Source organism: Myxocyprinus asiaticus, chromosome 40 (genome assembly GCF_019703515.2).
Source record: "Myxocyprinus asiaticus isolate MX2 ecotype Aquarium Trade chromosome 40, UBuf_Myxa_2, whole genome shotgun sequence".
Classification (NCBI taxonomy): Eukaryota; Metazoa; Chordata; class Actinopteri; order Cypriniformes; family Catostomidae; genus Myxocyprinus; species Myxocyprinus asiaticus.
The window spans coordinates 37,917,021-38,061,199 of NC_059383.1; the positions used below are offsets into that span (position 1 = coordinate 37,917,021).

General features: G+C 38.0%; 3 protein-coding genes across 7 annotated transcripts in view; all 3 read left to right on the top strand.

Moving 5' to 3' along the window:
* The window catches only part of LOC127430813 (phospholipid-transporting ATPase IC-like), a 34,948-nt gene extending 21,186 nt beyond the window's left edge, over positions 1 to 13,762 (top strand). The window contains exons 12-28 of the mRNA XM_051680903.1: positions 588 to 778; positions 946 to 1,154; positions 1,356 to 1,399; positions 1,522 to 1,678; positions 3,034 to 3,222; positions 3,299 to 3,411; positions 5,423 to 5,587; positions 6,202 to 6,313; positions 6,406 to 6,481; positions 6,557 to 6,680; positions 6,809 to 7,100; positions 8,825 to 9,048; positions 9,258 to 9,341; positions 9,424 to 9,669; positions 11,023 to 11,161; positions 11,605 to 11,735; positions 12,075 to 13,762. Of these exons, the coding sequence (XP_051536863.1) occupies positions 588 to 778; positions 946 to 1,154; positions 1,356 to 1,399; positions 1,522 to 1,678; positions 3,034 to 3,222; positions 3,299 to 3,411; positions 5,423 to 5,587; positions 6,202 to 6,313; positions 6,406 to 6,481; positions 6,557 to 6,680; positions 6,809 to 7,100; positions 8,825 to 9,048; positions 9,258 to 9,341; positions 9,424 to 9,669; positions 11,023 to 11,161; positions 11,605 to 11,735; positions 12,075 to 12,302 (2,724 nt within the window). The 3' untranslated portion in view covers positions 12,303 to 13,762. The remainder of the gene's footprint in view (positions 1 to 587; positions 779 to 945; positions 1,155 to 1,355; positions 1,400 to 1,521; positions 1,679 to 3,033; positions 3,223 to 3,298; positions 3,412 to 5,422; positions 5,588 to 6,201; positions 6,314 to 6,405; positions 6,482 to 6,556; positions 6,681 to 6,808; positions 7,101 to 8,824; positions 9,049 to 9,257; positions 9,342 to 9,423; positions 9,670 to 11,022; positions 11,162 to 11,604; positions 11,736 to 12,074) is intronic.
* A 2,805-nt stretch (positions 13,763 to 16,567) lies between these two features.
* LOC127430833 (dymeclin-like) lies at positions 16,568 to 110,700 on the top strand. Of its 5 annotated transcripts, XM_051680945.1 has the most exons (18): positions 16,568 to 16,750; positions 17,378 to 17,435; positions 18,923 to 19,119; positions 24,129 to 24,181; positions 24,435 to 24,528; positions 28,856 to 28,989; positions 29,803 to 29,875; positions 36,543 to 36,668; positions 39,732 to 39,871; positions 49,138 to 49,323; positions 52,632 to 52,810; positions 53,405 to 53,530; positions 56,191 to 56,304; positions 56,766 to 56,860; positions 70,598 to 70,703; positions 79,962 to 80,144; positions 82,240 to 82,353; positions 108,387 to 110,700. In XM_051680945.1, the coding sequence occupies exons 3-18, from the start codon at positions 18,980 to 18,982 to the stop codon at positions 108,534 to 108,536; spliced, it is 2,013 nt and encodes a 670-aa protein (XP_051536905.1). In that variant the 5' UTR covers positions 16,568 to 16,750; positions 17,378 to 17,435; positions 18,923 to 18,979; the 3' UTR covers positions 108,537 to 110,700. The 5 variants fall into 5 exon arrangements, with proteins under 5 accessions (XP_051536905.1, XP_051536903.1, XP_051536904.1 ...); XM_051680943.1 differs by having other exon boundaries at positions 17,300 to 19,119; XM_051680944.1 differs by having other exon boundaries at positions 17,378 to 19,119.
* Positions 110,701 to 133,377: 22,677 nt separating this feature from the next.
* Positions 133,378 to 144,179, top strand: part of LOC127430859 (mothers against decapentaplegic homolog 7-like) — a 21,691-nt gene continuing 10,889 nt past the window's right edge. The window contains exons 1-3 of the mRNA XM_051680985.1: positions 133,378 to 134,622; positions 135,910 to 135,963; positions 141,912 to 141,983. Of these exons, the coding sequence (XP_051536945.1) occupies positions 134,151 to 134,622; positions 135,910 to 135,963; positions 141,912 to 141,983 (598 nt within the window). The 5' untranslated portion in view covers positions 133,378 to 134,150. The remainder of the gene's footprint in view (positions 134,623 to 135,909; positions 135,964 to 141,911; positions 141,984 to 144,179) is intronic.

Genomic DNA, 144,179 nt, shown 5'->3' on the forward strand with positions numbered 1-144,179 from the left:
TTTTCTTCCATGGAACACATATTATTTTGCATAAGGAGCAAGAGAAAAGCACCATGAAAGTAGTCCATGCGACTTGTGCACTATATTCCAAGTCTTCTGAAGTCATACGATCGCTTTGTGTGAGGAACGGACTGAAATTTAGTTGTTATTCACTGAAAATCTTGCCCTCCATTGTAGCTCAAATCTCATTTGCGCTTGTGCACATTCAAAAATCTTGCCTCAAGATGCGTAGCATCAAGTTTGACATCAAACATCATCGGTTCTCACTTCCGATACGGCGCATTAAAACGTTTTGGATTAAACACAAGCGTGAATGAGATTCGAGAACTAACATGGACTATTTTGTCCTTTTTGGAGCTTGACCGTATTAGTCACCATCCACTTTTGTTGTATGGCAAAGAGAGATGTTCTGCAAAACAACATCTTTAGTTTTCGACAGAAGAAATAAGTCGTGCAGGTTTAGAACGACATGAGGGTGAGTTAATGATGACAGAATTTTCATTTTTGGGTGAACTGTCTCTTTAAATATCATCATCTTTATCCTCATTGTCTTTAGTATTCATCATTCCTGCCATCTCTGTCTATAGATCTTTGTAATGCTGATTTTGATCTGTGCTGGTCTGTCCATCGGACACACGTACTGGTATGAGAGCATCGGCAGTAAGGCCTGGTATCTTTACGATGGTTCGGGCTACACTTCATCTTACAGAGGGTTTCTTAGTTTCTGGGGCTACATCATCATCCTCAACACCATGGTGCCAATCTCTCTTTATGTGAGGTATGAGTCCAATGCGTTCCACCAATCACTGAGCTGCTAGTAGAACAAGAACCAATCAGCCAACTTGTCAATCAACCTCTCTTTATTCACTCATTCAGTTTGTCCTCCAGTCACCAAATATGTTACGTATAGAGTTTTTAAGTGTTATGTTTCTCTCTATCTGTCAGTGTGGAGGTGATCCGGTTGGGTCAGAGTAAGTTCATTAACTGGGATCTGCAGATGTACTACGCAGAGAAGGATACACCAGCTAAAGCCAGAACCACAACACTCAATGAGCAGCTGGGCCAGATCGAGTACATCTTCTCTGATAAAACCGGCACGCTCACACAGAATATCATGGCCTTCAAGAAGTGCACCATCTCAGGACATACTTACGGTGAGAGCGGTAGAAGTGTTTTAAAACGGGTGTGAAAAATACTTCAGCGTTTGATTGGGAAAGGTTTCTCCTCCCTTTGAAAATGTGATTAGCCTATTTATTTTACTATCCTAACTATGCATGATTATACGATTAGTTGCATTTTATTACTTGCATTTAACGTTGTTTTCTCCCTGCTGTCCGTATATTTGATATCTTTAGGGGATCCCACCAGCGCAGAAGGTGTGGCCTTAGATCGTGGAAAGGTATGTATATACACCTTACTGCATCCAACTTAATTTTGTTTCCTTATTGTGCGCATATAATTTCAAAAAGGTCACGCATTCGAAAAATTAAATCTTCCATTTCTTTTTCTCTAATTTTATAGCCTGTAGATTTCAGCTGGAATAAGTACGCTGAAAGGAAGTTCCAGTTTTGTGACAATTTCCTCATTTCCTGTATCCGTTCGAAGAAGGACCCGGCAATACTGGAGTTCTTCAAGCTGTTGTCCCTGTGTCACACCGTCATGGTGGAACAAAAAGATGGTGAGGAGACCAAATAAATCATCAAAAACATGAATAAAAGCACATTTCATCGGCTGTGTTTGAAGAACACTAGAGTGCTGCATACTGCACACAGTATGTACCACTGCAGTCCTATTTTCGAAAAAAAGTTTAAATAACGAATACAAGCTGTCATCATTTACACACTCATGTTATGACTTTCTTTCTTCCATGGAACACATATTATTTTGCATAAAGAGGAGCTTATTTCTAAACCGCAAAAGTGGTTGGTGATTTATGCTGTCAGGCTCCAAAAAATGATGAAAAAGCACCATAAAAGTAGTCCAGTCAGCTTGTGCGCTATATTCCAAGTATTCTGAAGTCATATGAGCGCTTTGTGTGAGGAACAGACTAAAATGTAGTCGTTATTCACTGATAATCTTGTCCTCCACTGTAGCTCAAATCTCATTTGCACTTGTGCACATTCAAAAACGTTGCCTCAAGATGCGTAGCATCAACTTTGACATCAAACATCATCGGTTCTCACTTGTCTTTAAACAATTCCGACACTGCGCATTAAAACGCTTTGAATTAAACACAAGCGTGAATGAGATTCGAGAACTAACGTGGAGTGTTTTGTCCTGTGCTTTGTGCTTTTGTGTCCTTTTTGGAGCTTGACCGTATTAGTCACCAACCACTTTTGTTGTATGGCGAAGGGAGATGTTCTGCGAAACATCTTTAGTTTTCGACGGAAGACAGAAATTCATGCAGGTTTGGAACGACATGAGGGTGAGTAAATGATGACAGAATTTTCATTTTTGGGTGAACTGTCTCTTTAAATATCATCATCTTTATCCTCATTGTCTTGTGATCTACCAAAAAAGAAAAATTAGGCAAAAAAATCTAAAAATAATATGCAAAAATGTATGCAACAATAAACATTTGTTGTCACATGACCACATTATGTTACATGTTTTATTCGGCAAATGCCAAGTATTTATCATCTCGGAAATAAATAAGGTTGCTTTGTATTTTTATTACAATTTTGTGTTAAAATGTCTTCTGGCAGTCAAGAAAAATAAAAAAATGAGTCGAGTCAAAAATAAGATTCACAGATGATATTGCTCAAATGGATGGTCAAGTCAAGCACATTGCATTGTGGGTACGGTAATCGACGTACTACATAAAGCAGTATACAGCCAGATTTTGGCACACGTAGTGGGTCATCCCAGATTTTATGCATATAGAAAATTGTCATACTGTGCACAATGTACTTAATGCATACTGCTAAAAAAGTATCAAATAGAGTAGTATGGTAGCACGTACGTAGATGTAATCTTGTGTCATGGTGAATCAGTGTCAGTCTGTGATTTCTGTCCATTTCTCTCTGTGTTTAGATGATCTGGTGTACCAGGCCGCATCTCCTGATGAGGGTGCTCTGGTCACAGCTGCTCGGAACTTCGGGTTTGTGTTTCTGTCCCGAACACAGGACACCATTACTGTTAGCGAGATGGGTGAAGTGGAAACTTACAAGATGCTCGCGCTGTTGGACTTCAACAGCGACCGCAAACGCATGTCCATCATCTGTGAGTTCTCTCTCTCTCTTTCTATCCTCTCTTCTATTTCTGTCACTCTCTCTCACTCTTCTGTTTGTGTTTGCAGTGAAGTTTCCAGATGGCCGGATCCGTCTGTACTGTAAGGGTGCAGACACTGTGATCTACCAGCGACTCGATCCAAATTCCCAGCATAAAGAGACGACTCAGGAAGCTCTGGACGTGAGTACCAGCATATATTAAAGCATATGCTAATGAGGTCCAGCATGCAATAATGCGGAAAGCATGCTCTTATTGATTGTTATTATTAGAACAATCTTCTGAATCATAAAAATGCTACTTTAAAAAAAAAAAAAAATTATACAATAATTGGATCTTGAATATTAGAGGGTCATATTTCACCACGAAATCAAAAGATTCCTCACATTGTCATTATTTTCATGATAATTAAGCACATTATAACCCCAAATTCTAATTACCGTAATGCAGAAAAATCTGTAAAGTATGTGGATGTCATGGTAGTTTTTATTGTACTGCCTTTGATTTATGCTGATTTAAATAAAAAATAAAAAATAAATAAATTAAACTTAGAGTAATGAGAATCTAATAACAGTAACCAAAGAGAATAATGAGAATTACAGAAAAAGAACGGGTAAACATGAAAAAGTTATAACCTAAATCATATTTATATATATATATATATATATATATATATATATATATATATATATATATATATATATATATATTTTTATATACAATATCATATTTATATATATCATATATATATAGAATATTTATACATATCATATATATACATATATATATATATATATATACATATATATCATATATATATAGAATAAATCATATTTATATATCATATATATATATATATGTATATAATATTTTTATATACAATATCATATTTATATATATCATATATATATAGAATATATCATATATAGATATAGAATATTTATATATATCATATATATCATATATATATATATATATATATATATATACACAATATGTAATATATATATATATATATATATATATATATATATATATACACAATATGTAATATATATATATATATATATATATATATGTATGTATATACACAATATGTAATATATATATATATATATATATATATATATGTTATGTATATACAATATATATATATATTATGTATTTTATTTGGGGGTTAAATATAACCTGCAGAAATGTACTCATATGCTTATACACCAAACATTATCCTCATTTAGGTTATAAACGTAATATATTGCATTTTGTCATTATTTTCATAATAATAACCAGCAAGCACACCGCCCCCAAACCCGTCGATTTCTCATTACTAATGTAAAAAAATATATATATAATTCTCGTTACTATAATGAGGGAAAAAAGCATTGATTTTGATTTTTACATCATAGTAATTTTTAATGTACAGCCTTTGATATACTGTTTATTTTAAATACTAAATTAAATTTTAAAATGACTGTATTACAGTGATGAGAATCTAATAACAAATCACCCTAGAGAATATTGAGAATTAAAGAAAAAGAAAAAGAAAAGAAACTATTTCACCCCAAAATCAAAAGAGAAAATTATAGAATTATATTTTATTTAAAGAAAATGAAGCTTAGTATATTTTGTATTGCGTCATTATATTCATGACAATTAATTTTCACCTCAAATTCTCGTCACTCTAAAGAAAAAATAAATCTCATACTTGCTATTATAATGAGAAAAAAAACATTGATTTCTATTTTAATATAATGATTGTTTTTAATGCACAGCCTTTGATTAATGCTTATTTTAAATACTAAAAAAACCACTAAATTAATTTTTTTAATCACTGTATTACAAATGAAAAAGTTATAATGTAAATGAGGTTAATGAGGTTTATGGTCTATAAGCTAATGGGTGAATTTCTGCTGGTCATATTTCACCCCAAAATCAAAAGAAATTATATTTTATTTAATGATTATATTTTGCATTGTGCCGTTTATTTTCATGAAAATTAAGCGCGTTTTCACTGTAATGAAAAAAAGAATCTCATTCTTGGTGCTATAATGGTAGTTAAATTGACAAAATATAAAATTCATATAAAACGACTCTATTACAGTAATACGAATCTAATAACGATCACCGAGAAAAATATAATTGTGAATTAAATTGTAACAAAAATGAAAGCTGAGCAGTTTGATTTCTCCCATAGATCTTTGCAAACGAGACTCTGCGGACTCTGTGTCTCTGTTACAAAGACATCAGTCAAGCAGACTTCGACGCCTGGGCGCAGAAACATCAGGCTGCCAGCATTTCCATGGGTGACCGCGAGGAAGCTCTGGACCGTGTGTACGAGGAGATCGAGAATAACCTTCTGGTAATAAGAAAATACAAATATTTGAGCATTTTTAACATGTGTTGGACAGATTCAGAAGTGTTACCTACCTATTTTCAGCGTTTTACTGTATCAACCATCAGCCGGCTGTTTAGATATTTGGCATAAGCCTTTGAAAAAACATGATGGTCGACCACTAGACATGAATTCTGATGTATATCCTATACTTTTCAAGTATAGTGTGTATTTTAATGTTTACGGACTGGCTTCATTTACTTCTGCTTTTTTTTTTTTTTTTTTTTATAAATGAGGAACGATTTTCTTTGGTAATTGCCATTATGCTACAAATGCTGTTGATTGAGCTCAACTTGTATTGAACCCCGAATGAGCCAAGTTGCCATCTTGCTTTATAACCAAAAACAGCTTACTGTTAGGCTGAAGTTCTGTAAGGCTTTCCAGAAGAATTGTTTATTCAGATTTATTTCAGTTGAACTAAAAATTAGCAAGTAACAAGTAACTAAAACGCTATATATTGAACATTGGTGTCTTTTATCATATTACTGTTGTTTTATCTGCTGCTTACACATGATAAAATCACTAACACGTGAGGTCAGTGTTTTATTGTATACATGTCTCGTTTGTTTGTGCCTGTTCAGCTGATTGGCGCGACAGCCATTGAAGACAAACTTCAGGACGGCGTTCCGGAGACCATCGCAAAACTGGCCAAGGCTGACATCAAGATCTGGATTCTGACTGGAGACAAGAAAGGTGAGCGATAAACGTGGAATATGCTGTTATTTTAAAGGTGATTATATTTTTATTGTAGTGTTGAGCGTTGATTTCGTTTATCATGCACTCAGAGACGGCTGAAAACATCGGCTACTCCTGCCAACTGCTGACCGATGACATGAAGATCCACTACGGAGAGGACGTAAAGTAGGTTTCCTGACGATGACATCAACTGTGGTTAAGCCACCTGTGTTGTAATTGTATTCTCTCTTCCTCTCTCAGTGAGCAGCTGAGGAACAAACAGGCAAACAGACGCAATGACCCTCAAGAAAGGAATAAGAAGAACAAGGAGCTGTTTTTCACGGAGCCCGGCAAGAACGCCCTCATCATCACTGGAGGCTGGCTGGTATTCTCCTCATGCACCGATTGCTATTTCAGAGCTGTATCTTGAGCTACGATCTACAGACGTCTTTGCATTATCGCTGTAAGGGTTTTGTTCTGGCCTGATCTAAAAACACTCTCTTTTCTGGGCAGAACGAGATCCTGTATGAGAAGAAAAAGAAGCGTCGCCGTTTGCGTTTGAAGAAGCTCGGCAAACGGCACACTAACTCCAGCAACCCTCAGGAAAGCAGCCAGCCCATCGACGACTGGGAGAAAGAGAAGAGACAGGAGGACTTTGTTGACATGGCGTGTGAATGCAGTGCAGTGATTTGTTGCAGAGTGACCCCCAAACAGAAGGCCAACGTGGTCAGTCTGGTGAAACGCTACAAGAAGGCTTGCACTCTGTCCATCGGGGACGGAGCCAATGACGTCAACATGATCAAGAGTGAGTGAAGCCTAATTTACGTAGAAAGGAGGAAATTCGACATCTTTTTTTTTTTTTTTTTTTACTTTTAGAATGTTTTGTTTTATCTAGTGATGTCAAAAGTACTTTAATCAGTACCGCTGCCCCCTATATGCATAATATGCAGTCTACGTAGGGGGGGACCAGAAACTCCACCTGCTGCCGTTCCTCGCACTTTATATATGTTATTTAAGGACCCGACAGCAGTCGCGAAACAGAGACGATTGCCTTGCAGCACATCAAATTATAGCCTCGCATCCCTCGCATCGTCAATACTACAGTATAATCAAAAATATGTAACAGTACCATTATTTCTGCTGCATCAATAGTATTAAGTACTGACTCAATTCAGTGCCTGGGCAACAACAACAATAGTCGCTGCTTTTAATTTTTGCTTTAATTTATTTGTGCTTTGCTACTGAATGTTTACTTTTTGCTAAATTGAAGCAATGTTTACTTCAGATATTAAAATTCTCAAAGGCTATTAATATGTATATATATATATTTTTTTTATCCCCTTTTCTCCCTAATTTGGAATGCCCAATTCCCACTACTTAGTAGGTCCTCGTGGTGGCGCGGTTACCTCAATCCGGGTGGCGGAGGACAAGTCTCAGTTGCCTCCGCTTCTGAGACCATCAATCCGCGCATCTTATCATGTGACTCGCTGTGCATGACACCGTGGAGACTCACAGCATGTGGAGGCTCATGCTACTCTCCGTGATACACGCACAACTCACCACACGCCCCATTGAGATTGAGAACCACTAATCGTGACCACGCGGAGGTTACCTCATGTAACTCTACCCTCCCTAGCAACCGGGCCAATTTGGTTGCTTAGGAGACCTGGCTGGAGTCACTCAGCACACCCTGGATTCGAACTCGCGACTCCAGGGGTGATAGTCAACGTCAATACTCGCTGAGCTACCCAGACCCCCTATTAAAATGTATATTAATATTTAACTTGTATACAAAGGAGTGTTATCAATTGCGTGTTAGTTTTTGCTCTGGTATTGAAAGTGTCAAAATTGTGACATTTTAAAGGATTATTCCGGGTTCATTACAAGTTAAGCTCAGTCAGCGGCATTTGTGGCATAATGTTGATTACCACAAAAATGTATTTTGTCTTGTCCTCCCTTTTTTTTTAAATTTTTTATATATAAATCTGGGTTAGTTAGGCACTTACAATGGAAGTCAATGGGGCCAATCCGTAAATGTTAAAATACTCTCTGTTTCAAAAGTATAGTCACAAGACATAAACAATATACGTGTTAACATGATTTTAATGTGAAAATCACTTGCTAACCATTTATATCTGATTTTACAACTTTGTTGCCATGAAGACAGAGCATCGTAAACCCTTTAATCCAGCAAAAATGACGATTTACAGAACTTTACAGCTCAAATAATACATGAGTTTGAACAGAAGCATTAATTTAAGTGCTTTTATAAAATTATAAGCTTCACATTTCTGCCTTTTAAACTCTCCAAAATTTGGCCCCATTCACTTCCATTGTAACCTCCATTTTTGCATCTTTTTTTCTTTTTTTTTTATGGAAAGAAGGGATGAGTTGAAATATATATTTTTTTGGTAATCAACATTATGCCACAAATGCTGTCGATTGAGCTTAATTGATCGATTGAAAAATTTTTGGTATCGCAGCAACCCTAGTGTATAGTCAAATTTCTGATCCCCTATTGGTTTTCAGCTGCAGACATTGGCGTTGGAATTAGCGGTCAGGAGGGGATGCAGGCTGTCATGTCCAGCGATTACGCCTTCGCTCAGTTCCGTTACCTTGAGCGCCTCCTGCTGGTGCACGGGCGCTGGTCGTACATCCGCATGTGCAAATTCCTGCGTTACTTCTTCTACAAGAACTTCGCCTTCACCTTGGTCCACTTCTGGTTCTCGTTCTTCAATGGATTTTCCTCACAGGTGAGAGAACGGCCAAGGAATGATTTTCCAAAATTATAGCTAATTTATATTTCATTTGATTTGACTTACAGTTGTTTTCAACATAAATTGGTTACTTTAAGGTGTTTTCAATGGACAGCGTGACCTGATTCTTGTTTTTAAAGAAATGAAGTTTTAATAAAATGTTCAATTCAATAAAATGTTGACGTTTTTTTTTTTTTATTGTATAGACGGCGTATGAAGATTGGTTCATCACCCTGTACAACGTTTGCTACAGCAGTCTGCCGGTTCTCTTTGTTGGTCTTCTGGATCAGGTATTAGTTCAATCTTTTCGAACTTGAAACGGTGGATGTTTACGAACCTTAAGAGCTTTTTCTCTCTTTCTTCCTTGCGCAGGATGTGAACGACAATCTGAGTTTACGCTTCCCGAAGCTTTATCTTCCGGGTCAGCAGGGGACGCTGTTTAACTACAGGAACTTCTTCATCAGTTTGTTCCACGGGATCTTCACGTCCCTCATGATCTTCTTCATTCCGTACGGTGCGTTCCTGCAAACGATGGGTCAAGACGGGGAGGCTCCGTCAGACTATCAGTCGTTCGCCGTGGTAGCAGCCTCATCGCTCATCATCACCGTGAACCTGCAGGTACACGATTGGCCGATTCTTGATCATGTGACTTGCATTGACTTTCCATCAGGTTTTGTCTTGTTTTGTAACAAAGGTTGTTTTTTTTCTTCTCAGAAATAGAGGCACTTTGCGAGCACGTCATGTTGTATTTACCGTATTTATGAGTCTCAAAGTAGTAAAACCTGTCACGTCTTGTTGAACATGTAAAGTTCTGAACTCTTATTCTATTAATTTTATGATTTTGTTTTTTTAATTCTCTCAGTTGACAAGTGACATCATGTGAAAACAACTAAAATGGCAACAGCTTCAATAGATGAAGATATAGATTGCTACTTAAAAGTATTTTCATTTTATTTTGATTCTAGTGTTACCTGTGTGCCCTTTGTACTCCAGTATTAGGAAGAGCATATGCTGGTCAATTATTGTTGTGATGAAAAACATTTTTATAGATTTTAATTTTACTGTATAAAGATTATTTGTTTGTTTGGTTTATCCTTTTATTCATTTTATTTTTAATGCTTTTTTCCTTTCTTTCCTTCTTTCTTTCTGTCTTCCCTTCTTTATTGATTTCTTTCCTTCCTTCTTCCCTTCTTTGTTTCTATCTTTCCTCCTTTCCTTCCTTCTTTTTTCTTTCTTTCTTTCTGTCTTCCTTCTTCCATTCTTTCTTTATTTCTTCTTTCCTCCTCCCCTTCTTTCCTTCCTTCTTTCTATCTTTCTTCCTTCATTCCTTCTTCCTTCCTTTCTTTGTGTCTGTCTGTCTTCCTTTATTTTTTCTTTCTTTCATTCTTTCTGTCTTCCTTCTTCCTTCCTTCCCTTCTTTTTATTTCTTCTTTCCTCCTTTCTTCCCTTCTTTCCTTCCTTCTTTCTATCTTTCCTTCTTTCTCTCTTTCTTTTCTTCCTTCGTTCCTTCTTCCTTTCTTTGTGTCTGTCTGTCTGTCTTCCTTTCCTTTCTTTCCTTCCTTTCTTTCTCTCTTTTCTTTCTTTGTGTCTGTCTGTCTTCCTTTCCTTTATTCCCTTCCTTTCTTTTTTCTTTCTTTTTATCTTTCCTTCTTTTCTTTCCTCCTTTCTTCCCTTATTTCTTTCTTTCCTTCCATCTTTCTTTCTTTCTTTGCTTCCTTCCATCTTTCTGTCTGTCTTTCCTTCCTCTTTCCTTCGTTCCTTCTTCCTTCTTTTTTCATTCTTTCTGTCTTTGTCTGTCTTTCTTTCTTCCTTCCTTCCTGCTTTCCTTTCTTTCTTTCTTTGTGTCTATCTTCCTTTCCTTCTTTATTCCCTTCCTTTCTTCCCACCTTCTTTCTTTCAAATTTTCAATGAAATGAAGAGAGAGGTCGTTCCCACTTCTTTGTGACCTAATGTGATGTCATTTCTCGGCAGATATCGTTGAACACATCCTATTGGACATTCGTGAACTGTTTCGCAGTGCTCGGCAGTATCGCTATGTACTTCGGCATCATGTTTGACATCCACAGCGCAGGAATACACGTAATTTTCCCAACAACGTTCAAATTTACAGGTGGGAAAGTCCTGTTAACATTTAGGACTGAGAATGAATGAATGAATGAACGTTACATTTATATAGCGCTTTTCTGACAGTACACTCAAAGCACTTTACACAGTGAACAGGGAACTCTCATCAACCACCACCAGTGTGCAGCATCCACCTGGATGATGCGACAGCAGCCATAGTGCACCAGTACGCTCACCACACACCAGCTATTGGTGGAGAGGAGAGAGTAGAGTTATGCAGCCAATTAATGGATGGGGATTATTAGGAAGCCATGATTGATAAGGGCCAATGTGGGGAATTTGGCCAGGACACCGGGGTTACACCTCTACTTTTTTCAAGAAGTATCCTGGGAATTTTAATGACCACAGAGAGTTTAACGTCTCATCCGAATGATGGATCTTGTCTGCAGACAAATGGTCAGTGTATAACCTTGCTGTTTTGGTTGTCAGGTGCATCTTCTAATGCTCTGAGGCAGCCGTACCTGTGGCTGACCATCATCCTGACGGTGGGGATCTGTCTCCTTCCTGTCATCTGCATCCAGTTCCTCTATCAAACCATCTGGCCCTCTGTCGGTGACAAGGTGAGATCAGATCTGTGTTTAAATGACAGGATTGCCTATTTTTATTGTGCACGATTTATCAGTGCACAACATTCCTAAAGGCAGACATCATATTTCACTCTGTGATTTTTAATAAATATTTGAACTGTGTTATGACACAAAATAACAATGTGACATAGACACATTCCTGAGAATGAGAGCTTTCATTTGATATATGACATGGCTATTTAAAAACACTTTCATATTCATATTTATATTTCTACATCATTACCAACAGGTGGCGCTCATTTGCGACACAGAGGTTTGTGAATTAGAATAATACACAAGCTATACGATTTTTAAGACTTTTTGTTCCTCCAGGTTCAGAAAAACAGGAAAAAATACGAAATGGAAGAAGAGGAGGAGAAGAGGAAGAAAAAGCCCGCGTTCCAGCGCAGCGGACGTTCTCGGCGCTCCGCATACGCGTTCTCACACTCCCAAGGCTACGCCGACCTCATCCGCACGGGTCGCAGCATACGCCAGAAACCGCGCGTGCGCCCTGAACTCAGAGAGAGCATAAGAGAGGTCCCTCAAGAAGAAAACATCTGAAATGTTCGCCACCTGCTCAGCTTGCATTCCGGATGCACTCCAAACACTGCTTAGTAATAAATACTGAATGTGTTCAAGCTTTTTGCCCAATCTTATTTGAGCTGCCCACTGGAATGGGCCAATAGAAAGAGGCGTAGTGCCATTTAAGGGGGAGGGGTTTGATGAAAGAGCCAATAGAGGAAAGTCTAACAAGGCCTTTAAAGTGAAAGTGCAAGTAAACACTCGCCGATGACTAGTTCTGGTTTTAACATTGTGCACTGAATACATCAAATTGTATATCTCAGGTTTTTATTTGTTTTTTATGGAGACATCTTTTTGTCAGTGGTTGGGACCTTGATTCACTTTTGCACATGTGCAATTAAGGGTCCTGCCCTACAGAAGAGTGCGTGTGTGTGAATATATGTGTGTGTTTTCGATTTCAACACCTTTACATGGCAAAAAAAAATCTTTATTTTTTTTTATTTTCCAGTAAAAATATCGAAACATCCTTAAAGCAAGACGTAAAATTGTGTAAGATAAGACTTGTTGTCTTACCTTGAATCAAAATATATCCTCTGAAGTCTTTATATCTTAAGCAGTTTTGCTCTTTAAGTAAATATATCTGGACATTTTTACTAGAAAACAAAAATACTGAGTAAGAAAAAGATTTTTTTCCATTTATGTACGTTAAAGTGAACATGTTTATCCTTAAATGTGAACTCTAAGGAATTATCATCCTGATTTCAAAAATAATTTTATTCCTTTTGTGGAGTATCCAAATAAATAATCCTACAAACCTCACAATGAATTGTCCTCATGGTTTCAAGCTTTTCAGGGAGTTGGTGTCTTGTTCTGGATGATGTTCCTTACGGGTAACCGTTCTGCTTTATGAATGAATGAATGCATTTTAGAGTGATGAAACCTCATGTTTACATAAAGTAAATACTACTGAGCTCATATGTTCCTCAAGTCCTCTATTCTTAGCGGAAACTGTTCTAGCTCCTTTATTAAAGATATGACCCTTAAAATCTGTCTAGAAGGCCATTGATCTGTTTAATGCACTCTCAATATTACTTCTGTGATGTAATATTTCATTGTTATCCTGTGTGTTTATTTTAAATGGATTGTTTTGCCATCAGACCCAGCTAGTTTTCTTGCATCATGTCTGCACTTTGGTTCAGGGACTTTGGAGGTGGAGATATCGTTCTCATTTTAACACTAGTTACATGAACACTGTTACATGAATTTTAAAATAAATCGACTTTATTATCGTTTAAGAGAAAGCATTATATTTATTAGGCTGGCTGATATACATGTTCACATTTTATGAACAGAAACCTTAAGGCTTCATGCAACCACATCAGTGCCTTAGAATGTGACAGATGTACCTTTACACAACTGTGTGGATTGTCTGCCTGTAATTTACTGTAAAATACTTTGCACAAATGTCTATAAATAAAGAATATCATAGCATTTTTGGAGTTGTGACTTTGTTTAATGTTGAAAATATATTTGTCTTAATATTAGAACTAAATGTGCATACTTCATTGTGATGTATACTATATATACTGTGTGAATATGTTAAAGGGGTAGTTCACCCAAAAATGAGAATTCTTAGGCAGTCACCATTCACTTTCATTGTATGGAAAAGATTCAATTCAGTGAATGGTCTTTAAGAGTAGCAAATCTACATACTGTATAGATGCATACTGTATTTAAAATATCATATACAGTATATATTTGTGAAACGTGTTAAATATGTGATATTTGCAAATTTTAGTGAGGTACTGTACACACCATTGTTTTGGCCACATTTAACCTATTGAGGTTATAAACTTGAGGCTTAAAAAAAACAAACATTTTAAACATTAAAAACAAACTGTAGTGGATAGAATTAATGCCAAGAACATCCTGTTATGTGCCCAAATATATACAACCCCAATTCTGAAAAAGTCAGGACAGTATGGAAAATGCTATTAAAATCAAAAGTTTGTGATTTGTAAATTCTGTTAACTATATTGAAAACACTACAACAATCAGAGCCATTTCTAATAGCTGTATAAGTGGTCACTTAGGACCCCGATCAACCAGGGGGCCCCACAAAGCAAGGTCGTTTTTGTGTGTGTGTGTGTGTGTCTTTAATGTTTTTGAATATGGGCTCTAAGTAGGATTTCACTTGGGGCCCGAATATGCTCAGAAATGACCCTGACAACAACACGCTATTTGATGCTTTACATTGTGAATTATTTATTATATATATATATGTGTGATATGTACATACGAGTTACATATAGTACACTGTATATATACACACATACATGTGCATTCAGAAAGTATTCAGACCCCTTCATTTTTTTCACATTTTATGTTGTAGCCTTATGCTAAAATGCTTAAGAATAAATAAATAAAAATCACATCAATCTACACTCCATACCCCATAATGACAAAGCAAAAACCAGATTTTTTATAACTTTGCTAATTTATTAAAAAGAAAAAAATGAAATATAACATTGACATACGTATTCAGACCCTTAACTCAGTACTTAGTTCAAGAACCTTTGGCAGCGATTACAGCCACAAGTCTTTTGGGGTATGATGAAACAAGCTTTGCACACCTGGATTTGGGGATTTTCTGCCATTCTTCTCTGCAGATCCTCTCAAGCTCTGTCAGGTTGGATGGGGACCGTTGGTGGACAGCCATTTTCAGATTTCTCAAGAGATGTTCTATTGGGTTCAAGTCCGGGCTCTGGCTGGGCCACTCAAGGACATTCACAGAGTTGTCCCTAAGCCACTCTTGCATAGTCTTGGCTGTGTGCTTAGGGTCACTGTCCTGTTGGAAGGTGAACCTTCGGCCCAGTCTGAGGTCCTGAGCGCTCTGGACCAGGTTTTCATTTAGAATATCTCTGTATTTTGCTGCGTTCAGCTTTCCTTCAACCCTGACCAGTCCCCCAGTCCCTGCCACTGAAAAACACCCCACAGCATGATGCTACCACCACCACCATGCTTCACCTCTGGGATGGGACTGTGCAGGTGATGAGCGGTGTCTGGTTTCCTCCAGACATGAAGCTTGGAATTGAGGTCAAACAGTTCAATATTAATTTCATCAGACCAGAGAATCTTGTTTCTCACAGTCTGAGAGTCCTTCAGGTGCTTTCATGTGTCTTGCACTGAGGAGAGGCTCCTGTCTGGCCACTCTGCCATAAAGCCCAGATCGGTGGAGTGTTGCAGTGATGGTTGTCCTTCTGCAAGTTTCTCCCATCTCCATACATGATCTCTTGAGCTCAATCAGAGTGACCATCGGGTTCTTGGTCACCTCTCTTACCATGGCCCTTCTCCCCCGAATGCTCAGTTTGGCCGGGCGGCCAGCTCTAGGAAGAGTCCTGGTTGTTCCAAACTTCTTCCATTTAAGAATTATGGAGGCCACTGTGCTCTTGGGAACCTTCAATGCAGCCGAAAATTTTTTATAGCCTTCCCCAGATCTGTGCCTCAACACAATCCTGTCTCTGAGCTCTGCAGGCAGTTCTTTTGACTTCATGGCTTGGTTTTTGCTCTGATATTAATTTTCAGCTGTATGACCTTATATAGACAGGTGTGTGCCTTTCCAAATCATGTCCAATCAATTGAATTTGCCACTGGTGTACTCCAATCAAAGTGTAGAAACATCTCAAACATGATCCAGAGAAATGGGATGCACCTGAGCTAAATTTCAAGTGTCATAGCAAAGGGTCTGAACTTTCTGAATGCACTGTGTATATATATGGATCAGGAAAAGTTTGCAGTTTATAGCGACAAACAGCTGTTTAGGAAAGTGCTGTGGTAGTTATTTATATATATATATATATATATATATATATATATATATATATATATATATATATATATATATATACTCATTTCAAATCAGATAATTGCAACATGTCTCAGTTTCTGAAAATGAAAAAGAAAGGCAATTTAGTCCTCAACCTGTTATGATAATGATATTTCAAAACGGAAAAGGTATATTAATTGTTTTTTGTTATAAGGACATTATTTCTGTAAGGGTTCAAACCCCGCTGAGTGGAAAATATTGCATACATATACAAAGTAGAGTGGCTTTAAAGCACTTCTCTTGTTATTTCACTTCAGTGAAGTTTCAAAATGTCTTTGTCGCGACGTTATCAATCCTTGTGAAGGTTTAGATCATGAATGTTAATTAGATCTTGCTGACGTTTGTCTATTTCTAATTAATATTCATGATTACTACCTTAGGATTCGAGCGTTGAACTGCGCGTGCTCGGCGGGGCGGGTTGTCACGCGCATCAGTGGCGACGTGGAACCAGCTCAAACTGTCACTGTAAAACTCACTTTACTGGATATTTACCTCACTAATTACTACTTATTTACTTTAATTCACTTGGACACACGTAGACGCCGGTCACACGTGTTATTAGTGACTTCTCTAAGCAGCTGTCACGTCTGACATTCGTCAGGTAAGTTACACTAGCCGTTTAGACTGCTAGCATGTTAGCATGGAAGCTAACGGGTTTATAATGGAAGTCTCCGTTCACTCGCGTCTGCAGGCTAGTTTGTGCTAAGCGTTGAGTTACCTGGACACGTATTAACGTCTTAATTAGGCAGCTGTATAACGAGATGTAGTGATGTAGAATAAATTTAGAAGTGTGTAGTAATAATTATATTTTAAATGGACATAAAAAACTGCGAAAAGAGTCTTTTGATAGGTCTCTTGGTGGTTGTTAGCTGATCAAAGCTCAGGATGTCAAAGTAAATACAGAAACTCTGATGGATGGAGATCATATTTGATCCTAGAGCTGGAAAGCAGTGTTTTAATTCCCATTTTTTAGTCCATACTAAATGTGTTTGTAATTATAATTAATCTTTTTATATAGTGCATATTGCCAATACAGTGTTTATTATGTAGAGCATATGTCTATAGATAGATATATGAATACATATTTCCTTGATGGGATTAATAATAGCCATATTTATGTCTAAACTCAGTAAGACCATATTCATTCCAGAATTCCCAAAGCCCTGCAGGTGTCTGTTGTATCCTGTAGCGTTTGATTGCATTGCTCAATGATTGATTTCATTCTCAGAGGTTACAGTAACATACAGTAATGACAGTTTATTCCACCAAACTGGGTCTGTGACAGGGTAAGTTCAGTGGCATGTTTGCATTATGTTAGTAAAGGGTGTTTGTGTGTGTGTGCTTAACAAAGGTGTGTGTGTTTGTTTATAGGCCACTGTGTCTACTTTTAACACTGGTTAATGTGTATTGTGTGATCGATGATGTTGAAACTTGCTTATTGGTATAGTTTGATGTCTTGACAGTAGTTTGACAGTCTGTTTGGAGGTTTGCAAAGTGATACAGGAGCAAAAAAATAAATAAAAATCTTGAAGTTTTTTTTAGTGTCTGATTAAGAATATGGTATTTCTTAATGAATGCTTTTGCTTATTTTTTTATTCCTCCTTAACTCTTGTGCGTCAATAAAACAAAGTTACTCAGGTCCTTAGAGGACAAACATGTCAGCATCAAAAAACTGCCATAATAATATTATATATTAATATAGCAGTGCTTTATAATGCAGCAAACAGAAAATAGGAAAAAAGCATGTATTTGCTCCATTGGCTAAACATGAGAAAAATGGCGCCATCTGGTGGAAAATATAAAAAATGTAAATTTTGAAGCCAGGGCTCCGGAATAAAAGCATAATATTATAGAATTCATGATTTTACGCTTTAATGACCTTTAATGGGTTTCAATGGGGACATTTTTGTCCTGAAGGTCCTGAGTGTAACTATTTTGTGTACATAGTGTATTATAGATGTATTATAGGAACTGAGGTTGAAATATCAAAATTCCCCCAAAAATACACACTTGGCAAAATTTATGCTGTTGGCATTAACAGCCAAAATGATCGAAAAAATAAATAAATGAAAAAGACAAAAATGTCCCGAAGGTCGCACAAGGGTTAAATCACTGCAAAACATCTCATTAGTCAATTCAAACTTAAAAAAACTTTCTAGACGTCCAAGCACTGTGGATGTCTAGAAAGTAAAGTCATGTTAAAACATTTTTCACACTTTTGCTAGTTTATTTAGCCTCATTTTTCTACTAACAATGTCCAACAGTGTCTGTACATGCATCACAGGAGATTTTTGTCATTTTTGTCAAATTCTGTATTTTGTTTAATAATAATATGTGCTGGAAATGACTTTAAATGTTTTTCTTGCAAAGGCTAATTTCATAGAAAAGACTTTATATAACCTCAAATACACACAATTAAATCATTGTGTAACACTTTTTATATAATTTGGCAAAATTACAGCTTGATTGGAAATGATGGCCATTAAAAATATTCTGCTCACAAGTGATATTTCCCTTGATTTTTCTTTGTTTTTTCTCATATATCATCTCAAGCATGCTCTTCACTGACACTTTTGTCCACTAACGTTTGAAAAAACTTTGTTAGGGGCAAAATTGTTTCTTGTGGAGGAAATTACATCAGTTAAAAACCTCAAAGTTGAAGAAACGCCTAATATATATATATATATATATATATATATATATAATTGTAATTAGTTAAAGTTAGGGCACTACAGCATCATCTCACTGCAAAATTACATGTCGCATGATCCAGGGTTTTGACGGGCAGGAGATGAGGCTGTGAGCAAGTCTCTGGTGGTTTCCAGGGGCGATGGGTGCCAACACCAGTCATGTGAGCGACCTATCAGAGAGCCCGAGCATCCGCACTCTCATTGGTCCAGATGCCGTCTCTGAGAATGATCCCTTCTGGAACCAGCTGATCTCCTTCACCTTCACCAGCCCCACCAGCAGGTGAGATGCTCCTCTAAACCTGTTACTGATGATGATGACCCTTTCACTTACAGTCATTCAAATATGCCCTTAAATGTTGATATTCTACACTTGTGAAGCGTGGTATTTTTTTTCTCCTGAAGTCCACTTGTGATGTTAGAAAAAATGAATGCACAAAGTTGTGATTTGAAAGCATTTGTGACATTTGACTCATCCCTCAGTTTTATTTTTTAAAGCATAATTGTGGTTGCACAATTGTAACGGAAGCAAAAAGGGCCAGCGTTCCAGAGGATTTTTTTATTTAATTTTTGTTTTTCGTTGTTGTGATTTTCTCCCCAATTTGGAATGCCCAATTCCCAATGCGCTCTAGGTCCTCGTGATGGCGTAGTGACTCGCCTCAATCTGAGTGGTGGAGGACGAATCTCAGTTGCCTCCGTGTCTGAGACGTCAATCCGCGCATCTTATCATGTGGCTTGTTGAACGCGTTTCCGCAGAGACATAGTGCGTGTGGAGGCTTCACGCTATTCTCCGCGGCATCCACACACAATTCACCACACACCCCACTGAGAGCGAACCACATTATAGCGACCACGAGGAGGTTACCCCATGTGACTCTACCCTCCCTAGCAACCGGGCCGATTTGGTTGCTACGGAGACCTGGCTGGAGTCACTCAGCACGCCCTGGATTCGAACTCGCGACTCCAGGGGTAGTAGTCAGCGTCTAAAGCATAAAAGTAATCTACACGACTTCAATCGATCAATTAATGTCTTCTGAATCAAATCAATAGGTTGGTGTAAGAAACAAATCGATAGATAAAACTTTATGAACTTTTATGCTGACTAAATATGCCTTTTGGATCGTCAAATAGCCAGCAGCCTGATGGCACCCATTTACTTGATTGTATGAACAAACTGAGCTGAAATGTGCTTCTAAAAATCTTCACTTCGGTTCTGCTAAAGAAGGAAAGTAATACACATCTGGGATGGCTTAAATGTAAGTAAATCATGAGAGGAATTTCATTTTTGGGTGAACTAACCTTTTAACATGTGTATTATTTGAGCTGTAAAGTTGTCTAATTAACGTTATGTCATTATAAACATTAATAATGTCTAATAAACATTTTAGACATAGACATTAGAAATTATGGACATTATGATAATAATTATTGACATAATTACGATCTTTGGATTTTACTCTATGTGAAAAGTCCTCTTGTGTCTACATGGTCATGACAGAAGTTGAAAAATTGGATATAACTTTATACAGAACTTTATAGCTTTTGTTGTAAGCGATTCTGTCACACTAGTCACATCTTAACACGTATTATGTCGTATGGCTATAATTTTGAAATGGTGTGCCTTTTAATGATTTTTATTTTTTTAAACTAAGGGATGAATCCAAATAATTTTCTGTGGTAATCAACATTGTCACAATTTCTATCAATAGAGGTTAACTTGAACCCGGAACATTCCTTTAAGTCAGGGGTTTTCAAAGTCTTGGACAGTAAGCCCCCCCCCCCCATTATTTTGTTGATTTGTTTCTTTCAGATTTACAAACACGCAGTAATGTTATATAGACCTGTATAATAGCAAAGTAAATAATAAATAACATAGCCTATGTTAATTGTAAAAAATAATAAAAATCTAAATATAAAACAGCTGGTACATTCTGCTTATTTGAAGTTATTTCAGGTATTGTCCTCTAGTGTAATATTATCAAAATGTATCATATTTTAGGCGTTGGAGCAATACACCAATGATGATCAATAACCTTTAATTCAGTCCGACAGACTCATTTGGCAATGCATCATACGCTGATGTGTGATTAACGGCTATAAATATTTCTATTAATAATATGAAACCGTATTTTGCATTATTTGAATTAACAATCCGATTTGTCCTCATGACAGTGGGATTACTTAAATGTTTTAGCCTATATCTGCGATAAACTTGCATCACATGAGCCAATCTCCATCCAAATATGAAACTGCACTTATCACAAAACACACGTCAACCCGATCATGTTGAACTCGTTATAACGTCGTGATTTTGTTTCAGATTTTCTGCATCCTAGACACTTACATTGTCCACTTACATCGTCAGCGACCATCAAAATAGCTTATCATTCTTACAATACGAATTTAACCACGTATTATGCTGCATTTCCCACAAAAACATTGTACCGGCCAAATGGCGAGTTGATTACTCAAACTCTAGCATCTTTTCTCTCTTGATATAACATGTCTACAGAGGCAGACTATTTGTATGAATGAACAAAGTCAGAGCTGTGTGGCTTAAAAATAGATTTGTGAGTGCATATAACTTATTTTGAGCGTGCACTGTTGCACGCACTCTCTGAGCGAGAGCAGGGAGATTTCATAGAGCAGCATATATTTGAGAGCACACGTCCAGTTTTGAGCGAGAGCCAGGAATGTCCGCATGTGAGCGGAGAGATTCGCGCTTGCGCAACCGGTACATGGATGCGCTCTTGCATGATATGCATGCGTTCACGACATTAACAGTATTATAACGCCATAGAGCTACGGTCTATTAATCTGGACTATAGTCTATTAAGATAATAATTTTCATTTATCTTCACAATACGTTTTTATTGTGTTTATTAGAGCCCGACTGATATGGGATTTTTGAGACCGATACCGATTTTAGAGAGGGAAAATTCACCGATTACAGATATGGTGGGCGATATAGTTATTTTTTGAGCTGGAATAAAAACAGACCTTTTCTATGTGGATTTTGCACCGATATGACTACTCAGAGGGCTGTTTTCTTAAACAAAGAATATTTATTTTTATCAAAGAACTTTTGACATTATTATTATACATTGTCAACAAATTCTAGAAATGAACACTGGGAAAATAAAGAATAAATAAAAATACAAAAAAATTGCTAAATAAACATCAGTACTGTTTAGTATCAGTCAATTGCTGGCCATTAAAATAAAGAATAAATACAAATTAAATAAATAGCTAAATAAACATCAGTATTGTTTAATATCAGTCAAATGCTGACCATTAAAATAAAGAATAAATAAAAATACAATAAGTAGCTAAATAAACATCAGTACTGTTAGTATAAGTCAAATGCTGACCATTAAAATAAAGAATAAATAAAAATACAATAAATAGCTAAATAAACATCAGTACTGTTTAGTATCAGTCAAATGCTGACCATTAAAATAAAGAATAAATAAAAATAGAATAAATAGCTAAATAAACATCAGTACTGTTTAATATCAGTCAAATGCTGACCATTAAAATAAAGAATAAATAAAAATACAATAAATAGCTAAATAAACATCAGTACTGTTTAATATCAGTCAGATGCTGACTATATTAATACTGTCAGTCAGTTATTGGCAGGTTGTAAAACAAGAAGCATTTACACCTGCTGAGACAAGAGATAAACAGCAGCAGCGGTGTTACACCGTATTCTGCTATACAAGTTCAGGGGAAACTTTCAACGGTGGAAAACCAGACTTTTAAATATTACATTTTTGTGTCTCACCAACTAGGTAACAATGTAGCGTGAAATCAACACACAACAGTCACAATCCACCACCGCACCGTTGTCTGCTGAGCTGCACAAAGATGCTCTGATGTTTAACTTTCAATCTGCTACGTTACTGACTGCACTGACAAACTATAGCTGGCTAACATAACAAACAGGTGTGATAAACATGAGTGACAGGGTTAACGTTAAATTAGTTATATTGAAAAGGGAAAATGATGGGATCATTGTTTATTAACTTTCCAGTATGTATTTCATAAACTAGTTAGCAACTTACTGTGAAGACACCGCTCAACTCCGCACCGCTTAACTCCGCCCTGTCTGCAGAACCACCATCAGCCAGCTCTATAAACAATGGAGTCTGAGCGCGCTCTGCTGGACAAACTACGTTATGACACCAATTCTAAATCACCCCAAGTATTGTTTTCTGCATTATATGTTCTGAAAAAAAAGTTTTCATATCTGCGCATATCGGAAAACATATACGCCGATACTGATATATCTGTGAAAGGCTAGACTGGTCAGGCACTAGTATTTATGTGTGTTTTGATTTCACTTGGTGAATTTTTCATCAATTTCCACACCTCTCCTGACATGCACTTGTGGCCACCTGGGGAGGCGTGCCTCCCAGTTTGAAAACCATTGCTTTAAGTCAACACACTCCCATCATGGCATTTGTAATTTCTTTAACAAAACAGAACCAAAGTCCATCTCATCAGTCCTGTCGTGACCTGAAGGAACCCAGACAAACACAACTATTCACAATATCTCTGCTGTGCTGTGTTTGAAAATTGATGTGTTTTTTAGTGTTTGAATTGTGTTAAAGGGATAGTTCACCCAAAAAATTAAATTCTCTCATCATTAGCTCACCCTCATGCCATCCCAGATGTGTATGACTTTCTTTCTGCAGAACGTAAATGAAGATTTAAACAAATATATTTTAGCTCTGTAGGTCCATACAATAGTGGCCAGAACTTTGAAGGTCCAAAAAGCACATAAAAGTAATCCATAAGAATCCAATGGTTAAATCCATATCTTCTGAAGCGATATGACAGGTATGGGTGCGTCCTTTTTACTGTAAATCTCCACCTTTGACCAGCCCCAACCTGTAGGTGGTGATATCCACTAAGAATGCAAATCGCCAAAAAAGAAAAGAAAAAGAATGTGAAAGTGAAAGGGGAGAATTATAGTAAAAAAGGACTTAAATATTGACCTGTTTCTCACCCACACATTTCATATCGCTTCAGAAGACATGGATTAAACCACTGGTGTCGTATGGATTACTTTTATGGATAATTTTACCAAAAATGAAAATTCTGTCTACTCCTTATCCGTATGTCTTTCTTTCTTGTGCGAAACACGATTTTCTTTTTACACAACATATACTCAGAAATTACAAAAAATTATATTGTAATCCTAACAAAAACTGAAATACTGAAATCATTAATTATGTATTTCATTTCCAGTAGGCGTCAATAAATAATCTCTCTCTCTCTCCACAGTGCTGATGATAAACTCTTGGAGGAAGCTGTTGTTCCTCTGGCCAAAACTCTCAGTATGTATAATGTGTGTTTGAGTAATTTACTGCTGTTTCAGATCCTCACACATCAATTTGTACAAAAAGACACATGGTGATTACAAACCCACTGTTCTGTCAAATAAAGCTCTGTCATTTCAGTCTTCAAATTATTACTCTGCAGTCAGGACTGTGCACGCATTTATTTGATTTAGTGCCCTTGATTTAGTACACTCTAAAGATAAAACACTGCTGTTTTGTGTCTATAATGATCTGCTTGTTCACTTTGCAGTTCAGAACAACCCAAGGTCGGGTAACTTTGGGGCGTTGGTGAGAGTTTTTCTCAGCAGAACCAAAGAACTGAAGATTTCCACAGAATGCCAAGAGTAAGTCACACTACTAATTCTCATGCATGACGGGTTTGTATATTTGTAATCACAAAACTGATTATTTTGAATACATATCTGAAACTTTTATTGCAGTAGAGCTCAAGGACATAGGGGTTTCTCTCACTGAAGGGTGAGAATTTTTTCAAACGAAGTTGAATAGATTATAGGAATGTTCTGGGTTCAATACAAGTAAGGCACAATCAACAGTAGGGGTGGTGATATACCGGTTAACATGATAGACTGGAAGAAATTTGTCAACCGGTATACATTTTGGATTATCAGTCTGTATCGCGGTTATGCTAAACCGCCACCGCGTGGCAAGAAATGTGTACCTCATTCTATTCACGTAACACAAACGCGGTACACTTTCTGTCAGATAAATGGAGGAGGAAGATGGAGCGGCTTTATATGAGACTGAGAGAATTGAAGAAACAGGGTTTTTCATGTAAATTTCAGGCCGCAGAAACAAATTCAATGACATTAAACTCACGTTCTGAATATGCTTCTCATCAGACACATGCAGCTGTGTTTCATGTGATTTTCGCACACGCTATCTCCGAAGCATGAAAGTCCACGCGAGTCTAGAAGGCTCCCAGATTGGGCTACACAGACACTTGCCCTACTCAATCGGGTTTCTCTCTATCTCAGCACAAACTTCAAAACTTACGTGACCCATTTGAATTCTACTGAGTTTTGAGCTTTTCTTACCTTAAAGCGCTATGGAGGAAGTCAAACATCTCAAACGGCAAGAGAGCCTAATAAACGTTGACGAGGAAAACAGCTAAAACAACGTGTCATGCGGCAATAATTATGTGTCATCTGTCATGCGGATCTTTAAAACTACACTTAATCACCCTTAATAAAATTCAGTTCGAATGATGTTCAGGGGCAGTGGTGGCTCAGCGGTTAAGGCTCTGGGTTACTGATCAGAAGGTCGGGGGTTCAAGCCCCAGCACCGCCAAGATGCCACTGTTGGGCCCCTGAGCAAGGCCCTTGACCCTGTCTGCTCTAGGGGCGCCGTATCATGGCTGACCCTGCACTCTGACCCCAGCCTAGCTGGGATATGTGAAAAAGAAGAATTTCACTGTATATGTGCAAAATGTATAATGTGTGATAAATAAAGAAAATTATAATTAATTATGTTCGATGTAAGGGAACAAACCGACTTTGCTTTCAGATATTCAAATATTCTCTACAGAGATGACTTAAACCATTAAGAGCCTAATGAAGTGTTTTATAATAATAATAATACTAGTCCACAACATCCGACTGAAATGTGACATTTAGCATTGTGGTAAGGTTGATTACCAATTTTTGAATACCACCAGGTGTTTTTTTTAATTTTTTTTATGTTTGTCAAGTTCCAAATAAAGAGAAAATGATATAAGAAATTGTTTTCATTTCTAAAGTATTTAATTCAATGATGGGATTTTTCAGAAATAAGCATTACAATATGGTTATTTAATACATAAACCAATTTTTATAGATTGTTTTGAAAAATATAACTATACTGTGATATATATCATTATTGTGATATAAAATTAGTGATATTGTGATATGACTTTGGTCATTTTGCCCACCCCTAATCAACAGTATTTGTGGCATAATGTTGATTACTACTACAGTGTTCTCTCTTGTATTTAAAAAAAGCAAAAATTGTAGTAACAGTGAGGCACTTACAATGGAAGTGAATGGGGCCAGTCCATAAACATGCTAAAATACACATAATAGACACAATAAACTGTTTCAAAAGTATAGCCACAAAACGTAAACATTATACTGTATGTGTTAACCTGATTTTAATGTGAAAAAATCGCTTACTAACCTTTTCTGTGTGAAGTTATTTCCAATATTACAACTTCGTTGTCATGATGATGTAATGGCTGTAATCTGGTAAAACACTGTATTGCCAAATAATTTTAATGTGTATTATGTCTGATTTGTGGCTATACTTTTGAAACCGTGTGTATTTTAATGTTTATGTAACTGCAGTCTTTTATTTGTTTATAAATAAACAATGACCGAATCAAAAGAATTTATTTTGTGGTTATCAACATAATTCCACAGATGCAGTTAATTGATCTTAAATTGTTTTGGCTCTTTTAACCTGGAACTTTCTTTAAAGTGTATTCACACTCGAAACTAGGCGAATCAAAAAACCATCAAAAATCGGGGATAAGTGGTGGCCCGGGTATCTCAGCGAGTATTGACGCTGACTATCACCCCTGGAGTCGTGAGTTTGAATCCAGGGTGTGCTGAGTGACTCCAGCCAGGTCTCCTAAGCAACCAAATTGGGCCGGTTGCTAGGGAGGGTAGAGTTACATGGGGTAACCTCCTCGTGGTCGCGATTAGTGGTTCTCGCTCTCAATGGGGTGCGTGGTAAGTTGTGTGTGGATCGCGGAGAGTAGCATGAGCCTCCACATTCTGTGAGTCTCAGCGGTGTCATGCACAACGAGCCACATGATGTGTGGATTGACGGTCTTAGAAGCGGAGGCAACTGAGACTTGTCCTCCGCCACCCGGATTGAGGTGAGTAATCGCGCCACCACGAGGACCTACTAAGTAGTGGGAATTGGGCATTCCAAATTGGGGAGAAAAAGGGGATAAAAAAATAAATAAATCGGGGACAAATTTTTGCTATTCACATAGAATGGTACAAGAATTTATCTTGGGCTCTTTCGGGGGAAAAATTGCATACCTCAGCGAAAGCGAATCACCTCTTTATTTTGCTTTTTTAAAAAAAATATATTTCTACTCATAGATGTAAAATATAAACAGCTCGATTTTCTTTCTGAAAATCGTTCTCTGGACAGACTGATCTGACAGTGAAATCGGAAACAGTAGGTTGATTTTTCTTTAGCTAAAATCGACCTGTGCTTTCTGAATTGTGAAACACTGCCCCCAGTGGCCAAAGCTGTAAGTGTTGTTGGGTGTATGGGCACGTGTGAGCTCCATTTTCCAGGTGAAATGTCCACTGCGCCAAATGCGAGTTGTGAAGTGCGTTGGTTTCTGCTGTACAAGCTGTGAGGGAAGACACCCTTTTTATAAACCGTCAGCTTTTTGCATCAAAAATTTGTGAATAGGATTTCAGACACATCTGTGTTTCTCTGAGAGCTGAAGAGAACTTCGAGTCTCTTTCCCATACAGATGTTTCCCAACATTATAACACATTCACTAATCGCTCATGATGGTGTACCATTAAGATGTTCTGTGATATGATGTTCCCATGGGAACATCTCACATATGCACACTAGAGGTCTGCACGGGCCTTAAAATGAAACCCGAACCCATTCGGTACCCAAGACCGTGTGGGCCGACCCGAACGATACTGTCGGATTTTAAGCCCGAACCCGGAATCGCTCATAATCTTTATAATTTCTTCTCCTAGCAAGTACTGTTGCAATAGGCTGTATTTTTTGTAAGCATATAGGCAATATCCGAAACAGTATTGAAACAGGAAACATATAGCCTACAGTTTTAACAAGTCACGACACTCCCTCAGTACACTAGAGCAGAAGGGGAAAAAAGCATTAACTCACTGTTTATTTGCTGAAACTTCACTTGGTGCAGAACAATCTGGAATAATATGAAACAATGCAACAGTCCCCTCTATGCAGCCTGAACTTGTTCAGATTGTTGAGTCTTTGTGACTCTCTACAATCTAGACTCAGCGCAAAGAATGAAACTTTGCAAGTTCTTTGCAAAGAAAATTTGAAATTCTTTTTAACTTGTTTAAAAAGTGCCGGTCCTTCGTCAGTCACTGAAGAAACAGTGAGACACGGCCCAACAGTCAAAGACATTCGTCCAGAATGTGTTTACATAGGAAAATAATGGGAAAGCAGAACAGATGCACGCAAAAACACGTTCAGTGTGAACGGCCCCTAACTCTTCTGTTTGCACGTGTATGAGTGAGCGCGACGCGAAACAGGTTCGGTAGGCCTGTTTATTTTTTCATTAATTACAAACCGAACCTGACTCGAACCCGAAGTTCTACTTGGAAAAACTGACCCGAACCTGGCCCGAAACCCGTCGGGTTCTCAGGTCCCGTGACACTTCTTCTGCAGTGTGTGTTTAGTTGGAAACCACTGATAGGGTGAAGCTGTGTGTGTGTGTGTGTGTGTGTGTGTGTGTGTGTGTGTGTGTGTGTGTGTGTGTGTGTGTGTGTGTGTGTGTTTTGAGAGAGTTTGAAGACACCTGGCTCAAAGCCACATGGTGTTTGTGATGACATGCTCTGCTGCCGTTCACATGCAGCTGTAGGCCAGTAACTCTCAGCCTCTCTCTCTCTCTCTCTCTCTCTCTCTCTCTCTCTCTCTCTCTCTCTGCAGTCAGTTGTTTATCTGGCAGGCCCATAATGCTTTATTCTTGGTGCGCTGTCTACTGAAGGTTCTCATCAGAGAAATGAATGAGGAAGAGCTGCACTTACAGTTCACCTACCAGGAGAGGGCGCCAGGCACCTACGGTAACACACACACACACACACACACACACACACACACACACACACACACACACACACACACACATTTGTACTTGTGTAAAGCCTGACTTTACACTTTTGTCATTTTTATATGTAAATTATTAGACATTATTTTGTTGCCTACTGAAGCTACTTTCCTTGCGAGGATAGCAATGCAGAGTTTTTCTGTGTTATAACTGAATTCATTATAATTGATCCAAAAAAAGATAGACAAACCTGAGCAGAATATGATGGACAATATGTTCATATATTTTATCAGAAAACTTGTTGAATTCTGAAAGTTAAGGAATTCTGACAACACACTGGAGTATCGGTCCATTTGTCCACACTGACAGCATCTTGGATTATTGACATCAACAATTTTATCAAACAAACCATCAGCCAAATTCTGCTACTTCTTAACATGACATCATCCCTGACCAATCAGAATGACACACCTGCACAGAACAGAACTGTATACAGGAACTACAGACTTAGAATCAGTTTGTCTATACACTGGAATTCTTTAATGACACAGACACACACTCTTTGTTTTTCATACCTCCACGCAAACACACCTTGACAAACAAGAAGAACGTTCTCATCAAATCAAATCCCTTTATTGTCACTCAACCATATACACAAGTGCAACAGTGGGTGAAAGTCTTGGGTGCGGTTCCATGCAACATAGCAGTATGACAATTACAATAAACATCTGATTTACACAACACAGTTTACACATCTTGTTACACAACACAATATACACCTAATGATATACAATATACAGTATACACAAAATAATATTTATTTCTATAGAGTCCAGCTGTGAAGATCTTTTGGAGGAGTTGGTCTGTCATTTGGTGCATCTCATCGTTGAAGTGCCCCTTCTGTGAGTACCAAAGGAACTGTGTGTGTGAGAGAGAGGGAGGAGAGTGTTAGTTTTGTTATGGATTTCTCTGTCTTGCAAATACTAAGTGATAAAGTATGTCTCGGCATGAGAGGGTGTGCATGTTATTGTCCTGATATGCGATGGGTCTGTCATATTGTCAAGTGTGAAGGTCAACTCTGACTCATACATTGAGTTCTTACTGTCATTATTTACACACATTTTCCAACCATTAAAGCCGTTAAATGATACAGTATCTTAGAAATGAATTCCAATGACATTCAAAATAAATGATGAATCACTACGTGACTCAAGCAGAGGCTCAACATTTTGCTTTTGATAAACTTTTACTTAAACTTTTACTGGTGTAAGATAAAAATAAATAATGATGAAAGCCAAAATATTAAATGCCATGGATCAGTATTTACTGAGCATACCCTTATTTTGTTGAGGTTGGTTGAATGACAAATTTTGCCTACGATTTTGGAGCAAAACTACAGTAAAAAATAAATAAATAAATTAGGTGGCAACCTAATAGGTAGGTCTGTTACTATTTTATGCAATGGTGTGAGTCTAAAAATGTAAAGAGAAACAACACTTTTTTTTTAATGCCCTATACGGTAGGGGCGGGAGAAAAAAAAATAGATTCTCTGATGAATTGCGATTCTTTCTCCAGTGATGCTGAATCGATTCCCCAAAAAATCTGAATCAATTCTGAGTTCAATTTAAACCACGGCAGCGCAGTGGCGCTTATGTGCGCGGCAGAGACAGAAGGTGTGTCCCAAATGACGCATTAAACTCTATGTACTTAGTAGTGTAGTGTATGAATTTTAAAAGTGTAGTATCGTCCCAAAAGGAACACATAACGTGTTTTTACTACACGGAAGCATTTGCCGTCTAATGGAAGTAATATTTCAAACGTATGCAAACCTCAGTTCAACAGTTGTATCTCAAATAATGTATATATTCACACAGAGCAGGTAACTCCGCCCCTTTCTTTACGTACGGCAAGCCGCGAGCGCTGAGTGCATGAAGTGTCCAACATTCCACACTCCATTTAGACGGTTGAAGAAGTGCGCCATCCGGGTACTCCTAGTGCACTTCTTTTTGTTGCATTTTCAGTGTAAACATACTACTCGCACTACAAAATGACAAAGAATAATGCAGAAGTGTGTGTGTGTATATATATATATATATATATATATATATATATATATATATATATATATATATATATATATATATGATGTATATTAAGACCTTATCACCTGCATGAGATATAATGCATGAAAAATAGATTGACAAATTATAAGAATGAGGATCCTATGATTGAGTTTGAATAGAAAAGTCAAGCAGAGGGGCTGGAAAACTACCCGAGAGTCTTGAGAAACCTCACGTCAACACCATTGCAAGTTTTCAATGGGTTTAAATATAAGGGTTAATTCTCTTCATGTGTGTTACTGTATACATGTGGGTTTTGTAGCTGTGTATTGTAACAGAGTTCAGACTGCTGTTGTTGTGCCGTGTCTGTTTTTGTTGCCGTTTGTCTCGTTTCCTTGCTACGTGCTGACTGAGAGAAGTCAGGCACGGGTCACATTTAGAGCCCTGGCTCACTATTTCATACGTGTTTTTCTGTTATTCTGTAGCCGGAGACAGGATTCTTATCACACTGTTTTGGAGGATATTGTGAATTGTAGCTCGAATTACCACACCGATCAAAACACTGAATAAAATAGCTTCAAATGCACAAACAAAGGCAGATCGTTTGTACAAAGAGGATGTCTCGGATTTCGATCATTGGGTCATTTAAGTTGAAATTGAACATGAGCTTAAAAATACACACAGACATGAAAGAGAAAAACTAGCGGCTGCGAAATAAATAAGCAACACTTTTGTCCATTGTGTTGTTCTCAATGGTGGCGTGCAGCTATGAACATGTTGTGAGATTTGTGAACACATTGCTTTCTTATAACCTGATTCTTTTGAATGAATATGCTAAACTGATTTGCGAATCAGTCTGAATCAATCTCATGATTTATCCGTCTGAATCAGTCGGAAAGCTGCGTTAACAACTGCGTCACTTACTGAACTCGCCGTCTTACTGTTGGTCATTTCAAGACCACACGGAAAAGTACCTGCAACTTTGATTATGCTTTCAAATACCTGTTGGTATGTAATGGTTTCACAGTATACCATGGGTTTAAAACTTGCATGAATATGAAGTCAGACTTTTTTCTCAATTTGTCTAAAAATCGAAGTAAAGGAATTAACATTTCCATTGTAAATATCAGTTAAATTAAGAGAGAATCTGCTACGTTTACACAATATCATAAAGTTGACATTATAAACCCAGACAGGGAGATCAGGTCTGCGAAGCAGAGGGCTCTTGTATCACCCTGAAGGGGTTTATTTTGCAACAACAACCAGCTGACTGTGTGTTATTCCGCTTATTTCACAGCTACTAACCAAATAAATAAGTACATACATGGACATATAATATTGATTTGCATTGAAATTATGTAATTATGTGTGAAGAAAGAAATTGTTCAAAAGCTGAAATCCAGTTCCGTTGGTGTTTATTTTGTAATAAATTACAAAATTACGTCTAACTGCTCATTATGCATGTTATTACAAGACTACTTGCCGAACAAATTAATAAATGCACATGAAACATTGATTTGATTTGAAATGATTTCATTAGCTGACTTATAGAGATCGCACAGTGATCCGAGAAGGCTTGCAATACCCTCTATGAGCGGTCTGATACTTGAATGTGCGGTTGTTACTGCGAAATATCAGACCACTAGATGGTGCCATTGACCAATCAGAATTGAGGATTCCAGAGAGCCATGTAATAAGTAATAATATGTGCTATGCAGCGTTACTTTTAGCCAACATTCTCATGCGTTTATTTCCTTTAGTGCAGTGTAACAGTAGGCATACAATGTGTTTACTACTACGAATAATATGTTTTATTTGTAACGTATGGTATAAAAAAGTGAAAAAAGTGGGTTAGGCACACAGGAAATGGACCGTGATGGCAGAAAATAGGAAGTACTGATAAACAGCATATAAATAATGTTTTTTAATTGTAATAAGTAATTTCTGAAAAAGGAGAGAATATTTTTTAAGTACACATCTTGCTTGTTTAGTTAAAGGAGCAATATGTAACATTGACATCAAGCGTTTAAAATGGGTACTGCAGTCCAAATTCAAAATATTGGAGAGAGTCGTCTCCTCCGCCCCCTCCTCCCCAGACTCTAAGCTCATGTGGGTTTCCAGGTTGAGGACACGCAACAGGAACGAGCAAACTGACAATGGCAAGCAAAGAGCCTTACGCTGTAAGTTGATCAGCTAATATATACGTTTGCAATGTTTTTATTGTTTGCAAATTATAAATCAACTCATGTGGATTCTGTCTCTGTCAATGTTAGCTAGATGTATTGCTGGCTTCCATGGCTGCAGCGCGCTGTGTTTGTCTGCTAACTTAATTCAGATCTGGCAACCTGGGGTGTTGAAATACTATTGGGAAATGGGCAGTGGGCAGGATCACTTAGGCCAAAACACAAACAGAAATTCCGGCCCGGAACGCACATTTCAAAGTAGAATATACTGGCTGTAGCATTGTTTTCGGAGAAGCCAGTATTTCAACTTAACATGTTTCCTAATTCTCTGATAACATATTATGATAATTCTATGCTTTAGTAGAGTAAATATATTACATATTGCACCTTTTAAGGTTTTCTTTTTTTCAGTAGGTATTGTTTAGAGTCAAACTACATTTCAAGAGAAACAAAAAGGCACAAAGAAATTACCAACTCTATCATTTGTCGTTTATGCAGACAATTTATTTTCCCCTCTGAAATATGTTTTTGAACACTAAAATGCATTTTTAAATGTAATTCCATTTTGTCCATATTGCACAGTAGCTCTGTCAACAGTAATGAAAAACTAAATTCAATGTTTTCACTGAAATATTAGCAAAATTTGAATTATATAAAAAAATTAAAGACATTATTTCAGGAAGTGGGAAAAATCGACAAGATTCTAATTTTAGCATTTGAATGTGCATTTTTATCTTAAATTCGAAGACTTTTCGAATTATGAATTTTAATTTGACAGCTTTATTGCACAGCCCTATTAGCAATTCACATTAATACAGTGATACCGTAATCCCGCTAGGGGTGTAAAAAAATATCGTATTGTATCATACGATATGACGGCCACTATACAATACCATAATGTATTGTACGATACATGAACACATTATAGTGTAATTAAAACCAAGCAGCGCAACATTGAGAGCTGCAGTAACAGTCTACAGTCTCCTCCCAGGAGAGGCGGCACCGAGCGCTCACAAGACAACAGAGCAACAGATCTACACTACATAGGCGAGAAGATCGATGGCAAACGGCAAGTAGATTGTAGCATTACAGCTTGTTGAATTTGCCAAACAACGGTGCTACAGTACATGAAACATGTTGTTTTATTTACGCCAACATCACCACGCAAATCGATGGATGCGGTGCAGAAACAGCAGCAGCAGCAGCAAAGTTGCACCTCTCCCAAAAACAAGCCTATTCAGAAATCTGACAATGAAAGAAACCCACGATTACATGAAACTTATTCTCTGGTTTTGTTGTCAAAATGTAAACGGGTATGAGTACAACACTTGCACACACTTTATAAGCCGGTAATAACGCTGGTAAAATTTACATGCAATGTGAAACCGTGGAAAGAGTGTAAAAAAAAATAAAAAAAAATATGTGTGCTAATCGGTTTTTGATCAAGATGCTAAATAATATTGGATTATATACATGTATTGTAAAACCAGAAGTCAGGTTCTAGTTTTCACTCTCTGGGGGCTTTAAGACATTAAGGCAAGATTTTCTATAAAGCTGCTTTGAAACAGTATTTATTAGTATTTTTCTCAAGAAAATCATGAAAATTGTGAGTTCATATGAGTTTTTCTCATTACAGTCAAACAAAACATATGCAGTGCTGTTTAAGTTACTTTATTATAGAGCTCTACTTTTTGTTTCAACAGTCAGACTCTGTTGTGTCATTTAGGATTTAAAAGACATTTATGTTGAATCCTTGAATATGTTTGAGCGAAGCATTTGTGGGCGCTGTATTTTTTAAACCGTATCGTGAAGTTACATGCCTAAATACCGCTGTATTTTTTTGTGATGTTATCATACTGTTACACCCCTTGATACCAACAGCAGTGTAATGACATCAACTCTATTTAACAAAATGTACCTTGTTAAAACCTGTTACACAGAATTTAGCATTTTTTCTACAAAAATCTTTGCAGAAAGTGCCAAAAAAGTCATCAGATACTGACTCGGCATTGTCAAGTACGATTCGAACTGTACTGTTTTTTAAAACTATGTTAAAAATGCAAATTTGAGGGGTCTGGGTAGCTCAGTGAGTATTGACGCTGACTACCACCCCTGGAGTCGTGAGTTCGAATCCAGGGCGTGCTGAGTGACTCCAGCCAGGTCTCCTAAGCAACCAAATTGGCCCGGTTGCTAGGGAGGGTAGAGTCACATGGGGTAACCTCCTCGTGGTCACTATAATGTGGGTCACTCTTGGTGGGCTGCGTGGTGAGTTGTGCATGGATTGTTGAGTGCGTTACCGCGGAGACATAGCACGTGTGGAGGCTTCACGCTATGTCTCCCCAGTAATGCGCTCAACAAACCACGTGATAAGATGCGCTGATTGACGGTCTCAGACGTGGAGGCAACTGAGATTCGTCCTCCGCCACCCGGATTGAGGATTGTCACTATGTCACAACGAGGACCTAGAGCGCATTGGGAATTGGGCATTCCAAATTGGGGAGAAAATTAAAAAAAAAAAAAAATATATATATATATATATATATATATATATATATATATATATATATATTTTTTTTTTTTTTTGCAAATTTGGTTAGCGATACTGAAGTGTTTTGTTATATTAGAATTATAACAAACAAAAACATACAATTAAGATAACTAACACTGTTTTGTTTTTTGCTATTTAACTTTGAGGGTTGGGTTGGTCCACTGCTGCAAAACCATAATCCTGCAGGAAACCTTGCATGTGTTAATGTGTATGTGAATGTGCAGCGTGTGTGTGTGTGTGAAAGTGAAAAGGATTCATGCCAAGTGACATCACAGCAATGGGAAGTAGAAGTTGAGTGAGAGATCTGAGGAAGGAAACGTGGAACAATAGAAATATAGAGAGAGAGAGAGATTGTTCTATTGATGTTTTATAAGTGTGTGTGTGTGTGTTTAAAGAAAAAAGAGGGGGCAGTGAGTTCATTTTTCTGTAATACCTATTTTCATGCCTAAACTGCTATATTGTCAATTTTCTATATGATTACTAAGGCAAAGTATGTAATTTCTGTGCCACTAGTGTCACAAAATTGCAAAAAACTTCCACTTTCTTCAACTGGTCATCCAAACAGAGCCCCACACCGACACCAGTTGTTGAGCAAAAACAATTTAAAAATGTTTTTTTGTTACATTCAGATCGTTCCGTCTTTAAAATCGGATTGGAATAGCCATGTTTCATGCCGTTGTAAAATAGCTAATATATATACACTATAATGCTAACGTGATTCTCTTGTTTTAATATCGGTCCAAATTTAACCTTGCCCTGTCTTTGCCTGTTGCCATAGGGACATCACCTACAACATCCTGTTTGAAGCAGTGACCACACTACTGGTGCTGTTGTCCTATCAGCTCTTTCACAAGGAGATTCTGAGAGATGGGCTTATTTACAGCTACCTGACCAGAGGACGATGGTGAGTAAAGCGCCTTTCATACTGACTGTGTTTTTACCTCTGGAGGTCACCAGGTCGCTGTACTGTTGAAAAACATAGTGAATAGTCTTTCTATAACTGCGCAACTGGCCAAAGCTTTTGAAAATCTGATCACAAATGAGATTAATGCGGGTGAAAATAAGATTTCATTATATTTTGACAAGGAACCAGTTTGCTTAATGCCTAAAATTAATGTTTTACATTCAGCATTTGAATTGCAGTATTGCGTAATGTATTTCATGAACAAGATGGAATTATTAAGCAAAATGCAATATTTTGACACATATATTGACTGTTACATTAACATAAGGCAAACTGAGAAATGACACATTAATGCGCACGCAAATACGCATGTGAGCGTCAAAAGCAGCCACTGTTTGTCAGACAGTGTTACTAAATTGATTCATACTCAGTACTACTAATAATATGTTAAGGCTGGTATTGTTAAAAAAAAAAATTATTATCAATGAGGGGCCGTTCCGACCAACCGCGCCATTGCATTAAAAGCTAGATGAGGACTTCAGTTTCATGATGTAGTGTGAGGTTGTGTGGTGTCTGTTCTCCGACTAATGAATTAGTTAGTGTTAAATGCATCTTTCATTTTGAATGGTTTTATGCCATAAAGTATCTTTTTTAAATTAATATATATATATATATATATATATATATATATATATATATATATATATATATATATAAATTTTATCCCCTTTACTTCCAATTTAGAATGCCCAATTTCCACTACTTAGTAGGTCCTCATGGTGGCGCGGTTACCTCAATCCGGGTGGCAGAGGACAAGTCTCAGTTGCCTCCGCTTCTGAGACCATCAGAATCTTATCATGTGGATCGCTGTGCATGACACCGCGGAGACTCGCAGCATGTGGAGGCTCATGCTACTCTCCGTGATCCACGCACAACTCACCACACGCTCCATTGAGAGCGAGAACCACTAATCACGACCACGAGGAGGTTACCCCATGTGACTCTACCCTCCCTAGCAACCGGGCCAATTTGGTTGCTTAGGAGACCTGGCTGGAGTCACTCAGCACGCCCTGGATTCGAACTCGTGACTCCAGGGGTGGTAGTCAGCGTCAATACTCACTGAACTACCCAGGCCCCCACCATAAAGTATCTTTAATAAACAGGGAACAAAACTCAGAAATGGGTAAAAATACTAAATTCGGAAGTGCTAAAAAAATAAAAAAAATAAAGCTATAAGCAGCACAACAAATAACCAAATGCGGGTGTCTCGAGGCCTGTTTTTAAACTTGAAGTTCTTTTAAACTGGACATTGCGTCCTAAAAACATGGCACTGTTGTGTAAGATGCCGAAAAAACAGCAAGACACAGTGCAATGCTTTAAGACATCCATCTAGTGTATGCAAACTAAAGGATTGGTGTGAACGGCCCCTAATAGGTATAAATGCACTACACAGCTGAATAAATTGATATCTAATTGTATAAGTTGTTTGATATTTTAGAAATTCAACGAGTGTAATTACATATTAAACATTTACTTATTGCAATCATTTATTACACTGATTATGCTAAGTAAGCCGACAGTGTGTAAGTCATGTTAATGCCTTAAACCTTTGAAGAACAGTAGCAATAAATGGTCAGTATGTGATGATTTTTGGCCATTACCCCGATTTTGTGTTGTGTGTGTGAACCGCTGTACTGGCTTCTCCAATGTGCACAAGAGTTGTGAGCATGACTGTTTACATTTCAGCATCTAAACCAGAAAAGAAACCTGATGATGCCAAGTTTCATGTAAACACTGTTTTCTTGTGTTGTCGGATTTTTGGAATACACTGATTTTTGATTGTTATCAGCAGATTGGTGTGCATGTAAATGCACTCAATCATGAGTCCTGAACTTTAGCTTTTAGAACCGGAGCCAGTGCAAGTTAAAAGTTTTTCCCTACCGCAGTGTTTTTATTCTGACAAAGTTTGTCGCAGTATGAAATTGTGGCCCCCTGACCGGCATTAACAGAAGGATGACTGTCAGGCTGCTGCTATTTTACATGCAAATGAGGCTGCTCATTAATTCAGCAGATGCCCGTGTCTGTAGCTTTCCTTGAGTTCACCCGCAGGACTCATTTGCATCACTGATACTGAGCTTTTAAAGTTCTCTAGCTCAACACCACTGCAGCTGAGTTAGCATGTCTGAGGACATTAAAGGGGTAGTTCATCTTAAAAGGAAAATTCTCTCATCATTTACTCACCTTCATGCCATCCCAGATGTGTGACTTTCTTTCTTCTGCAGAACACAAAGATTTTTAGAAGAATATCTCAGCTCTTTAGGTCCATACAATGCAAGTGAATAGTGACCAAAACTTTGAAGCTCCAAAAAGCACATAAAGGCAGCATAAAAGTAATCCTCCAGTGACTCCAGTGGTCAAATCCATGCCTTCAGAAGCAATATGATAGGTGTGGGTGAGAAACCAATCTATATTTAAGTCCTTTTTTACTATAAATCTCTTTTTATTTGGCAATTCGCATTCTTTGCGCATATCGCCACCTACTGGTTGGGGCTGGTCATAGGTGGAGATTTAAAGTAAAAAAGGAGTTAAATATTGATCTGTTTCTCACCCACACTTATCATATCTCTTCAAAAGACATGGATTTAACCACTGGAGAAATATGGATTACTTTTATGCTGCCTTTACTGTACGTGCTTTTTGGAGCATCAAAGTTCTGGCCACCATTCACTTGCATTGTATTGACCAACAGAGCTGTACTATTCTTCTAAATATCTTTGTGTTCTGCAGAAGAAAGTAAGTCATACACATCTAAGATGGTGTGAGGATGAGAGAATTTCTATTTTTGGGTGAAAAGTACAGACTCTTAAACCTCAAGAGCATTGCTCGTCAAGCATAACTCTCAGTAACACCTCAGAGATTTGATATAATCTCTCTGAAATAAGTTGTTAAAGTATGTGTGATATTCCTGTACTGCTGACCCTACACCTATTTAGCGTGGTGTTTAGGGATGTTAGTCAGAATAGACATATTTAAAGGCATAAATCTCTCTTTCTCTGTCTGTAGTCTGTCTCTGACAAGTCGTCTGGTGAAGACTCTTCTGTATAACTTCATCAGACAGGAGAAATGTCCTCCTGCTACACATGTGTTCCAGACGCAGTCAGATGGCGGAGGACTTCTGTACGGACTCGCATCAGGAGTTGCAAGTGAGCACACACACATGCACGCACACTGGCTGTTTCTTGTGGACTTGTTCGACATCATCCTATGTCGAAGTCCAATTCCAATACTCAAGAACACAAGTACCGAGAATGCCTAAAATTACCTGGATGTGTTTTGATCAGGCCGAATATCGAGAAAGCATTGGATGGTGACTTGTGGGCAAAAACCCGTTACTACACTGTATGGCGAAGGACATTTATCGTTGTGTTTTCCCTCGAGAGTTTCCCGCTGTAAGCTCACCAAAGTCTGATGGCTGTGAGAGTCGTTATACTCCGTCAACATTTGTTTTGTTGGGCATCAGTTTTATAAATTAATAAACAAATGGAGGAAACAAGTGTTTACAGACTTTATTCTTTTAATGTGTCACTAGTCCTGCAAAACCTCACTAGTGTGTGATAATGCCAGTAGCTCTCTCACTGGCTACTAACGTGCTGGGATGGGCAAAAGTGCAACAAAGATCGCAGCACATCTCAAAGCTCGCAATAGATGCGTTCTACGTCCTCCTGTCCTTCTGAGTTTTTTCTTCCAATGTTGCTTGGCAAGACTTTATAAGAATGCAAGATCTGTGTTCTTTGCATTGAGAAACACCAACTTACATGTCCAAATGTCCTCATGTCTAGCTGCGTTTAAATGTAAAGTTCACCAAAAATAGCACGGATGTAGTACAGAAGCCATTTGACTCAACTAAAAGACTTCTGAGACGCTCGCTGAACTGCCGCTATTCTTAAAGAGACAGTACCGTTTTAGCTCTTGTTCTACAAGTCAGTGTAAATACTTGCAAGTTGTACAAATGATGCATGCAAACATTAAACACGTAACAAAATAAATACATACAATATAATGAATGCAATTTCAAGATATAGAAAACATTAATTTAAAATGTGTAAAATTAATATTAGAAGGTACCCTTTATAAATAACAGCATTAGTTGAGAGAGAATTTATTTCATTTTTAAGCAAAATGAACAACGGAAATATACCCAAATGAATTGAAATCGCAATCAGATTGAATCGAAAGCTTGTGAAACGGAAACTAATCGAATCAGGAAATCAATACCAAGCTCTAAATAGCAATGGATGGTGCCTCACTTTAAAGTTTTAAGAAAGGACCCTTGCACTGTAAAAGAAGTCAGTGTGACTCCCGAGTCATATTTCTTGACGTCCATTGTGTGTTCATAAGTGCTATGAGAGAGAGGTCTGCATTCCTGTGAACTCCCGTGGGACCCGATTAGATTTCTTGCGGCATGGGATTAAATTTCCGAGTTGAAAGCGGGAGCAGACGGTACTTCCATGTGATGTGGACAGGAGAGGGCAGTCAGAGAATAGCCTGAAAAATCCCAACGTGGATGTCTTTTTTTAAATTTGATTAATTGTTATTTTTTCATAACGTAAAATTTATGTGCACACAGCTGGTGCATAAAATTATCCAATATTTAGAGCAGGCAATGCAGGTAATCAGAACATTTTAAATTTAGTGTTAAGAAACCAACTTCAGGCAAGTCAAATTGGCGTAATTTTTACACGTCATCTAATAATAGCAACAACAGAAAAAATAAAACGTTCTTTGTGTGTACTTATCTATTTGTATGGCTTTTGCTCTATGTGGAAAATGAGTTTGCAGGAACGGGAGCGTTCAGGACATAAATCACTGTGGGCGGAGAGCGGGTGAACCGTGGAGTAAAATTCAGCGGAAGTGCTTGGGATGGAAACTTGTGGGAACGGGCGGGACTGGGATGGAAAGAACATTTCCGTGCAGACGTCTACTATGAGAGAAACTTGTTCGCGGTGGCAGTTTTTAGCGCTAAACAACGTTAAACTGTGAGCCTTTGTTAACAAGCTTTTCTCCTGGTGCCAATGCTTGCGCAATGGACATCAACATTTTCACTGCAAAATGACTTGAATTCCAAAATGTCCATATTTTAGACACCATGACTAAAATAAAATCTTATGCTTTTAGAAGAATTGGAATACGGCGCACAAGTTGCATGGGCTACTTTTGTGTAAACACAGACTGATTTACAGTTCATTAAAACATCTCCTTTTGTGTTCTGCATAAGAAAGTAAGTTGTACGGGTTTGGAACGACATGAGGGTGAGTAAATAATGCCAGAATTTTCAGGTTTTAGTGAACCATCCCTTTAAAACTCAAAGCCATAATAACCTTGGCACTCATTGCTATCTTTTTGTCGATAATTATCTTTCATTATGAGGCAGACACTCAGTCAGGAGTGTGATTAAAAAATCTAGAACTGAATGTATCATCGTCTGATGCCCAGAGCTGAGCTGTCAAGAGAGAATACTGAACTTGTTAACAGCTGTGAGTCAGCGTCAACATTACACACAAATGTGTGCGTGGAATCCAGACAGCATGTCTTGATTGTCTGATGGGTAAATCAGACCGGCTAAATGGAGACACAAGCCCTGTGTGTCTAACCCAGCACTTATCCTGATTCCGTTGCTGCGGAATTAGACTCTGGAATTACACATGCTGGAAAGCACCAGGATAATATTAATATTAGCTCTGACTTAAAAGGGACAGTTCGCCCAAATATGAAAATTCTATTTTGTTTACTCACCCTCATGTTGTTGCAAACCTGCATAAGTATGTAAAGAGTATTACGGTTGCTCGCTCTGACAGGCTCTGCAGAACTCCCCATAGGATTGAATGGGATATGGCCGTGAACGACGCGGTTTTTGGCTAAATATTCTCATAAACAGAATGGATAATATTTTTACGTGGGCTGGTATGAAGAGTGAAGTTGTAATGTATATTTATCTGAAGTTTTTTGTAAATAAATTGTTAAATTGCACAGTAAATTAATTAAAGACTGTGGAGACTGTGAATCAGAATCAAGGCATACGATTATAACAGTCACTTGAAAAGAGAAAAACATCCACAGAAAAGCGATTACACATCTTATAACATTAGCGTAAGTGAACAGAGCTGTTTATAACGTCTCATAACACACTCATTTTGATGCTGTGAACTGTTTATTTATCCCTTTTTTTTATTATTATTATTTTTTATTTTGAAGTGGCTTTTTGAGGGGACGAGAAGTGTGAAAGGAGGACATACACTGTGTGTTTGTGTGACTGTTGGCAGCAACATTTGTCAGTGTGCAGACAGAACTAGTGATGTGGAAAACCTGTGTGTGTGTGTGTGTTTACGTGTCTGTACTGCTGGATGGCAGCCATAATGTCTTCATTTGCGTATCTGTTAACACAGGCCACAATAATAACCCCAGGACACAGAATAACGACAGAAGAGAAATCTCACTATGAAAGGGTCTGTCTGTCTGTCTGTCTCTGTCTGTCTCTTTTCTATTTATCACTTTTTTTTATCTATCTGTCTGTCTATCTAGCTATCACTCTTTTTTTTATCTGTCTGTCTGTGTCTGTCTATCTATCATCGTCTGTCTGTCGGTACATCTGTCTGTCTGTCTCTTCTATCTATCACTCTCTTTTTGTCTGTCTGTCTGTCTATCTATCATCATCTGTCTGTCTGTCGGTACTTCTATCTGTCTGTCTGTCTCTCTATGTCTGTCTGTTGTTCTGACATATATCTGTGTCTGTCTGTCTATATATCTATGTCTGTCTGTCTATGTCTATCTATCATCATCTGTCTGTCGGTACTTCTGTCTGTCTATCTGTCACTCTTTTTTTTGTCTGTCTGTGTGTCTATCTATCATCGTCTGTCTGTCTGTCTCTCTATGTCTGTCTGTCATTCTGTCTGTCTGTCTATATATCTATGTCTGTCTATATATCTATGTCTGTCTGTCTGTCTGTCATTCTATCTATCTGTCTGTCTATCTGTCTGTGTTGCGCTACAAATTTCCATCCGTCATTTTGACAGAATAGGTTGTAGATTTTCCATCACATATTTAAAGAACTAAAATCATGACAAGCGTGAGTTCTGAGAAACAGATAATTCTGTTCATTAGTTTTGTTATTTTAATGCTTGATATTTTTAAAGAGAAATATCTTGCAAGAACTTCTGTGTCAAGAGCTTGTCTCTTCTCTTGCGCTGTGATCTGATGGTCCTTTGATCTTGTCAACTGATTCAATTAATAGAATTTTTCCACTGGACAGCACTCGGCGTCTCTCGTTTCTTTCTCCAAATCTTCACTCACGTCTCTCTCATATATATATATATATATACAGGTGCATCTCAATAAATTAGAATGTCGTGGAAAAGTTCATTTATTTCAGTAATTCAACTCAAATTGTGAAACTCGTGTATTAAATAAATTCAATGCACACAGACTGAAGTAGTTTAAGTCTTTGGTTCTTTTAATTGTCATGATTTTGGCTCACATTTAACAAAAACCCACCAATTCACTATCTCAAAAAATTAGAATATGGTGACATGCCAATCAGCTAATCAACTCAAAACACCTGCAAAGGTTTCCTGAGCCTTCAAAATGGTCTCTCAGTTTGGTTCACTAGGCTACACAATCATGGGGAAGACTGCTGATCTGACAGTTGTCCAGAAGACAATCATTGACACCCTTCACAAGGAGGGTAAGCCACAAACATTCATTGTCAAAGAAGCTGGCTGTTCACAGAGTGCTGTATCCAAGCATGTTAACAGAAAGTTGAGTGGAAGGAAAAAGTGTGGAAGAAAAAGATGCACAACCAACCGAGAGAACCGCAGCCTTATGATTGTCAAGCAAAATCGATTCAAGAATTTGGGTGAACTTCACAAGGAATGGACTGAGGCTGGGGTCAATGCATTAAGAGCCACCACACACAGACGTGTCAAGGAATTTGGCTACAGTTGTCGTATTCCTCTTGTTAAGCCACTCCTGAACCACAGACAATGTCAGAGGCGTCTTACCTGGGCTAAGGAGAAGAAGAACTGGACTGTTGCCCAGTGGTCCAAAGTCCTCTTTTCAGATGAGAGCAAGTTTTGTATTTCATTTGGAAACCAAGGTCCTAGAGTCTGGAGGAAGGGTGGAGAAGCTCATAGCCCAAGTTGCTTGAAGTCCAGTGTTAAGTTTCCACAGTCTGTGATGATTTGGGGTGCAATGTCATCTGCTGGTGTTGGTCCATTGTGTTTTTTGAAAACCAAAGTCACTGCACCCGTTTACCAAGAAATTTGGGAGCACTTCATGCTTCCTTCTGCTGACCAGCTTTTTAAAGATGCTGATTTCATTTTCCAGCAGGATTTGGCACCTGCCCACACTGCCAAAAGCACCAAAAGTTGGTTAAATGACCATGGTGTTGGTGTGCTTGACTGGCCAGCAAACTCACCAGACCTGAACCCCATAGAGAATCTATGGGGTATTGTCAAGAGGAAAATGAGAAACAAGAGACCAAAAAATGCAGATGAGCTGAAGGCCACTGTCAAAGAAACCTGGGCTTCCATACCACCTCAGCAGTGCCACAAACTGATCACCTCCATGCCACGCCGAATTGAGGCAGTAATTAAAGCAAAAGGAGCCCCTACCAAGTATTGAGTGCATATACAGTAAATGAACATACTTTCCAGAAGGCCAACAATTCACTAAAAATATTTTTTTTTATTGGTCTTATGATGTATTCTAATTTGTTGAGATAGTGAATTGGTGGGTTTTTGTTAAATGTGAGCCAAAATCATCACAATTAAAAGAACCAAAGACTTAAACTACTTCAGTCTGTGTGCATTGAATTTATTTAATACACGAGTTTCACAATTTGAGTTGAATTACTGAAATAAATGAACTTTTCCACGACATTCTAATTTATTGAGATGCACCTGTATATATATATATAAATTTTTTTTTTTTTTTTTTTATTTATTTTTTATTATTTTTTTGGGGGGGGGGGGGTTTCCCCTTTTTCTCCCAATTTGGAATGCCCAATTCCCAATGTGCTTTTAAGTCCTCGTGGTCACGTAGTCCGGGTGGCGGAGGACGAATCCCAGTTGCCTCCGCGTCTGAGACCATCAACCCGCGCATCTTATCATGTGGCTTGTTGAGCGTGTTGCCTTGGAGACATAGCTTAACGCCATCCACCGCGGCAACCACGCTCAACTCACCACGCGCCCAACTGAGAACGAACCACATTATAGTGACCACGAGGAGGTTACCCTATGTGACTCTACTCTCCCTAGCATCCGAGCCAATTTGGTTGCTTAGGAGACCTGGCTGGAGTCACTAAGCGTCTTTTACCACTGAGCTACCCAGGCCCCCTTCACTCAGCACACCCTGGGATACGAACTAGTGAACTAGCGAACTCCAGGGGTGGTAGCCAGCGTCTTTACCACCAAGCCACCCAGGCCCCCCGTCTCTCTCATATTTTGTTTTCACCGGGGCGCTAAAATGTCACTTTCTCACCTTTTCTTCACTTCTAATTCTTTACAGCCTTTACTCTGGGAATGTTCCACTAGAGTGGTCTGTCAATATATTGATTACAGTTGGGAAAGCAACTAGTTCTTAATGTGTTTTTGTTTTTTTCATGCAACAAGACAGAATTATGTGAAAGCACACCAAATGTCAATGCAGTGCTCTTGCATCAGTACTTGCCAACAATCTGATTTACTCTCTCTTTTATGGGTCAATTTTGAAAGCACTTTGTAATTGATTTGATTTTTTTTCCTCAAGTGACCGGTACATTTCAGAATTGGAAATATTTCTCTTGACAATTTTTTTTAAAGCTAAACACAGATATTTTCTCTTATATTGTGAACAAATATTATGCTGTACCGTAGAGCGGTTACTTGTAGATACTAGCTTTTTATTGACAAAATATTCTGTATGCCCCAAATAATTTTTTTCATTTTGCTCATGAAGTTGAATCGTTTCAGCTGTTCTGTTCAGACTGGTCTGGCGTGTTTGCTTGATGTCATTGCTCAGCTGGAGTCGCCATGGCGTCTACAGTGACATCATTACACTTCAGTATGACCTCATTGCCTTCAAAACACTGTGGTGTCATAAAGAACCTCACAGATAGATGGAATACATGCAGCCAATTACCTTTTAATGTCATCACTTTCTTAACAGTATCAGTGTTTGTGTTTACGGAAACAGACCCCGGCTGCTTCGTGCTACAGTCGACAGGATGTGCGTCTGCGAGGCTGGAGGGAAGTTTTCGCTACTCTTGTGGGGGATGTTTGTTAATATTCTGGCTGTAGATTAGACTGGGGCCGTGCTGTCCAGCCACAAGTGATTAGACATGGAGACTGTAATCTCATTCTCTCTCTCCCTCTCAACCCACTCAGTATGTTGTATAAATGATTGGCTGTTAAAAATTCAATTGCTCTTCATTGCTCATTTTCATCAATAAACGATTGTTTTTGATTTTTGGACAGCAAATGTAACCAATCTTGGTTTCAGAATGTTGACCGAATTGACCTTTCATAGTCTTTTCAGATGAAGTTGAATTTAGTTTGGATTTAGTACGGGTTTGTGGCATAATCTGCAAAGTTATATGCAATCTTTCAGCATTAAAACCATGTAAAGCTGGTAAACCCTGTAACATTCGCATGATACACACAAGGATACCAGAAACTTAATGCATGACCTGGAAAAGTAGTTCCACCTAAAACAGGACAGTTTAGACAACTTTCACAGGTTCAAATAGAAAACAATTTAACTGAAAAATTCTTGCAAGTGCTTTAACAAAAATACACCGATCAGCCACAACATTTAAACCACCTGCCTAATATTGTGTAGGTCCCCCTCGTGCCGCCAAAACAGTGCCAACCCGCATCAGAACAGCATTCTGAGATGATATGCTTCTCACCACAATTGTACAGAGTGGTTATCTGAGTTACCGTAGACTTTATCAGTTCAAACCAGTCTGGCCATTCTCTGTTGACCTCTCTCATCAACAAGGCGTTTCCATCCACAGAACTGCCGCTCATTGGATGTTTTTTGTTTTTGGCACCATTCGGAGTAAATTCTAGAGACTGTTGTGTGTGAAAATCCCAGAAATACTCAAACCAGCCCGTCTGGCACCAACAATCATCCATGCAATTATCAGCCAATCATGTGGCAGCAGTTCAGTGCATAAAATCATGCAGATACTGGTCAGGAGCTTCAGTTAATGTTCACATCAACCATCAGAATGTGGAAAAAATGTGGTTTGGACCATGGCATGATTGTTGGTGCCAGACGGGCTGGTTTGAGTATTTCTGTAACTGAATAAATGGAAAAATAATAAAAGGAAAAAAGGATTTGGGGAAAAAATAAAACAGATTTCAGTAGGGCCCTGCTTAAAAACAAACAAGTGTTAGAAACACTTGAAGGAAATCTTTTAATTTATTATTTACATTGAAATGTAACTTTAAATAGGCTAAAGGAGTGTGTTCAAAAGCATTTTACATTTAATCATTTGGCAGATGCTTTTATCCAAAGCGACTTACAAAAGAGACAAGTACATTGTCATATTAGCACATTTTTTTTTCTGTGATATCGAAATTGGTATCTAGAACCGTGAAACTTTACTGGTATCAGTGCTGACTACTGAAATTTTGGTACCATAACACTAGTAAGCTGGTTCATCATCAGATCACTGCAGAGTAAAATATGGACCGTTTCCTCTTTCAAGCCCTATGTGTGCATGAACCTTTGCTCTCGCCATGCCCCCTTTAGACAGTAGTACCTTTGATTTGGTTCATTTGTTATGTTTTTTACATCTGTCATGTCTGTTTTGCACAGGAATGTGTGTGTGTGTCTGTGTGTGACTGTATGTGTACATGTTTGTAAACAAGAACATGACCCATGAACGCAAAAGATGTAAAAAAAAAAAAATGCATTGTGTATTTTGATAGTCTTGACAAAGTCCAAAAGTTTGGTTCCCATACTAAAAACATTGTGGTATTTAAAAATGATTATTTATCTCTCTCGGGTCAAAATGACCCGAGCGCAAAAGGAGGTTTAAAGGAATATTCTGGGTTCGATACAAGTTAAGCTCAATCGACAGCATTTGTGGCATAATGTAAAAAAAGCAAAAATCCAGGTTACAGTGAGGCACCTACAATGGAAGTAAATTAATGTCTGCATCACAAATGGTGCAAGACGAGTTGCACGCTGACGTTTAATACTTATGCTTTGGGTATGAGCCTTTGCAAACACCACCAATCACGTTCGACTTTCTGAACTGAATTAGTGCACGCCATCAGAGACATTTGGAAGTAATCTGCTCTTAATGCAAGTTCAAATTGTCTGTGATGCTTGACATGACCTTTTACTTGGTCACGTTTACTTTAAAGTCTCCTCATGTTGATGCATGTGACTTCAAATGTGTCTGCGTGTGTGTGTTATTCAGGTGGATTATGGAGTGTGTTCACATTGGGTGGAGTCGGCAGCAGACCAGGGGCGGAGCAAGAGCAGAATCCTCTCCCGCTGTCCAATCAGAGTCTGTTATTACTGTTGGTTCTGGCCAATCTGACAGACGGACTGGACTGTCCAAACCCGTACCGCCAGGCTGTTACCTGCTTCAAAAACACGCAAGGTAAACCGGATCACCACACACGCCTGCGCTGCTCACGCCACATATGATTTGTAATATAATACAGTTCTTTGGATGATGAGTACATGAAAATTAAATTCTAGTTTTTTTTTTATTAGCTCTCCATTTCGCACCCTGTCGACCGTGTTGCTTTTTGTTAAAAGTATACTCTTCTGAACGCGAGCGAATACGAACGCATGCCCACTGCAACTGCTTTGTGATACTCTTATAGTACAGTGAACGGCAGACACATGTGCAGACGATGCACACAGACGAGGACCGCGTTCGCCTGTCTTGAAAATCTGGGCCGTGTGTGGTCAGTCCGCACAGACTGTGCTGATGATGAAATTTGCGTCGCTCATACTGTGCACGGAGTGATTCGCAATGCGGACACCCGAAGTATACTTTGGCCTTAACAATGGAGATTTGTCATTTTTGTAATATTTTTTTTTTCCTAAAAAGGGAAGAAAATTCCCACCAGTGTTATTTTTTTAGAACATCTCAAATTCTGTATTGTGGCTGGAAGTGACGCTGATGGAAATTATATTTTTTTCGTTTTATTTTCTCCCCAATTTGGAATGCCCAATTCCCAATGCACTCTAAGTCCTCGTGGTGGCGTAGTGACTCGCCTCAATCCGGGTGGCGGAGGACGAATCTCAGTTGCCTCCGCGTCTGAGACCGTCAATCCGCGCATCTTATCACGTGGCTTGTTGAGCGCGTTACCGCTGAGACCAAGCACGTGTGGAGGCTTCACGCTATTCTCCGCGGCATCCTTGCACAACTCGCCACGTGCCCCACCGAGAGCGAGAACCACATTATAGTGACCACAAGGAGATTACCCCATGGGACTCTACCCACCCTAGCAACCGGGACAATTGGTTGCTTAGGAAGCCTGACTGGAGTCACTCAGCACACCCTGGATTCGAACTAATTTCTTAGCTAGCATTTTATGTATGTTCTATAAACAGTTAAATATTATTAAATGTAATTAAATATTAATTAAATACAATTTTATATTTAAAATTTTTGCAATGTACTTTTTGCAGAATTTATCAAAATTACAGCTTGACTGGAAATGATGGCCAATAAAAATATTCTGCTCACAAGTGATATTTCCCTTGATTTGTCTTTGTTTTCTTCAAACATCACTTGTCTCATATTTCATCTCAAGCATGCTCTTCACTAACACTTTTGTCCACTTGGTTACCAAGTACACTAACTTTTGAAAAGCTTTATCAGAGGGGCCAACATTGTTTGCTGTGGTGGAAATTAAGCCACAACTGTGGGACAGTCGTAATTATTTAAAAATTGAAAGAAATAATTTTCACACAAAAAATATTGAAATGGTTTGTTTCTTTTATTCTCTGTTTAGATGATCACAGTTTTGAACATGTAATAATTTGAATATTTAAAATGGATTTTTGGTAACACTTCATAATAAGATTCCATTCGTTAACATTAGTTAATGCATTAGGTTTCATGAACGAACAATGAACAATACTTCTACAGCATTTATTAATCTTTGTTAATGTTAGTTAATAAAAATACAGTTATTCATTGTTGGTTCATGTTAGTTCACAGTGCATTATGATGTTAACTAATACAACTTTAGATTTTAGCTATTTATTAGTAAATGTTGAAATAAGCATTAACCAAGTTTAATAAATGCTTAAGTTTTGTTCATTGTTAGTTCATGGTAACTAATGTTAAAAAATGGAACCTTATTGTAAAGTATTACCGGATGTTCATAGTTTAATATAGAAAGTCTGGGTCTGGTACAAGGTTAAAATAGTAAAACCTATACATAAAATGTATTTGGAAAAGTACCAAAAATAAATTATGAAGGCCTGGTAAAAAGTGTCCAAGTCGGTTTTATTGTAACCTTCATATAATAAAAAGAAAAAAATGTTTAAATCTGTTCGTTTTAATATTAATCAACCCCTGGGACATGAAATTGGTCGAAATTGAAGAAACAGCCTAATATTGCAATATTTTAAATTATAGTTAAGAATTTTTTGAATCCTGTTATTATCATTGTTTTAAACAAATTTCTTTAATTAGTAAGACTTTACATATTATAATACAGTTGTGCTCAAAAGTTTGGGCTCCTTTTTAAATCATAATGATAACAGGCTGCTCTGGAAAAAGACAGTGTGGTTGTTTCAAGGAGCACAATATGACGATACTTGAACAAAAATGAGCTGCATGGTCGAGTTGCCAGAAAGAAGCCTTTACTGCACCAATGCCACAAAAAAGCCTAGTTACAATATGCCTGACAACACCTTGACACGCCTCACAGCTTCTGGCACACTGTAATTTGGAGTGACGAGACTAAAATAGAGCTTTATGATCACAACCATAAGCGCTATGTTTGGAGAGGGGTCAACAAGTATTGTGCTCCTTGAAACAACCACACCGTCTTTTTCCAGAGCAGCCTGTATTTCTCCTGAGGTTACCTGTGGGTTTTTCTTTGTATCCCGAACAATTCTTCTGGCAGTTGTGGCTGAAATCTTTCTTGGTCTACCTGACCTTGGCTTGGTATCAAGAGATCCCTGAATTTTCCACTTCTTAATAAGTGATTGAACAGTACTGACTGGCATTTTCAAGGCTTTGGATATCTTTTTATATCCTTTTCCATCTTTATAAAGTTCCTTTACCTTGTTACGCAGGTCTTTTGACAGTTCTTTTCTGCTCCCCATGGCTCAGTATCTAGCCTGCTCAGTGCATCCACATGAGAGCTAACAAACTCATTGACTATTTATACACAGACACTAATTACAATTTAAAAAGCCACAGGTGTGGGAAATTAACCTTTAATTGCCATTTAAACCTGTGTGTGTCACCTTGTGTGTCTGTAACAAGGACAAACATTCAAGGGTGTGTAAACTTTTGATCAGGGCCATTTGGGTGATTTCTGTTATTATGATTTAAAAAGGAGCCAAACAACTATGTGATAATAAATGGCTTCATATGATCACTATCCTTAAATAAAAGACAGTTTTTTGCATGATCAGTCATATTTTCAAAATCAATGCCAAAATTTCACAATTTCTGCCAGGGTATGCAAACTTGAGCACAACTGTATCTGCACTCCAGCAATTTTAATAGAATAGAAATTGTATAGGCCTCAATTAAAGTCTAGTAAATTTGATAGATATTGCAATATCTGAAGTGCACAGTCACTAATATTGGAAGCAGATGCTATAATATTTGTGAAAAGTCTTTTTTGCCTCATTTTATAATTCTTTAAGAATTCTGTATAAGTGACTGTCTATGAAAGTACTAATGTTATTTTGTTATGTGTGTGTCAGATTCGTCATCTGTTCCGTCTCCTCAGCTGCATACATTTCAGATCAACTTTAACAGTCTGTACACGGCGCTGTGTGAACAGCAGAAATCAGATCAGGTGACTTTACTGCTGTACACACTCCTGCACCAGAACACCAACATGAGGACATATATACTGTCCCGGACAGACACTGAGAACCTGGTGAGTACACACACACACACACACACACACACACACACACACACACACACACACACACACACACACACACACTTAGCACCTCTGAATGTGTCGTAGTCCATGGGGAATGTTTCAACTCACTTCTGGATTTTTTTATTCATTTGTTGAAGTTCAAATAGACCTTTTTCAGAGTAGTTTAATTTATTTTGATATTTGACGGGAATACAAACGAGACGAGACTTAAATATGGTGCTACTTTCTCTAAGGTTGAATACTCATCTGTTATAAATTAATTTTCATTTTCCCCATGGAAATAACTGGGTTACTTTGGTTACCGGGATTTGTTTCCCCCATGCTAAACCATGCACCCCAGAATATAAAGTATTACGAAGACTTGCATATATACTTTCATAATCTACTATTGCAAAGTGATTCCACTCTCTCTCTCTCTCTCTCTCTCTCTGTCTCTCTGTCTCTTTCTCTTTCTCTCTCTCTCTTTCTCTTTCTGTCTCTGCCTCTCTCTCTTTCTCTCTCTCTCTCTCTCTTTCTCTGTCTGTCTCTCTCTCTCTCTCTCTCTCTCTCTCTCTCTCTCTCTCTCTCTCTCTCTCCCCCCAGGTTTTGCCGATTCTAGAGATCTTGTATCATGTAGAGGAGAGGAACTCTCATCATGTGTACATGGCCCTCATCATCCTCCTCATCCTCACAGAAGACGACGCATTCAACCGCTCCATACATGAAGTGGTGAGGTCACACATATACAGTACATACTAACACGTGCTGTTCAATGATTCAATCCTGTCCATGTTTCACATTTTACCCTCATTTGGCTGAGTGTTTACATTTACTTTCATGTTACATGTATTAGTTTGTAACTCAATTCTTCAGGATTCAGGCCACTTTGACACTGCAAGCAGTAATGAAATAAACTTAGTTCACCCCTAAATGAAATTTGCCATTATTTATTTGATTTCCTGACGTTATTTTTCCTGTGGAACACAAAAGGAGAATTTTGAAGAATCTTCAAACAACTTTTCCATGCATCGAATCTGCTTTTCTAAACTGTTTATGGTGAACGGGGGCTTTCAAGCTCCATAAAGGACAAAAAAAACACCATAAAATTATCATTAAAGTAGTCCATATGACTCATCCACTAAGTTCCAAGTTTTCTGAAGTCGTGCAATACCTTTTTGTAAGGAACGGACCAAAATCTGACCTCTGCTGAAGCTCTGAAATCATATTCACATCCACATCATTAACAAAATCATTAACAGCAAATGCCATTGATTCTTCGTCACATTGTAATGTTGGTGCACTCACTCTTGAATTTACATGATAAAGAATTAAATATAATCGTGCGCAGGACAGGATAAGCCTGTCAAAAATAAATCATTTGCCCTGGACTGTAGCTTGAAGGGCCTCTGAGTACAACAAGCATTATCAAACCATTAAATCTTTACTGAAAGATTCATCTGAAAGCCTGTAGTGATTGTGTGAGGGTGATATTGCGGGATTGAGCTTTAGGTCACAGCTGTATGACTGCACTCACAGTTGCAGATGAGAATAATTCCAGACAGGAAATGTGTGTGTGTGTGTGTGTGTGTGTGTGTATTCACCTGGTACAGTATGTGTGTGTGTGGTTTAACTGATGCAGGATACGTTGTAAATGTGGCTGCTTTGCAGATGAGGTTATGTTTATATTTGTGTATATACATAATGGATACTGTAAGCTGTGAACATGCATGACTGCATATGTGACTTTGTATTTGACAGTTTCTCTGCATGAATGCATCAGCTGTTTGTTACTCAAACACACAAACAGACACTGATGTTAGTGCAGTGCTTGTATTAAAAGTTTGTTTGGAGATTGTGGTTTGCAAACAATTACAATGGCACGAACAGTATTGTGTTACATAACACACAAACTGGACAGTGCACACATTATGCGCTTTTCTACCATCGGGCCAAATGGTTCTGAGCACGGTGAGTAACGGTTCCAGTAGCATTTCCACTTGAGCGTGGTTCGGTTTGATTACAATGAGCCCGGATTGGTATGGAATGGCACGGTTGTGCAATGAGAACCATTCGACCTGAAGGTGAAAAAGCATCTAATGTCAGAGACATTCAGAAATGTCAAATTAACCCACATCCAAGTTTATTAGGGGTGTAAATATTTGCACTGAGAACAATTAAATTCTATTACGATTGTTTACCTAATGATTACGGTGCATCGTGAAGTCTGAAATTTGGTCATGATTGGATTTTTTCCGTGTGCAGAAATAAAAAAAAAATAAAGTTTTTACTGAACGTTCTTAATTTAAACAGCACAGACCTGCACCACACTTTAGCACTAGAGTCACAGATGCATTTAGGAGTAAGGAGGTTTGGCTTACGTGTGGCTGTATATACCTGTAAAATCAGAAAAATAGCACTTGTGTGACATGCATTAGAGATCTGATATGAATAATGGATACCATAATACAACATAATGACTTGATGCAAACACAGATGGTATTTAAACCGTGGAATCAGCGTGATAGATTTGCATATTGTAACGTTAACATTTATTGCACCAATAATTACAAATTAAATATGCAGACAGAAGGCCCATGTTTAGATCAAATTAAAAACAGTCTATTTGTAGCATGTAAAGGTGGTTAAATTCCCTATTCATTTTAAATGGATGAGGCTCAGCTGTATGTTGACGAGAATGTTTTATCTTTCGCAGCTGCACCCGGCATTTACCTTTTAACCAGTTAGTCCCATTCAGAACAGTCTGAAATTGCTCCCTATTCTCTATATAGTGCATTATGTGGCATTCACTGTAAAGAGAGTGCGTGAACGCGTGAGCGATTTTGCTCATTCGCATTTATTGAGGCTGTGTTCTGTTTGTGTTTAAATTTGTTTCTGGAGAAGTAACACATTTTATAGAGATATAAAGCCATATAAATGACACAAGATATCGTAATCGGAGAAGTAACTTACTATGGTCAAATGGACATAAACACTCATGAATAATGACACCGAAAGCCGAACTTGGCAGCATCCGTCCATCCATTTACCCGCTTATCCAATGTTTCGCAGGGAGTGAACACGGCTTTATTCCCCTTGGATCTTGCGTTTGTAATCTGAGATCACATTGGGTATTAATATAGCGATGAAAATTGTTTCTTAAATTCTGTAATCGATGCATTGCGATCAAGTGTACAAATTCTTCTTTAGTTTTAGTTTTGGTAGCTTAGTTTTTGGTTCACAGTTTTTTGTTTAGACCTGGAAAGGTAATGGAAAGTAATAAAATCTTAAAGGTCGTGGAAATTTCTTTAGTGAATATACATTTGCCTACTTTTGCCTTCAATGATCCCATCATTTCTTATAATCTGTCTGTCACTCTCTATCTCTTTTAGATGTTGAAGAACATCTCATGGTACACTGAACGTGTTCTAACAGAGATTTCTCTGGGCAGTCTGTTGATCCTGGTTGTGATTCGAACCATCCAGTTTAACATGACGAGGACCAGGGTGAGACTATAATCAAATGCATTCAATCACAAAGCACTTAAAACATTGTGGTGATGTAGGTGGACGAGCGACGTCTGTGGAGTGCGAGGCCAGGAGAGGAAGACTGGTAAGGATTGACACCTGTGGGAAATCCTTACCGCTCTTCCTCTCCCGGCCTCGCTCTCCACAGACATCGCTCAGCCACGCCTATATCACCACAAACATAAACTCAGTTTTTGTAATAGAGAGGTATAAGTAAAGCTTCCTCCATGTAGATCCAAACCTTTGACCTGCTGCTGGCCCATGCACAGTTCGTTATGTAAGACAACAACAATAAGACTTGTCTTATAGACTTGAGATGATTTGAAGTTTTAAGTTAGATCCGTGAAACAATTCTGTTCAGGGAGTTCAATGAAAAGTAAATATTTAATATTCAAAGTATTACAGAATAAATTCATTTTTATTGATTTCACCTTCTTTAGGATAAATACCTGCACACAAACTGCCTGGCGGCCCTTGCCAACATGTCATCCCAGTTTCGCAACCTACATCAGTATGCTGCTCAGCGAATTATAAGGTAAGAGTGCGAGGGAGCGTGTGTGTATTAGATACTACAGCTGTTATGTAGTCGGGCAGCAGGCCAGCATCACAGATGGGCTGATTTGCATCGGTCCAGAAACTAGATATGTTTGAGATCAGAAAGGTGAACAACTGTTATAGAACAAACACACACACACACACACACACACACAGTGACTGTTTCTAACTGTTTGATTTAGCCAAAGTTAAAAACAAACAGATCACATTTCATTGCATGATAGTCCTGATACGCATACTGAATTAAAATGAATTAAACGTTTGTTGACTTTGGAAGAACAGCACTGCGATCACCTCAAATGCACTTGAAAGTGAGAAATGCAACAAAGTGCAGAGTGTTTTCAAAGCAGATAACAATCAACAGTCTGATTGGTTGGAAATTGCTTCCTGAATAATATCACTTTTTTTTTTTATATAACACAAAAACATCAGTTTTCACATTTTCAACGTCATCCGGCAAAATCAGTGAGTTTAGTTCAGTGAGATTATTTTGAGTCTTAATTTTCATGTTAATGTCTTTTTCATTGCCCTGTCATTATTAAATGCATGTTATCATGTTTATGTTTTGGTTGACGCTGCCTGGGTTTGCCGTGACATCATCTGGAACACGTAGCTATTCATAAATGCTACCACGATGGGGTTTAGCATGCAAGCAATAACGATTGCAGACCCATACTGGAAACCTGTTGCAGTTTACTTAAGCATTAGGGATGGGAATTATAATTTGGAAGCACTTGCAATCGAAGTGAATTAAAATATACACATTAATATTCAGAAGTATAGCCACAAGACGTAAACACGTGTACGTGTGAACATGAACCATGATGTTTCTTTTTTTATTACATTATCGAAATAATTTTTGTGGTAATTAACATTATGCCACAAATGCGGTTGATTGAACTGAACTTGTATTGAATAGAGAACATTCCTTTAACAATTCAGTTCTGTAATGATTCCATGAACAATATTTTTAGACCAAAATTTTAGATCAATTCAAAGCTATTATGCATTAGAACGAAAATGATTTCTTAGTCTTATTAACCGATTTATTATAAAGAACCAAATTCATGAATTAGGTGGCAGCGCTGTATGTTTGGTGTTACTTACAACCACAGAGAACAACACAATAGAACGATTGTTTTCACAGCGTCCAGTCTTTATGTTTACATTCAGTTCAGACTGCAAATTCACAACTCAGCTACAACAAAATTAAAACAAGAGCCATTAAAAGACAGCACCACAAAAATGAATGACCATGAAATGCTGATGTAATCTCGTAATTACGGTTATTCTGACATGACATGAACGTACCATAAGGCCACATCCACACTAATCTGTTTTCGTTTGAAGACGCATTAATTTAGCTACCTTTTCGGCTCTCATCCTAAGTAGAACAGCGTTTCCCTCCACCAAAAACTGAGCGTTTCAAAAACACTATCCATTACTGCATACTTTGGAAAACGATGACGGTAAGAAACTGAAAACTACGTTTGCTAACAAAAATGGATTTGTGTGCATGTGGCCTAAGCTTGACTATACCAAGTCAAAAATGTCTTCTATCCTGGTCTTACTAAACTCTCTCTCCAGTTTGCCTCATTAGGAAATGCGATAGTTTGCCAAAAGAAAAATGTAGCACTAAAACTGCATAACTGTACGCTCTTCTGTAATGTCAGCTGTATTTTCTACAGCAATGTCAGCATTTAATTTTATTTGTTCCCTCAACATTTTATTTCCTTTTTTATTTGACTTTTTTCTCCTTCTTGGCGGAGGGCAGAGAGTATTGGCAGGCGATGTGCATGTGCTGTTGGCGTAGTCGTTTTTTGAGGGAGAATGTAATGCTTGCCAGTGGTAGCAACACAAACCATTTACATAAATGCCCATAGCAACTGTAATGAGTGGGGAGCATTGTGCCCCAGCACACTAATTGCACATTATAGTGGTATTGCAGAACTTCCTTGTAAAGCAGTTTTTTTAGCGTTGTGGCATACTGACAGTGTTAGCGGTTAGCTCATAAGCTAGCTTGACTGTGCATGCCAAGCAACAGCCAAGTAAACAAAGGTCACTGTTTATGGTGGTTAAAAGGAATAATTATGCAGTTTTCTCAAATTGTATTTAAGGGTGGAGTTGTAATTTCAGATACATGCACTAATTTGAATCATCAGGGACTATTTCCTATGACCTTTTACGGTTTTAAAGCAAACCAGATAGTGAAATCCTTGGTGTGTCATGTCAATTAGACCCTTAATTAGAGGGAAAATGTTTCATTAAAGGATAGGTGACAATTTCTATGGCGCTTACATGCATATAAATCATTATACAATACAAGGAGGGGTGGGTGGGGGGTGCAATTTTATACGGTTGCATATTTCAATTGAAAAAATGTCACAAAAACGTCCAAAATCCAGTTTTAACGCAGACCACACAGATTGGAGTGTGTTTGTGCATGTGTGTGGTTGTATATCTTTTTCTGTGTGTGTCATAGGATGTTGATGCTGAATGGCCATTGCCCATATAACCACAGGATGTGAAAATGCGCACACATTCATGTCCACACTCCAAAGTTTGACATTTTCTTGCATGAGTGAAAACAAGAGATTTAGTTAATATAACAACACTGCAATACCCCCTTTTCTTCTCTCTGCACATTTTCAGGGTTCCCGTGGATCCTTAAAAAGTCTTAAAATGTCTTAAATTCAGTTTTCCAAAATTTAAGGTCATAAAAAGTCTTAAATATCTTAAATGATACAACAAAAATCTTAATAATTGTTTAAAGAGGTCTTAAATTTGGTAGTGGAAAGACAGGAATCATGATATGACCTAATGTGATTATCAAACTTCAAAAGAATACTATTTAATTAAATAAATGTATGTACTGCGTCCTTCAAAGTGAAAATGCGGCACTGTTGTATTTTCTCCAAGCGCGGGAGCTTGTGAGTTTTTTCAGCTGTTGCAGAGCAGTTCACAATCATTAAGCCATATTGGAAATTTATGACAAGCTATCACTAGACAGGACTCCATACTGCAACTAAAATGGCGTTGGCGACAGTCGTGTTGTGTACGTTCATATGCGGTTTCGTCAGATATCATCTTGTGAGTTAATACATCTTTACAGCACGCACAACCAGTGTGTCTCGAGCCGCTTTTCACCCATTCTGTTGTGGTGATGAGCTCCACACCGCACGCAACAACAAACCCAGTGTGTGAGAGTCGTGACCAAATGACTCTTTTGAACCGGGTCTTTTTCATGAATCACCTGAAAAGAACTGAGGGTGTGAACTCATGAGCTCAGGTTAGCAGTTTGAATCAGAGTCACTTGACACTTAGGACAACTGAGGGACTCGTACACAACTATTGCACAAGGTGCAAACATTCATTGATGCTCAAGAAGGCAACACACTATATGCATACTACACTTCATGTAAATATCTGCTTATGTAGATTCTGATGGGCCAGAGGCGTAGCAGTCATTTTAAAAGTGAGGGGGGACCAGCACTTACAATGCAGTATTAATACATTACAGTATATATTAATTTATAAGTATGATACAAGCAGGGCTCGAGTTGAGGTGGGGGTGCGAGGGGATGCCATCCCCCTTGTTGGTGAGTGGTGGTGGCGTAGTGGGCTAAAGCACATAACTGGTAATCAGAAGGTTGTTGGTTCAATCCCCACTGCCACCACCATTGTGTCCTTGAGCAAGGCACTTAACTTCAGGTTGCTCCAGGGGAATTGTCCCTGTAATAAGTGCACTGTAAGTCGCTTTGGATAAAAGCGTCTGCCAAATGCATAAATGTAAATGTTAATGTAAATGTTGCAAGAAATGCCAAAAAGCATCCCCCTTGTAAAACCACCATCCTCCCCTTACCATCCCCTTTAGATCAATTGTGTCATGTATTACTTAGAACTAATTATGCAAGTAAAATATTTAATATTTAATTTTAATACGTTTGATAAATAACAGACCTTAAATAAGGGCGATTAGCCAGTCAGAATTAGATTGAAGATTTCTGTAGGTGAAATCCCCCAATCAGATCTTGACACTTGTACAGTTTGGAAATATTCTGGCAGAGTGACACTTTAGTCCTGCAGTCTGGCAACCTTGAACGCGTAAGCTCTCTCTCCACTGCGTAAAGACGTCGGTTTTCTGAAAACACTGGCAGATATGTCAGAGTTTGCGATGGGTTGACTTGTCCTTCCTAGTGTTCACATGACACTTACGCCACAAGTTTTCAAATGTTTCACACACTTTCAAACATGGTCAAGTAGTAGATTGGAGTAGAAAAAATGCTTGTCTGCAGTGGGCGAGCGATCTAGAAAAAAAACCTTTTTCATTTACAGATCACATCTCAAAGACCGCAAGATCGGTCACTTGTCATAACTAGACTGGACTACTGTAACGCTCTCATTGCAGGCCTCCCTGCATGCACAATTAGACCCCTGCAAATGATCCAGAATGCAGCAGCACGTCTGGTCTTTAATGAACCAAAGAGAGCTCATGTTACACCACTCCTTGTCTCTCTTCACTGGCTGCCGGTTGATGCACGTATCAAATTCAAGGCTCTGATGCTGGCATACAGAACAGTCACTGGGTCTGCTCCAGCATACCTAAAATCATTTCTGCAGAGCTACACGCCCACTAGAAGCCTGCGGTCAGCTAAGGAACGTCGCCTTGTTGTACCAACACAAAGAGGCACCAAAACACTTTCCCGGACTTTCGGCTTCATCATACCACTGTCTCCTTAAGATGATTCGCTTAAGTTTTTCCTCTTTTGTAAGTCGCTTTGGATAAAAGCGTCTGCCAAATGAATAAATGTAAATGATCATAACGTGGATTCTTTTCACAAAATTAATCAGAAAATACAATATCATAGGGTAACAGGTGCATATTATGACCATGTGCCCAAAGGGTCAATGAAGTGACGCTCATGTTTTTCCAGACCTATTAAATTAAAAATACATTAAAAAAAAAATGCAATTCACACAAACCATTTACTTAAAAACACCTTGTATGACAATTGCTGAGTTTAAAGTCATATTGATATTTTTATTCTGGGGCATAAAGTAAAAAATATCATGTGGTGTCCAGAGACAGTAAAAAAGAAAAAGTCAAAGTCTCATTAAAAGCTGAAATTCGTGAAAAAATAAATGTTGGCATGACTAGTGCAGAATAATCTTTTATTGTTATTTCTTTAAAAAATAAACAGTGAAACAATTGTTTTAAAATATGATTAAAAACGCTTTTGTCCACCAAATCAAAGTCATGTGGTGAAACCAACATGTAGGTAGTTATTTTGTTGTTTGTTGACCATAAAAACCATAAAACAGAGCAGACACCTTTAGACCCTCAAGACTGAGCGTGAAGTTTTAAAAAACATCTGATATTTATTTTGACATTTTTATGAAAAGGCACATTTTGTTCATGTGCTGTAACCCTGAAAAAACTTGACTCAAATTAATTAATTTGTTTATAGTCTCATGTATTCAAGGTGCAAAGAAAGTATTAAAATACTTTTTAACTTTATGGTTACACCGCATGACAATTTTAAAGTTAGATTTGTATTATTTTCTTGGTAGAAAATGCTATAAAGGCTTTTCAGAAATGTATGAAACCAAATTGGACACAAAGTTTACATTTCTGAGAACATAAGTGTTTTAAACTAGGTTTTTAAAAGATTTCTCATTATAACACCTTGTACAAACTTATTTTTAACCTCCCCTACCCAGCACAGTTTACATTTCTGTCCCAAAGAATCTAGTTGATATACTAGGTATAATACTATTAGGTTGGCCATGTCATAATTTTAGAAAACATACATCAGAAACTCTGACATGTTGCTTGAGCATGTAACCAATACATGTCCTTTTTTCTCTCTGGACAAGTAACTTTTTTACTCTGACAAGTGAATGACCAATTTACTTGTTCGAATGACAAGCACATCACAATGCTTAATGTCGAGCCCTGCATGTCATCAGTAGGGAATGCAATAAACGGGTTGCATCCAGAAGTGGAAGCACTTCAAATCTCTTCCACCATTTACAACAGCGCCATAAACTGGAGTGTGTGTTAAACCTCGTGCTACTGCTGCAACCCCGGCCACGAAGGCTTCGCAATCCGAAAAGTCTTCTACCTCGAAACAAAGTATTATAATTTATAATTATAATTTCTTATAATTTATAATTTTCTTTTTATTTATCACACATTATACATTTGCACATATACAGTGAAACTCTTCTTTTTCACATATCCCAGCTAAGCTGGGGTCAGAGTGCAGGGTCAGCCATGATACGGCACCCCTGGAGCAGATAGGCTCAAGGGCCTTGCTCAAGGGCCCAACAGTGGCATCTTGGCAGTGCTGGGGTTTGAACCCCCGACCTTCTGATCAGTAACCCAGAGCCTTAACCGCTGAGCTACCACTGCCCCCATGTGATGCAAGCTTCGTTTACCATCTCACATGTAGCTTTGACTTACAACTGAACATTTAGTCCACTTCGTGTATCGCCATTCAGCCTAAAAAATACCGAGATATGATTTTTGGTCCATATCGCCCAGCGCTAACCTCTATCCAGATTTTCATTACTATATTGCGTCTGAATATTTAACCTTTGTGTTTTTTTTGTTTGTTTGTTTGTTTCACAGTTCTCAATATTCTCAAGGTGATTCTCATTAGATTCTTTACTGTAATGCAATCATTTTTTAATTTAATTTAAATCAGCATAAATTAAAGGTAGTACAAGAAATACTTCCAATGATATGTAAATACTTAAATACTATTTAAATAATCCATTTTTTGCATTGCAGTAAAACAATTACAAACCACTCATGAGAAACACACACACATTAGCAGCAGTGTATGTACGTGTGCCCAGGTGCACTGAAGGAGCCCCATTCTAAGAGACAGACAGGGTAATTGTATTTATCTTTGAATGGTTTTAAGAGAATACAGAGTTCTGTTCGCCTCTGTGTGTCCCATTAGCACAGTGAGAACACCACCTGCTCCAGACAGACTGAGCAGACACCAAAACGAAGCACTTCAATTGGCTGTGGACAGACAGGCCATAATAGACTCACAGATTCAATATGGTTTGCAGAGGTCTTAAAAGGGACAGCTCACTAAAAAATGTGAATTCTCTCATTGTTTTCTTACCCTCATGTTGTTCCAAACCTGCATGACTAACTTTCTTCCGTGAAACACAGAGGGAGATGTTAAGCAGAATGTTAGCCTCAGTCACTCTTCATTTTCATTGCATCTTTTTTCTATGCAATCACTGTAAATGTTGACTGAGGCGGTCAGTGTGCCTCATTCATATTGTTTTTTTAGTCCGCTAAAGACAAAGTCATATACGTTTAAAACAACTATCACGTAGTGGTGGCTCAGCGGTTAAGGCTCTGGGTTACTGACCAGAAGGTGGTTCAAGCCCCAGCACCACCAAGATGCCACTGTTGGGCCCTTGAGCAAGGCCCTTGACCCTATCTGCTTCAGGGGCACCATATCATGGCTGACCCTGCGCTCTGACCCCAGCTTAGCTGGGATATGTAAAAACAAATACATTTCACTGTATATGTGCAGACAAATTTATGTATAATGTGTGACCAAAATAAAGGCTTCTATTCTATTCTATTAAATTTATGGAATTTAAATGTTTTAGCATAATATGTTGGCAAATATTGCCGTTCGTGAATATGCATTTATATTGATGTAGATATAGGTGATGTATTTATATAATAAGTATTTATTATAACTAAATATAATTTTTCCATTTAACTTTTTTTATTGAAAAACTTTAGGTTGAAAGCCTCATTTTTTTGGGGGACTATTTTACGAATATTTTTTGGGACTATTTTGCCCAGTTTTTGGGACATACGTTATTCCCCATATGATTAATAACATTTTATTTTTTCCATTAACTCATTTATTAAGCTTAATTGACCTTTCACTAAGCCCCGCCTTAAAAGCGTTTTTGATCAATCATGTCTTAGCAACTGTTGCTGGTGTCGACATTACTCTGACACACGTTTGGCATTTTCTAATGAGAGCCTAATGTGTGTTTGAGCTGTTTTTGCCGAATTTGATGAAAATAGTCCAAAAAATGTGAAACATGTTGTTGCTGGGTCACTTGTAATATTGGCAGGGTTCACGGCAATCTACCATACATTCCTATGGGGAGTAGGGCTGAAACGATTAGTCGACGTTATCGACAATGTTGGCAACAAAAAATAGTAGACAAAATTGTCCAATAGTCATTTGATCGCATTTAACGCATCATGAGATAAAAGGATGACACGCAAGAGCAGCACCGCAGCTTGCGCCTGAATGAAGAGAGGAAGAAAACGCAGCTAACAGTCCAGACACACTCCAAACCTTCCAAACAGCCTTAAATCTGATGTAGATGGCAAAGTATGAGGGAATTATAGTACAAATAGTCAAAATAAGTAAATACAGAAGCAGTGTCGTCCTGACGTGAAATAAAGCAGAACCTTACCTGGCATTCAACTTGAGCAAAATTTGCTTGTCAGAGCATCTAAAAAGGAAACACCCTGGCATTATATCTTAAATGCATCCTTTATCATAGTTCAAATAATAAGGAAGCGGTTGTGTTAATAAGCACAAACTCTGAAACTGCCATTTCTCTGTGCGGTCAGAGCTGCTTATATGAGTCACGTGAAAAACAGTGAGAGAGAGAGTTTCAAACTTCTCCCGGCTGATAAACCCTCTCGTGCAGAGACGCTAGTCCCTCGCGCCCGCTTGCTGCAGCTAGATTATAACATGATGGCTCTCGACGTAGTGAATCATAATATACTGTATCTGTCACGGTGCGTATCTTATCGTAAAGAAAATCGGCGATACGCAGCTCTTAAGAAGAGAGTTCGTTTTTTTGTGAGTTAAAGATGGATCAAAGTTAAAGGGTGAGAGAGTGTCGTTTTAGCCCATTATGCAATGCAATGCAAAAAAAAAAAAATGTTTTTTTTTATTTGTCTTTTTTGGTTCTTTTTCCAGTATAAATATCTAAAACTCCTTACGTACATTTACTTTAGGAGCTATACTGCAAAAAAAAAATTGTTATCAGAGAATGTTGAATATAATGTTTAACATATTTTAATATATCTACAAATCCTTAAAACAAGATACATTTACCTGAAAAGCAACATATAAGATATTAAGACTATATATGTTAAAGTATATTTTGTCGTTACTGCACTGGCAGAAGTATGAACAAGTGAAAAAAATACACTTATACAAAATACACTTATATTCAAGATACATACTCTGAAAGTGTAAATATCTTATATGTTTCCTCTCAAGTAAATGTATCTTGTTTTAAGGATTTTTAGATCATTTAAAATGCTTGATAACAATAGGATTTGTTACCCCACTCTTCCACCAAGACACTTGCAAGTTCCCGGACATTTCTCGGGGGAATTGCCCTAGCCCTCACCCTCTGATCCAACAGGTCCCAGACATGCTCAATGGGATTGAGATCCGGGCTCTTCGCTTGCCATGGGAGAACACTGACATTCCTGTCTTGCAGTAAATCATGCACAGAACGAGCAGTATGGCTGGTGGCATTGTCATGCTGGAGGGTCATGTAAGGATGAGCCTGCAGGAAGGGTACCACATGAGGGAGGAGGATGTCTTCCCTGTAACGCACAGCGTTGAGATTGCGTGTACTGACAACAAGCTCAGTCTGATGATGCTGTGACACACCACCCCAGACCATGACGGACCCTCCACCTCCAAATCGATCCCGCTCCAGAGTACGGGCCTCGGTGTAACGCTCATTCCTTCAACGATAAACGCGAGTCCGACCATCACCCCTGGTGAGACAAAACCACGACTCACCAGTGAAGAACACTTTTTGCCAGTCCTGTCTGGTCCAGCTGTCCTTCCTGTCTCCCTGTAGCGTTGTCTTAGGCGTCTCACAGTACAGACACTGCAATTTATTGCCCTGGCCACATCTGCAGTCCTCATGCCTCCATGCAGCATGCCTAAGGCACGTTCACGCAGATGAGCAGGGACCCTGTGCATCTTTCTTTTGGAGTTTTTCAGAGTCAGTAGAAAGGTCTCTTTAGTGTCCTAAGTTTTCATTACTGTGACCTTAATTGCCTACCGTCTGTAAGCTGTTAGTGTCTTAACGACCGTTCAACAGGTGCATGTTCATTAATTGTTTGTTTCATTGAACAAGCATGGAAAACATTGTTTAAACCCTAATATATATATATATATATATATATTACTTAATGTTTTATATCACCCAGCCCTAATGACCATTCAAGTCAACTGATCACAATGATCTGACATTTAAAGACATTTATCAGTTTTGTTGCAAAATTGGTGGATTTCTGTTTTAAATTTACATTAATTTGTCTTTAAAAGGTCTTTCATATCAATCCCTTAAACAGGCAGATACACTGTTTGGCTAGACAGAATGTTCCAGACAGAGTCTGTGCGTGTGTTTGAATCAGACAGATCAAGACCGAGTCCAGACAGATAGATAGTTTTGTGTGTGTGCCAGCAGGTATTTAATGTGCTGTCTCTCTCAGTAGGTCACAGTGACATGGCATTCTGTCTGAACACTGCACACACTCCACTCCGCTGTCTGCTCTTCCCTCCACTGTCACATGGATTTAAACTCTTTTCCAAACATAAATACGAATCAATCTATAATCTCCGACTCAACATGTTTACCAAATAATCATAGTTTCTAATTGGCATAGACTTTGTTGTTATTGCAAGTTGTTTGCTTTAGAGGAAGCAGCTGATAATAAGAACAGAGCAGGGTAATAATATTTATCTTCTGATTTGTTATCCTGTATGCTAATTCATGCATCACTATTACTATTGCTCATAGTTTGTGTTTGTGATTTGACGAAACCTCTAGGACTAAATCGATGATATATGCTTCTGTTAAAGCCAACAGTCCATGTTATTTCAACTTCCTTTTTTAAAAACCATGTTAATGGCAAAATTCCTGGTGAAGAACTACACTACCCGTGATCCACCAATCAGAGAATCGCGGCCAACAAAGCGCAACAAAGGAGCTCTGCAGTGACCGGCCACTTTCATGACGCACTGTGAATGTTGCTGTCGAGTCGCTCTCCCTGCACTGTCAAACTAATTTGCAAATATGTGAAGATTTTGCAGTAAAATTTTATACTTAAAATCGACAATCTTAAATCAATAGTTTTAGGCTTAGAACTTTTATGAAGGATTTTATGAAATCCCACTGGAAAAAATGCTTCTGGAACCAAGATGGTTGAAAATTGGATGTGCAGTGTTGTGCTCAAAAAGTGAGAAGGACTATGATCGCAATGGAATAGTGTACTGCAAGTGCGCTGTATATACTCTATACTACCTCCTCACAGTGTGTGAAATAGCACTATTTGTGACGTGGAGTTGAGATCTTACAAACACAATTCAGTTTGTAGTAGATATTCAGCCTTGGTTGCTCTTGTGTGCTGTTAACACACAGAATGGATGAGAAATGCTTGTAAAATGTATGCTATCTTGCAGTCTTTTGTCTCCCCGGGTGAAAACTGTGACCCATTTTTCAAGCTGGTTTAGAACAACGTCTCGGAGAAACTGCAGTGCCCAGGTTTTTTGGATTTAGCCTCTTTGCTCAGACCTGAGAGGAAACTCTGACCCAAATTAAATACTGTGCAAACTTAAGGCTTCATTAAAAAGAGCTCTTTGATACACTGTGCCATTGTACCATTTGAGAAGTGGATTAAAACAGTTATTCTCTCTCTCTCTCTCTCTTTTTATATATATATTTATATATAAGAGAGAGAGAGAGAGAGAAATATACAATATTTGGCACACTGATTGTTGAATTACGATAGACAAAATTCTCGTGTGTGTGTGTGTGTGTGTGTGTGTGTGTGTTTGTATACAACTGACAAATCGAACTGACAAAGTCTACCATAACTCATCACTCTGTACAACTGTGGTGAGAACAATAGCATCTCAGATTGCTATACTGAGATGCGGTTTGATGCTGTTTTGGTGGCACGAGGGAAACCTAAACAATATTAGGCAGGTGGTTTTAATGTTGTGGCTGATCAGTGTATATACAGTGCATTCAGAAAGTATTCAGACCCCTTTTTTTTTCACATCAGTCTACACTCCATAACCTAATGACATAGCACAAGCCAGAATTTTTATAACTTTGAACATTTATTAAAAAGAAAAAACTGAAATATCACATTGACGTAAATATTCAGACCCTTTGCTATGACACTTGAAATTTAGTTCGGGTGCATCCCATTTCTCTGGATCATCTTTGAGATATTTCTACACTTTGATTGGAGTCCACCGGTGGCAAATTCAATCAACTGGACATGATTTGGAAAGGCACACACCTGTCTATATAAGGTCTCACAGCTGAAAATTAATATCAGAGCAAAAACCAAGCCATGAGGTTAAAAGAACTGCCTGCAGAGCTCAGAGACAGGATTGTGTTGAGGCACAGATCTGGGGAAGGCTATAAAAAAATTTCAGCTGGATTGAAGGTTCCCAAGAGCACAGTGGCCTCCATAATTCTTAAATGGAAGAAGTTTGGAACAACCAGGACTCTTCCTAGAGCTGGCCGTCCGGCCAAACCGAGCAATCGGGGGAGAAGGGTCTTGTTAAGAGAGATGACCAAGAACCCGATGGTCACCCTGATTGAGCTCAAGAGATCATGTGTGGAGATGGGAGAAACTTGCAGAAGGACAGTCATCACTGCAACACTCCACCGATCTGGGCTTTATGGCAGAGTGGCCAGACAGGAGCCTCTCCTCAGTGCAAGACACATGAAAGCACCTAAAGGACTCTCAGACTGTGAGAAACAAGATTCTGTGGTCTGATGAAATTAATATTGAACTGTTTGGCCTCAATTCCAAGCTTCATGTCTGGAGGAAACCAGACACCGCTCATCACCTGCGCAATACCATCCCAGAGGTGAAGCATGGTGGTGGCAGCATCATGCTGTGGGGTGTTTTTCAGTGGCAGGGACTGGGGGATGGTCATGGTTGAAGGAAAGCTGAATGCAGGAAAATACAGAGATATCCTTAATGAAAACCAGGTCCAAAGCACTCAGGACCTCAGACTGGGCCGAAGGTTCAGCTTCCAACAGGACAGTGACCCTAAGCACACAGCCAAGACAACGCAAGAGTGGCTTAGGGACAACTCTGTGAATGTCCTTGAGTGGCCCAGCCAGAGCCCGGACTTGAACCCAATTGAACACACCACATTTTTATGAGAATCAAACTTAAAATAAACTTGAAGCAATGTTCTGTTAATTGAGAAACACTCAAATTAAACATGCTAGCCTATTGTTTTAGTTTATTATATACATTGAAATTTTAATAGGCTAAAGGAGTGTTCAAAAGGAGTGTATCGTAACAACATTAGTACAGTTTTGGGTCACCATTTGATGTCCAATGTACAATCTGGGTTATGAAGCAAAACATGTTAAGAGCCACTGGAACGACTGACTGCGTTTTGTAACCAGACATGTAGAGTACGATCTTATACGTCTATGAGAATGTGGTAGGCAAAACAAACATAGCAGTCATTTGAGAGTGTCATTCATCAAAGTGACATGCTGTTTTTGTTTTCTACTGGTACAGTGACGGACAGGACACAATGAGGCAAACAACCTCACAAAATGATTTCAAGAACGACTTATGCTGTTTCAGTTATTCTAACCATCTCTCTCTCTCTCTCTCTCTCTCTCTCAGCTTGTTTGCTCTGCTGTCAAAGAAGCACAATAAGGTCTTGGAGCAGGCGACGCAGTCCTTGCATGGGCCTGTGGGAGCAGAAGATGGGACCGTCCTGCCCGACTATGTGAGTCACCTTTATCCCTTAGGGAGATATAGAGAAAATGAGAGCCTGAGAGATGGATAGATCTCTCAAAATAATTACTAAAAATGCGTTGATGAAAATCCTTCACATTATCAGGTGTAAATGGGACCGTGACATGGTCATGGAGTATTATTTGTAGTTCATCTGTGTGTGTGTGGGGGGGGGGGGTGTTTAATAAGCAGAGGTGTCTCCAGACAGTAGACAGTCCTTCTGGCTAGACATAAAGAGACATAGTAGACATAAAGCGGGGCAGAACGTAGCTGGCAGTCACCTCCCAATTAGAAGGAATATGGGTAGGGGCTGTTTCAGGAGGTCATCTAGGTCAGAAATTTCAACCCTAGAGGGCAGCAGCCAACCTGCTCTTCTGCCCCCTAGAGAGGGGGGTTGGGTGTCTGGGACAATAGGGATCCAAATGGAGTGTGTGTGAGATGTTTTTGTGTGTATGTTCCACAAACAGCCCGAGGCCAGTGGCTTGCAGATGTCTGCTGTGTGTCTGGGTGGGTCAGACTGCTGTCTGTTGTCCCGATTAAACCTCGCTTTCCTCCTTTGTGTCTATCTGTCGCCTTCCATTCATGTCTACTCCTCTCTGTCTGTCTGTCTCTCTGTCCATCTGTCTTGTTCCACCTGAAAATCTTCACTCTTAAAGGTCCACACTAATTCGTATTTGGCTGAACACTCTTGTTTTCCGTTCCCTAATGCCATTGTTTTCCAAAGTATGCAGCACTACTAGGAAGTGTTTTCAAAAATCTACGTTTCCGGTGGAGGAAAATACTGTTCCAGTGTAGATGCGCGGGGTAAACCTATCAAAATCAAGGGGTGGATTTGGACACAAAACTGCCTCCATACCGTTTCCATGCTGTGTGATTCTCAGAGTGGTTTTTATGGGAAGGATTTCATAAACCATGTTTATCAAGCAAGAGTTTAGACTACAATTGATTTTGCAAGATTTTCTTGTGTCATATCTTACAAGACAAACCAGATTGACACATTGTTTTTGTCTGCTGTCACTGTTATCGCCATGGGATTTCCTTTGTTCTATGGGAACAGACAAACAGTTTGTGATGTTAAGACTGCACGTCTGTACATATGGAGATTTAAAAAAAACGTTCATTGAAACTTGCTCTAAATCTGATTGGATGAGCGTTTAAAGCCATTGTAAAATAGCCGATGTAGTCACATTAACTGAATACTTTATTATTGCACCAATCATTTATTCATAGATTGATCTTAGATTTTTTAAAATGTTGATTGGCAACCAGAAACAGCCTACAGTTTGGATAATGAACTATTACTTGATGGAATGATTGTTTGTTGTTAGTGTTAATGGTCCCACTTTATATTAGGTGTCTTTAGCTGCTATGTAATAACACACACACACATATATATATATATATAAATGTATTGTGTAAATTGTTGTTATTCTGCAAAATTCTCACAAGATTCACATTTGCTGTTTCTGAGTTTGAAGTACGGGTAGGTTTACGGTTAGGGGTTTGGGTAAGGATTGGGGTAGGGTTAGGTTTATGGTTAGAGATAAGGTTAACAGTGTAACAATAGATGTAATTAAATGCGTGGAGTAGTGGTGGCATAGTGGACTAAAGCACTGAACTGGTAAGCAAAAGGTTGTTGGTTCAGTCCCCATAGTCACCACTATTGTGTCCTTGAGCAAGGCACTTAACTCCAGGTTGCTCCGGGGGGATTGTCCCTGTAATAAGTGCACTGTAATTCGCTTTGGATAAAAGCGTCTGCCAAATGCATAAATGTAAATGTAAATGCATGTACTTAAAATGTAAGTACAGTGCAACAACACATATGTACATAATAAGTACTGTACATGCTTAAGTAAATAGCAGTGACACCTAAATCAAGTGGGTCCATGTTAAAATGATTTTTTAACCATTTAGTCCATTTATTTATTAAAGAATTAAGATTGAGAGTGTTTACATGCACGTGTATGCTCTTGATAACTACCAAAAATCAACTTATTAAAAATTCAGACAATGCAAGAAAACCGTGTTTACATGACACTTGAAATTGTCAGGCTTATCCTCTGCTTTTGATGTCAAAACTTAAACATCGGAATTTTTTTTTAAAAATTGGATTTACATGCAATATAAATCGATTTATGCTTAAAGAAAAAACGCTTAAAACGTTTAGATGACCACACACATTGTCGGCTTTTTAAGCATAATAATCGGTGTAAGATTGTGCATGGAAACATACTCATTGGTGTCTATTATAATATTGCTTTGCCATTGTTTTGCCTTTTCCGCTTGCATTATGAAACTGAAAATAGGTTAAGAATTGTATGAGATTAGTTTTATGTACTAGACGTACTCTTAACAACACCAATGCCCCTTCTCAGTCAACCCAAACCATTTATTGAAACTAAATTGCAAAAACAAGATTTAGAAATCATAGTTTATTACATCAAAACCATGCTTTTATAACGAAAGCTGAAAATTGTTTTTGGTGCTCTGGACCGAATGTATCTGATGCTATTGTTAAATACATTTACATATTTTTACAAAACTCTTATTACTGAGTAAATCAGTTATTGCTGTAGATGAACACCAACACACCTGCAGTTGTGGTATATAATATAATGTCACACACATGCTGTAACAAGCTGTCATTCTAATAAAGGGAGACATTTGCACACACTAACACAGATACGTTTTTGGTGCGGTGTGTTTTTTTGCACGTAGAAGTAAAAATGTAAGTGTGTGTGTGTTTGTTTAATCTGCGACTGTCACAGCACATATGTGGCGTCTCGTCACATTTATTCGGGTCTCAGAGACGCCTGTGACTTCAACCAGCACTGTCTGTACACAGTGCTAATAAATGTGTGTGTGTGTGTGTGATGCACAGAGACTGCTGGCGCTGCTCTCTGTGGCGTGATAATGGGTATTAATACAGGTCAAAGAATGACCCATTTAACGCCTCCCTAAAGACACGTGGACACACGATTGGATGTCTCTTTCTCTGCCCTTCTTTTCTGTCACTATTCTTTTTCAGGCTGCTGTTGAGTGTTTGATTGCTAGTAGTGTGAATCTTTGGGTTGAAAGCGAATTGATTCAGTGCACGGTTCATAGGTTTTCAATTCAAAACAAGTTTTTGCAAATTCAGAACAATTCGATTCACGTTGAAATTCGATTTGATTAACAATTTGATTCTGCATTTATTTATTTTTTTAAATGCATTTCTAGGACTCTCTAAATACTCCTCCCCCTAATGTGTCTTAGGCAAGAAAAAGTAAGACTAAAGACTAAATACTTAAGAGTTTATTGCACCAAAAGCAGCTTGAAAGAAAACACTTTAAATACATGTACATTCACATACAGGCTTCTTGGATTACAACAGTGCAATGTGCCGATAAAAGATTTATCCATGATTTTCCTATCCATGATTTATTTTATTTTATTAATTTGCGTGACGTTTCCAGGCCTGGAGAACACAATTTTAAAATTCCCTGATATTTAAAGGTTTTCCAAACCTGTGGGAACCCTGATTCAGTACAGCAATCCAAATATTACAGCATTAAAGCAATATCATATGACTATATACAGCTTCCTCAAGGCCTCATTTACAAATAAGGAAAAGAGAAGTGCAATATGGACTAGATGACTTCAACTTAAATGTTTTCTCTGTGCCAAATCCCCAACTAAACAATGAAACCAGTACATTGGAACTATTTACAGTATCTTATAGAAAATAAAAAGTTTCCCCGAAATGACAGAATTTTATTTCAGTAGTGGCCACCCAATATTGGCTGCAATCGAAAACGTAGGCAGCTGACTTACTGCCTATTCAGTTAATGGCTCGACGACAACGTGTTAGCATAAAAACTTCCAGTGAGCATCAGTTCTGTGGGCAAAACGGCTTGTTGATGAGAGAGGTCAACAGAGAATGGCCAGACTGGTTCGAGCTGACAGAAAATCTACGGTAACTCACATTTGAAAGCACCTATGATGCCCAAAAACTCTGTCCAGATTGGCTGCCCTCTATGTTTTAGGACACAACACACTAGGAAACCATTCTCAAGTTTTTGAATGTATTTTAAAAGAGTACTATAAAACAAGTAGCTTTAAAATGTTTGGATTGGATTAGCCGAGTTCAAAGCCATTTACAATTAGCCTTTATACACACACACACACACACACACACACCTGTGACCACACATCAGTACTGTATTTTTATGAAAATGTACAAACTTTGCTTTTCATCATGCCTAACAAACACCTCTTAACCTTGGTAAAATCACTGTAACGGAATGCTTATTTTTTAACATCTTTTTTGTTTAAAGTCCTTGGTGACACAAGCATAAATAGCCACAGACCGTCTTATTAACCTTGAAGATGAATCTACATTTGTTCTGTCTTGCTTCATGTTGATGGTTACGTGGCTGTTGCCATGGTGACAGTATGTCTTCCTCTCAGTGTCACTGTAAGCTTGAGACCTGAGAGACTGTGTGACCTGACCTTTGTCGTCTGACCTCTGCCTTTGAGCCTAAGGGCCCGTAACCATAGTGACAGGAGCTTGCCTCTTACTGGCTTAAATGGTATTGACATCACCGTCATTAGCAGATCATTCGACGACACACTTGTGCACGTATGCACACAGATAGTTCTGTCACTGGGTGACTAATGGCTGTCTGGCAGTAGATTTTATTTTCGCTTCCATTCTCTCTCAGAATTTTAACTAATCTGGTTCCAGTTCCTATTCTAAATTACACTTAAAGGCATAGTTCACCCAAAAATGAAAATGCTGTCCTCATTTATTCACCCTTAGTTGTTCAGACACAAAATGAGATGTTAGGCAGAACGTCAGCCTCAGTCACCATTCACTTACATTGTATGGAAAAAGATGCAATGAAAATCAAGGGTTTGATTTGTTATAAATATCAGTCTGGCCGTTCACAAACACTCTAGTTCCGTTCACACATTAACATCTGGCCTGAATTCACCTCTGTCAATGTGTGTGTGTGTAATCTCATTAGTCTATGCTGTAGAAAATCTCTCTCATTCCTGAGTCACTATGAGTTGTCTTTTAATTATCACTCCCCTTTTCTCTCTCTCTGAGTGATGTTGGACATCAGCAGCATTCCAAGAAGTAGTTTTATCCAGCATCTGATACTTGTCAAGAAAATATCCTGCTCTTGATTTAAAAAAAAAAAAAAAAATCAAATAAGAAATTATATTTTGCTAATAGAAAAAGAAGCCTATTTTTAGGGGCCGTTTACACGACAATGTTTTCAACTAAAAACGGAAAACGTTTTATGCATTTTGGCTGTTCGTTTACACGACAACGGTGTTTTGGTGCCTGAAAACGCAAACTTTTGAAAACAGGTTTCAAAGTGCACGTTTTTGAAAACGATGCCGTTATCGTCTCCGTGTAAACATACAAAAACGCGAATTTGTGAAAACGATGACGTCATGCACACGCGTATTACATGTTCAATCTATAGGCATGCGGGCGAGTACTTCAAAACAATGTGCAAGACATTCAAAAATGGTGGACTACAGGACTGTGTTAGTGCTGCTCAAGATTTTGAGTTTATTGACGCTTCTCCAGCAAAGTAATTGTAGTAATAAAGCAACCTCATCGTCCGTCCAGACAAAATTGCTCGATGCTTTCGCCATCTTCATTGTTTGTATTCACTGCTCTGTGGAGAATGATTATGTGCGCAGGTGCGTAGTGTTTCTTTACAAAGTGACATCGCCAACTACTGGCCTGGCATGCATAATACAGCGTTTTTAGTCGTTTTCGCGGATCCGTGTGAACGGGGATCATTTTGAAAACGTTATCGTCTGTACGTGAAACTTTTCAAAAACGCAAAGGAAAAACGTTTCCGTTTTTAGTACATCGTTGTCGTGTAAACGTACCCTTAGGTACTTTTTACAGCATGACATTATTTTCAGGACAATTACATATATTTAGCCCCCAATTCTCAATACTGCAAAGTGAAAAAAAATAAAAGTTTTTATATCATAGTAGTACTCCCTTGGTACTGCCAATAGTTTTCACAGATTTTAATAATAAAAAATGTAAAAGATAATTTAACAATAGCTTTTTTTTTTACAATAGTACAGTAAAACAATATCTGTGCTGCTGTAATGAGAATCATTAAAAAAACAGGAAGAAATAAATGTAAAACGTTTGTACATGTTGCAGCAATGAGAATGTGCATAAGTGTCTTGAAAATAATGTCCTCGATGTAGGATTCGTTTTCTTCATGCAGTGTACTGATTTGGGGTTAAGACACGGACATTTCCTTGACAGGTTTCATGAGAATCACCCGTGATCTGCATGTGTTCGTCAATATGCAAAATGAACATAAAATAGGCTGAATAGAAAAATGATCAGTTGTTTTTTTTTTTTTTTTTTTAGATAGAGACAAAATACCACTACGGAGTTTAATTGGACTAATGGCCTAGTGTTTTCTGTTTAATTGATGTTTATCATTTACATTTAGTGTTGTTTTTTCCCTGCTTTCTGCAAATGCTTTAGAACAGACATGAGACACATTTCTGGGTTGGGACACACCAGTTGAGAATCACTGGTCTAGACAAGTATTTCTTAAGTCTTGTATAATCCCATCCTGCCTGCACTTTTGTTATTAGTGTAAAGGTTTCGTACAAATCAACTTTAATTTTGTTAATAATGATGATGACAAAGGGGGGCCCTGGGTAGCTCAGTGGTAAAAGACGCTTAGTGACTCCAGCCAGGTCTCCTAAGCAACCAAATTGGCCCGGTTGTTAGGGAGGGTAGAGTCGCATGGGGTAACCTCCTCGTGGTCGCTATAATGTGGTTTGTTCTCGGTGGGGTGCGTGGTGAGTTGAGCCGGATGCCGCGGAGGGTGGCGTGAAGTCTCCACACGTGCCATGTCTCCGTGGCAACGCGCTCAATAAGCCACGTGATAAGATGCGCGGGTTGATGGTCTCAGACGTGGAGGCAACTGGGATTCATCCTCTGCCACCCGGATTGAGGCGAATCACTACGCGACCACTAGGACTTAAAAAAGCGCACTGGGAATTGTGCATTCCAAATTGGGTAAAAAAAATAAAAAAATAATGATGATGGCGACAGTCTCCCACCCCTGCGTCCGCAGATCTTTCCCGATGTGTAGGGTGTTGTCATGGGAATGGAGGGCAGGAATTTTCTCCGCCTGGTGGCAGGGGAAGGTGTGAGAAACGGGACCCATAGCGAAGGGCTTCAACTGGGCCTTAATTCATTAACATGACCCCCTTTAAGAACTCTCAGAGGTGCTGTAGAAATAAAGTGGACACTGCTGATTTGAATGAGTTTTATCTATTATGTTTTAAATAGTTAAAAATATGCAAGAATATTTTAATGAAGGAAAAAAACTTTTGAAATAAGAGGAATACAGGCATTCTTTCTTCTGTCTTTCTCTCTCTTTGGGTATTTCTTTCTATCATTCAGTCTTTCTTTTCTTTCTCTTTTGGTATTTCTGTCTGTCTCGTGCTTTTTTGGTCCTCTTTCTTTCTTTCTTTCTTCTGCCTGGTTTTCTTTCTGCCTTTTTTCTTTCATTTCTTTTTTTTTCTTTCTTTTGTGGTCTTTCTTCCTTTATTTTGTTTTTATTTCTGTATTTCGTTCGTTCATTATTTTCTTATTGTATTTCCAAAGGTATTGATTTGTTTTTGTGTGATGTTATGATTGTTGTACAAAAGTCTTCTCTTTTCAAATGAAGATAAGTGTTTTTGAACGTTTTCAAGCTTTTGTGTTTCTCTAAATGCACTCCAAACTGTCCTGAGCTGTCATCTCCTAAAATCACACAATACAGTGATTGATGTGGTAACACTGTGTACTGTATGTGTGTGCATGTGTTTCTATGGAAACTGCACTGCAGATTCTATTATACTGACTTGGTTTAATCCAGAGAGATATTGAACTCCTCAGAATAAGGAATGTAAGAATAAAATTAAGAGTGTGTGTAGAAAAGAGTTGGCTGCAGGCTCAGTATTACGTGAGAGCTGGACTGTGGGAGAAGAGGAAATTTGAAGGTCAAAGGTCGGAGAGACTGAAGGCTGAATGCTAGCTCTTAGGAGACATGAAGCGCTTCAGTGCATGACAAATGGAAGCCTTGATCTGTGAAAAACATTGATATGACACTTTAATCTGTGTAATGCATTGTTAAAATAGTCTTATAAAATAATGCATTTTAATATCCTGTTATCTGCTATATCTTGCCTCAATAACTGTAACTGCAATTATAATTCATTATAATGCTTTCCTATTCAGGGTTACACCTTTAAAGAGAATAATGCATTATAACACATTATAGAATACATGATGACACATGAAGTTTGGTGTTGGAAATGAGTTATAATATGTGTTATAATATGATATATTATTATAGTATAATGCATTATACCTTGCATTGTCCATGGTATGTTTACATTAGTTAATGCACTATGACCTAACAATGAACAAATCGATTTTTTATTAACTAACATAACAAAGATAAATGAATACTGTAAAAATATATTGTTCATTGTTTGTTCATGATACCTAATGCATTAACTAATTTTTACAAATGGAACCTTATTGTAAAGTGTTACCGAATTCATGTTTTTATATATTTATTTTATTATATACATTATGTATTGATTGATATGTTTATTACTCTCAAGATCATGCACCAAATATTGTTTTTTCTAATAAGTGTCTCAAACAAAACTAAATATCTTTAATAAATGTAATAATGTAAACTTGTGACTGCATTTGTAGAATAGGTTCGAAACAGGAATACAAAGTTTGGTGGTTGTTTGCTATTACTGTTGCTCAAACTTTAGGATCAGGGATTTAAACAAACATCACATTTGACTGTGATTATCTGTTATGTATCTGTTTTTGTTTCAGCTGATAACCAATATGACGGCAGATATTGTAACTAAATTGTTTTGCCTGCTTTTAAAACATCAAAACTTTTAATTTAAAACATTTAATGTATAGTAGAAAAGATCGACAACCATTTTTTACTTTTAAGGTTCGAAAAAGAGATGTAATGTCTGCTTCCAAAAAGGACCTAATCTGATCGATATAATAATTAAAAACGCAAATTGTACTGATATTGTCATTAAAATATTGAGCATCCCTGGTAAACGTGCCTATAACACCCAAAAATGCTGTCTTGGAAGGCAGCTCACAAAGTTTTGCTCACAATTCTCTCTTTATTTATTTATTTATTTATTTATTTATTTTAATTTTTTTTCACAGGCTCAGGATCTTAACGTAATTGAGGAGGTGATCAGAATGATGCTGGAGATCATTAACTCGTGTTTGAGTAACTCGCTTCATCACAACCCAAACCTGCTGTACGCTCTGCTGTATAAACGAGAGCTCTTCGAGCAGTTCCGATCGCACCCTTCATTCCAGGACATCATGCAGAACCTCGACACGGTGAGACGCTGAAACTCTGTTCCACACTTTAGAGGAATAGTTCACCCAAAAATGAAAATTCTGTCATTATTTACTCACCCTCATGTCTCCTGTGGAACACAGAAGGTCCATTTTTAAAAAGTCATCACAGGGTTTATTTGCCAAGTATGTTTAATAACAGTTAAAGGTCACTCTGGTCTGTCAAGCTCAAGAAGAAACTAAATAAAACATTGGTTTGAGGTTTGACATTATCAGCATAGCCGGCATTATTTTATTTTAGCTCTCTGTTAATGGTTTTGGTATTTCGTTCTGTTAACCCTTAAATGCATACCTCGGGTCTTTAGTGACCCTTGACCTCATTCCACCTCCTTTACCTCATCCATCTTTGGGATTTGTGCCCACACTTCTTTAGTATTCCTCAATAATAAAATGACAAAATTGCAAAAAAATAAATAAAGTAAAATCTGTTTGTTTTATTACCAAAAGTGGATAGGGTCTTTAGTGACCTGAGATATGTAATAGTTTCGCAGTTTATATTTCCACTTGTATAAATCATATTTTTATGATTATTTCATATCTATTTAAGTTTACTATCACAGGATATCTATTTCTTTGTTTATCAAGAGACAAATGAGACAATTGTTTATGCACACTGGTGGTGAATTATCGGCATATCATATGCGTGAACACATACAAATTATACATGTTTGTTACTCAAAGTGGCACTGTTGTTTCAGTAATTAACTTGATTTATATTTGACATTGATATTTGATGAAGAAGCAACAAGGAAGTAAACTATAGCAAGTTTAACACATGAACAGTTTGATTTGGCTATTGGACAATTAAATTGGACATTTGGGTGTACTACTGAAATTATGCAAGTTGTGTGTCTATTTAGACTCAAAAAGTGCCTGAGAAAATACATATGTATAGCTTATGTGTTAGCACAGTATGTGTTTGACAGCCAGTTGAGTCTCATAAAATTCCAGCTGGGAAGTAATGAATCTTGTTCTGTATTTATTGCATCATCTCTTTGATTTAAAAAAAAATATTTTTTAGATCCATTTGTGATAGATACATGTACGAGGTTGCTAAAGACCCAAGGTATATAATATGTAATAATGTTTGGCAAAACACCCATGCATTTCACTGTTAATCACACAAAGTGAGCGTATGGCTTCAGAAGACTTGAATGAGTCAATTAACTTATCAATTAACGTAGTTTTGTCTGTAGGTGTTGTCCTTTAAGTCTAATAAACACAAAAACACACCTGTCACACTTGACTTTATCTGCCATTTTGATTGTAAATTTTAATGCAGACTGCATGAAAGATATTAGCATTAGCAATATGCATAATTTTGCTGCCTACACTATCGTGTTTCAAAAAGTACCATGCTATTACCATATTGTTTTGGGCATGGTGCCATATGAATACCATGTTTGGAAATGCATTCAGTGAGTGTGTGAAAATGGTAATCATTCAGTGCCATGTTATATATCATTATTCCATGTTACTACCATTTTAATACCATCACAGTACCAAGTAACCGCTGCAGTACTGTGTTAAAAACTGTTTACTGTCTGGCCTTAGCATGCCTACGATGGCTAAATATGTTGCCTATGTAGGCAGTTATCTTGGTTTTGGAACAAGGCTTGTCTGTGTTTGCGAATTAGTCTTTCATGATCTTTTTTTCTAAGCTTTGTTTGACATGTTTAGAAACATTGTGCTTATAGTTGTCCATGTCGTTCTTGAAATCCTTCAGTTTGTCAGGAAAAGATGGTTGAAACAAAACCCTCAGTGCAAACATTCACATAGATGAATGAACATTTACACCAGAGCGACTGCATTTATATTATGCAGTAGGAGCCAGTCAGGGAGTAAAATCCCTCTCTAAAACACACTCACACACACACACACACTCATGAATTAATGCTGCATGACTCACACCAGCCTTAAACGCACACTGCACAGAGTAAAATTCATCTCACAGACCTCTTTAAAAATGTATCCGAAAACTTGCTCTCAGGAGCTGAGATTATCAGCCTTTACAGCATTTTATTTTAATGTTGCCATGGCAATAATATGTGTGTGTGTGTGTGTGTGTGTGTTGCAGGTGATCGGCTTCTTCAGTCAGCGACTAGAGCAGGCAGGAAGTGACCTATCAGTGGAGAGAGTTCAAGAGGTCATCATGAAAGGTGCTGTGGCCCTCCCGAAAGACCGCCTTAAGGTATACACACACATACACACAAATTTGTGATGATACACTGTCACGATCCAGGCTCAAATTCACAAAAACACTCCTTGTATTTGAGCACAGACTGCTGTGACTGCCATCATCGGTCCCGTCGGTTCGCTGGGCATCCCTCCATCCGACTGACCTCTCCACTCTTATTTGTTCCATTTTTTTTAAACCAAAATATCTGACTGTGTTTAATAATAGAATGGTGACATTTCGCTTTTCTCTTAGAGACAGGAACATTCTTTTAAGAAACACCAGCTGTTTGGATCACATACACTAAAACTGCCATCTGTGTGCATACACGCACACACGCACACATACATCAGGTGGTGGCATAGTGGTAAAAATATTAAAACATGAACACAGGGTCCATAATTATCTTCCAATGACGGGTGAATTGAGAATGTTTCGGCCTTGAAACTGTATTTTCAAGACCGATAGTGGATTTTGCCGATGCTATAACTAAGGTGGTGGGAAAAAACATGAACCGATTAATTGGCCGATAGTTTTAAAAAACGATTTATAGGATGTTTAAAAAAATTCTTAGTCTTTTCTTACTATGGTGGGCACAGATATAGAGGCTACAAGAGTCCAGCATGAATAAAATCCCAGTGGCAGTTTGAGCAACCAAAATTCCAGTAATAATCATACAAAAATGAAGATTCGGTGCATTACGCAGGACTTTTGACTATAAACAAGCCTGAAGTACAAAATCAGCTTATTGAAATAAGTCATTTAACAAGTTTACATGCAAATCAGTAAACTGGCAATGCAATAAAACAACGTTTACATGACTTATTACGTCATAACATAAACAGTCATGCGCACAACACCTCTGCACATTGGATAAGCCAGTAAGAACGCTGGTAAAGGTGTTTACATGCAATGCTAAATTAAAGAAATGAGCAAATATCTACCCTTGTCAGTTGGTTTATTCTTAAGCCATTTCATGCATTTACATGAACACACCCATTGTCGGCTTATTAAGCATAATCGATGTAAACACGCTCAATATTGAAAGACTGTAGAATCCTCCTCTGGAGGAACACGGAAGAATAAAAAATAAACTATCTGCGATGATTTAGCCGATAAGGATTGTTCCAAAAAGCCACTATCGGCACCGATTTATTGGTAAAACCGATATATCGGTCTACATCTAGTTTACATGCACACCAATCTGCTGATAACTATCAATAAACAGCTTGTGCAATAGACAAGACAAGAAAACTATATTTACATGAGATAAATCATCTGCGTATTCTCTGCTTTTGACGTCAAAATGTAAAGACTCGTGCAAAGCACTTTCGCATATTGGATGAGCTGGTAAGAATGCCGGTGTTTACATGCAACGCAAAATTAGGGTAATGTCAAGAACGTAATGAACAGAAACCGTTTATGACCATACCCCGATAAAAGAAAACCATTTAAGGTCTTTAGTTGACCTTAAGGGGCGTTCACACTAGACTTTGAGCCTGCAAAATTATTTTGGACATCGCAGTAAACAGGATATGAAGTCACGCGTGGGGGCTTCTGGTTTAAATAAGTAATAAATCACAAATAGCAAATGTTAAAATACACTATATTGCCAAAAGTATTCGCTCACCCATCCAAATAATTGAATTCAGGTGTTCCAATCACTTCTATGGCCACAGGTGTATAAATGCAGACTGCTTCTACAAACATTTGTGAAAGAATGGGCCGCTCTCAGGAGCTCAGTGAATTCCAGCGTGGTACTGTGATAGGATGCCACCTGTGCAACAAGTCCAGTTGTGAAATTTCCTCACTACTAAATATTCCACAGTCAACTGTCAGTGGTATTATAACAAAGTGGAAGCGATTGGGAATGACAGCAACTCAGCCACGAAGTGGTAGGCCACGTGAAATGACAGAGCGGGGTCAGCGGATGCTGAGGCGCATAGTGCGCAGAGGTCGCCAACTTTCTGCAGAGTCAGTCACTACAGACCTCCAAAGTTCATGTGGCCTTCAGATTAGCTCAAGAACAGTGCGTAGAAAGCTTTATGGAATGGGTTTCCATGGCCGAGCAGCTGCATCCAAGCCATACATCACCAAGTGCAATGCAAAGCGTCGGATGCAGTGGTGTAAAGCACGCCGCCACTGGACTCTAGAGCAGTGGAGACGCATTCTCTGGAGTGACGAATCACGCTTCTCCATCTGGCAATCTGATGGACGAGTCTGGGTTTGGCGGCTGCCAGGAGAACGGTACTTGTCTGACTGCATTGTGCCAACTGTGAAGTTTGGTGGAGGGGGGATTATGTTGTGGGGTTGTTTTTCAGGAGCTGGGCTTGGCCCCTTAGTTCCAGTGAAAGGAACTCTGAATGCTTCAGCATACCAAGAGATTTTGGACAATTCCATGCTCCCAACTTTGTGGGAACAGTTTGGGGATGGCCCCTTCCTGTTCCAACATGACTGCGCACCAGTGCACAAAGAAAGGTCCATAAAGACATGGATGAGCGAGTTTGGTGTGGAAGAACTTGACTGGCCTGCACAGAGTCCTGACCTCAACCCGATAGAGCACCTTTGGGATGAATTAGAGCGAAGACTGCGAGCCAGGCCTTCTCGTCCAACATCAGTGTCTGACCTCACAAATGCGCTTCTGGAAGAATGGTCAAAAATTCCCATAAACACACTCCTAAACCTTGTGGAAAGCCTTCCCAGAAGAGTTGAAGCTGTTATAGCTGCAAAGGGTGGGCTGACATCATATTAAACCCTATGGATTAAGAATGGGATGTCACTTAAGTTCATATGAGTCTAAAGGCAGATGAGCGAATACTTTTGGCAATATAGTGTATACCGTTTTCTCAATTTCATGCAACAATAAAAACACACAGCTCTGAAATGTTTATTCTGAAATATTTATATATTTATTCAATGTGTGATGTTTCGATCTTCAAATGGTCACACGTCTTCTCGTTGTACGAATTAACAGATCGGAGTTCACCAAACTTGAACTTTAGTCCACAGAGGAATGCAAAATTTCTGCTTTCGGATGCGTTTCAGTGGAAGTGAATGGAGCTCAAAGTGTAGTGTGAACACACCTTTACACAATGTCGGTGTAACAAGTTCTTAGTTCGGGGCAAGGGAGGAGTCAGGAGACAACAAAGCAGGTTCAAGGTCAGACTTTTTATTGTCTTTCTGCCTTGTGTACACAATCGACTGTAACCGACGATACCAAAGAAATAGGAAAAACTGAGAAGCATTATAAACATAAACAAACACACTATTTCTCTCTCTCTCTTTCTGAGTATGGGCTGTTGTGCTTGGTGAACACTGCCTTTTAAGCCTTCCTCCGCTATCACTATAATGAGAGACAGGTGTTAGAAATAATTATGAGCCAGGTGACGAGCCTTACCGCTCTCCCTCTCCCGCAGACCGACACATGACCACGCCCCCCCATGCCACAGTCGGCTTGTGGGATGTGCTTGTAAACATGCTCATTGAAAACATGTGGTGGTGGCGTAGTGGGCTAAAGCACATAACTGGTAATCAGAAGGTTGCTGGTTTGATCCCCACAGCCATCACCATTGTGTCCTTGAGCAAGGCACTTAACTCCAGGTTGCTCCAGGGGGATTGTCCCTGTAATAAGGGCACTGTAAGTTGCTTTGGATAAAAGCGTCTGCCAAATGCATAAATGTAAATGTAAAACATATATTCTTGTCCTACAAAAATGTAATTATTTTACTGTTTTTCCTTTAAATATTGGCAGCAGTGGAGATTATTGTACCACAGAAATTTCCTCAATTGGAATGCTCGCCAATATCCGATGCATTTTCGCCCCTAATTGCGCCTTTGTTTATTAAATATTTTGGCTGATTTGATCATGCTTTTAGTTACTAATAAAAGTGTCTTTACTCTTAGCTCCATTTTACCATACCACAATTTACTGTTTACCTTTGTTCTGCAGAATTCCACTGATTTCCCCCAAAATGAGCACAGAAAATGCGAAAAGTCAACAGATTTCATCTGGGTCATCGTGATTTTGTTCCTCATTCTTTTGTTTTGGTGGCTTTATTTCAGGAATGCATCACTGCATAAATGTGGTGTCAATACAACAATTAAAGGGGGGGAAAAAGGCTTCCAAATCAAGGCAACAAGATGCAGGACGATTTTTGAGGCCTTAATAATTGTCCTCTGTAACATTACTTTTAGTCAGTTTGAATGTGTTTGTTCACTAAATGCAAAAATGCTTATTGAGAGAACTACTAATTTTTTGTTCAGTTAACTATCAGTTCACAATACGAGAAGTTTCGTTTTGTCACCATTTCCATCTTATATATGGTTTTAAATTACTTTTGCATGAAGTAAACTGGAGTCTTTGTCTCTGAAGAGAGGGATGTCTTGCAAGGCATGAGTATGTGCAATTGTAGACACACAATAGACCTCAGCCTTCAATGACAGTGACAATCAGCAAACCTCATTAAGTTAAAAGATGAGCTCCTAACATCACCACACAACAATTGACTAACAGTGGCAATAAAAAAGAGCAATAACAGCATACAGTCAGAAAACAGCTAACAATAAGCCTATAACACTAACTGCATAATTTATTCATTCTGCTATGCATGCTGGGAACTCGCAAATCAGCAACATTGTCCAATAAATGAACTCAGTTGGGCTAGCATTTGGGGGAATATTGTTGGTCTAACATGTGATTTTATATAGATGCAAAGAAATTCACATTTCCTAGTATCTGTGGTTCAAAAACCACAGATAGCTCAACTTCTGATTAGTAATTTTTCCATTAAGGTGAAAGTTGTTATGAAGACGCACAACAGAACAGCCAACTAGTCAATGAGTGTTTTGTTTTTTTGTAGATTGTTTGTATCTCTTTGTTTTGCTCATGACGTTTTGTGTTGTAAAAAATTCCATCGTTCTTACATTGCCATTCCTGCTCTGTATTATTCTGCAATTTCCGAAAGATTTGGCTAGTTATCATTATATGCTTATTTACTCAAACAGAAATTTTACTTGGCGTTTGCTGATTCATTTTAGACCCTTCATGTAGTTGAATGAAGCTCTGCTTCATCTGACTCACAGCAAGAACGAGAGAGAGAAACATACATGTTTGAGCACAGCTCAGATGTAAGCTTTATTATCGCAAACGACGACTCCTCCAGGGCCGTTCATTAACGTTTATAACACACAGGGGTAATGACATCTCCTGAAGCACAGGGCAATCTCATATCTCTCAACTGATATATGGGATAAAGACTGGAATAAATCTCCAGCACGCGTCTCGTTAGCTTCCCATCCTTACCCACTATCCCCTCTGCTCCCCCTAAATCAGAGGACAAACGGCCTGTATGTGCCGCTCGTCCGCCGTTTAATTGTGTGTCCTATCACATGTTCAGTGTTTTAGATTTCACAGACAGCATTCATCATGTTTATGGGCGAACGAATGAGGCTGCTGCAGAGAGAATCGCTTATCACAGTAGTGTCATGCTGAGTGAGATCTACAGTATGAGCAGTCTGGTGCATATTATGTGCACCAAAATGGCGTGAGATTTTGAAAAATGGCAAGCTCCAATCTGACATGTTAGATTTACGCAATTTCCAAATGTCGAGTGCCTTATTGTTCTTCTAGGAAACGAAGTCTTGTTTGCAGGCTTCCAAGCTGCTACAGTGAAGGCAGCGTTCACAATGATAGTGGTTAATTTGCTCACCTTTTGGTTGCTCGTAGGGGTTCCTAACTTCATACTAATGCAGTACCCAACTTTATCAAACGGCAGATCACATGAGCTTCACTCATGTGGGTTTTTCATAGAATCCTTCATAAAAGAGTTCTAAACCATGAACCAAACCAACCTGCTCTGAGGTGAATCACAACATTAACAATTTGTACGTGCATGCACGTTCCAGGTTTCCCACTTGTCCTGGAAATCCTGGAAAACCTGGAATTTTGCTAAGCAGTTTTCCAGTCATGGAAAAGTCATGGAAAATTAGAAAAATACCTAAATGTCCTGGAAAATAATTATTTGTCCTGAAAAATATTTTACAAGTATTGATATAGTGCAACTTTTTTTCTGTTAAAACACTGCTGTAGTGTTAACTAAAGAAACATTTGAATTATCCAGAGTTTGAGTAAACTTTAGACAACGACGACGGTCGGACCGCAGATAAAAAAATTTACAAAATGAATTCACACCCTGAGGCTGTAGTGTGGTGATGCGGCCTTTACACCTCGGTATGTAAATACATTTTCAATAATTCAATGATCAGAGTCTGCTTATACTGCCGTTACCACATGTAGGGCCCTATGATTTCCACATTGTGGAAACTCTAACCCAGTCATAAAAATTGCATTAGTAATGTAAAATGCGGAATGTCACGGAATTTTACATATTTGGGACGGAAATTAATGTTTGAATGCATAATTAATCTAATAAAAATCTCGATATATCCCAAATGTGATTATTAAACCCAAAAGTCTGCGATTTAATAATTGTTTATTTTTTTATACATGTGCTTCTTTAGCCGGCCGCTTGTATGCTGAAAACACGAGCATCACACATGCTCTGGGTGTATATGTGTGTAATAGATCAGTCCGCGGACCCCTAGTGGTCCATGGCGTAATTGCAGGGGTTTCATAGAATCATTTAAATATATATTTGAAAATTGCGTTGTTGAGAGAGAGAAAAAAAACCCCACAAAAGTCACATCTGTGTATAAGTCGCACTGATAGATGTTGTATGCGGTAGGCATTAGAACCCGGGAGCAGCCACCTGCATGACTTCCCTTTAGCTGCTCAGAATGTCAAAAAACGCTCCGTGAAGATTACCTCAGCATACTGTACACCGTATCACGGTGCATTTGGTCTTGTTTTTAGACCAAAACAAGCATAATGCATAATTTGCTTTAAGTAAGGGTATGTAACAATTTTTCATATTCTGCTTGTTTCATGATAACAAATAAATTAAATAAAATGCGACAAGTACTGTAAACCACATCTGTTTATATGTAACTTACTACTGTAAAACAGTATGACTATCGTATTCTATTCATTCATTAATATTAGCGACTGTCTTTGTGGATATTTCTGATATTTGCAACGCATTCTGCTACAGTATGTATTAATTATCCGGTTCACAAACTGAATGTTTTTACTACGATGAAACATTATTTTGTGGGAATGTTAAGAGTTGTGTTTGTCAGCAGCTAGAGTTTGTTGGTACAAAAATATGATGGACAGAATATTTAAACTGGTTTCATAAAATACTCTATAAAAGCAAAGTATTCTGAATAGGCTATTTTAAAAAGCTACCGTCTCTATGCGTTTTGGTGAGCAGCCATTGATGTTTGAGCAGCGTGTTTGACCGGCTGACATCAATTACAGTATGCATCATGTAAATAAGTAGCTTTGGACTATAAGTCCCAGGACCTTTAGGAAAGTAGAATGATGAAAAAATAAAATAAACACGACTTATACCAGAAAGTACGGTAGGTAGGCCTATATTTGTTTACATGGTAATATTATTTCCAAAAATAGAAAAAAATCAGGGTAAAAGTCAGGTTAATGTTTTTGTGATTAATGTAATTTTAATATAATATAAAAGAAAATTAAGGGGATCTGGGGGTCCTTGAAACTGGTTTGAGATATGATGGGGGTCCAGTACTCAAAAAAGTTTGAGAACCACTGTATACACAGTATGTCACAGATCGCTCTGAAGCGTGCAGCACATACAGACTATATATTTATTTCAGTGGGTTTAATAATCACACTGGGACAAGTAGCAAAATACTTATCCAAAGGTGAGAAACTACCAGAAACGCCAAAATAAAAGCTCAATTTAAATGGACGCGTGAAATGGGAAAAAGATTGTTAAATGTAATTAAATAAAAATAGTAATAATAATAACGTATTAAAGCAATATCTCACATTTGTGATGTTCTGTTGTGCAGCACTTCATTTGACAAAAATATCTCCAGTGTTGTTTCGGATTGTGCTGAGAGGATTTTGTAGAAAAGCACTTGTTGCACAATGTTATGTTGAAAAATGTTATTACTTAAAATAATAAAAATTTTATTTGATTACATTTTTAACAAATTAATTTGATTAGACACCATTTATTTTATGAAATTTAATTAGACTGTTGAAAAAAAAAATAACTCTCCAATAACCACAATTTGAATGTCCTCATGTGTTTTTGCTTAAATATTACAATCATGTGGCACATAAAATGTCTTGGAAATGTCCTGTAAAGTTAGGCCTTGAAAAGAGTGGGAACCCTGACGTTCTTGACAGGCAATGTCTCCATCAAAAAGGTTATTTTAAGGGTTAGAGGAATGTTCTGGGTGCTATACAAGTTAAGCTTAATCAACAGCATTTTTGTCATAATGTTTATTACCACAAAACAATAATAGTAATTTCAACCAAAAATGGAGGTTCCAGTGAGGCACTTACAATGGAAGTGAATGGGGCCAATTTTTTGAGGGTTTAAAGGCAGAAATGTGAAGCTTATAATTTTATAAAAGCACTTGCATTAATTCTTCTGTTAAAACTTGTGTATTACATGAGCTGTAAAGTTGTTTAAATCATCGTTTTTACATAATCAAGGGCCGAGTGGTAAATACTTGCTGTGGTGATCAACATAATGCTGCAGATGCTGTCGATTAAGCTGAACTTTTATTGAACCCGGAATATTCTTTTAACTGTAAGGTGGAACTTCCATTGCTAGAGGCGCCATATTCAATGCTACAATCTTTGTGTGTCCTGGACGTCCCCAGAACTGCAATTGAAAAATTCTTGTCTAGACATACAGACTCACACATGCATGCAGTGTGCATCGCTTATCAGAATCACAGTCCCAAGAGAGCAACTGTGTGCTCGAGGGATGTTCCCTTCCCTCAGCCCTGGTACAGAATGCCCTTATTATAACACACACACACACACACACACACACACACACACACACACAAAGGAAGCATCAAGGGCCAGCCAGTCTGCCTGTCTGCCCAGAGCACTATCTTTTTTTTCTCATTCTGTCATTTTTCTTTCGTCCTCTTTGCGTGTTGAATCGGAACAGAGTACGCAGTATATGACGTGGACAGTGACCGAGGCAGTGGAATTTGTTGTTTGGCCAGTGTGTGTGTGTTGTGATGAGACAGAGACTTTGTGGCTCCTATAAGGGAGGCGGAAAACAGCATCACAGCACTGACCGTACATGCACATACACACATGGGGCGGCAAAAATCTGCGCCTTATTCACAAAGTTTCAATTTAATCTGGTGCTAAATGGACCCTTTTCACATGACGCATTTCCAACTAATTTAGCAGTGTCAATCTAGCAAACTTATTCATGTTTTCATTTATTATTATTTAATGTAAATGTAAAATATTATTATTTACATAATGGGGGTTTAAATTCAGCTGCTGAGGGATTGAGAGTAAATTTGTTGCCTGTCTCTCTTCTGACTGCTGTAATCCATCTCTCTCTTTATTTCCTCTTTTGGAAAGTTGTGGAAATGTAATAGTGGAATTGTTCTTTGCTGTTGGAGCAAATGGGAACGCAAAGATAATATTTGATGTGGTCTCCCATTCGCCCAATAGAAGTTCAGCCCAATATAGTTTACTTCTGCGTTCTAAACACGGAAATCTGAGAAAGGTCCATTTACTGAAATAGCGTCGCACCTTGAGGATATAAATTAAGTTATCGTGTTTTCAGCCAAAAACATGCATCTTTTCTATGTAAATTAGGCATTTTATGGATTGCACCTTATTCACAAAAGTCAGCACTATTTGTCTGGTACAATTAACGTTGCGCTACTACAGCATGCAGAAAGCGAATTAAACCAATTTAAAATTTAACCGAATTAAATTCTTGTATTACATTTAGCTAGGGCTGAAATTTGGATCTTTTTTAACTGCGATTATTTAAATTGTGTAAGTGATTCCTTTTACTCCAAATTAAACCATAATTTTCCCTTGCTCTACCGCTGATGGAAATATTTTTCTAGAATGGGTATTCACACTTGAGTCCTTTTAAAAAGATCCAAACCAAATAAAGAAACATTAAAACACATAGGAGAAAGCATCACATCCACACTGATTCTGTGTAAAAAAATAAATTAAAAAAATTGTCTAATTTGTGAAATCACTTCATGATTAATTTTTTGTAACCCAGTCAACTAGAATATTATATTATTGTAATGTAATACTACTACTAATAAAAATATAAATAACAATAGTAAGTCATTAAGTTAAGAAATTATTATAGAAATAAATTATTGTTTTATAATAATAATTATTAATAATATTATTATTACACTGTGTAACCATTTTATAATTTTATGTTTTTTTTTTTTTTTTTTTTCCGGGTAGTAAGTGTTATTTCCTAATTGCTTATGCCTCAAAAGTACAGAAAATGTCTATTATTACCCACAAACTTTGCTTTTTTGACCAGGACAGTGATATTTTATTTATTTATTTATTTTTGGATTTTTCTCCCAATTTGGAATGCCCAATTCCCGATGCGCTCTAAGTCCTCGTGGTCGCATAGTGATTTTTGCCTCAGTCCGGGTGGCGGAGGACGAATCTCAGTTGCCTCCGCGTCTGAGACAGTCAACCCGCGCATCTTATCACGTAGCTTGTTGAGCGTGTTGCCACGGAGACATAGCGCGTGTGGAGGCTTCACGCCATCCACCGCGGCAACCACGCTCAATTCACCATGCGCCCCACCGAGAACAAACCACATTATAGCAACCACGAGGAGGTTACCCCATGTGACTCTACCCTCCCTAGCAACCGGGCCAATTTGGTTGCTTAGGAGACCTGGCTGGAGTCACTCAGCACGCCCTGGGATTCGAACTAGCAAACTAGCGAACTCCAGGGGTGGTAGCCAGCGTATTTTACCACTGAGCTACCCAGGCCCCAGGACAGTGATATTTTGAAATGTACCTATTTCCAATGAGAAAACGGCCGAATTTGTGTCTTTTCATTCACATAAAATACATTCATGTATTTATACTAAAGTAATATTCAAAGCCGTGCTGGTCCATAATGGTAACAAGTACCCGTCTCTTCCCCTGGCTCACTCGGTGCACCTCAAAGAGGATTACAACAGCATCAAGACCTTGCTGGATGCCTTGAAGTATGATGAGTACGGCTGGGAGGTCATAGGAGATTTCAAAATGGTGGCATTCCTGATGGGTCTCCAAGGCGATTTTACCAAGTTTCCCTGCTATCTTTGCCTTTGGGACAGCAGGGACACCAAGGCGCACTACCACAGGCGGGACTGACCACAGCGGACCGAGTTCTCTGTGGGGAGGAACAATGTCAAGTGAGAGCCACTGATGGACCCCCGGAAGGTGCTGATGCCACCACTGCACATCAAATTGGGCCTTAAGAAACAATTTGTCAGAGCTCTAGATAAGGAGTCAGCAGCCTTCAAGTACCTTCAAGACTTCTTCCCTAAGCTGTCTGAGGCAAAGGTCAAAGCCGGTGTCTTCGTCGGACCACAGATAAAGAAGGATTTTGGATTCATATGTTGTTTTTTTCTGACTTTATGTGAACGAAAAGACACAAATTCGCCCGTTTTCTCATTGGAAATAGGTATATTTCAAAATATCAGTCCTGGTCGCAAAAGCAAAGTTTGTGGGGAATAATAGCCATTTTCTATACTTTTGAGGCATAAGCAATTAGGAAATAACACTTACTACCCAGGAACAAACAATGTGTTACACCAGTGTTATTATTCAATGGTAATTAATGTTTTTTAACATTTCGTATCTTTCTCGTGGCATCGCTATGCAGTCTGGTTAAACCCTCACACCTTTATTTTTGCGAACGCTTTTATTTTGGCGGAAAACTGAAGGAACTGAAGTTTCTGTTTGTAGTTGAGTTGACAAAAGCCTCTAGATGCAGTGAAATGCTCTCATCTCACTTTTTGTCCACTGTCCATTTTAAATTTGAATTGTGAATTGTAGTGGCTGAACATATGTGAAATTACGCAAATGTGCAATTTAAGTGAATCTGGAGCATTTTAAATATGCTCAGCACACGTTAGCTCACTGAACCGAACTCAGAGCACATCTGTCACTCGGGGCACCAGATATATAGAAATGGTCTGTGTTGAGCACAGAACCGCTCTGAAAAAACTTATCATGGGCCTCACGTTGACTCAGAGTATGTGTGAAATACACTGACCCCGTTTACATGCATTTAAGAAAGCACTACACACTACTGACAAAACAGAGCTGTTCACATAAGCGCAGCATAGCAGGCAACGTGTTCAGACTTTTTTATTTATTTAATTAAATCGCAGTCCCCGTTGATAATTGCATGCTGTTTGAGTCATATCAAGTTTTGGATTTTATTTTGATTAATCATTTAGCGTGATAACTGGGCATATATCCAGACGTGCGGTGTAGCAGTAAGCACACTTTCAGCATTTTAAAGAGCCGATTCATTTTTGCTTTTTGGAACATGTCGGAGCATTGCCACACAGCGTGAATTGTTGTCTCCTATGGTCAGTTTTCTCTTTCAGCCCAACTACTGTCATGGCCGAGCAACAGTTTGAAGTGAATCTTCCTGAACAAGTTGAAGTTAGTTAAACTGTTGACATGATATTGCTAAACCCAACCATATATTGTAACCTCTTACCCAAACCATAAACCTACAAATTAATTTAATATGAAAATCCGTTGTGTACCACAGAAGAAAGAAAACATTGTCTAGTGCAATGGTTCTCAGCAGGTGTGCCGGTGTGCCATGGAATTTGTAGAGCTCCAGCATTTGCGAGTGAATTCGGACAATTATTTGGCTGCACTGGTTCAAGTGACAGCGGATCTTACACCCAAAGTTATGAACTTATTATCGCAACCTACAATCAGAATAAAAACTCCCTGACGCATCTTGCATCATATACCAAGTACTTTTAAAAGAGGCATGTTAGTTAGTTCTGCATTCAAAGCGCCGTTTTCTCAGTCTCACACGGCTGCGAGTATCCCTTCTCACTTTCGCGCACACACACAGACTGAGAGATAGTGAAGATATACCACGTGAAAATGGATTAAGCGGAGAGTCTTGCTTGTAGGCCTATCTATCAAAATGATGGACAGTGTTTTGAATAATTAATTATAGATGGATGATGTCTTAACCTCGCGCTCAAACGCAAGTTTCTGAGAAAAATAGCGAGTCATATAAAAATGCATGAATCCATTAAATGCGCGATACCAGTAAACAGCATGCCAGCGTCCTCGTCTAAATCATCATAAGCAAAATCTAAAAAAAATAACCGTGAAATGTCACTAACAATAAGAGCCTCTTTGCACAACTGTGAGAGGGTGACAGCGCACCGAACATTATTCTACTTCTAACGCACTATCAGACTGCAAAAACCTATTAAAACTGCATATCCTGTTGAAATGTTCACACTTTATAATGAGACTACCAAGATGATGCATGGCATTGCGCTTATGCAAATTCCAGGTCAATGCAATTTCCAAAAAATAAACAAACATTGTTTTATAATAATCATATTAATTTTATCCGTCATTATTCTTTTGCATTTTTTCCTAAAGAAAAATATTTGCGTAGAGCCCTGATTTGTCCTTGCAACTTAAATAACCTTTTTCAAATATTCCATGAAATTTGTGTAGTACATTTTTTAAAAATATTTTATTCGCAGATATAATGGTTTCAAGTCCATTTTTAATTTCTGATTTGTGTTTCAGGTTTAATACAGTTTATTTCACATTTATGAGGATGTATGCGTCATTGTATTTTGAGGAAAAAAATGGTGTGCCTTGGAAATTTAATATTTACAAAGATGTGCCTTGGTACAAATACGTTTGAGAACCACTGGTCTAGGGAAGCGTATTGACACACCACATACATTATCAGTCAAAGCGAGCTAATTTGTTCACAGATGTTTCCTTTGATAAATAACGTGATGGCTATCTAAAATGTGATGCTTGTATTGTATCAGTTTGAAATTGTTTGTTGATTGCTTGGTCTAAAAGTCATCAATTTTTTATATGAACCAAGTCATGCAATAATTTACGATTTTGCCATTATGAGTTGGCATGAAACTATGCTGTCTATAGCAGCTAGATTGTGTATTTTTGTGTAGAGAAACATTTTATATAGTTTGTTTTTTACTAGGTATGATTTTTGTGCCAGTCTTTCATAAAATTGTATGTGTTCATTTTTGTGTGTGTGTGTGTGTGTGTGGGGGGGGGGCAGGTTTAAGTGGTTTACAAGGACTTTTTTAGGTTATAAACTGGTAATTACAAGGGTATTATGCTATATATGTGGTTTATGAGGACATTTCTAGTGTCCCCATAATTCAAATTGCTTAAAACATACTAAATTATGTTTTATTGAAAATGCAGAATTTTTTTTGTGAGGGTTAGGGTATAGAATATATAGTTCGTACAGTATAAAAATCATGTCTATGGAGAATCATTATGTCTGTCCTCATAAGGATAGCCGCACCAACGCGTGTGTGTGCGTGATCAGACAGAACAGAGCGTGATCAAGTGAACGGAGTTGTGCTCTGGGGCTCTGACTGGCTCAAAAACTCTGGCCAAGTGTGTCTGCTGTGTGTGTGTGTGTGTGTGTGCTGGGGCAACCTTGGAGTCCAGCAAGCCAATTCTGCTCAGGCACTGTCTGGCCCTTCTCTTCCCAGGAAACACTGGGGCTCCGCGGGTGGGGGTAGGGGGTCGTGTTTGTGTGTGTGCAGGGTTCCTGCGGATCCTTAAAAAGTCTTAATGTCTTAAATTCAGTTTTCCAAAATGTAAGGTCATAAAAAGTCTTAAATGATACAACAAAAGTCTTAATTATCATTTTAAGAGGTCTTAAATTTGGGGGCAGAAAGACAGGAATCGTGATATGACCTAATGTGATTATCAGACTACAAAAGAATATGATTTAATTAAATAAATGCATGCACTGCATCCTTCAGAGTGAAAACGTGGCACTGTTGTATTTTCTCCAAACACGCGGGTGCTTGTGAGTGTTTCCAGCTGTTGCAGAGCAGTTCACAGTCATTAAGGCATATCAGAAATGTATGACAAGCGATTACTAATGATCAACTGTTGATGATAATGACAATGTTTACTTTTATGTGATTAACATTTCTTTATTGATTCATATATTAAACAAATAAAATCAAAACATATACAAACAGAATCAATACTTAACTCCCTCTATTACCTCCCCCCTCCCAATCCCCAACCCCACCCACAAAAACACCCCATTGGTCCCACATGATTATAGACACCCTCCAATTCAGAGTCTGGGGGACGGAGCCTAAACTTCTCTCAAGAGCGTATGGGAGAAAGATTTCAACTTGGCATTGGAGGAAGGAGTGTGGGCTAAGATTCTTAAAAACGTAAAGTCTGCATCTAGTGATGCAAGGGTGCATCTTATTCAAAATTTTGCATAGATTTTATTGGACCCCCTCTAGACTGTATAGGCTTAGTCTTAAAGACACACCCACCTGCTGGAGATGCCAATCGGAGGATGGAGACATGGCCCATGTTTTTTGGTGGTGTGTCGAGATCCAGAAATTCTGGTTGAAGGTTCAGAATTTTGTGTGCGACGTGGTGGGCACTCAGGTTTCGTTTTTGCCCCAGACTTTGTGTTCTGGGCGATGGGGCGGTCATTGATGTGGGGGATGGCCATATAGGGAACTGGGTTCTGACCTGTGTGATGATTGCCAGGCAGGTTATTTTGAGGGGTTGGAGATCAGCTGGTGCGCCCCCATATCCGGAGTGGTGCACAGAGGTGGGGAGGGTGGCAGCTTATGAGGAGGTGTCTTCGGGAAGACGGGGTGGCTTGGATATGTTTATACGGAAATGAGTTAGGTATTTGGAGTTTTTGGAGGGCTCTCGGGTGGGGTGTGGAGGGAGTAGTGTATTATAGTTAGTATGATTATTATGTGTGTGTATGTATGCAAGTATGTGTATATATGTATATGTATTTATGTTTGTATATGTATGTTTTTTTATATATGTATATATGTGTGTCGGTTTGATTTTTATTTCGATATATTTTCTTATGTTTGACCACAGGGTTGTTTATTGGGGGGCGGGGTCGTGGGGTTTAAATGTTGATTTTTTATATATATATAATGTTTACATTTCATTGCTAGTGTATGATTTAATAAAAAAATTTAATTACAAAAAAAAGAAACAAAGACGAAAGTAAGTAAATTATAAAATAATTCAAGACACGTTCACCTTGAACCTAAAATTGAGTTCTATTTTCTTTTCTTCAGGCAGCATTAACTCTATTACCAAAACGCAACACAAACACTTTCGATAAGAACACACATTTGGCAGCATTATTTTGGGAACACAAGGGAATTTATTAGGCTTTATTGTTTTGATTATTATTGTCCTTACATTTATAATTGTCTTTAGTTCTCAATCTGTAGGCTATTAGTAATTTTCCACCTGTTGTCGGATACTTGCGTAAGGAGCTATTTGAAACAGTAAATGTTTAGATTTGGGGAGGTGGTTAAATAAGATTTTTATTAATTATTTTAATTGCTTTTTTCATTTAAAGTGCAATTTGAATTTAGAAATATCTTTTTGTTTGTGTCTTTCGTGTTTCAATAAATGAATAAAATTTTTAAAGCAAAATCAATAAAGCAAAAATATTCACCGACCCTCAGTAGGAGAACTGATGTTCTAATCGAATATCGTGATTATCGATAAAATATATTTTACATATCACCCAGCCCTATTGCTTATCCCATCTGGGTTTGTTTCATACAAAAACGGTTAAGAGGTTCTTTCTCCATCACTTGATCATTGAAACAGAATCGCTGTTGTGTGTCGGTTTGAGGCGTGTGCATCAGTGTAATGACCCCGAACACAGTGCAAAGGTTCCACCCTATTCCAAGCAGTATTCAGCACTCACACAATGTTGAATAAAATGTCAGAATCTGTGACAATTGGTAAATTAGTTAATTGATTAAGATAAATTAATGTGTTAAACATTTTAAATTAATCGCAAAGGTTTTGTAAATATTTTGGAGCATATACAGTATAAGGCATTATGGCATTTTTTTGAAAACAAAGAAGAGTCTTCGAACTGACAACTTCCCCTGCATTTTTCAATGAGCCATTGGTAAAGTCTTTGACCTTTCAACCTCTCTGTGCTCTTTTGAGTCCCTGATCATGCGAGTCGCTCCATGTCCTCCCCCTTGCGACAGACTGGGTCTGTGTACTCTATGGCGTCTGAAAGGAACAGACAGACCTTCAGAGCTCGAGAATAGACCCGCAGTGTAGCCGAGCCAGCAAACCCTGGAGTCTGCGAGTCCAGCCAAGTTCTGAGCCCTTCAGATGTGAAAGCGCTTCATTACGGCCCCCGTCTCGCACAATGAGAATGCTGGGCAATATGATAGGCTGCTGCTGCATTATTAACGCTGATGGGCAGCTTACCTGCTGTCAGTTGGCCTCCTGCTCACTTGAGCGTTGGCGTAGGTCGGCTCAGGTTGATTGGGGTTGGGTCGGATCTCTGTTGATGGACGCTTCACCTCCCAGCTGTTGGTTTTGGCTGGGTGACCCCCCACCAGGCCAGTTCCTGGATGTGTTGTGAAGAGTATCATAAGGCTCTTGTGTTGGAGCAATCTTGGGTTGGGTCGGTTTGTGTTGGCTCATCTGGTCACGCTAGTGTTGACAGCTCGATTCCTGTTGCTACTGTTCACATAAGCATCTGAATACTGTCGCTTTGATGGTAGTTTGGTTGTAGTCTGTCTTCTTTTTGGAAGTGGCCATACATATATCCTATTTCCTGAAAGTCTTATTGCTACATATTGGGAGCTTTGAAGGTTTACAAAGTGTTGCCGTTGAAAATAATGGTCTTTCTGAAAATACAGTACTTTTAATGGCATCTTTCCAAGCCAAAGGAGCTGCTCGAACAATCCAGGGTTACTGTATTGTAATTTTTTATAAATGTTTTATTTCCATTTTATTTAATAATTTTTTCTAATGTCACTATTTAAATTTGTCAACAGGTTTTATAAGTTTTCACTTTGTTAGTTTTATTTATTTATTTGTTTTATTAATTTTTTTTTTACATATTTTCTAGTATTTTAGTTTTAGTATTTTATGGCTGCCAAAGTTAATGTGTTAACTTATAGTTTTTAAATGTTTATAGCACGGCTCTCTGGAATACTAAATTCTGATTGGTCAGTTACGCCAACCAGCAGTCTGATATTTCTGATTAATGACCACACATCCAAGGATTGAGTGATATCTGACCGTTCATCCGGGTTTTGCTAGTCATCTTTCCTGCATCTTGTATCGGTCTGCAATCTCTACCTTTTAAGCGATTACAATAATTTAAACTCGAACCAGTATTTCATGTCCATTTATTTATTTTGGTTTGTAATATGCAGGATAACGCTCAGTCAGATGGTCATTTTCACAAAATAAACACCAACAGAACTCTGTCCCAACCCGAGAAGGAATTCAGCTGTTTCTGGAGACTCTGTGGTCTCTTTCTTCACACTTAATAACATAATTTCAACGCAAATCAATCAAATAATCATGTCCATTTATTTATTTATTTACTCTGCTTTTAATAAGCAGGGTAATGAGATGTCAGACGGTCATTTTTGCAATATTAACCCCAACAGAACTCTGTCCCAACCCTCAGCTGTTTCTGGAGACTCCGTGGACTCGTTCTTCTCACATAATAACATAATTCCATTCAAATCAATATTTCATGTCCGTAATTTGTTAATTAGCTGTGTAATAAGTGGGATAATGTACAGTTAGCTGATACAGCCCATCTGATCTGCATCAGAGTCTTTACCACCCTTACAGGGTTTATTTTGTGATAATGACCAGCACTTGTGTTTTCCAATCATGTTAGTTTTTATTTCAGTAATGGAAATGTTTTCATGGAGATTTATTTTCTGTTCACAATAATAACATTGGTACCATCACACAAAGTCTGGTCCACATTGCAGTTTATTCTGGTAAAAAGCCACCTATATAGGGGGTATTTACACTTGATTACTTCATGCGTTTTTACTGATCGATTGCTATCCGATCATAAAAAGACCAAATGTAAATGCCCTCCAAGAAGGATTCGAGACGGATACAAGTCTGATCACTCCGGAGGTGGTTTGAGACGCATTCCAGATGGAACTCGGTCAAGTGTAAATGCATCTGGCTGTTCAAGCCACATATGTAAATTTTACCCAAACAGCGCTATGTCAGCGTGGGTATAACCTGAAACATAACAGCTGTTACTGAGTATTTGCATAAGGCTTGCATCACGCAATAAATAACAAATTAAGAAACGGATGTACGCTGTTGGAGAGAGAGAGAGAAAACGAGAACTTTTTCATTTACTTGATGTAGATCGCTTAAGAAACTGAAACTAAACACTGACATTGAGTGCAGCTGAAGCACATTTCTTGCCTACTACAAGCCCCGAGCTGTAAAATACAGTGCACGCACACACAGATATGCACGCGTGGGGAATTGTCACTAGGAATCAAATGATAAATCACATCTCTTAAATTTGCTGCCTGGCATTAGCATAATCACAGAAGTGAACTGTTTTATTTGCATTTAGCATGGGAGTTCAAGATGGGTTTATATCTGTTTGGCGGAGACACATTGATGATGTGGCCAAGTGTAAATGGAATGGGCATATTCAATTGGAAAGCAATTGTAGTGACCATTGAAAGCCAGCACTGCAGCAATCATATAGTACACTTTTTTTTTTTTTTTTAACTGCTCCAGACGAACTCTCGAGTTCCAGTGAAAGGAGTTCCCTCTGTCCCCTGAAAAGAACTAAAAGAGGATTTCTGTGGTGGTAAAAATAAAGCCAATACTGAATGGTGTTATCTACCATCACAGGCAGGCAACTTCCTGTTTCCGAAAGCCCTCTTCCCTGAAGTTAGCTCATGCATTTTAGAGTTTTCTATCCACAATATTCTCAGCGAGTCCACTGTATTTCGCTAGGTGGGTAGAATTTCTGGTTGACTAGCGGAAGTGCGATTGGTTGGCGTTTTGTGAGTAGCCGGTCTCTGCTTGCTTGCGTGTCATGCGGTTAGATTTTTAGCTTTTTAAATGTTGTAAGATGTCTTTAAAATTCCCCAGACAATGTGTGCAGTTAATGGTTATCCTAATAATCAAGTGAAACTAAAGTTTTATCTAAAACAGCAATGTTATGATTAGAAACCACTCGCAAAGAGCTCCAGTTCCAGATGCTGCTGCTTCCATCGGCTGCCTACAGAAGGATTGACTTAGGTACATCTGTTTGAAAAAGCTTGTAATAATTAGTTTTTGTGCACTTTTCAATTTATTGGCAAGAAGTCAAGAGCGGGATTACTTGTATTATCCACCGTTACAGTCAGGCTACAATAGACGTCCGAAAATGGAGTGCAATGAATTACATAAACAATAGCATTATTGTGCTAACAGGTGTGTGCATATGTGCTGAAAGTTCATTAGATATTTTGAGAGTTTGTTCATTTCTATTCAGTGTTGGCCTTTGTGAATGCTTCACGTGTTTTGACATGGCATTATTACTGAGTATAAAAAGGAACGGTGTTTTCCCTGAACTGTCTGTGAGTAGAGACGATGTTTTCAACTGTTTTCCTGCTGTGATGTTAAATGAGTAAATCTACAGTGAAAGACCATAATTATTAGATGAGACGTACAGTAGTGAGATGTTTTATCACGTTTTAAATTAATTGTAATACGATTTTCCTCTTTCCTGCATTTTTCCTGCCTGCAATTCACTTTCTTTTGATTGTATTTGCAGAATGTGCATGTCTTCCCTTAAGGGGAAAATGTGATTTGGAAAAAAGTGTGGACATTAATTCAGTATCAATTCAATTTATTTGTACTGCCAGTGCTTTTAATAATGCATACGGTTTTATAGTTGCTTTACAGAGAACATTGAACTTTTGTGTACAGAGTTTATAAAATGTATGTCCAAATAAATATGTTTATATGTATTGCATGTAGTTCTTTTGTATGGTACATTTTATTGTATGGCTGCTAGTACATCGTTATTTCCTACACAAGAGCAATAAATTCAATCTATCAAAAGGATCAGTTGTTCAGTCAACACTAAAACATTTAATGTAGGTTATAGCATTTAGATACAGGGATTATGTATGTAAACTAACAATTATAAAGCTAGATTGATCTTATTACACATTCATCTCCTGCAAAATAATTGTATTTCATCGCCTGAGTCCTGTAATACACGTGCATCCTGCTGTCTAGACCTCCCCTGTATCTGCAGTAAGTACATAATCTCGGTACAACAAACTCTCCTGGTTCTGACTAGACTCAATACATGCTTTAAAATAACCACAATTATCTACAGTTCTCAAAATATGTCCAACTTTACAGCTGTGAAGGTGCTAATAGGCTACATAGCTTTTCAGGTTAGACTGCTCAGGTTCTTCCATCGATGGATAAAGACGCGTCAAAATAACTAAAATGCTTCTATTTGCGATATTTGGCCATCATCCTCAAACCCAGAATCATTACCAAATAGGTGAGGAAGAACAATATCGCTTCGCTATAATTCTGTGATCATTTGTTCTCAAGTTTCTGTTATTTTTAATGCTGTGTTAGTACATAACGATTGTTTACGCTTAACCAGAAGTTCCGCCCACATCTCCCGCAAAGCGTTATAGACAGACCTACCATGAGCGATGATAGATGCTTTTGTAACATACTGTTGACTACCACTAAAAATAATTCCGTCCCTCGTTTATTTAAAAAACAAAAATTGCGTTTACATTGAGGCACTTACAATGGAAGTGAATGGGGCCAATCCATAAACATTAAAATGTTCGCTATTTCATAAGTATAGCCACAAGACGTAAACATTATACGTGTTAATACAATTCTAGTGTGATTAAATCAGGTATAGGGTTTACAGCGGTATATCGTCATAACAACAAAGTTTTAATGTTGGTTATAACTTTAAGCAGAAAAGGTTAGTTTGTGATTTTAGCACACTAAAATCATTTTATCACGTATATTCTTTACATCTATACTTGACTGTACTTTTGAAACTGTGAGCATTTTAGCATTTATGGACTGGCCCCATTCACTTCCATTGTAAGTGCCTCAATGTAACAGCAGTTTTTTATTTTTATAATTAACGATGGATGAGTTGACTTGTTTTTTGGTAATCAACCAAAAACAACAAATGCTACAAATGCTGTCGATTGATTAACTTGTATTGAACCCGGAACATTCCTTTAACTAGCCTAGCTTCCTTCCTAATGTTAGTTAGTTAGTATGGGATGTTGTAGTGTTTATACATAAAAGGCAGTAGTTTTTTATATATATAAGAACGTAATAAAAGAAACCAGACTGGTTAGATTTACATCTTTCTCAGTGTGTTATGGTAATGTCTTTTCATCTTCTTTAAATAATATGTGGTAATGTTATGATTCTGGTTCGTTTGCTACAAGGCTTAGAACTACACAGAAAATGAATGGGAAAAATGCTTCCGGAACCCTGACCGCTGAAAAAGTGGCGATCATTGTTGGGAACTCAAACCCTGAGGCTCAGTCTCCAGTTAAAAACACCCCACCTCTCACCCTGATTACCACAGCGGAGATGGTAGCGTCTCGGGTAGAAGTCTTGCGTATCGCTTTACCAGAGGTTAAGAGGGTTGTATTCAAACAAGAAAAGGAGCATGTGAGGTGTTCCCGTGTGTCATACGATCAATCAAACTCAAGTTTATTTACCTCAGAGGTGGATGGAATTACACCTGCGTCAAAACTGCAAACGCTTCACCTGACATCAGATACCACACCTGGACAGGTTATGCTATATCTGTGTTCACCCAGACTCGAGACAAGATGACAAGACTGATTATTATTTTTATTCACTTTAATTGCACTTTTATTTTTATTTTAAACACACAAAAGAATGACAACAACATTTGCAACACTTTACAATAAGGTTGTATAGTATCATGAACAGAATTTAATTTACAGCATTTAAAAATCTTGGTTAATGTTAATTTATGGAAGTATTATTGTTCATTGTTTATGTTAGTTCATTTACAGCAATAGTTCATATACGACTTTTAATGCAAAAAAGTAGTATATGTAGAAATTTACATTAGCCGAAATAATAATTGCTGTAAGATATTGTTCATTTTTTGTTAATGTTAGTTCAAAATTCATTAATACATTACGTAAATATTTAGCAATACAACTTTAAAAGCAAAAAATAATTATTACTATATGTAGAAATTAACTAACTAAAATTAAAAAGTGCTGTATTGTTTGTTTGTTTGTTTATGTTAGTTCATAATGCATTAATATATATAACTTTTAATGCCAAAAATTAATCAGTATATGTAGAAATGAACATAAACCAAAGTTAATTGACATTTTATTCATGTTAACTATCGTGTTAACTAAATACAACCTTATTTTAAAGTGATGCCATTTTCTTACAAAAAGATCTTGCTGTCCTGAATTATCACTCATCCTGCTAAAATCTAAAATATCTGTAATGTCCCACAAACAATGTTACTTGAATTGCAAATTTAAAATTGCAAAATGCAAATCTATCACACCGAGCATGATGCAAATTTTTGGTGTCTCTTTGGTTGCCGAACAAAAGCGAAATGTTTATTGAAAAACTCAAAACGTCTGCTTGCAATATCATATCGTTTCGCTCAGCTTTGCATTATCAGTTTTTTTAATGCTCCTTGTAATCGGACACCAACAATACTACCAGTTTAAAGTCTTGAATGATGGATCATGACACTTAAAATAAAAAGCATATATTTTATTGGCCGCTGTGAAGAGCTGCTTACAGTACTGTGAAAAAGTATTTGCCACCTTCCTGATTTCTTCTTTTTTGTGTATTTTTCATACTAAATAGTTTTAGATCTTCAAATGAGATATAACATAAAACAAAGGCTACCTGAGTAAACGCATAATACAGTTTTAAAATATTTATTTTTTGTTGAAGCAAAAATGTTATCCAGCACCTATATCACCTATGTGAAAAACTAACTGCCCCCTTAAACTTAATATCTGGCTGTGACACCTTTAGCAGCAACAACTGCAACCAAACACTTCCGATAACTGGAGATCAGTCATTCACAATGCTGTGCTGGAATTTTGGCCCACTCTTCTTTGCAGAACTGCTTTAGTTCAGTCACATCGGAGGGTTTTCGAGCATGAACTGCCCATTTAAGGTCCTGCCACAGCATCTCAAGCGGGTTCAAGTCAGGACTTTGACTAGACCACTCCAAAACTTTAATTCAGGCCATTTGAACTGTCAGGAGATGGATCCGCACGAGCGCGTCAGTGCAACTTGAAATCTGTGTCCGAAACCAGGAAAATGCTGCCTCCGGAGGCTGTATACGGAGGTATGATGAAAATAAGGTGCTTTTCAAACTGTTCAGAGATCAGTTTCCATAAGAGTTCCATTCATTCAAAACAGCTGTCATGAAAGCCATTAACTGATTAGGCAGCAAGGTAGCAAGTCAGCGTTTTCAGATGCAGCCCAAAGTAAAAGCGCTTCACGTGTGCTATAAGTAAATGTCTTATTCACTATGCACTGAATGTACAAGTGGTTTGATTCAGTATTTTTGAGTAAATGCGATTGCTAATGCGCACATGCCATCCATGGTTGCTGGACTACTGTGTGTACTGTTATTTCCTTCTTTCTTACAGTGCATCCGGAAAGTATTCACAGCGCTTCACTTTTTCCACATTTTGTTATGTTACAGCCTTATTCTAAAATTGATTAAATTCATAATTTATCTCAAAATTCTACAAACAATACCCCATAATGACAACGTGAAAGAAGTTTGTTTGAAATCTTTGCAAATTTATTAAAAATAAAAAACGAAAAAAAAATCACATGTACATAAGTATTCACAGCCTTTGCCATGACACTCAAAATTGAGCTCAGGTGCATCCTGTTTCCACTGATCATCCTTGAGATGTTTCTACAACTTGATTGGAGTCCACCTGTGATAAATTCAGTTGATTGGACATGATTTGGAAAGGCACACACCTGTCTATATAAGGTCCCATAGTTATCAGTGCATGTCAGAGCACAAACCAAGCCATGAAGTCCAAGGAATTGTCTGTAGACCTCCAAGACAGGATTGTATCGAGGCACAGATCTGGGGAAGGGTACAGAAACATTTCTGCAGCATTGAAGGTCCCAATGAGCACAGTGGCCTCCATCATCCGTAAATGGAAGAAGTTTGGAACCACCAGGACTCTTCCTAGAGCTGGCCGCCCGGCCAAACTGAGCGATCAGGGGAGAAGGGCCTTAGTCAGGGAGGTGACCAAGAACCCGATGGTCATTCTGACAGAGCTCCAGCATTTCTCTGTGGAGAGAGGAGAACCTTCCAGAAGAACAACCATCTCTGCAGCACTCCACCAATCAGGCCTGTATGGTAGAGTGGCCAGACGGAAGCCACTCCTCAGTAAAAGGCACTGGAGTTTGCCAAAAGGCACCTGAAGGACTCTCAGACCATGAGAAACAAAGATTGAACTCTTTGGCCTGAATGGCAAGCGTCAGACTAAACAGAAATCTGAAGAAACTGCTATCTACCATTTAAAATACTATATATATATATATATATATATATATATATATATATATATATATATATATATATTAGTTTTGTGTGAAATTGAGTAAATATAGTGCTAAATAAGTTTTTTTTAAGCAATTTTATGTTTATTTACTATATTAAATTGTGTGATATATCGGCCTACCGGCCACCCTGCTCTCTGGATATCGGCCATTAACTAAACAAATTTTACTTAAGATTATATTTTTATAGTGTTTAAACAGAGACCATATGATGATGTATGGTTTAAGACAAAATAACACCAATGAGGGTGATAAAATAAAATGCACACACATTCTCACACAACAGACACAGCTATCCACTGCCACATCGTTTGGTCACCCATAGCGGTCGACCACTAGTTCACACTCTGTGTGAAAAGGCCTTAACTTCAGTTTTTTACAAACTGTTTGTGTGTGTGTCTGTCTCTCTCCTGCAGAAATTCCCAGAGCTAAAGTTTAAATACGTTGAGGAAGAGCAGCCGGAGGATTTCTTCATCCCATACGTCTGGTCTCTGGTTTTCAACTCTGGAGTCGGACTTTACTGGAACTCTCAGGGCATCGAGCTGTTCAGCATGGACTCACCCTAGATTCGGTTTGAACCGCGTGTAAGGACAGAGGACGAATCACCATGAATGAACTTCAGGTGTCTTGAGTGTGCGTCTGAGCATGTGCGGGTGTATCTAATTGCACCCCGGTCGTTTTTGGATGTTTTTTCTCGCAGGTCGGATGCTGAAGTGCCTCCATCATCAAACATTTCAGTTCCTAATGCGTCGTCATATGAGACTTCCGGGCATCGGTTCTCGTCACGCGATTCAAAGGGCACATCGAGAAACAGCCTCTGCTCAGCTAACACACACTGATGCCCCAATTGCTGCATTGAATTCTAGGAATGGTACAAATTGAGCTTTTGTTCACGGATTTAATGTTTGTTTGTGTTTGTTGTTGGTGATGGGGTCATGGAGCACAACCAAGACCGTTTTTTTTTTTTCAATCGTTTAGACTAAGTTAACATGAATAATTTTTGGATTGCTTTTCTTACGTTTTTATTAAAGAAAATTAATTTTTATGCGCAGCTTAATCACATATCAGTCAACTATATAGTGATGCAGTATGTTATAAATACATATTTTTTGGGTTGTTTTATAGGACGCTTTGCTATTTTAAATTATTTTATTTATTAGCACAATATTTCGTTTGTTGACCCCAAATTCAAAAATGAGCATCACCACAAAGAAAAACCAAAATGTTTTTTTTAATTTTTTTTTTTTTATAACCATTTCTTGCATTTGCTGTTTATATTTCCCAGTTTGGAATTAAATATTCAGATTAGGTGGTTTACTAATTTATATGAATAATAATACATATTTACATACTTAAATGTGAGAAAATAAGCAGCTTTGATATGTAAATTCAGTCTAGTGTGTGATTTATGTATATTATCCATTGGGAGAATTGCATGTACATTATTGTATAGACAAATGCAATATATTACAATATTATTAGAGACCACAATTTTTTATTAATTTGTTTTCGGCCATTTTTGGGTACAGCAGTAATACCTGTGTTACAACTTGTTGCATATATAATTAATAGCGTATAGGGTAGATATTACTGATTACAAAATGCCCTGTGTTACTTTAGATGATTTTTATGTCCCTGTTACACAGCACAAACTCAAAGAGCCCATGTTTTTCATTTCCTCATTTTGTCTTTCAGTTTGTTTGTTTTGTTATGAGGTAAAACTCCACAGGTATCCATCCATAGGAACAGAATTTGTATTGCAGTGATTGTTATCACTTTACAATAAGGTTGTATTTATTAACACATGTTAATGCATAATCATGAACTAACAATCAATAATATTTTATACAGCATTTATTAATCTTGGTTAATTGTTAATTTGCAATTAGTAATGTAAAAAATTAAAAATAATCATGTTTATTAATATGTTAGTTTAAGAAAATTTGTGTTACATCATAATGCATGAACTAATCTGAACATGCACAATGCTTCATTTTAAAATATGTTGTAGGATATGTTTAAATGAACTTTAACCAAGATTAATAAATCCCTGTAGAAGTATTGTTCATGTTAACTAAAGTGCTTAACGTTGTTAACAAATACAACCTTATTGCAAAGTGTTACCGTTTTCTTTTTGTGTTTCATATTTAATATTGAGTAGTTTCATTCTTTAACATTTTTGTTTGATTTTTACATGAACAGAAAGCATTTTTATGTAATAAGAAATACTATATGAAAACCGTTGATTGGTAAAAATGTGATGGTGCGCTTTTTTTTTTTTTTCATGCTGTCTGGTTTCATTGCTATAACTGACGAAAACAGATCTGGGACCTGATTCCCGAAAATCTTCTTAAGGAAAAAAATTACGAAAATTCGTACGTTTGTACGAACGTTCTTAAGTGCAATTCGTTAAGAACATTCTTAAGAAATCATTTTGTGAATACAAAATATTCGTAACTATTTTCTTAAGCTAGGAAATAAGAAAATAGTCACGAATTTTATTCTTAAGAATGTTTCATAAATTTGACCCCTGGACTTCAGGATGGATTTCAGATCAAACAGTAATTCCACATGACTACAATTACTCTGAATGAAGATTTGAATTACCAGCAGTGTTGATTTGATCAGATCTGAATCTGTTGCTTTGAGGAAATCTCTATTTTGCTTCTGTTAGATTCCCTCGCTATAGTGTGAACTACCACCAATAAATACACAAAATCCCAGCCACAATTTTGGACATGCTTGTGATTCTTTAAAGCTAACATAAAATCTGTATCTTGAACAAACTTGTTTGCATGAATATTCCTTCATGAAATCTAGTATGATGCAAGAAACGAATGAAACTCTTTCTTAAAGTTTTATTCGTTTTTGTTCTTTTCTTTGGCGAGTCTGTTGCTGTTAAAATGAGCCATTTAAGAGATAAAAGCTGACAGCAGTTGTCTTCCTGCTGGTTCTTTTGTTGAAGCTCCAGCTCTTGAGGAATGCACAGGAAGCCAGCGTTGACTGTAATTATAGCGCACAGAGAAATGCTTCCATTAGAGAGAGAAAATGTTTGTGAAAGCACACTTCGGCTCGATCAGAAAAAGAGTTTGTGTGCTTGTTTACAAATATTGACTTCTTTCACTGTTTTCATTTTTTTCCCAACTTGCCAAAATTGTCGTTATTCTCTCACCCACATGTCATTCTAAACCAGTATGTTATTCACTGAAAATGTTGCTTTCTGCCATAGCTCTCCTATTGCATTCACGCTTTTGTATAGTATAACTTCGCAATGTTTACGAGACACCCGGGATTCGATGATGTCCGTGACGCATCTTAAAGTGTCAAGTTTGAATATATGCATGTGTAAATGAGATTTGAGGGATTTTCATTGAATAACGACTTGTGTGTTTGTTGTCTTGTCTGGTCCTCACACAAAGCTGTCATATGGCTTAAGATGACTTGGAATAGCGCTCGTATCATATGGACTACTTTTATGGCACTTTAATGTTTTTTTTTATTTTTTATTACTATTTTCTTTCCTTTTTTTTTTTTAGCATTGACTGCCTCTGGTCACTGTATGCTTATATTTTATGGAAAGAAAATCATTTTTCAAAAATATCTTTGTGTTCCACAGAAGTCAGAAAGTCTTGCAGGTTTGAAATGAGAGAGTAAATGATGACAAAATTTACATTTTTAGGTGAACCTTTCCTTTGACATCCACAGCAGTTTCACTGAAAGGTATGATATGCGATAGTCAGCGTTTAAAACTAAAGCATATATTTATAGCTCTTGGAACATGGACACAAATGCAGCATGTTGCTGTGTGTTTGTCTATCTTTTTTCAGCACAAGCAGCAGATGGTGAAGGTTTTGCCGCAGTGACTGTTGTGTTACCTGTGAGTTCACCTTCTCTATTCCTGGCAGTCTTTCTGGTGGCTGCAGTAGATTGCTGGGACTGTAGGTATTGTATGTCCAGCAGACTGTGGCGTTTTCTTTTCCTAAATGGTCTTTTTTAACAGTGTCCAGGGACTCAGTCACTGGCCACCACATAATTTAAGGAGTCATTTTTGCATAGGTTTTGCATCACGTCTTGATTTACAATTTTGGGATATAAAATCCCATTTTAACCTGCAAATAAATGTTTTGTATTATAAGTAAAACAGATATGTTATAATGTAAAATGAGAGTAAACCAACAGCAGAACAAAAGCTGTAGACGTCTGCGCCAAATACTGTAAGGGCTTATATTTTAAGTAGCTTTGGTGCGTAAGCTCAAAAACAAATACGGTAAATACTCCCTCTTTATAAGTGGAATCAGGTGCGCTATTGTTAACGGGACATTGATGACGATGTAATCGAAAACGTTTTGTCTTTGCACTGAGCACTTTTTGCACTTCTGGGCCTCTTAATAAACTAAAAATTGACTCTTTCTACACATTGTGTGCGAGCTTCCCCTCTCTTTTGGACTTTAGTATAATGTAAAATTAAGAAGAAAAATGTAAAACCACTTGTGAAAATGTTTCTATTTTGTATTTTTCTAATGTAATATAAATTTTGTCTGGGAAATCAAGTTTACTTGCAACCACCTGCATTAAAAAAGTTCTCCAATATCTTTATATTTATTCAGATTTCTTTATCATCATAAAATATATCTCAATCATTTTCCTTTTGACTTTTTGACCCAACTGTACAATTAAGTGTGCATATTTTAAATTACGCATAATGTGAAGTATTCAACTTAAAAATGTTATATTTTATAATAATTATTGTAAGTGTATTTAATTAATAAATAGTATAAGTATGTAAGAATATATCATATTATACTGTTATAATAAATAACAATTCTCATTTCCTTTTAATGGAAAATGGTGATATGATTTGAATTTGTAAATATTAAAAATAATATTTTTTTTACTCAATTATAATCATAGCAAGTATACACTGTGTGCACAATTATTAGGCAAATTGTATTGCTCAGGATTCATTTTATTGTTGAACAAACACAATGCTCTCAGTCAATCCAAAATGTTATTGATCCTCAAACCTGAATGTTTAACAAAGGAAAAGTGAGTTTCGTCTTTCTCGGGAATATGTAAGTGTGCACAATTATTAGGCAACTAAATTACAAAAAATAATTTCTCCCAACTCAATTGTTTATTCTCAATTTTTAGAGTAAGTGCAACAAATAAGTAACACAAAATGACAATTAAATAACATTTTTGGCCTTTCAAAAATATTCAGTGACCAATATAGCCACCCATCTTTTCAATAACCGCCATGAGCTTTCCATCCATGGAGTCTGTCAGTTTCTTGATCTGTTCACGATCAGCTTTCACTGAAGCAGCAACCACAGCATCCCAAATGCTGTTCAAAGAGGTGTATTGTCTTCCCTCACGTTTGAGAAGGGCCCACAAGTTCTCAGTAGGATTTAAGTCAGGTGAGGAAGGGGGCCAAGTCATTATTTGGGCATCTTTGAGGCCCTCGCTGGCTAGCCAAGCAGTGGAGTACTTGGATGCATGTGATGGAGCATTGTCCTGCATAAAGATCATGGCCTTCTTGAATGCTGAGGACTTCTTCCTGTACCACTGCTTGAAGAAAGTAATTTCCAGAAACTGGCAGTAGGTTTGGGAGTGGAGTTTCAGTCCATCTTCAACTCAAAAAGGTCCAACTACCTCATCCTTAATGATAGCAGCCCATACCAGTACCCCTCCTCCACCTTGCTGGCACCTGACTCGAAGTGGTGCCCTGTGTCCATTAGTGATCCAGCCACGGGCCCATCCATCTGGTCCATCAGGAGTCACTCTCATTTCATCTGTCCATAAAACCTTTGAAAAATCTGTCTTCAGGTATTTCTTTGCCCAATCTTGACGCTTCGACTTGTGAATCTTATTCAGTGGTGGTCGTGTTTCAGCCTTCTTGACCTTGGCCATGTCTCTGAGCACTTGGCACCTTATACTTCTGGACACTCCAGGTAGGTTGCAGTTCTGGAATATGGTGGCATTGGAGGATAATGTGTTCCTGGTAGCTTCACGTTTAATTCTTCTCATGTCTTTTGCAGTTAATTTGTGTCTTTTCTTCTCTGTGTGTTTTTTGCGCCCCAGCTGACTATTCGCAACGAAACGTTTGATTGTCTGGTGGTCACGCCTCCATAGTTTAGCTATTTCAAAAGTGTTGCATCCGTCCGAAAGGCATTTTACAATATTTGACTTTTCAGTGTCAGTTAAATCTCTTTTTTGGCCCATTTTACCTGAGGTAATGAAGCTGCCTAATAATTATGCACACCTTGATATAAGGTGTTAGTCACTTTCGCCACACCCTCCCTCATTACACAAATACATACCACCTGAAAATGATTGAATCCAATAAGCATTCAAGTTTATATGGTTTGGAGTTGGAAAATGTGCATGGAAATAATAAGATCAGAATACTCACTTGCCTAATAATTGTGACCGCAGTGTATAATTAATAAATGAAATGATAATATTATATATTATCCTCAATTATAGTAGGATTACTCATTTCCGTTTAAATTGTCATGATTGGAATGCATACATTTTAGAAATAGACATTTTTTACTTATTTATTAATTGTACACTAACAATAATTACAATTAAGTATATAATATTATACTCAATTATAACAAATAAGATTACTCATTTCCGTTTAATGGAAAACTGTCATACGGTTGGGATGCATAAATCTTTTTTGAGGATTTGGGTTTTTGTGTCTTTCTCTATCAAGTACTGTGTGTCTGTAAACTTTCTGTGGGCATCTCACATTTGCTCTGGGGGAAAGGGGATTTTATGCACACTGTGGTTATTTATGCCTGTGGGTCAGTTATGTGTAATCATTTCTCTTTTTTAAATTAATTATTCATTTGTTCATTTCAAACCGAGAGATCAGAGCAACATTTGATGAAAAAAAATGTCCCCCCCCCTTACGCTATTTCATGTTCCCAAGTTGTTAAATGATTTAGAAGCTTAATATTATTGTTGTAAGAATATATGCTGTCTGCCTCTGCATGAATCATTTACTTCTGCTGTTGCTGTTCTGTAATAATGGATTACTAGCACAGCAGATATGTGCACAAATGTCAAAGTGTGTCTCTGTGTATCTGGGTATTTCCCGGGACACTGCAGACAGCAGGTCAAGCGTCTGGGTCAGTCTCAACTAAGGCTCTGCCCACCACTTCAGTGCTGCCTCGACTGGGGTGTCACCATGACGACTGTGACACTGTTGGCATTTTGCAATAGACACGCAAAGATTATTAAAGGTGCCGTCACAGCCTGGGGAACATTTAGCATTCTCCTTTGTTTTCTTAGACCAATCCAAATCAATTCAAGCCCTAAATATCGAACTTTGTGTCCCCCTTGAACGATTGGCCATCCAAGTGATGTTGGACACTACATGCATTCACTGGTCTAACAAAACAATTGTAAATAATGGTGAATGTGTCAACTAGCTAAACTTCAGTGAATACAGCGCCTTACAAATGTAAGTTAAATGCTTTGCCGTCACCCTTACGCTGTGTAAATACATATGTTATTCGAGATTTAAGTGTTGGGCTTAGGTTGGCTAACGTGCTAAAACTAGCGGCGACATCGCGCGTGTTTGAAACGTCACTTCCATCGGCTAAAAAACAGTGCATGCTTCAGTGTAGTAAAATACTCTTAGTGTTCCATTTGAAACGATACTACACTTTGAAAATGTGTACACTAGATGGTCGAGTGCAGTGTTTGGTGCATCAATTGGGACTTGAAGGTTGGCTCTTTTGACTTTGGTCAAAACCTCAAAACACCCTAGCAACGTGCTAACAACCCCTCTAGCAACACCCTTGCCATAACGGTGGTAAGTTTTGCATGGGCAAGCCCCTCTCATATTTTCTTTAAAAAATGTAGTAGAAGTTTAGACTGCAACCCATGCAGGAGCCATTCCGAATCAGTGCAAACTCCATTTGACGTTCCTGTGTTCCCTTCTATAACTTATACAGCATCTTTGTGTGTGTGTGTTCTCGTGGATTGCTGACCCCTCAGTGTCGTAAGGAGGTTGCATTTCTCCCCGAACCACTTGAGTGGACGGCCCAAAGTTTTACAGAGCAATTCAATGTCATATAAGGCTCGTATAAGGCTGAGGTCTAGAGTTCAACTGTCTGTCATAAAGCAGTTTGAGTCTTTACAATACCTTCCTTTGAGACATGCAGATAGAGCCAGGCATATGGCATCCCATCTGCGACGCCAAACCGAGAGAGAGATATGGGGGTTTATGTCCTGTCTTCTGCTTTCACAAGAGTTGATTTGAGTCCCCAGACAAGACGACATTGCCTGTGTGTATTTCCCTTCTGTTGTATCTGCACAGTTTCCTTTCATTTCAACTGCGTGTCAGTCTTTCCTTCAAATTTTTTAAAGGGATAGTTAACCCAAAAATGAAAATTCTTACTTGATTTATTCACCATAATGGCATTCTGACCTCATAAAAATTGTGTGACTGTTGCGACATCTTTGCAAAGTGATATTACACGGCCCCTTACATGTATCACGGCAGATCCGGGGTCAGATGTACACTGGGTGTCACTAAAAGCGAGTTAGGTGTTCTCCCAAACAGATGTGATTTTTTTAAGGTTAAAGGGATAGTTTGCCCAAAAATGAAAATTCTCTCATTATTTACTCACCCTCATGATATCCCAGATGTGTATGTTTTTCTTTCATCTGCTGAACACATTTAAAGAAAACAGAAAAATATCTCAGCTCAGTAGGTCCTTAAAATGCAAGTGGATGGTGATCATACATTTGAAGCTCCAGAAATGACAGACATTCAGCATAAACGTCATCCATACGACACCAGTGGTTAAATGAATATCTTCTAAAGGAGTTGTTCTCAACTGGTTTTGCTATAGTAAAAACATAGTAAAAGACGTAACCTGTATGTATTAGCTTTGTTCATGGTTTTCCAGTATAATAGCATGAATCAAATGACATTATTTTTGTTGTTGATGTCAACAACAAAAGATACAGGAAGTTTTCTCTCCCCGCTTTTAAAAATTGAAGAGCCTATTTATTTATATGAGCCCATTATATTTATTATCCCATTTGTTTCCTTATTTCAAACATTATTCAAACAGAACATATATTACACAGGAGGAAAACGTAATAATTTGCAAAACTTAATAATGACTTATAAGCACAGGTAAGACAATGGATGGCTCCTTATTACCATGGATAGGTCAGTGTAGCTAGTCTTAAATAATAATTATTATTATTATTATGTATGGAAAAGAGCAGCATGGGCATACTTCCTAACATCATACAGGTTTGAAATCACATGAGAGGAATTCATTATGGAAAAAATATGATTTTTGTGTGAACTATGCCTTTTAAGTATGCAATTTTCTGACCTTGTTCTCTCTCCTTTGCTTTCAAGTTTATTACTCATCCGTGTCTCTTTATCTCTCCCTCTCTCAATCAGTCTTTATGTTTTTAAGGTATAGGGGTTATGTCAGCCCTGATAGCAGTTCCATTACCAGTATTTTCACACAGCATATTTTCTTCAGTCATTCTTAAGCTAGCGTATATACAGCACGGTAAATACAGTATATGAGGTAAATACATGAGCTTGAAAACATGAAAGTGCTCCAGTGGTTTTGAAGAGAGGCCCCTGTCTTTAATATGCCTGTCATTAACATTAAGAGCCTCTTACACTGACAGCGCTGAACTCTTATGGAATTTGAACGAAGGACGCATGAATAGTCAGCTCTGATGCATGTGTAACAGCAGATCATAAGCACAGATGGGAGATAGAAAGTTCATTCACCAATAGTTTTACATTTACAAAGTTTATGAGCCTGCATAGCTAACACAGTATGCAAGGATATTTCGGTTGCATTGCAGATGCCACACTAAGGCCCAAAACATACTCTGTGGAAGTATGTGAACACGAATGCTTTTAGCTGCATGAGCTTAATTTCAGAATGCTTTCTGAAATTAACATCACACGTTGCAATCTCAGCATCGCCACAAGTGGCGCTGTCCACAGTTTTCTTGACCAACCACTGGGCAGTGCCATGATGATTCTGATTGCAGCTGGGCTGTTTTCTGGTTCCGGCCTCTATAGGAAACAATGTAAACTGTTTGGTCCGAACTGACCGAAACGAAAATACTAGAAGCCGGAAAACGAAAACAGTCTTCCATTACAAATCGTGTACACTTCTGCTTTCAGGAAAAAGGTGAATAGCGGACGTTAGTTTAAACTGTCTGTCGTTAGCGTACAAGTCTCTTTGTTTAGTTAAACTTGGTGCACACTTTATGATTTTAAGATTCTTTGAGACTGTTTCTTGTCAGACTGCAATATGATCCCAGTAAGATCTTGGATAAAAACATGGCACACTGTGCGACATTATGCCAGACTGAACGATACGTATTCATAGACATTGAGTCCCAGTCATCCCGACTGACATTGTTGGGTGTAATCTAATTACAAAATAATTAGCTACTGCCATCTAATTACAATTATACATAATAATACATTTAAAATATGAATGATGTTCGTCTGTTTGCATTTCTGTTACAGCCTTAGGGCATGTGACAATAGGCGAGGAGGATATATAGACATTATTTTAAACTCATTGTGCCCCATTCATTAAACTTTCATGAATATATGAGTAAACTGGAAGTAATTTATGCGTAAAATGCCCCTTTCCAAAACTTTCCTCCGGATTCACAAACGCTGCATACACCCCAGATTTGGACATTAAAAGTGTGTATGTTAGTCAATTCCAAACATTCGTAAACAGGGGGCGTGTGAACGTTCATTCACTATTATCACAATCCACGCCCATGAAAATGCCCTATAAGGAAGGCATCAGATGCACTAGTAAATGCCTTTAACATCTATGCAGAACAATATTGAAACAGCATTTAACCATTTTTAACAGCATTAGCATTGACCATACGTTATCAACTGAACACGATTTATCGATGCTGAATTACGAAACCTTAATTATAGAGCTCATATGAAATTGAGAAACTGTCGACCGGTCACGTTGGAGGGCATTCATATTTTTTGTTGAGAAAATCAAACACAAATGTTGTCTTCCAGAGACCTTTTTGCCCCATGCCAAGCACTTCTGCTGGAAAAACTATATAAAATGTATGAAGCAGAGTTGGGAATAAACTATACTTTGAAGAAATAAATCTTTGCTTGCATCTTTGCTATATACTGTATAAATATACACGTTTTAAAATGAATAACACAAACCTCTTTTTAACAAATGTATGTTATTATGGTTAATTTCACCTACATGCAATTATTAGTTCTTTTTTTATTATTTATTTATTTCACTTTTATCAAGATGTAGTTGCAGTTTGCCTAATTGAACAAAACACTCGGATGTCTTACACATGATTTACACGTGGTCAGAAGCAGGTGTAAATTTTGTATGTACCAACTAACATTGTGAATATACGAAAACGTTCATGTTTACATAGGAGCAGTTGCACTGCATGACTGCAAAGCAACATTTCTTACACTGCCAAAATTTCGTCTGAGTCTAGGATTCATCGTAACGGCAATTAATCGGTCGGCAGTTTACATTTCACTAGTGATCAGACTATGACAAAATAAATCTTTTACAATCCCCGACATTTGTCTCAGATGGCAAAAATCATGGCCGATATCGTACAGTGTGAACCTGACTTTAGTTAAAACAGTTAACTCTATCTGTCCCTTGAGTACTGGGACTTCTTTGCACCAAAGTAATGCAAGAACGCGTACTTGCAATGCATTTGGCAAGCACTCACATCTGCGTTTGCGTACTTACATTAAGTATGTTTCTGCCCTGAAAGTGCAATGAACTGTTTTGAATCATTATTTTACCATCTCAATATTGTTCCAAAACGTCTTGCTTTAATGATAGTGTTGTCATATCTTCCTTGACTGGAATAATAGAAAAATACAATTCCTGACACGATCTCTGTGTTCTCACTGAAATGTCTCTGCGTGTTCTGTTTTCATTCCGCCCTCACACCAATGTACCAGCTTGACCTCTGACCTCATCAATGGGGTCAGCTTCCTGTGGTCTGTTTAGTTCTTGTCTGGTCTGCCTCAGTGTGAAAAGGCAAGAATGCTCTGACATTTACATAAACAGAAACTGCTCAAATACACCTGATACAATACGAATGCAATTTACATGCTGAAACTCCATCGTTTCAGTGTTGTGCAGTTAATAGTGAGTAATTTCTTTAAAGCTAAAATACTTTAAATGGAAAACAGTGAGTATTTGTGCAATTCCGTTTTAGTAGCGCAGAAATTACGCTTTTCAGCTTTAAATTTATACTTTGACAAAATAAGACTTGTTCATATTGTGGTATTTTCTCTTTAGAGAGGCTGTATATTGTGAAACAGAATGTGAGATTACAATATACAGTATAGATAATACAATATACAGTTGTGCTCAAAAGTTTGCATACCCTGGCAGAAATGGTGAAATTTTGGCATTGATTTTGAAAATATGACTGATCATGCAAAAAACTGTCTTTTGTTTAAGGATAGTGATCATATGAAGCCATTTATCATCACATAGTTGTTTGGCTCCTTTTTAAATCATAATGATAACAGAAATCACCCAAATGGCCCTGATCAAAAGTTTACACACCCTTGAATGTTTGGCCTTGTTACAGACACACAAGGTGACACACACAGGTTTAAATGGCAATTAAAGGTTAATTTCCCACACCTGTGGCTTTTTAAATTGCAGTTAGTGTCTGTGTTTAAATAGTCAATGAGTTTGTTAGCGCTCACGTGGATGCACTGAGCAGGCTAGATACTGAGCCATGGGGAGCAGAAAAGAACTGTCAAAAGACCTGCGTAACAAGGTAATGGAACTTTATAAAGATGGAAAAGGATATAAAAAGATATCCAAAGCCTTGAAAATGCCAGTCAGTACTGTTCAATCACTTATTAAGAAGTGGAAAATTCAGGGATCTCTTGATACCAAGCCAAGGTCAGGTAGACCAAGAAAGATTTCAACCACAACTGCCAGAAGAATTGTTCAGGATACAAAGAAAAACCCACAGGTAACCTCAGGAGAAATACAGGCTGCTCTGGAAAAAGATGGTGTGGTTGTTTCAAGGAGCACAATACGACGATACTTGAACAAAAGTGAGCTGCATGGTCGAGTTGCCAGAAAGAAGCCTTTACTGCGCCAATGCCACAAAAAAGCCCAGTTACAATATGCCCAACAACACCTTGACACGACTCACAGCTTCTGGCACACTGTAATTTGGAGTGACAAGACCAAAATAGAGCTTTATGATCACAACCATAAGTGCTATATTTGGAGAGGGGTCAACAAGGCCTATAGTGAAAAGAATACCATCCCCACTGTGAAGCATGGTGGTGGCTCACTGATGTTTTGGGGGGGTGTGAGCTCTAAAGGCACAGGAAATCTTGTAAAAATTGATGGCAAGATGAATGCAGCGTGTTATCAGAAAATACTGGCAGACAATTTGCATTCTTCTGCACGAAAGCTGCGCATGGGACGCTCTTGGACTTTCCAGCATGACAATGACCCTAAGCACAAGGCCAAGTTGACCCTCCAGTGGTTACAGCAGAAAAAGGTGAAGTTTCATGAGTGGCCATCACAGTCTCCTGACCTTAATATCATCGAGCCACTCTGGGGAGATCTCAAACGTGCGGTTCATGCAAGACGACCAAAGACTTTGCATGACCTGGAGGCATTTTGCCAAGACGAATGGGCAGCTATACCACCTGCAAGAATTTGGGGCCTCATAGACAACTATTACAAAAGACTGCACGCTGTCATTGATGCTAAAGGGGGCAATACACAGTATTAAGAACTAAGGGTATGCAGACTTTTGAACAGGGGTCATTTCATTTTTTTCTTTGTTGCCATGTTTTGTTTTATGATTGTGCCATTCTGTTATAACCTACAGTTGAATATGAATCCCATAAGAAATAAAAGAAATGTGTTTTGCCTGCTCACTCATGTTTTCTTTAAAAATGATTCATATATTACCAATTCTCCAAGGGTATGCAAACTTTTGAGCACAACTGTATGTATACAACTGCTTTTATTTCCTCCAATACAATTTCACCACTTAAGTTGGGACAAGACTGGGATCTGCATTCACCTGAAGCGCCACAGAAAGACAGGTCAGTAATCATCTAATTTGCTAGTGGTTCTTGCTAATAAATCCATCCATGTACATTGAAACATTTGTGAAATAATTTTTTTTATTGTTTTGTGAGAGCTGTTTTTTGAAGAGCATCCGTCTTCTTTTATCTTTTCAGTAATGAGTAGAGCTGTCACCTGTATTTCCTGTGATTTATGAAGGTAACTGTTCACACACATAATACTTCAAAGTTCTTGTTCTCAGATCTGAAATTAATAGTGTTTCTTCAGGGTTTGTGGTGGTGTAAATTGACCAATACCAAAGAGAAACCATCTGATTAAGCAGTGTAAATATGTTGATTTATCATGCGAGTCCATGTTTGACATATAAACAGTTGCTTTGTCATAAATGTCATTCCCCTATAGGTCTAATGTGCATAACCTAAAATCAGCAAACACTTACCATAAGTAATCACATGCAGTTATTATTATTATATTTTACCTGTATGGATTGTAGTGAAATTTAATCTTATAAATCTGTGGGAAAATGTGCATGCAGTAACCCATTACTGGTAAAGGTAAAGATTTATTTATACATTGTATTTCTACCAGAATAAGTTCAGATCACAGACAGATGCAAGCTTTATCCTCTTGCTGTATTGCATTGCAAGGGCAGACTTACAGGTGCATCTCAATAAATTAGAATGTCGTGGAAAAGTTCATTTATTTCAGTAATTCAACTCAAATTGTGAAACTCGTGTATTAAATAAATTCAATGCACACAGACTGAAGTAGTTTAAGTCTTTGGTTCTTTTAATTGTGATGATTTTGGCTCACATTTAACAAAAACCCACCAGTTCACTATCTCAAAAAATTAGAATATGGTGACATGCCAATCAGCTAATCAACTCAAAACACCTGCAAAGGTTTCCTGAGCCTTCAAAATGGTCTCTCAGTTTGGTTCACTAGGCTACACAATCATGGGGAAGACTGCTGATCTGACAGTTGTCCAGAAGACAATCATTGACACCCTTCACAAGGAGGGTAAGCCACAAACATTCATTGCCAAAGAAGCTGGCTGTTCACAGAGTGCTGTATCCAAGCATGTTAACAGAAAGTTGAGTGGAAGGAAAAAGTGTGGAAGAAAAAGATGCACAACCAACCGAGAGAACCGCAGCCTTATGAGGATTGTCAAGCAAAATCGATTCAAGAATTTGGGTGAACTTCACAAGGAATGGACTGAGGCTGGGGTCAAGGCATCAAGAGCCACCACACACAGACGTGTCAAGGAATTTGGCTACAGTTGTCGTATTCCTCTTGTTAAGCCACTCCTGAACCACAGACAACGTCAGAGGCGTCTTACCTGGGCTAAGGAGAAGAAGAACTAGACTGTTGCCCAGTGGTCCAAAGTCCTCTTTTCAGATGAGAGCAAGTTTTGTATTTCATTTGGAAACCAAGGTCCTAGAGCCTGGAGGAAGGGTGGAGAAGCTCATAGCCCAAGTTGCTTGAAGTCCAGTGTTACGTTTCCACAGTCTGTGATGATTTGGGGTGCAGTGTCATCTGCTGGTGTTGGTCCATTGTGTTTTTTGAAAACCAAAGTCACTGCACCCGTTTACCAAGACATTTTGGAGCACTTCATGCTTCCTTCTGCTGACCAGCTTTTTAAAGATGCTGATTTCATTTTCCAGCAGGATTTGGCACCTGCCCACACTGCCAAAAGCACCAAAAGTTGGTTAAATGACCATGGTGTTGGTGTGCTTGACTGGCCAGCAAACTCACCAGACCTGAACCCCATAGAGAATCTATGGGGTATTGTCAAGAGGAAAATGAGAAACAAGAGACCAAAAAATGCAGATGAGCTGAAGGCCACTGTCAAAGAAACCTGGGCTTCCATACCACCTCAGCAGTGCCACAAACTGATCACCTCCATGCCACGCCGAATTGAAGCAGTAATTAAAGCAAAAGGAGCCCCTACCAAGTATTGAGTACATATACAGTAAATGAACATACTTTCCAGAAGGCCAACAATTCATTAAAAATGTTTTTTTATTGGTCTTATGATGTATTCTAATTTGTTGAGATAGTGAATTGGTGGGTTTTTGTTAAATGTGAGCCAAAATCATCACAATTAAAAGAACCAAAGACTTAAACTACTTCAGTCTGTGTGCACTGAATTTATTTAATACACGAGTTTCACAATTTGAGTTGAATTACTGAAATAAATGAACTTTTCCACGACATTCTAATTTATTGAGATGCACCTGTAAATGTTTCTCAAATATTTATTAACATCACATCTCTTAACCCTCTATAGTAACCCTCTGTTTTCATAATGGCAACATGTTATTCTGTACATTCTCACAATTCAGAAAATCTAGTGTCAACATCAACTTTATCTAACATAGGTTTACAAAAAAACAAAACAGAGAAAATATGAACATTTCCATATGGCAACACTGTAACAAATAAATAAAGAGAAAATTATAAAACGAAAAACTGACAATATTAGAAAGAATGAAAGAGTCTTGGTTTTTGTTAAGCATTATCAATATAATGCAATAACAGGCAACATTGTATAAATCCAAAGATACAAAAGGAAGAAAAAAATAAGTTAAATAAATAACATCTTTGCACAACGCCAAACATAGATTCATAGTGCTTAACAATAGGCATACTACCTTTGAATTTTTCATTATCTTAAGTGATTGTATTAAAGAGACAAGTTTGTTGCAGAAAGCCTTGTGAGATGGAATAGATTTGGACATTCTACTTTTGTGAATATAGAATTTACCAGACAAAATTAAATAGTTCAGTTAGTCTTGTGCTGTGAGAATGTGTGACGTCAGCAGATGTTCATGAGCTCACGCGGCGCCAGTGGGGGGTTATCATCATCGTCGTTATCTTCCTCTGTAGTGCCTTGAAGCGACGCAGACTGTCTGTAGCTCCATGGCCCTGATCTTATCTACTGCTCAGTCCCTGTTCCCATGGCAATATTATGGAAGGTTATAATACACCATTGTTCAATAGTTACATTTAACAAACATAATCACAGTATACAATCCTTTAGACAATTATTACTGTTGGATCGCGCTGCATTTTTATACATCGTGTTAGGTTAAGAACTTTAACTATTAAAAACGCGAACCGAGACACCTACGTTATGTTATATTCGTTGCGGTGCGTGCTTACAGCTTCTTTTTTTAGTGCAAAAATGCATTCTGTCTGAACGGCAATGGCTTCAAACATGGTCGTCCAATTAGAAATGTAACTGTCCGTTTTATAAAGTGGAATTAATTATTTTTTTTATTTATATATTCATTTATTAGGGCCCAAGCACTGAAAGTGCAAAGGCCCTATTGTTCTTCTAAGGATTCTTCTTTTTCTTTTAAAGGTTTTCTGTACTTTTGGGGTACTTAACATACGTGAAAACTCTTGAAAGTTTGCCCACACATCAGAATCGTCGGCCATTAGGGCTGGGCAAAGTTGCAGGGGGGGCTCTGTAGCGCCACCTAGAAGATGGGCATGTTTGGGGTGCTCTGTAGCACGTCTCTTTTGACCTACCGTCACCAAACTTTGTACAAATATAGATCTCATCAAGCCGAACAACATTCATGCTGACAGTCATAAGCTCCGCCCAACAGGAAGTCAGCCATTTTGAATTGTTTGAAAAATGCATGCTCTGGAATTTGAAATACTCCTAGGGATTTCATGTTACAGGTACCAAATGTGGGCGACATCATGCCAAGACATTGATGATGCTAAATTACAAACAGATTTTTTATATATCAAATGGTGTTGCCATGGCAACGCAATAAATTAACCTCAAAAAATGGGATAAAGGAAGAGTCTCATATCTTCTGCGTGCATCGAAATTGAGCCAAATGTTTGGCCTCCGGGCTGATTACATTGTGGTTTTTGTGGGTCACGGTCGTAAGGAAGTCTGGTAATTTTAACAGACTTTGAAATATCCCTCTTATGTTTACCTGAATTGCTTCAATTTTTTTAATAATGTCAAGAGAGTGCAGATTTAAAATTCTGAAGGGATTCTTGATATCTTAAACAGTGTTGCCATCGCAATGCATTAAATGTCATTATTCCTTTTTATGTATATTCACATGTTTTTGAGGTACTTGGCATGCTTGAATTTTCATGATGTTTTGCACACACATCAGAGTTGTCAGCATTAGACCTGGGCAAAAGTTAACACATGGGCATGGCTGGGGAGCTCTGTAGCACCATCTTTTGACAAAAGTGGTGGGGTCAGTTTCTTCTACAGTCACCAGACTTGCTACATATATTGTTCTCATCAAGCCGGACAACTTTCAAAATTACAGTCATTAGCTCCACCCAACAGGAAGTTGGACAGTTTGGATTGAATGTGAATTTTTTGAAAATTGCAGGCCCTGAACTTTTGAATACTCCTCCTAGAGGATTCATGTGACTGGCACCAAACTTGGGCAATATTATGCTATTTTGAATGGTGTTGCATGGCGAGGTAATAAATTAAGGGCAAAAATGTGAAACAGGAATTTCCTTATAACTTCTGTGTGCATTGTATGATTTTGTTGAAAATTCAGCTGTATGTTTTATAATGGGGGCTGATCACATTTCTGCGGCTATTGTGGGTCATGGTCATAGCGCCACCAACTGGCAGCAGGCAATTTTAACAGACTTAGCCCTCTTGTGTTTACATGAATTGCTTCAAAAGTCTTTAGAATAATGTCAAGACCCTGCTGATGTAAAATTGTAAAGTGATATTTGATATCTTAAATACTGTTGCCATGGCAGTTTATTGTGTAAGGGAAAGCCGTTTTTAAAGTGAAATAAAAAAGCTATAGAAGTTTACGTTTATTGTAATGAAAATGTACTGCACGCACTTTTTATTTTTTATATAAATAATCAAAATATAAACTGAAATGTAAAAATACTAGAAAATCAAAGCCATATGTTTAACCCAGTTCTGAGTGGCAATTAACTTTTTCAGACGCAGTACCAGAAATTTCCAATAGAGGGCAGACAAGCTCCATTGTTGAATGATTCCCAAAATCCACATCTCAGTCCCTCCAGGATTTTGCGGGTCATGTCTAGAAGGGATCCCTCTTTTATACGTTTTGTGTAGTCTAAGTTTGTGTAACTATGTTAATCAGTTAAATATGTTTATCAAAAGAACAACATATAAAGTTAAAGATCCATTTAAGATGGCTAGCAAAATAACATCTTGCTCATGAACTGCTTTTAATTTTAAACAAAATAAGCATTAATTATACAGTATTAAGAAGAAAGCAACATATGTGCCACAGTGATGTACTTGAGGAAACGGGAATGGGCGGTGAGCGCTCCTCGTTGCTGTGAGTTCCACAGTTTGTGCTCTTTTCCAGTCGAATCCCATAGAAAAATGCAAACAAATGTGTCCCCACTCAAGATATACGTCCACTGAGTTGCGGTTGCAATCTTTGTTAATTAAAATATATAGTTTCATATAGATGGATTTGAACCTTTAACCTCTTATGCAATGAGCAAATTAATTACCACTTGACCACCCAGTCAGACTCCTTTTACTGGCACTGATTGATGTACTTTTCCACTGACTTACAATATCTCATGACCGACAATAGCACACATAGAGATGAAGTTATCAAATTTGTTATGTAAAATATTTATTTTAGAGCTCGAATTGATCATTAAGAATGACATTCTATCAAAGCAGACCACTTAAAATAATCTTTTACTAGCGCTCATCGTTGCTGTGCGTATTATGAGCATGCCGTTGTTATTTTGCTGGCCATCATAAATTGATATTTAACTTTTATATGTCATTCTTTTGATAAACACAGTTAACTGATGAACACAGTTACACATACTTGGATTGTACATAACAGACTGTGCATGTCCGAGAAGTTGACGAATGAGGGATCCCTTGTAGACATGACCAATTTTGCGATCTTGCAAATTCAACCAATCTCCGCATTTTTCATGGTAGCTTGCCATTTTTTATAATTCCCGCAAATTTTCAGCAAAAAAACGCAAATCTGAGGGAATCCCATCGCTTTCCTTCATGTTTGACACCCACCCCACCCTGACCCCCAATGAACACCCCTGTGGTCACAGTAGGAATACACACACACACAAAAAGAAAACAAAAAAGAAAATATAATAATCATGTATAATTAAAACTAAACTACTCTCTCCACCGCCCCTCCCCGAGAGTCTCCCAAAAACACTAAGTAGTTGCCCCATTTCCTATCAAACATATTCCGAACTCCTAGCCTTCTACTTGACCCCTCCTCAAAAGCAGCCACCCTTCCCATCTCCACACACTACTCTGGAAATGAGGGCGCTCCATCCGACTTCCATCCCCTTAAATTAATTTGCCTGCCAATCATGATACTAGTCAGAACCAAATTTTTTTATATGTTTATCCCCCAAATTTATGACCACCCCATCTTCCAAAATACAAAGTCTGGGGCTAAACGAAATTTGAGTGTCCAAACCGTCACACACAAAACTCTGAACCTTCAACCAAAAATCTTGGATCTTAACACATCCCCAAAAAATATGGGTTGTGTCTCCATCTTCTGATTGGCATCTCCAGCAGGTGGGTGTGTCTTTAAGACCAAGCCTATACAATCTAGAGGGGTCCAATAGAATCTATGTAAAATCTTGAATTGCATAAGGCACAGCCTTGCATCTCTAGATGCAGACTTGATGTTTTTTAGAATCCTAGTCCACACTCCCTCCTCCAATACCAAGTTCAAATCTTTCTCCCATTATCTCTTGATAGAAGTTAAAGCTCTTTCCCTCAGACTCTGAATTAACAGGGAGTAATACACTGATGCCTCATGACCTTTTCCAAACACAGTAATCACATCTCCCAGAGTATCTGCCGCTTTAGGGGTGTGTGTGCTACTCCCCAAAACAAGTGGCGCAGCTGTAAATACCTATAGAACTGAGATCTGGGAATCCCAAAATGTTGAACCATATTTTCAAAGGATCTCAACACTCCACTCTCTTATAGGTCACCAAGTGTAGTAAATTGTACGTCTATTTTAACCTTAGATACGTTTTCTTGCATTACCTAACTGCACCGTAATTTGATGACCAAACTTTCATCGTGGCAATGTAACTGATTATGTTGTGACAACTGGAAAATTGAAATTCCTGGATAACAACATAACTTTGGAACTGTGCCAGTCTGTCATGATGACGTTGTGGCAACGTCGAGGAACTATAGTTTTTTGGCGGTTACCAGTTGGTAATTTTTGCTTTTAATGATTATTTTATGGGCGGACATACAGTAGTCTAACCTAATTTATGTCCTTATTTTCCCAACATAATGTAAAGGCTATTTAAACAGTTGTGCATATGAATAACAAATGCAGACTAAAAGTTAATGTACTTCATTTATTTTGAAAGAGAACAGAGAAAAAAATGCAACAATAAAAGAAACTGAGAGCTATTGCAACTAAATTACAATGCTAAATGACTTCTGTGCTCATGTTAAACTCTACTTAGACCAACTTAACACCTAATGCATTGAATTTTAAGGATATATAAAAATGGTAAATGACTTCATTACAGTATAATCTTCAGATCTACATATTTTTTCAATAAATAATTATATTAAATTATAGCAAAAATGTCAAATTAATCAGTTAGCAATAAAATAAAAAATTTACAATTAAAAATGAAATATATATATACATGTGAGTGTGTGTGTGTGTGTGGGTGGGTGGGTGGGTGTGGGTGTGGGTGTGGCAGACCTCTGCCTTTCCTATGGAGGAGGAAGCGGGAGCTGGGTGAACAATCCACGTAAGACTTTAATGCCACAGATTTCAGTGTACATCAATACATAAACATGCTTTTCAGCACAATAAACAAACTCATTCAACAACATTCAACAGCCTTGCTTTTCAGCAGTCACTGTGACACAGTCACACACACAGCTCCGTGCATCTCTCTCTCCCCGTCTGCCGCTATCTTTTCTCCTTAAATACTCCCGCCACTCCTCCCTGGAATGTGAGACCAACGTGGCACACAGGTGGAACTCGTTTACCATTTATCTCTCCAGCCTCGCTGTGCCCAGAAGCCGCTCGGCCACGCCCTGCTCACCACAACATAGATAGATAGATTCACATTTATATTATATTATGTATACATTTATTTTAACAATTAGCATCAAACATATTTACATACATAAAAGCTTATCATGTATAATACACTTCTGTTACACATTTGACATAATGTTAGAGGACATTTCAGGTGATTAAAGCTGCCAAATATTTACAGATGCAAAAATATTAACAGAACTTCAACTAGAAGGTAATAATGTTACTTAACCAATCTGATGTGGTTGTTGCATTTTCATTAGTGGACTCTCACAATGAAATTAATGCTGTTTTTTCTTCAATCATTGGCATCATAAGGATCATAAGCAGAGAACATGAAACATAAGTAATGTCGCTCACATGTCGCATGTTTTAAAAATGCACTCTTTTAACATATTAAAATATGTTTTTCACTTTAATGTTCTATTTGAAAAATAGACTGCAGAAGATGAAAGTTGAGTTTTTAAGCTTTAATTTGATACCAAGTTTGTGAACATTAAGTTTTTGATATAAAACAAAGCATTTGTTTTATAGCCACACTCAAACGGGCCACCTGTTGGCTGGTGACAGTTAACAGGTTTAAAATGGGCATGTAAAAAGGCCTCTGTAGCACCCCCATTTTCACCTACAATCACCAAAATTGGTACATATATAGTTCTCATCAAGCTGGACAAGTTTCAGAATTATAATTATTAGCTCCGCCCAACAGGAAGTCTGCAGTTTTGGATTTTTTGAATATTGCAGTCTCTGAAGTTTTAAATACTCCTCCTAGGGGATTCATGAGACTGTCACCACATTTAGACAACATTATGCCAAGACATTGAAGATGCTAAATTGCGAACAGATTTTGAAATATCGAACGGTGTTGCCATGGTGAGGCATTAAATTTATGGCGAAAAAAGGGAAACAAGAAGTTTCTCATATCTTCTGTGTGCAATGTGTGATTTAGATCAAAATTGAGTTGTATGTTGGGGGCTAATCACTTGGATTTGACTATTTTGGGTCGCAGACATAGCACCACCACCTGGCAGCAGGAAGTATGGCTCTTACAACAGACTTTAAAATAGTTATCTTATATTTACCCAAATTGCTTCAAAATTGTTTAGAATAATGTCAAATGCCAAATGCATGTGTCCACCTTGCATTGTTTTCCGAAAGCCAACGAGTGGATGTGGATCCATGGTGCTTGGGCCTGTCATCGCTGCTTGCAGCTATGTTTGATTTTTGTTATTGTTCGTTTGTTTGTTTGTTTTGCGGTTGATGGAAGATTTGATTTGGTTTTTTTTGTTTGTTTTTTTTTCAAATGAATGGTCAATTAATGCATTCCTGTGTGAGGGGAAACTACTGTTGCTCTTCGTTTTCATTTGTATTATTATTTCCTGTTATTATTTCTAAAGTGATTTAATTGTCTTTGTCAATCACTCTTTATATTTTGTCTTCTTTCTTATTTTAGGTATGCACTATTTGTTCTTTGTTAGTATTTCATTTGAATAAAGCTAAGCTGTAAATGCATTGGCTACACAAATGTACAAATATTTGTCATGTCAATAAAGCACAATAAATCTAAAAAAAAATGCCTGTTGTCATGTTTGATGCAAGTGGCTAGAGTCCTTTTCTATATAATTATGCTTAAAATCAACTATAATCAGAAGCTATGCAATCATATTCATAAATTCTCATTTATGTACTCAGTTTTTTATTCATTCATATCGTCACTGTAATACTATCATTATATTCATGCTTGATATCTTATGTATCCAATGTTCCCGTGAGACCTAATTGCATGCGTGAGACCAAATGTATTCATTTGGTCCTCTAGTATATGAGTTTGTTACCCTTTTGACCTCATGAGGCTTCTGAGCTGGAACGAGAGAGCATAGTTTATGACTGTTATTGTTCTAAGAAACGTGCAGACATAGTACAGACATAGACCTAGTACACAACAGGATATGTTTCAAGACACCTGTCCTCGTATCTCGCTGAGATAGGTAAATTTACGAGTCGTTTGCATAATTAAATGTATGAGTGGGGCTGTAGTCTATCTTTCCACTCAAACCACAATTTTCACACTTCTATAGGTCATGAGCCTGACCTGACACTTAGGGTTATTACATTTTTGTGCAGAATGTTCTGTACCTAAAAAGGAAATGCCTGCTTGCACAGTCTCAAAAGGGTATAAAGACCTTAACGAATATTTGAGTAAAACTAACCACTCCTGCTCTCTAGCTCTCCGCATCTGATCTCCAACTTTGAGGTCTCATCTTTGTACTTTTTTCCATTTACTTACTTAATTTGTTAAACAAAGACAAGACTTTGTGTTGTTGGGTTTATTCCAGGACTGAGTCCTTAGGTAGATTCTTAGGATATATCTACTTAACATTTATAATCAAACATTTATTTTCTGTATTATCGCATTTATTCTCAGTATTCATTATTTCATTTATATTACAAATTAAAGTTGTTATTCCTCCTACAAATCATCTGATTTATTGAAGTCATTTCCATCTGCTGGATCTCGCTGCATCTGTTGAATTTCAGATGTCTTATATTTCTCACCAGAAGGCGGCAGCAGTTCATGTGTCCTAATGCATAGGCCAGAACATGTTCACTCATTCACAAATACAGCAATAATAATAGTTTGTAAATATGAACAATGTTTATGAATATAGTCATTAAAAATGTATATGTTTGAAATAACTATACTTGTTTCGTTCCATCTTCTAAATAGTGTTCATACTAGTACAGTATCTTTGTATGCAAATGTAACCATTTGAATCAAATTTACCTACAACAACTCAAGTGGTTTGTTTGTTCTTGATGTGTTCTAATCCTTAAGCGCCTTGTTCATGAGCTTACCTGGCGCCTGTGTGTGTGTGAGTGAGAGAGGCTGGGTTAAATTAGGCTGTATTATATCGCTAATACAACCACGACCAAACCCAATTTCCTTCTCGTCGTCTGCTACATTTTAACTTTGTAAACTCTTTGACAAATGTATCCAGTCTGATGTTTAATGTTACTTTGTTTCATGTTTGCGCAACACAATCACTTTTTTTTTTTTTTTTTTTTTTTTAAAAGCGACAGGGTGTCTAGACAACCACATGACCCGCGGCGCGCCAATGAGAGAGAGAGAGAGAGAGAGAGAGAGAGACATACATACATACATACAGGGAGGGAGAGAGAGAGAGAAACACACACATACAGTGGAAGAGAGAGAGAGAAAGAGAGAGAGACACACACATACAGTGGAAGAGAGAGAGAGAGAGACCCACACACATACATACATACATACAGAGAGAGAGAGACTTATCTTCTGCTCGTTTGCAGTCTGTTTTAGTACCAATCGAATTGCTTGTTATTTCCCAGGCTCGGAAATTGCACGCATTTATTGTTCGGAAACAATCTGAAAACGGATATTCGTGGATAACTCCGGGCGCTTTAATATTTTACAGCGTGAATTCATCGGGAAACTCGCGCGTTTAAGATCTTTTCCGTCGGGTCAGACGTGGATATTTATACTGGTGCCAGTTGGATCAGAGCTTCAGATTTGGGTTTGAATGTATCAGCCGCATTATTGCATCCGGTGGAACCTTTTATATTAGACGCTTGATGTTACGTGTGGATTAAGATCGAATGCTTTTATGGATGTTACATTGTTGCACATTACAGTGACATCAGTGTTAATGTGTCATTTCTGAGGAAATAAAAGCAAATGTAGCGGCGCTTGTGATCAACGCAGACAGTCCGAGAGAAGATTTGGGGTTTTCTGGATCTCAAAGGGGATTTTTTAAATTCTGTATCGGCTTGGTTAGTGACATATTAAAGACTGGCGTATGAAACAGATTGCCTGTGCTTCTCCTGTTCTTCGATTCTCCGCCGTCTCCTCTCCGGTTGTGGATTCAGACCCCGGGATCTTCATGATTTGCGGACAAAATGGCCGTTTTTTAGCCGGGGAACCCTTTTGTCGTCCCGCATGTTCAGGACCAAACGATCGGGGCTCGTCCGGCGACTCTGGAGGAGCCGTGCGCCCGTGGAGGGCGACGGGGACGCGGACGCGGACACCGGGACGCGCGGGGGCACCGCGGGCTGCTGCCTCGGGAAACCGAGCGGCGGCAAGCCGAACCCTGGCACCGAAGCTGAACTGAAAGCCCTAACCTACTCCATCCTGAAAAAGATCAGAGAGAAGCAGTTGGAGGTACTCCTGCAGGCGGTGGAGTCCAAGGGGGGAGCGCGGAGCCCCTGCCTCCTCATGCCCGGGAAAGTGGACGCCAGACTGGGTGAACAGTCATACCCGCTCCCGCTGCTGCTCTACAAGGTGTTCCGGTGGCCGGACCTCCGGCATTCCTCGGAATTAAAGAGACTCTCGTGCTGTGAATCTTACGGGAAAATCAACCCAGAGCTCGTGTGCTGCAACCCGCATCATATGAGCAGACTCTGTGAGCTCGGTATGTGATCATCTGTGCTGAAATATCTTATATGGTCATCATATCATTTAACACCATATGGTAAATCAGTGGGATTTTGCGCCATATATATAATTATACTTTTATGGTGAAAAACATATAAGGGTTCGAACTAAACGTCATTGTCATGTATACTAGTGCATCTTTGCTCCCATATAGCCTTAAAAGTGCTTACAGAACTACAGAAACACTCATATAGTGTACTTGTGGGTAGAAATAGAAAATCGGAAGTAAACGTCATTATTTGGCTCTTGCATACTTAAGATCAAGTATATTGTATCTTTGCTCCAAAATATCTTACTGCTTATACAGTCCTATTTCAAGATGCGTACTTAGTGTTTTTAAGACATATAATAACATTACAGTTTAATAATAGAAAAATATAGAGTAGAATATATAAAACCAAACAATTATTTGGCCTTATACATACTAAATTATAGTGTAAGTTCATGTCTACTGAAACAATTACCTTTTTTTTTTGTTTTTTGTTTTTTTGATTTGACACACATAAAAGGGCAAATAGGTTTCATGGTTATTGTGATATATTATATACAGAATATTTCTAATAAATGAAGCTGATATGGTCTATTTGCACGGGTTATTCAATAACTAGTCCTGAATTCTTGATTCTACTTTCATCATATAAAAAATATGTTTGTTTTTAGTCCTAAAGGTTATTAGTACTACATAAAAAAATCTAAATGTAATATAATGTTATATAATCCAGACTCTATAGTGTAAGATCATGTATACTGCAAAAAACAAAAAACAAACTTCAATTCAGAAATATAAGAAATCTGTTTGGCATAAATAACAGTGCAAATATGTATGAATATTTCAACCTGTTGTGGTCGGTTTGCATTGGTTGTTCATGTTCATATGTAGTAGTTTACAACATCTAGTCCTGAATTCTTTATGAAACTAAATTTAGAGTTTAATTGTAGTTTTACTTGTGAGAATTTCTTACACAGTGATAGTTCTGTTTCTGCTTTCAAAGTGGCCGATATTACAGCTGTTCCTCCAGTCTGTGCTTGTTCATGTGAGACCCACCGGAGGCCCCTGTGTGTTCCCACTTAAGTTAGTTTGCAGTGTGTGTGTGTGTGTGTGTGTGTGTGTGTGTGGAGTCTGGCGCCAGGAGGCCCTGTGTTTATCAGAGCTGTCCTGCCTGTAACCCTCAGCACTACACAAACACTTTTCCCAGAGAATGCCAGCTCTTATCATCAGCCCACATCTCCACTCGCTCACTGCCTCTCTCACTCTCTTTTCCAGAATCCCCCCCACCCCCATACTCAAGATATCCCACCGATTTTCTTAAACCACCTGGTAAGTTGAAGTTTTATATTAATAAGCACATACTGAGCTAAACACAGTCATACTTGATGTAGATTTGTTCTGATGATGTCATAAAGTATGCACATGCTTTTTTCCCAACAAATGTAAAAGGCATGTTACCATGGTAATAGTATGGTATTCTTAGAAATACCTGTGCATGAATGGGCGATTCTATTGAAACCTGTCAAGAAAATGTCTTGGTCATATTTAACCCCAAATAATTACAAAAATATATATTAAATTGTATTATGCGATAAGAATATGAAGCCTACGCTTTGGACCATTAGGATTTTCTTGCACTGTGGCATTATTTTCAGGACACTTCCGGGGGGATGGGGGGGGGGGGGGGTGTGCACAACTGTCATGAACAATGTCAAAATGTTAAAAAAAATCGTAATGGCCCTAAAGTAGGCTTCATTTCATTTTTTGCTGTCTTAATTAAATAGATCTGAAACTAAAGCTTTATGAGTGTATGAACTGCCAAATGTCTGCTGTGTTGGTGTATGTTAGACTCAGACTGTGATATGTTATGATTTAGTTTGGATAGAATGAAGCTGTCGTGCCTGTGCCCTGTCATAAGATGGCATGATGCCAAACGCCACTTTTGGAGAGGGAGGAGTTCAGTCTGTCTGAATGTTTGGCTGCAGGGTTGAGCTGTAACTGGGAAACATGGATCACATAAAGGAAACGCTTGATTTATCTGCTGAATTAATCTGCGGTTTTGGGAGTGTCGCTTTGCATCTTTCCTCTGAGCACTCTCTGTCTCTCTACCCATAATTCTGCATGCTGCATAAGTGTGTCCTGTATATTCACTTCAGATAAGCAACGTCGAAAGCGTGTTGTGTTTGGCAGAGTCCTGGATGAAGCTTCCTGCCGATCGCTCGAGTAATAATCCTACTTTATCCGGGCCAAAAGTCCCTCAAACAGCACCAGTTACTCAGAACATACTTGAGAAATTTAGCCCAGAATTGCTTGAACTGTGACGGAAATCAGTCTGTCTATTTTGAAATTCTCTCAGCACTGATTTGGACCAGGACTGATCGGTATGAGAGGATATACCGTGACACTAACGTAGACATTTTGCTATAACATTTAAACCTATATATATGTTTTATATATGTTGCAAATTGTGTTCCAGATGGCTCTTTCAGTTTAAAAAGGTTTTCTTTTTTTATGATGGACACAATTTAATATTGGTGTGTTGCGACAAACAGTATTTAACTGTAATATGCTAAATTTATGTGAAGTCACTGTTGTTTATTACAGTACATTTTATCTAGTTAATTACAGCAAATTTCTGTAATTGTATATACAGGTGCAGAGCCCACAATGGTGAATGTGTCTTTGTGCTCTACAATTTCTATTTTTACAGTGATAAACCTCAGGTGCTATTATAGTAATCGGTAAATAACCGTAGATTGCAATGGCAGTAGCTTACTGTCAAACTATCTGTAACTATCTGGAAAAAGTGTTGCAAGTATGTTACTGGGGGGGGGGGGGGGAGAGCATGTTAAGGTTTAACAGTGAACTATATCGTGATATATACTGTCACCATGATATAAAATTACTCAAACTTTGGTAATTTCGCCCACCCCTAATTTGGACGAATTTTAGACCCAAACACTCTTGTGCAACTGGTAATATTTATAACATGGATAAAATAAAAACCGATGTGTGTGTGGGAACAGCTTTGACTAAATTGGCTCCCACTGTTTGAGTCATTCTTATTTTATGAATCACTTTTTGGGTTTTCGGAGCGAGAGAGAGAGAGAGGGATTGAGTGAGAGGCGCCGCGGTGGGGAACAGGAAAGCCAATTTGGGGAGGACATTTCCTGCGCGGACACACATACACTTCCATAAGCCGCGGACGGCTCTTGGACGAGAGACAGAGAACAATAGCAGCCGGACTGAAAGAGAGAGTGACACTCAACGCCCAGAGGAAGTTATTTTTCACTTTTAGACATGATTCTATGAAGAAGTTTGCCTGTGTGTGTGTGTGTGTGAGAGAGTGTGTATATGGGGTACTTTTATTAACACTGAGCGACTGCGTCTCTGTGATAACGTCAAGTCTGTCAGTAACTGTCTCACACACACACACACACGTCTGTCGCCGTGGTAACTGTCACACATGTTCACACATTGTTGACAGTAAGGCGCGAGGAACCGGTTGTTGTCAATGTATTTGCATATCAATCACTTTAAGCTCATAATCAGTGAAACACAAATGAGAGAAAAGAGTTTGCAATGCTATTATAAAGTGCTCATGCTAATAGCTAACGCCCTTATAATGACAAAGAAAGGCACGTTTGATTTGAGAAATATCAGTCGTAAAAGCACAGTTAACAAACTCAAAGGCTCCGTTCCAAAACCTAGTGAGCTGCCTACCTGGACAGCATTTTGTCATTTTTATGCTGTCTTCTAAGGCCAAATTTTAAGGCAGTTATTCGTTGCTAATAATGAATATAAAAATGAATGAATCAAAGATGGTGGAAGAGTACAAAGAAGTGCTGATTATAAATATTCTTATGTAATTTATACATAGCTATGGACCTTTTTACCCATTCATTTTGTGTGCTGTGTATTTTCATGCTTATTAGAGTATCACGTTGTTAGCGTAGCAACATGCTAACGACAACCTGTCTGATTCAACTGTGTCGAGTCTCGTGAGGAGTGTTATTTGTGCAGTGCATAGAGTTGTTGCCTTTGTAGAGCATTCCAAATCAGTCACTTATAAGGTTCCATTTCAGTTAGGATGCTGGCTTATAAGGTAGTAGTCTATGTAGACAGTAGATAGCAAGGTAGCTCGCTAGGTTTTGCAACAGGGCTGCAGTGATTTCCATGGTACAGTGATGATAGTGCCATGTTACTGTATGATAACCATATTCATACTGTATATCATTTAGAGGTCGACTGACAGTGGATTTTACCGATACCGATAACTAAGTTGGGCAGTACCTGCCAATAACCGATTAATCAACCAATAGTTTCTAAAATTGACACTGAATGAAAAAATACCACTCAAAGTAAAATAGTGCTGAACGTTATTACAAAAATAAACCATACTGACTGAACCATGAAAATGTATTGTACTTTTTAAAATTAAATAAATATATTAATATATATGAACTAATATTCATATTTTAAAGTCAGCTGATTTTTAAATTGACATTGTTTCCTTAGTCCACAAGAGGGCGCAATAAATACATAAACCATTCAGCACCGTAATATTATTGCAAAGAACATTCCTATCCTAGCTGTTAAAAAAGAGCATTTCATTTTCAACTAATGTGCAGAAAACAAATAAATAAAAAGTTTTAGTCGGTCCATATTCTCAAATGTTAAGTCAAAAGTAAAATGAGGGGGGAAAACGCTTCAATAGACAGTTCACATGGTGTTACACTTGCACTGATACCTACTACTCCGGATTTAAGCTTCATAAAAACAGCGAAATACCACGTTGTTTTGTATTCATTACAGTTGTATGTAGGGTAGCAATATTCACAGATAGCAGTGGTATTCGGCTAAACTTGGTGGTGAAGTGGCTCACACTATGAGCACAGGCCAGGGGCTGTTCAATCAGACAAAACACAACAGACTGGAACAGAATGTGAGAATCTCGAGACGCACAAAACAAAGTGTTTACACAACTCATTGCTTAATCTGAGAAACGGCAACTGTAAGGGGCTGTTCACACCGAACGATTTTGCAACCATCCATTTGTTTTCTATGTAAACGCCAACTAGACGAACGTCTTTGTTTCCCTTTGTTTTTGTTTATTCAGCGTCTCGTGCAGGAGTGCTGTTTTTTTTTAGATGATGTGTCTAATTAAAAAGAACTTTAAAGCATATTGAGACACCTGCTTTGTGTTAAACTGTATTTGTTGTGCTGTGTCTAGCCTTTTTTAGCACAAGAATGTGATAGATCTGAAGTCGTCGTATTACAGTGAGGATAAAATGTTCTTATTGAAATCAGATGCTTTCCTGATTTGTTTATACGTTTCTCTCGGCTGCATGAAGATATTACTTTGCTTTCTCACATCACTAGCTTTAAATATGCAACTTAGCTGGCTAACGAATGCATAAATGTGACCAGCTGGATATAAACAAATGCAAATAGATGGTAACAATCGTGACATTTAAACATTTGGGTAGGACTTGCGTGTATTTTCTGTCACATTGTTCTAACCGCTTGAGGTTAGCTTTAATGTTAGCGTCCTCTCAGCCTTGTTGGCAAACATACTGCTGTTCTCTACTAATGCATCATCTAGTCAACAAATGAATTACTTTATAATGATATGTCAGCGTGTTCTGTAGTGTACTGTATACCTTTTCATTGTTGATGTTTTAAATCCGCATCTGAAGTGTTCCGCTCCATGCAGAGTGTAGTCTCATGTGTCAAAAGAAGCAGCACAAGGCATCAGTGAAGTGACAGTTTTTATTTCACCTCTAGAGGTTGCTCTCATACTGCATAACAACAGCAGAGCCTTCCCTGCCGCTCCAGCACCTGAAGCAACAGGGAAAAACTATCTGTGTGGGTTTTTGCCGATAACCGATAGTTCCAGAAATCTGTTGCCGATTAATCAGCAAAACCGATATATTTGCAGACCTCTAATATCATGAATTTGCACATCCAAGGTACTTAAAATAACACCAAGGTATCACCATGATACATGTCCAAAAAACTATGGTATTACCATACTGCATACAGTATATTAAGCCCCTTTAGGAGCAGTTCACAACAAACACATTTATGTGTCTATCGGCATTGTTTTTCTATGTAAACTTGCGTCGTTGAATGTTGTGCTGCGTCTCACCTTTTTGCCATGTTTTTTAGACACTGTATCAGAAGTTCAACTTTTAAAAACGCGTCTTGAGACACTCATGTTCTGTTATATTTGTTGCACTGCATCTATCTTTTTGGTCGTGCTAGGTCTAAACGGCCCCTTGGTCATCAGTGTGACGCGTTTGATTGGTGTGTTAAATGGGGTGGTAGCTGTTTTATATAGAATCTAACATTATGTTGTTCTACAGACCTGGGCTGCATTTCCCAAAAGCATCGCAAGCTTAAGTTGATCATAGATACCATTGGCGCCAATGATTTCTATGATCTACTTAGGCTTATGATGCTTTTGGGAAACGCAGCCCAGGTGTAGGGGTTTCCAGACTTGCTATATGAAAACCAAAATTATTTTACCATCTGTCCATCCGGCCATCCATCCATCCATCCATCTAATTTGTCTTGTTGGAAGAACTGTTTCTTTCAGCCATCTCATATGACATGATTTATCTTCCAAAAGTAGATCTCAAATAACTTCAACGAGTATACAGCAAAAATATTCTGACATAAGAGTTAACATGAAAGCGAGTGTGTTTCCTGTGTGCTAGAAAGGCAATTAGAAATTTACTGTACACGGTCTCACACAGTGTAACAGACAAGCCTTTCGTTCATCGGGAAAGGAGGAAGCGGGAACCGGATTAACAATTAACAAGACTTTAATTCCAATATAAAACGCTGAACTGAAACATAACACACGTCAACACACACACAGCGCCGGGCGTGCATCCTCATGGCCCAGCCACGCCCTCCTCCTCGTTCCTGGAGGGGAGTAGGAGGTCTTCCCCACCTCCTGTGAACCTGGGTAGGACGAGGGGAGGGGGAGGGGAGAGAAATAGAGTGAGCGGGAGAGGAGGAGAGAGAGTGAAAGTGAGTCTCTCTCTCTCTCTGGCGTCCCCAGCTCCTCCTCTATCCCTCTCCCACATTGGGCAACTCAGCGCCAGGCGTGCATCCTCACGACCCGGCCACGCGCTCCTCCTCGACACAGTCGGGTTTTAAATGCTTTAGCCAAAAGGAGTGGGATCTGTTTTAATGTCACCATGTTACATGGGCCAATTGGGTCTTTTACCCCTGTGACTGACAGCTGTCACTCTCTTTCTCTGCAGATTCTCCAGGTTCTGTGCCTGCTTCCACTGAAACTGGGGGAACGACGTATTCGGCCCCTGTGGGGTTCTCTGGTAAGAGCTCAATATCAACTCTTTATCACTTCCTGTTTCATTCTCAGCTTTTAAGGAGGGGAAAACACCATTGTAGTGTGGATGAAAGGTGTAAACTAAAAATAAATCAGTTTTTCAAACGAAAATGGATTAGTGTGGGCGTGGCCTCAATTCTAGCTCCATTCTGGTATGAAACGCCCACTTTTCACCATTCGAATAATTCCCGTCCTATATTGTGTCATTGAATGTTTAAGTGTCCGGTAACGGATAAGCATAACTGATTTTAACTTTACTTAATCATTTGTCACTTACTTCTGGTGAACTGCTTTACAAAACTAACATTGCACAATCTATGAAAAATTATGTTGACTTGTTTTATTTGCAATATTAACTTGTTCAAAGCCCCTCACTTAAATTATATTTCAAATGCTAATTCTTTTGTGTCCAACTTTATTGGTGTAAATATCGGTTAAAAATATCGGTCAAACCGATTATCGGTCTATCTCTAGTGTTTTATACATGATCTATACTGATTCTGAGTTCTGAATAAGCACAAACAGAGACAAATGTGTTTACGAGAGAAGCTGATGGAGAGAGGGAGGATGTTAGTTTGGTCTAGGCTGGTTCCTGCATACAGATGTTTCTCATTATTGGGACTTTAAAGGGTTTTTATGGTGGTGTTTAATTTAGTGCTGGGTGGAGTGTGTGTGAGAGGGGTCTTTAGATGGGTTTTCAGATAAGAATGGTTAAATCATTGAAGTGTTACATAAATACATGTTAAAAGTACAGTGCTCAGAGCGGAGTGTGTGCCATGGGTTAGTCAGAGACAGTGTGTGTGTGTTTGTGTGTATGTAGCTCCCCTTCACTGGCCTCCAGCGTGAAGGTGCCCCAGCATTTGTTTTGTGTGTGTGTGTGCAGGATGAAAGAACGATTGCTCCTATACGACATACAGCAAACAAACAGCTCCTCGTTTCTACCTCCCATACACACATTTTTAACTCTGTGTAACAGTCGTCTAGGTTTAAACCCCCTCATCTCTCTCTCGTTCACTCATTCGTCAGCTCTCCCACTGAGGTGTGTGTTTGTCCTGCTGGAGTGAGAGAATGAAGCTCAGAGAGAGAAGGAGGGATGAGGAGGAGGAGAACAAGTCGTTTTTTCTGGCAGAGGAAGAAAAATCCAATCACACACACACACACACACACACACACACACACGAACGCTCCCATTCAAAGTGTCTCTCTGCCCGTCTAATTCACTCTTCTGCCCTTCTCATGAAGTGAAAGACAGGCAGAGAGAAAGGGTCAGGCAGAGTGAGACGGGTAGGTAGAGAGTGAGACGGGCAGAGAACGACAGTTTTTTGTTTTAGTCTTAATTTTGGTCTACTGACGAAAATGTTTGAATTTAGTCAATATTTCATGTCATATTCATTCATTTTAGTCAGTTCTACTCGGACTACAATGGGATATAATTTTAGTTGACATAACATATTTTAGCAAAATGACAAAAGGGTCATTGACAAATAAGGTAGTCCGAGGTGATAAAAATGAAACGTATTTTGAAATCTAGTTTAAAACGCATCAATTTTGAAGACATTTTATCTTTGAGTCCATGTTGGTTTCACACATTTTTGAAAAACATTTTTATATTTTTATTTTTAAACAAATTTTTTTTTTTTTTTATGGCTTTATGTCAAGTGGTGTAACCATTAAGTAAAAGGTATTAAAATAATTTTCTTGCACCATGAGTACATGAGATTGTACACAACTTAATCATTAATTTCACAAGAAGTTTTCTCAGGGTTACACCAGATGACCTGAACAAAATATGCCTTTTCATAAAAATGCTAATTTTTTAAAGAAATAATGATAAAAGATTATTTTGCACTACTCATGCCAACATTTCTTATTTCAAGAATTTCAGCTTTTAATGAGACTTTCACTTTTTGTTTCTATGGACGGTTGCACCACATGACTTTTTGTACTTGAATCCCCTGATATCAAAATGATAAAACATGTTCATCATAGAAGAGGTGTAGTCAGGCCATTGTATTGTGTGAATTGCATTTGTAATGTATTTTTGTATAATTGAATTATTTAATATAAAAAACAAATTGCATATTGCCATTGAACGAAAAACGTGTAACAAACCGAACTTTGATCAAATATTCAAACATTTGGAAGAATGCATAAACATTTAATAATTTAAACGTTTTTAAAC

Coding starts and splice junctions, on each gene's coding strand:
- LOC127430833 (XM_051680941.1), top strand. CDS start 18,980: ATGGGTGCCAACACCAGTCATGTGAGCGACCTATCAGAGAGCCCGAGC. Junction 24,182..24,434: donor TCCTCTGGCCAAAACTCTCA/GTATGTATAATG, acceptor TTCACTTTGCAG/TTCAGAACAACCCAAGGTCG. Junction 39,872..49,137: donor ACTCGCATCAGGAGTTGCAA/GTGAGCACACAC, acceptor TGTGTTATTCAG/GTGGATTATGGAGTGTGTTC.